Source organism: Talpa occidentalis, unplaced genomic scaffold, assembly GCF_014898055.3.
Source record: "Talpa occidentalis isolate TD23 unplaced genomic scaffold, MPIMG_talOcc4v2.1 talOcc4.15, whole genome shotgun sequence".
In the NCBI taxonomy this organism is placed as follows: Eukaryota; Metazoa; Chordata; class Mammalia; order Eulipotyphla; family Talpidae; genus Talpa; species Talpa occidentalis.
Genome location: NW_023601543.1, coordinates 48028560 through 48172738, shown reverse-complemented (window position 1 = coordinate 48172738; position 144179 = coordinate 48028560). Strand labels below are relative to the sequence as shown.

General features: G+C 44.9%; 2 protein-coding genes and 1 pseudogene across 2 annotated transcripts in view; all 3 read left to right on the top strand.

Annotated features, from left to right (window-relative positions):
* The window catches only part of YIPF6 (Yip1 domain family member 6), a 24823-nt gene extending 15094 nt beyond the window's left edge, over positions 1–9729 (top strand). Inside the window, exons 4-7 of the mRNA XM_037512310.2 lie at positions 618–660; positions 1119–1244; positions 2480–2637; positions 4409–9729. Coding sequence (XP_037368207.1) covers positions 618–660; positions 1119–1244; positions 2480–2637; positions 4409–4527 — 446 coding nt within the window. The 3' untranslated portion in view covers positions 4528–9729. The remainder of the gene's footprint in view (positions 1–617; positions 661–1118; positions 1245–2479; positions 2638–4408) is intronic.
* A 14024-nt stretch (positions 9730–23753) lies between these two features.
* On the top strand, positions 23754–24370 carry LOC119245636 (vesicle-associated membrane protein 7-like; annotated as a pseudogene).
* Positions 24371–65528: 41158 nt separating this feature from the next.
* On the top strand, positions 65529–140553 carry STARD8 (StAR related lipid transfer domain containing 8). The gene is made up of 15 exons (XM_037512309.2): positions 65529–65764; positions 80610–80643; positions 125829–125900; positions 128782–128863; positions 130092–130155; positions 131371–132761; positions 133375–133548; positions 134233–134394; positions 134839–135035; positions 135470–135680; positions 135957–136071; positions 136287–136511; positions 137431–137648; positions 137749–137925; positions 138073–140553. Exons 1-15 carry the CDS (start codon positions 65720–65722, stop codon positions 138188–138190), a joined length of 3285 nt encoding a protein of 1094 aa, XP_037368206.1. The 5' UTR covers positions 65529–65719; the 3' UTR covers positions 138191–140553.
* Positions 140554–144179: the final 3626 nt, after the last annotated feature.

The following is a 144179-nucleotide window of genomic DNA, read 5'->3' as shown; positions in this document are numbered from 1 at the left end:
TCATGTTATTTGCTAAAGTTTAACCATATGAAATTACCAATACTTGACTTTTCCTTCACCTATAAGAACAGCAATTCCATACCAATTCTGTGTAATAATGATAAAAGCAAAGCCATGCAACAGAGTATAAAGAACTTTGAACTAGGAATCAGAAGTCCTAGATTCTGGCTTCACCTTCAAACCTAACTGTATAAACTTGGGCAACTCCTTTCTCAGCGTCATTTTTCATATTTGTGAAATGAACCTGATTACGCTTATGTTGTCTAATGTAGTCTCAGACTGACGAGGTAACTTGGTGTACATCTTTTTTGAGTACAGGGTAGGGCACCTAGTCTTTTGACTCATTGTCCACTGGTCTTTAACTATATTATCCTGGAATGTAGCTTAGTAGGTGGGAGAAGGGGTGATTTGTGGGATATGAAGTGGATAAAACTTAAGGGATAGATAAAGCAGGCCACATTCAGAGTTGGGGAGGGTGGACAAGTAGAGGGATAAGAGACATGAGAAGGCTCGGACAGACATGAGAACTTTGATGTCCGAATTCCAAGAGTGGGAAAGGTAGGCATTGGAATAAAGAAAATACTACATGTCTTAATAATTCTTTCCTTGCCTTGTAGGGGATTTGTGGGGCCCTTTGATCCTTTGTGTGACACTTGCATTGTAAGTACTTTTCTTTCATTGTCATTTGAAATAAACTAGACTTGTTTGTGGTATTTGAAAATTGAGAGTATTTTTCCCTGAATATTTCACTTAGGACTTCTATGATATATAGTACTATTTCATTGTCTAAATCTAAAATGTCAAGTCGTTCATAGAGTGATGAAATTAAAGATCTGAAAATTATGCCTACCTTCATTCACCAATTGTTTCTTAGCCTGTTTTAACCATTTAAGGAATTTCAAGAAGGTGAATTGGGCACCCCTTGTAGTCCTAAGACATTGGGAATTTGAAATAAGGAAGCCTTTCCAAACACTTTTGGCATTTGCCTTTCACACAGATCTTCAGTTGAGGTACAGGGCAAATTGTGCTCCCTGATGCAAAATTTGTGAACACATGCCTTTAGTTGTGTTTCTCTAAGTGAAAGATTAGGCAATTTTCATGCCATTTCCTCGTCACAGAATGCTTCAAAGAGGCTCTGCAGATAGTGAAAAAGATGGAGGGCCCCAGTTTGCAGAAGTGTTTGTCATTGTCTGGTTTGGTGCACTTACCATCACTCTCAACTCAAAACTTCTGGGAGGAAACATGTGAGTATTATTAAGATGTGCCTTTTTTCCCTTGCTGGGTAGCATTTTTTTTTTCCTCTAGAAATGTCTAGAATGTCTAGAGAAATGTCTTTTCTCTAGAAATTCTCTAGAATGTCTGTCTAGATAGATTTTTTAAAGATTTATTTATTTATGCTTACAAGAGCTGGGGTGTGGGTCAGAGGTGTGGGTGGTGGGCAGTGAGAGGATTCACCAGAGACAGAGTGGACAGCAGAACAGGCGGATTGACTGAAATGCACTGCTGAGGGGAGCAGTGGGAGAGACAGGAAAAATCTGCTGCGTCATGTGGGTCACCTCCCTGGCCAGAGATCAAACTCTTGCTACAGTACCTGCGGATTGCTTCATAGTGCTGATTGTTAACCCCCTGAGCCACCAGGAAGACCCTAGATAGACATTTTTTAAAGAGAAAAGTCAAAACAAATGGTTAAAGAGAAAGTTCTTTTAAAAGCACCTAACAGAGATAACTGAATTGAATTAAATTATATTTAAGTGCTGGGGTCCTTTGATAAGCTTTAGATGTTATCTCCAGCTCCATATCATAAAATATTTTATGTCAGAAGGGCCTCCCCGGTGGCGCAGCGGTTGAGTGCCGGGTTGCGAAGCTGCCCGCAGCCTCTGCAGCACTAGTTTCATCCCCAGCTGCTCCCCGGCCACCGGAGGAGGGTCCCACATGGCGCGCAGACCTCTCCTGCCGCCTGCTGCTCCCCTCAGCAGTGTACTTCGGTCCTTCTGCCTGCTCTGCTCCCCACTCTGGTGAATTTTCTTACCCTCCCACGCTTCTGACTGTACCCAGTGCTTGTATAAATAAATAAAAATTTAAAAAAAATCTTTAAAAAATATTTTATGTCAGAAGATTATGTTCATTATTGGAAACAGATGCTTCATAGCTTTCAACAAATTGTCTAGAAAATAGAAAAGATTAAGAACCACCACCTTCTCAGGAGGAAAAAGAGATCTCTGGGAATTAGAGTAGATCATCTGTTATCCTAGATGGTTGACCATTATGGATTTTAAGAAGAGAGGTGGAAGAAGATAGGAAGAGAAGAATTGAAACCTATGTTTAATACAGAGTTTTATCCTCATAAAATCAGTGTTAAGGTATAGATCTCCTGTATCTGGAGGCAGGTAGCAATCTATGTTACATAGACATCTATGTAATAAGTCGTGATACGGATCAGCTATATTTATGATCTTTATGGATTTATGTTGTTTGTTAGATCTTTTTTTCAGAGCCTCTGTGTGCTGGGTTACTGTATCCTTCCCTTGACAGTGGCAATGCTGGTTTGCCGGCTGGTACTTTTGGCTGATCCAGGACCAATAAACTTCATGGTCCGGCTTTTTGTGGTGATCGTGATGTTTGCCTGGTCTATAGTAGGTAAGACTATACTTATCTCTATGGTAGCAAAGCAGGCAAAAACATGAGTTGGAGATGAAGACCAGTGTAATGTGTTTCCTACCAGTCATCCATAGATTAATGTGCTCTAAGTATGCAATGATAGAGATGATGTCCATCTTATTTGAGTTGGGTATCTGGACTTCCATCTCCCATCTGAACACTTTAATGCTCCCATCTGAACACTTTAATGCTCTTAAGACATGTCTACATGTCTGGTTCTATTAGATCATATACTCCGAAGATAGAGAAGTCTTTTTAGTCACATCTTTTTTTTTAATCCTTAAACAATGGATAAGATTAAACTAGACCGAAGATTAAACAGAAGATTAAACTAGACCTAGCTCAAGCTTGGCATGTCAGAGGCATAAATGAGTTTGGATTTTTTTTCTGGCAAATGAATCACAATAAAATAACTAGTGTTTGCATATTGCTTATTATAGGCCAAGCACAATTGTAGCTGTAACTTTATGTGTATTATCTCATTTAAGCCTCACAATAATCCTTATAAAATTATTTTATATATGAGAAGCAGATGCAGAGAGGTTAAGCAGCTTGCCCTAGGACACATAACTAGTGAGTAGCAAATCAAGTTTCATATTAAAGCAGCTCACACACCTGTTTAGAACTATATAACCTCTCAGTATAGATTGTTATCATTGAGACTATTTTTTTTTCAGTAGAAAATTCTGCTGAAGATTAGAAAGAGCCCATAGCAGTGGCAACAAGTGCTTTATGGTCATTGTTTTTCTCTCTTAAAATTCCACCTTAAGTAGAAGTGTTCACCAGGTTCTCATTTAATGAGATAGATAGACTGCCTAATTTTAAGTGCAGTAGCATCTCATTGCTCTGAAACATGATTAAAACCCACGAAGTAATGAAAAAAAAGACCTGAGAGAGTCAAAATTGATATTCCAAAAACTCTATATTTAGCTTGGGTGATTTACCTGTGGGAGAGTCCCTTAATTCCCTCACGTACAGTCTAAGAATTTATCATACATGTAGTTCTAAAATAGCATAGTTATTCAGCATCCGGGTCCACAGCAGTTCAGAAAGTAGAGTCTTAGAAGAAGAGAGAGGCTCCTGGAAGCATTCATTCTTTAATTCAGCAAATGTTTATTAAATGAAAACTGTCAGGCACTTTGCTAGGCATGGTCTCTATCCTCAAGTGTATGATCTAATAGAACTAGAGATGTAAACACTTAAGAGCATTAAAGTGTTCCAGGTGGGAGATGAACGTCTTCAGGGCGCAGGCGGGACACAAGAGAGGGATGTGAGCAGTTCTACCTAGAGTGGAAGGATATCAGATGGTTGTTCAAGATCACCAATGAGTATAAAGTTGAGTAGGTTTGACCTGTGCAGACAAGAGGAATGGCATCTGAAAGGGCTGATAAAAATAAGAACAGTTACTCAAAGAGCACAGCCATATGAGGCCATTTAGGAACAAGTAACCTTGCACATCATTCTAAGCACATCTAGTACAGTTCAGCGATTTTTCAGAAAATGGAAGAAACTTCAGAAAGGTTTCCATACAAAATGGTTAACAAGTTGCATAGTTTTAGTACTTGAAACAGGAAATCCTAGGCTTTTGGGGAAACTGCTACAGAATGTCTTTTCCTCTGAGGGTTGTGAATGCAACTGAACTTATAGTATAATTCTATGTCCTGGACTATGTCAAGCACATAAAAGTTTAGTAAATATTAGTTGCTGTGGCAATATTACTGTATTAAATATTCCTTTCTGTTTTGTTTAGCTTCTACAGCTTTTCTTGCTGATAGCCAGCCTCCAAACCGCAAAGCCCTTGCTGTTTATCCTGTTTTCTTGTTCTATTTTGTCATCAGTTGGATGATTCTTACCTTCACTACTCAGTAAATCAGGAAATGGAAATGAATAACCAGTGAATTGGAAGCTCATCTGAGAGATGGAATTCATCGTGGAGCTTTGCTTCTGACCCTCTTTTGTCTAATTTTGGGGGTGGTTGGTAACTGTATGAGGAGATTACAAAGGAGCCACTTATGTATGAAACTGATGTTTGCAAGGCTGTCCTTTTCCTCTTCATGTTGTTTCTTTAAAATCGACGTGCATTGTACATACAGTATAACGCCTCCCTCATGCATGAGGGGGTCACTGTGGTCCATTTGGGTGCCAACCAATGACTTGGGAAGCACATGAATACATCTTTCAAATTGAGTAAAGTTGGTGATTGCATTTCCAGTTTTGAGAATACCAGTTCAGGTGCAGCTCTGAAACACATCACCTTATATACCTCTTTTTGCATAAATAAGAATGGCTAGTTTTTATCCATTTTCTTTTCTCACTGAAGCTTAAAAAGGCAGTGACAGTTTGGCAGGGGGTTTCATACATGTGGGCAGAGAAACATGTATTAAGCAATATTCAGATTTGATCTGAAAAATATCTGATTTCTTGCTTAAAAAAGACATAAACAGGGCTTCCCTGGTGGCGCAGGTGTTAAAGACAGCTCTATCAAGCTACTGCCAGCCACTACAGGACGGGTTCGATCCCCCGCCGGCCAGGGAGCTATCCACATGACACAGCAGACCTCTCCTGACTCACCCGCTGTTCCCCTCAGCAGTGTATTTCGGTACATCTGCCTGTTCTGCTCCCCACTCTCTCTGCTGAATCCTCTCACCACCCGCACCTCTGGCTTATTCCCCAGTGCTTGTATGCACAAATAAATAAATCTTTTAAAAAATCCAATCTTTATTTACAGTCGCCTTTCTGCCAAGCTAAACTGCAACTCAGTCACACTGTAGCTGCTCTAATTTTTTTTAAATTATTTTTAATGAAGTACTTTTTTCTCACATTGTTTATTTTTGGACAGTATATGATTTCTCCCCTTGGGTTTTGTCACCCTAGTTCTCCCACCACTCACCACTCTAGTTTTTTTTTTTTTTTTTATCTTAATAGGAACATGCTGGCTACGGAGTTAGCAGTCAACGTGTAATTTTCCTTTGAGCTCTCAAAGGTCCAGTACTTGTACTTATCCTTGTAGAAGACCTTAGAAATTTAGATCGGTTGGTTTCTAATGCCTGTTATCATGTTGGCACCTTTTCTTCAAGGCAGAATGAGGCAGTTTGGATATAGCATAGCTGTAAGGAATTCTTCATCATTCTGTGTAGTATAACCTCTAACTAGAAAGTAAAACTAGATCTGAAGCCTGCATTTAACCATGGAGGGATTTGGTGTTCTGAGAGCTGATTCACAAAACAGTTGGATGCTTGAAGCTTGACCTACAGTGATTTGGGTTTACTGCAGCTTCCACCTTTTCATAGTGGGCTTATCAGTTTTTTCATTAGATGTGTTTTGGGGTCAGGAAATGGCAATTTAGTATTGGTTTTAGACATTATTTGTAAAGCTAATTAGTTTTCCTTTAACAAGTACTTCTTTTTGTGTATGTTTTCTCCTACTTGCATTATCAGCTATTTATGCATACACATGTGAAGGCTTTCCAGGGAGCAATGTTTGGGGCAGGTTGATTCTGAGCTAAGTAGGACTCCTTTAAGGAAATATGAGTTGCTGCCTTCTATAAATTGTACATTGAAGAACTCTTAATAGACAAAGATTAGGAGTCAGCAAAAATATTCATTGTAAATATACGGTTACTTAGATGGCAATTTCTTATAGAATTTAAATATTCTTTTTGTATTTAAAGATTACCTAAACATAGCTACATAGTTTTAAAAACATATTTCTCCAACCCCAGTCTAACCAAATGAACAATAATAAGACAAATGAATTCTCAGGGCCTCCCCAGTGGCGCAGCGGTTGAGCGCTGGGTTGCGAAGCTGCCCGCAGCCTCTGCAGCGCCGGTTCGATCCCGGCCACTGGGTGAGGGTCCCACATGGCATGCAGATCTCTCCTGCTGCCCGCTGCTCCCCTCAGCAGTGTACTTCGTCACTCTGCCAGTTCTACTCTCCGCTCTGGCTCTGGTGAATTCTCTCACCCTCCCGCGCCTCTGACTGTACCCAGTGCTTGTATAAATAAATAAATCTTTAAAAAAAATGAATTCTCAGAATGATACTCATTACAAAAGCATTACAAAGTTGGTCCCTTCCATCTAAACCTTGTCCAAACTATTTGATTATATATTTGTATTTAAATTTCTTTTAAATTTTGAAATAGGCCTGTGAGGACAAAGCTGGTGTTTCAATTGTGAATTGATAAAGAATATTTTGAAAGTGGTCCAAACTTTGAAATCGTTTCAAATGATCATTCATGTCCATTGTTGGAAAATTTCCAACTTCACACTAAAGTCATCTCTTCCAAAGTTATTTCATAATATGTCCCAATGGTTACAATATAAAATTAAATAGCCATGCTTCTCAAAAGGGAATTAAGTCTTTACTGAATTTTACTCAGGCTAAATGTTTGGTTAGAAATTCCTGGGCCTCCCTGGTGGTGCAGCGGTTGAGCGCTGGGTTGTGAAGCTGCCTGCAAGCTCTGCAGCGCCAGTTCGATCCCCGGCCGCTGGGCGAGGGTCCCACATGGCACACAGACGTCTCCTGCCGCTCGCTGCTCCCCTCAGCAGTGTACTTCGTCAGTCTGCCTGTTCTATTCACTGCTCTGGCTCTGGTGAATTCTCTCACCCTCCTGCACTTCTTACTGTACCCAGTGCTTGTATAAATAAATAAATCTTTTAAAAAAAGTACAATCATTGTTTATTAAAAAAGAAAAAGAAAAAATTCCTAAGGCCCTGACTTTCAGGGGGATTGTGTGTGTGCATGAGATGGTGTTATATGTATTGATTTTTAAGGCAGCTTGTTCTGCTGCTCTTGGGTGATGTAGGGAATGGTTTTAGTTGATTTAACTAAAGGTGGGCAAAATGGAGATTGTTGCTACCCTAAAAATGAGTGATCAGTTTGAGGGTATAAGTAAATATTTTCTTTAAAAAATTATGCAAATATATGCTTTCTGTGATGGAAGAGCTGAGTTTCTGGAAGTTGCAGCCCTGAACAAAACTTTCCCTGATTTGCTGCAAAGGCACATATCTAATAGGAGAACTAGGCAGGAAAGGACCTCCAACAATGGAAACCCTGTTTCAGGAATTGGAAAATTCATGCTTCTGATGAAATCCAAGGATTATAAGCATCATTGCCAAATATGGTACATCAGTGCCATCGAGGTTTATCATTTGCTGCCCCCGCTTCCGAGACTGAGATACAGTTGTCATATTCTTTAGCAATAGGGAAAGTGAGAGTGGATTTAATCACTGTTCAGATTATAAAAACTCAATCGATGGGAACACATTTGAATGTACAGTATAGTTTTAAAAGTCAAACATTAATTGTCAAGTCTTTTGCCTGAGGCTTATTACATGAGTTGAATTGGATCTTTTTATTATAGTGGGATTTTTCTGTTGTTGGCTAACCTGGGGTCACAGGCCATGGGACTGGTAAGCAGGTTATTGTTTTATGTATTACTATGTTTTTTGTAAAGTATCCCCCAAAATGTGATTTATAAGGCAAACACACCTGTATTTGAACATTTAATTATGTACTTTATATAATCTCACCATTTTCTGTATTTGGACTTCCTGTTTATTTCTGGAGATTGAAAATGAAAATCTTTTGTCATTTCAAATTCTTGGGTAACATCGTTATTGGAATTTCTCTAAAGTCTGTCATGATATGATGAGATGTCCGTTGCATGCAGTTGTTTAATTCCAGAGTGAAACACTGAAATTGTTATTCTTAGCTAGGCTTAATTTCTGAAATAGCTTGGATAAAAATAAATGTGTGAGTGTCTATCCATGTATGTAAGTTAAAATACTTTTTTTTAGGTTCTGTGGGCTTTTATTAAACTTTAAGAATTTCAAGGGATTTACTTAGGCCATGGGATGGCCTATAACAGTAATATTCCTACTACTAATAGCTAACATTTATTGTACACTTACTGTGTGCCAGGCACTATTCTATTTTTAAGAGTTTTTTTATAACAGCTTTATTGAGATACACTTTACCATGAAATTAACCCTTTTAAAGTGATGTACAATTGAGTGATTTTTTTCAGTATATTCACACAGTTCTGCAGCTATTACCATTGTCTATCTTAGAACATTTTCATCATTCCATAAAGAAACCCAATTTCCGTTAGCACTGAGCTCCCTTTCCCCTTGCTCCCCAGACCCTGGCAACCACCCATCTGCTTTATCTGCCCCTGTTGGCTTAGCCAGACACTTTTCTTAAGTGCTTTTTATGCATCTCCTCTAATCCTCAACATAAACTGCTGTAATTCTCATTTCGTAAATAGAAAATTGAGGACCTCTCCCAAGGTCACACAGTAAATTCATTTAAAATAGGAAAAACAGTACATGAGAACATCATAGGACACAATTTTGAATTTCACTGTTTTGTACCTGAAATAAGTATACCTTTCCCAGGGGTATATTCTCAATTATAAGCCACTATACCCTACAATTGACTGGAGGTAGATAACGTGTTTCTTTTTTGAGTGATGGAACACTAGTAGCATCTGAGGAAAACAGCAGTTGTACACTGGGGAAGAGTTAGGTTTGCTGCCTTCACCGTCCTTGAGCTCCTTTTCTCTTCCCTCTCCTACTATCACCCCCCACATAGGTAGACCCCTGTCCTTTCAAAGTCTTGCGTATCAAACAACTTCCACCTCTTTTAGTTCTCCCAGAGAAATGGCTTAGGGCATCAAAATTTAACTTGTCTGTTCAAGTGTTTATAGTCAAGGGTGCATCTGGTTGTTTCTAGTACCAGCTATGTTCCTAAGACCTTGGAGCAATTGTGTAAGAATGGAATGCCTTTTTATTTGTATTAAACTAGGTGGCGGGAAGAAATAATAGACTAAAGGCTTTGCCTTAGTGAAGTCAGTGTTCTTGCTTGGTAGGAAGTGGCCACATGCTGCTCTTGTTCATTCTGTTCTCTTTCAGAGCTTTTATATTCTGCACCATTGCTTTGGTAATTTCGAGGTCCTCTTCTGTATACCATTTTAATCCCAATCTTTCTTATAAATGACAACACACCTGGGAAAAGAATAATCTGTAAAATGATTTGTGAATGTTAAAAGTGCAAATAAAAGACATGGGAAAAGTAGAATTTGTGTATGCCCATTCTTGTGCTGAAAAGCACAGAGGTACTTGCTGTGTGCTGTTTTTAGATAAATGTCACATGTCACTTAACAACAAGGATACAGTCTTACAAATGTGTTGTTAGGCAACTTCATTGTTGTGTGAATGTCAGTGTGTGTTATTCTCTAAACAGTGCTCCATTCCACTGGTTGGCATAGCAATTTAGAAGGGCATCTTGGAAGAGGAGTAACTGCTCACTGTGCCTGTAGTGCACTGCAATATATGCTGTGATGTAATGAGGCAATAGGAATTTTGGGACTGCTGTCATACATGTGGTCCATCCTTAACTGATGCTAAACTGCACATGGCGGTAGTATATTGTCATTAGACAGTATGGAATTGCTGTATAGGGTTGCACGGGCAGCAAATTAGAAAGTCACATTATTGAGCAAATAATATCTGCCCCACACTATGCTAGCTGCTTTCCAAACATTACCTCCTCTAACCACAGCAGTCTTTTGAGGTAGATGGCATTATGCTTATATCAAAGTTGAGGTACCTAGGAACTCGGGTTAAATAAATTGTCCAAACTGTGTATGGTGTGTGTAAGGTGCAACCAGGACTCATACTCAAGGTGTTTTTGTTTGTTTTGTTTTTTTTTAATGAAGCACCTTTTTCTTATATCTGGATAATTTTTCAACACTGTCCAAACTCAGGTTTTGTGATGCCATAAACTCTTTCCTGTATTAGTGTGTTGCCAAACTAAAAGAATACTTATGAGCCAGGGAGAGAGGGAGCCGGCAAGTCTAAGGCTGGTTGTGTGCATGTGTGATTGTAGCACATAATCACATATATACTGTACATAATCACAATGCTTTATGACACTTTTTTTTAACCTGCCTTTATATATTTTTTTCACTCTATGAGGTAACAAACTTCTGAGCTTAATTTATGGTTAAGGAAATAGACTCAGAGAGATAATTACATCTTTTGGCTGCAAAACCAGTCTCAGAATCAGAAAGTTGTTCTCCATCCTTTTCTAATGATAACTTGAATATTGAAGTGGATTCATCTGAATTGAAAAAATGAAGTTAATTTGTACAAGATGAGAACAAATTATTGGGTTAGATGTTGTAAACTAAGAAATCATGAGGTTAGGAAGATAGAGTGTCTTGAAAGGTTCTGGAGCAGAGGAATATCTTGATGAAAGTGACTTCAGGGCCTCCCCTGGTGGCGCAGCGGTTGAGGGCTGGGCTGCAAAGCTGCCCGGAGCCTCTGCAGTGCCGGTTGGATCCCTAGCTGCCAGCGAAGGTCCCACGTGGCGTGACAGACTTCTCCTGCCTCACCCGCTGCTCCCCTCAGCAGTGTATTTCGTCAGTCTGCCTGTTCTGTTCCCAACTTTGGTTCTGGTGAATTCTCTCACTCTGAATCCTGAGCGGTTTGATGTGCAGCATTTTAGTGGCAATATAAAGCCAAAGTGGATATAAAGGCATATTGGGGGAAAAGTTTGCAAAGATATTAGGCTCATGAGATGAAGGCACTGGATATTGCTTCCTTATTTGTACTCATACCAGGCACAGAATATTAGAGATGAAATGGTTTTTAGAGATAATTGATTTAATTTGTGCATTTTACCGATAAAAAGTGGAGCAAAAAAAAAAAAAAAAAAAGCAAAAGTTACTTATCCAACACCATTGGAAGGAAACAGCCAAAAACCTAATTTTCTGCATTTCTAGTCCACTGCTGCTTCTATTACATGGGAGAGTAGAGTAACTAAAAGTGTGAAAACCTAAGGTAAAGCCAAACACACACACACATTTACACACACACACATCTACAGAAACACAAACATTTTCAAAAAAAGTACTTTTGGGGGTGACGTTGGCTTACAACACTTTGTATGTTTTAGTATGAACATAGGTTCACATGTTTTCAAATATATGTTATCACACCACATGCAACTCCAAGCACCCATAGTCCACCACAGTCCATGGGGCCTCTTCCCCCATTTGCTCTCCTCCCTCTGCACCCCGTTCCTGGTAGCCTCTGTTCTACAGTCAGATTTCTAGGATTTATTTTGGTTTGGTTATGTTTGTTCTTTTGTTTCTCTATATTCCATACACGAATGAAGTCATCCTTCTGACTGTTTCATTAGCACGATCCCCTCCAGTTCCATCCATGCTGTTCACAAATGGCAAGATTTCTTTTTATAGCTGAGTAGTATTTTTTAAGTCAGTGGGTGCGTGCATAATTAACAGTGAAAAACAAAGGAGCTTGGGCCTCCCCTGGTGGCGCAGCAGTTGCGTGCTGGGTTGCAAAGCTGCCCGCAGCCTCCGCAGCAGCGCCGGTTGGATCCAGGCCACGGGCGAGGGTCTCACATGGCACGCAGACCTCTCCTGCTGCGCCCACTGCTTCCCTCAGCAGTGTACTTTGTCAGTCTGCCTGTTTTGTTCCCCACTCTGGCTCTGGTGAATCCTCTCACCCTCCCGCGCATCTGGTCTGTACCCCGGTTCTTGTATAAATAAATAAATCTTTAAAAAAATAAAAATAGTTATTCTTTAAAAAAAAAAAAAAAGAAAAAGAAAGGAGCTCATGAGAAAGTGATAGTCTCCAAGGAAAAGGGAGCCACACTCCAAAGAAGGTGAAAAGTACTGAGATTCAGAATATGGTTGGTAGATTTAGCTTTAGAAAAAGTAGAGAGGGCCTCCCCAGTGGCGCAGCGGTTGAGCGGTGGATTGAGAAGCTGCCCGCAGCCTCTGCAGTGCCGGTTCGATCCCCGGCTGCTCCCTGGCCACCGGAGGAGGGTCCCACATGGCGTGCAGACGTCTCCTGCCGCCCGCTGCTCCCCTCAGCAGTATACTTGGGTCCTTCTGCCTGCTCTGCTCCCTGCTCTGGCTCTGGTGAATTCTCTCACCCTCCTGTGCTTTTGACTGTACCCAGTGCTTGTATAAAAAATTATGTCTTTAAAAAAAAAAGAAAGAAAGAAAAAGTAGAGAAATCCCTTGTGAGGTGAAAGGGAGAATAAGTTGAACAAATAAATGTTTACACACATTCAACAAGTTGATTTCATTATGCTTGATATCAAAGATTAAAAAAGGCTAAGACACTGATGGTTGCACATAATGAATATTCTAAAAATCACTGAAGCACCAACTTTAAAATTGTGAATTTTATATAATGTCAATTATATCTGTTTTAAAAAAAAGATACCACCCATCAAAATGGTTCATATTTGTAATACTGCAACAGGCCTCCCTTGTGGTTCAATGCCAGTGGTTAAGACACAACCTATGAAGCTATTTGCAGCCACTGCAGCATGAGTTTAATCCCCGGACAGGGAGCTACCCACATGGTGCAGCAGACCTCTCCTGCCTCACATGCTCCTCCCCTCCGCAGTTTATTTCAGTTACTGTCCCTGTTCTCTTCCCCACTCTGTCTCTGGTGGATCCTCTCCCGCCCCCCACACCTCTGACCTATACCCCAGTTCTTGTATGCATAAATAAATCTTAAAAAATATACCGCAACACTAATTCTTGAGACTGATGCAGTGCAACTGAAAATCTCAAACTGCTAGGAGTGTAAAATGTTTCAATCCTTTTAAAAACAGTCTGGCAGTTCCTTTAGCATTAAACATATGCATTCCCCAGGACCCAGTAATTCCATGCCTATGTAAATACTTGAGAAGAATATAAACGTATATGCTCAGGTAAGTACTTGTACATGAGAAATATAGCTTCTTTATTCATAATAGCTCCAGTCTGAAACAATCCAGATATCTATAACATGAGGATGATTAACTAACTGGAATACAATAGCAGCCTACCAGGCAATAAAAAAGCAATGAAATTATACATGCAATGACATGGATGAATCTATAAAATATGAGTGGAAATAATCTTATACAAAAGAGTACATGATATCAAAAGAGAATATTAGTCAAGGAAATAGAGAGCTGTGTAGCAGACTTAGTAACTAACTGGGAGAAATTAGAACAAGTCAGAAAGGATGCAATAGAATGTCCTCAAGAAGAAAGTAAATTTGTTTTAACAGATAGATATATATTTGGAAGCTGAGTGATCTTTATGATATGATGAAACAGATGTGGAAGCATTCCCCCTCCTTAGCTGGTTATTATAATTGATTATAGTAAGTAATTATGTAGCTCCTGTCAGTGATAAATTCAAAGATAGTAAACCTAAGTTTATGGGGGTCAATGAAACATGAAAAGAGGTTTGCGATGCAATTTTTGGAAAAATTTCTAAGCTCCTCTCTCCTACTTTTTAACAACAAAGGAAGCATGTAGCACTAAGTGGCATGGCATCCCATGATTACAAGGGAACCCGGCCTTAAGATGGAGTCGATGCCATAGAGAGACAGGAAGAACCCAAGGCTTTGATGTCATCTTAAAATCACTGGATGAACCAACCTTTAAACCTTTCTTCCCTATGGATTTCCTGTTACTTTCTCTTATGTAAGTTAGTGCAGTTCTCATTGTTTAAGTAATCTTGAGATCAACTCTTTGCTGCTTGGATTCCAAAGCATTCTATCTGATAAAGAAAGCAACATTACTTTGTCAAAAATAAAGTATATGGAAAGATGTGTGGAGGTTCTTCAAAGCACTAAAAATGGTTCTACCATGTGATCCAGTAATTCCATTCCTGGGAATCTACGCATAGGACACAAAAACACTTATTCAATGGGAAACCTGCACTCCTATGTTTATAGCAGCACTATTTACAATAGCTAAGATATGGAAATAGCTAAGAGATGAACAGATCAAGATGTGGCATGGAATACTACTCAGCAATCAAAAAAGATAAACTCGGACTTAAAAGGAACATGGTGGCGTGGAAACGCTGCGACTAAGTCCTTTGATTAAAAAAAAAAAAAAGTTAATAGGGAGGAAAAGCAGCAGGTCCCTGTGAGAACCGGGACATGGAAGATAAAGGGCGACTCTGGCAAACTGCCTGAAGAGGAAAGTTGCCATAAAAGAGGACGGAGAAGAGTGGAAAGCTCAGATCCCTGCTCCCCTCCCCCACCCCACAATGTCGGCCCTCTCTGACCAACAGAGAGGAGGAAAAAAAAAAACAACAACCAACAAGAACAAACTACAGATCAAGTGGGACAATGAGTAGAAAGAAACTATTTCAGGCACCACACCCTGTGAACGGTAACTGTGGAGACCATACAGGAATTGCCTCAGAGGTGAGCAAATGGCTCTGGGCACCTTTAGAGGAAAACAAGGACTCCGAGGAGACCTACAAATAGCTCAAGGCCAGCCAGTAAGCTTGTGCGGAAAAGCGGAAAAGCGGCGCGCTGGAAAAACAAACGCGGATAGCGGCTGCCCAAGTCCCAGCGCCTGCGACCTAGGTTTGTGGGGAGACGCACGGGAGCCCTCACTGAGGTGAATGTCCCTCACTGAGTAATAAGAAAACAGGCTCTCGGACATGGGAGCAGGGTGCAAAAGGCGCCATTTCTGCGGACACTGAACTGGGGCTACAGTCCGCATCCTGTATCTGAGGGCTTGGGAATGAAGACCCGGGGCACAAAATTTGGGGCATGGGAGCCCCACAATGGCGGGGCACAGGGCAGACACAGCACTCACACACTGCTGAGGTGCTCCATGCCACCCTCACCCTGTTCCCCGGACCCACCAGGAAAAAAAAAAAAAAAAACAGTTCTGGAAGGACACTAGAAATGATCTCTGGCGCCACCTAGCTACCAGAACAAAATCACCAACATTCTGATAGTTGGAAACCAGGGATCCCAAAAACACCCTCAAGCTCTGAGAGAGGGTGGCCCATGCAAACGGGGTAAGACGGGAAATAAGGCATGGAGCAAGACCCCATTCTGGAACTGAAAGCCAGGCGCAGGATCCAGGATGTGGGATGTGCCATAACAGCGGGCACTGCACAGGGTGACAGCCAGCATTTTGGATCTAATAGCCCTGGGAGTGAGACCTAGAGTGCAGAATTCAGGGTTCGGGATCCATACAACTGCAGGCACAGCACCGGGTGAACACGGGCCAGACACAGCATCCAGCTTGAATAAGAGTCCCTGTGTTGAGGTGCTCCCCTTTGCTCCCCCTTCATTTCTCAGAGTACCACCAGGAAAATGCACAAGTCAGCAAGTACAGGTCTCTGGCGCCACCTCGTGAGCAGAACAAAATCACCAACTAGCTGATTCCCTGTTGGAACTGAGTAAATACAGAGGGAGGGAACTGTAAGGGACAGTGACCAGCAACACTGCATCAACAGCCTGGGGGAGTTTTGGCCTGCCAGTGCTGGTCTCAGTCTGGTTAACAGTTTCCGACACCCCTAAAGGAGCACTCCAAAGAGATGCCCACCAACACCAGTCGCACAATGTCCCAATGCATTGAACTAATTAGAAAGCAAACAATAGGGAGAAGAAAAAATATATATAACCAAGCAAGCCCGCAGGAGAAGGACACACCGCAAAAAGAGCTCACCAATGACAGTCACCAGATCTCAACAATGACATGGAAGACATTCTCAGCCTATCAGATAGAGAATTAGTGATCATCATGATTGAAAAACAGAAAGAAAATGAAAAGGAAAAAAATGATTTGAGATGAATAATCACTGAAGTGAAGAATGAAATTGAGATCTTAAGAAAGGAAAGAGAAGAAATGCAGGAGATTAAAAGATTACTAGAGGAGATAAAGAACTCTGGGAAAGGCAATAAAAACAGAATCGATGAAATGGAGGAACGGATCAGTACTATTGAAGATGCAGAAATAAAAAGAGCTAAAAGAGATATGGAGAAAGAAGTGCAAATGAAGAAGTAGGAGGAGACTTTTAAACAATTATATTTCCATGAGGAGAGGAAATATAAGAATTATAGGCATTCCAGAAGGTGAGGAGAGAGACAAAGGAACTGAGAAATTAGTCAAGGAGATAATTGAAGAAAACTTCCCAAGCATGAATAAGGAGACAAATACAGACATACAAGAAGCGAGAAGGACTCCCAATTACCACAATGAAAAGAAAACTACAGCAAGACACCTAATAGAAAATCTTGCAAGAGTCCAAGACAATGACAAAATAAAGAAACTGGAAAGGGGGAAGTAACAGATAACCAATAAGGGAAAATCAATCAGGTTAACCTCAGACTTCTCTGAAGAAACACGATGGGCAAGAAGAGAATGGAGTAACATATTCAACAAACTTCAAGACAGCAAATGCCAACCAAGAATACTTTACTCTTCAAAGCTCTCCTTCCTCTACGAAGAAAAAATATGGACCTACTTAGACAAACAAAAACTCCAGAAATTCATTACAAGTAAACCCCCACTTCAAAAAATTCTACAAGAAGTCCTAAAGCCAAAATCAACAGAGGAATGAACAATAAGAACAGAATAAAGCAAGGAATAATATCACAAAAAAGACCAAAAAAAATGGCAAATACAGATGCCAACACATCAATATTAACTCTAAATGTAAATAGATTAAACTCATCAATAAAAAGACACAGAGTAGCAGGCTGGATTAAAAAACAAAATCCAACCTTATGCTGTCTCCAGGAAACACATTTAACCACAAAAGATAAACATAGACTGAAAGTAAAAGGTGGGAAAGCAATCCTACAAGCAAATGGACCAAAAAAGAAGGCAGGAAAAGCCATACTTGCATCGCATGAAATAGACTTCAAATTAAAAATGGTAAAAAGAAACATAGATGGACGCTACATTATGATCAAGGGAACAATACATCAGGAAGATATAACATTCATCAACATATACTCACCAAATGAAGGGGCACCAAAATATATTAGGCAATTATTATCAGCTCTGAAAACAGACATTTGACATTAAAGAAAATACAAATATAGTGGGAGACTTCACCACCCCACTCTCACCAATGGACAGATCAACGAGACAAAAAATAAACAAAACCACTAGAGCCCTAAATGAAGACATAGAACTCATGGACTTAACAGATATCTATAGGACACTGCACCCAAAAAAATCTGAGTACACATTTTTCTTAAGTGCTCATGGATCATTCTCCAGAATTGATCACATACTGGGCTACAAGACAAACATCAACAGATACATGAAGATCAAAATCATTCCAACTATCTTTTCCAATTATAAAGGCATCAAGCTAGAAATAAGTCATGAAAAGAAAACAAGGAACCCTCCCACTTCATGGAGATTGAAATCCACACTACTGGAAGACCACTGGACTAATGAGAAGATCAAAGAAGAAATTAAAAAATACTTTGAGTTGAACGACAAGGAGGACAGCACTTTCCAGAATGTATGGGATGCAGCAAAAGCAGTAATAAGAGGAAAATATATAGCAATACAGGCTCACATCAAGACACAAGAAAGAACTCAAAGAAACAACCTAATCTCACATCTCAAAGAACTAGAAAAAGAACAACAAAAAACCCAAAAGCCAGTAGAAGAAAGGGAATAATAAAAATTAAAGCAGAAATAAATGAAATGGAAATTAAAAATACAATGCAAAAGATCAATGAAACCAAAAATTGGTTCTTTGGAAAAATAAACAAAATAGACAAACCTCTGGCCAGGCTCACAAAGAAAAAATGGGAGAAAACACATATAAGTAGGATTATAAATGAAATAGGAGAAATCACAAAAGACTCAGTAGAAATCAAAAGAATAATCAGAGATTACTATGAACACTTATGCAAACAAATTCAACAACCTGGAAGAGATGGAAAAATTCCTAGAATGATATAATTAATCATCCAAAGCTGGACAAAGAAGAAATAGTACACCTAAACAGACCAATTACAAGCAGCAAAATTGAGGCAGTAATCAAAGCACTCCCCAAAAACAAAAATCCAGGCCCAGATGGCTTCACAAATGAATTCTACCAAATGTTCAGCAGTGAATTAGTGCCTATCCTACACAAACTCTTTCATAAAATTGAAAAACAGGAAATACTACCAAATATGTTCTATGAAGCCAACATTACACTAATACGAAAACCAAACAAAGACAGCACAAAAGAAAAAAATTACAGGCCAATCTCCCTAAGGAACACTGATGCAAAAATCCTCAACAAAATCCTTGCCAACAGAATCCCACAATGCATCAAATGGATAGTACACCACAATCAAGTGGATTCACCCAGGGGCACAAGGATGGATCAACATATGAAAATCAATAAGTATAATCCAACACATCAACAAAAATAAAAATTAAAACCATATGATCATATCAATAGATGCTGAGAAAGCATTCGACAAAGTCCAACATCCTTTTATGATGAAGGCCCTTGAAATTCTCAGGATAGAAGGAACATAACTTAACATGATAAAAACCATATACAACAAACCCACTGCCAATATTATTCTCCAAGGCGAAAAGCCGAAGGCCTTTCCTTTAAGATCGGGAACAAGACAAGGATGTCCTCTCTCACCACTGCTCTTCAGTATAATACTGGAGGTCCTAGCCAGGGCAATAGGACCAGAGAAAGACATACAAGGAATCCAAATAGGGAAAGAAGAAGTAAACTATCAATATTTGCAGATAAATGATAGAGAACCCTAAAAACTCCACAGAAAAACTACTCAAAATAATCAACCAGTTCAGTAAAGTAGCAGGATACAAAATCAACATGCAAAAATCAGTAGCCTTCCTGTACACAAACAATCAGTCTGAAGAAGAGGAAATCAAGAAAACCATCCCTTTTATAATTGAAACAAAAAAAAAATCAAATACTTGGGAATCAACCTAACAAAAGAGATGAAAGACCTATACAAAGAAATTATAAAACACTGTTCAAAGAAATTGAGGAAGACACAAAGAAATGGAAAGACATCCCCTGCTCAGGGATTGGAAGAATTAACATTATTCCCAAAAGCAATGTACAGATTCAATGCTATTCCAGTAAAAATCTCAATGACATTCTTCAAAGAAATAGAACAAATACTGATGAAATTCATATGGAACCACAAAAACCATGCATTGTCAAAGCCTTACTGATTAAAACAAAGGAGAAAGGAGGTATCACAATTCCAAACTTCAAGTTATATTACAAAGCCATAATAATTAAAACAGTTTGGTATTGGAACAAAACAGACAGGCAGACCAATGGAACCGAATAGAGAGCCCAGAAAGTCACACTTATATGAACAACCAATCTTTGACAAAGGAGCAAAGAATATGCAATGGAACACGGACAGTTTGTTTAATAAATGGTGCTGGGAAAACTGGACCTCCACATACAAAAAAATGAAACGACCACTACCTCTCACTGTGCATAAAAATCAACTCAAAATGGATAAAAGAACTGGACATAAGAACTGAAACCATAAAATATGTAGAAGAAAATATAGGGAAAACACTACAAGACATACATTTCAGAAACATCTTTAAAGACTCATCACCCACAGCAGTGATAGAGAAGGCAAAGATAAACACCTGGGATTAAATCAAACTGAAAAGCTTCTGTACAGCCAAAGAGACATTAACCAAAAAAGAGACACCACTTATTGGGAAAATATCTTTGCACTCCATTCAACTGATAAGGGACTGATCACAAAGATATACAAAGAAATCACATGGCTCAACAAAAACAAAATGAACAATCCAGTCAATAAATGGGCAGAAGAGGGCCTCCCCAGTGGGGCAGTGGGTTGAGCGCAGTGCTGTGAAGCTGTCTGCAGCCTCAGCAGTGCGGATTTGATCCCGGCGGCCTGGCGAGAATCCCACAGGGTGTGGCAGAACTCTCCGGTTGCGCCCGCTGCTGCCCTCAGCAGTGTACTTCTGTCGTCTGCCTGTTCTGCTCCCTGCTCTGTCTCTGGTGAATCCTCTCACCCTATTGTGCCTCTGGCCTGTACCCCAGTTCTTGTATAAAAATAAATAAATAAATAAATAAATAAATAAATATTTTTTAAATCTCAAAAAAAAAAAAAAATGGGCAGAAGAACTTAAAAGATATTTCTCCAAAGAGGAAAGGCAAATTGCCAACAGGTATATGAAAAAATGTTCAACATCCCTTATAATCAGGGAAATGCAAATCGAAACCACACTGAGATACCTCCTTACACCAGTAAGAATGGCACCTATCAAAAAAGCAAGCAACAACAAATGTTGGCAAGGATGTGGTGAAAAAGGAACTCTCCTACATTGCTGGTGGGAGTGCAAACTGGTCCAATCAGTATGGAAAGCTGTCTGAAGTTTCCTCAGTCTACTAAAAATGGAGCTACCATATCGTCTGGCAATTCCACTACTAGGGATCTACCCTAAGGACACAAAAACATTGATTCAAAAGAACACCTGTACACCTATGTTTATTGCAACATTGTTTACAATAGGTACAACCTGGAAGCAACCCAAATGCCCAAAAATAGATGACTGGATCAAGAAGATGTGGTACATATACACAATGGAATATTACTCAGCAACATGGATGGAGCTAGAAGGAATTATGCTCAGTGAAATAAGCCAGAAGGAAAAAGAAAAATATTAGATGGTTTCACTTATAACAGGAATATAGGGGAACCAAATAAGACATCAGTGTAAAAAAATAATAACAATATAAAACTCAACAAAACAAAAACAGACAATTATAAATTAGAGACATACTGCAGGGGAGGACAAGAAAAAGGGATCGGAGGGAGGGAGGAGCACAGGGGACTGTGGTGATGGTGCATGGGTGCCTTGGGGAAGAAAATTCTATGGGGACTCAATCTGAGGGGGTTGGGGAAAGCAAATATTGGTTAAACAATTAATTTTAAAAAAGAGATTACCAGAAGAATAGGTAAATTATGGACTATGAGTACGTATGATATATGATAAGTTCACATATTGGAACAACGCAACCCATTGCTGATTAGTGCTGATAATCAGGAAACCATACATGTGAGTAGTTACTGGGTATATGGGAAATCTCTAGAGTGCTATTTTGTTGTGGACTTGAAACTCCTCTGAAAAAATAAAGTCTAAAAAAATTTAAAAAAATATAAACTCATACCATTTGCGGCAACATGGATGGAGCTGGAAGGGATTATGCTCAGTGACGTAAGTCAGAAGGAAAAAGAAAAATATCAGATTGTCTCACTTATTGCGGAATATAAGGAAACAGAAAAAAGGGTCAGGAAAAAGACAAAACCTCCAAGCTGACCATAGATCTGAGATTTACAGCAGCGGAAGGGTAGGGAGAGAGGTAAAACAGGGGAAGGGACCTGTTGGCGCAGCAGTTGAGCTCTGGGTTGCGAGACTGCCCGCAGCCTCTGCAGTGCCAGTTTGATCCCCGGCCACCGGCGGGGGGGGTCCCACACACACACACACAAAGAAAAAACAAAACAAAAAAACAAAAAAACAAAAAAACAAACAAAAACAAAACAAAACCAAAACAAAAACAAAAAACAGGGGAAGGGAGAGCACAAGGGACTATGGTGATGGTCACGGGTGCCATGGTGGTGGGAGAATTGTGGGGATGTCTCCTGAGGGAAAAAAATGAAATATTGTACAAAAATGAACAATAATGTGAGAAAATAAAAATAATAAAAAATAAAAATAAAGTAAATGAGTAACTTTGGGGGGGAAGTATACTAGATAGTCATAAGTTAAATATGAATCAAATTAAAATGTGGCTTGATTTGGAGCAATTCATGAAGAGTAACAAAAGAGAATCTATTTGATCTTGATGATTATAACATTTTTCAAATGGCACAACTTGATTTTGCAGTAAATAATTACATAATCCCAACAGTGTAAATGTTATTGATTTTAGTATTTTATAATAAACATATAAACAAAGCTTAGACAGGGGCCTCCCTCGTGGCACAGGGGTTAAGTCTGTGCTATCAAGCTGTTGCCAGCCAGCCACTGTGGCATGAGTTCGATCCCCGGCAGAGGAGATAACCCACTTATGGTGCAGCAGACCTCTCCTGTCTGGCCCCCTGCTCCCCTCAGCAGTGTATTTCAGTAGATCCGCCTGTTCTGTTCCCCACTCTGTCTCTGGTGAATACTCTCATCCCCCACACCTCTGGCCTACACCCCAGTTGTAATATGCAAAAATCAATACATCTTTTAAAAATAACAAAGCTTAGACAACATAATTACAGAGCAGATAATGTAAGTACTATAAATCTAGAGTTACAGCATTTTTTTCTCACATGATTTCTGAAGGTGGATGGGGCTTAAGGCCTGAGGAAAACTGAAGGGTTTAAATGACCTCATATAAAAGGAATCAAGAGATAATGTTTAATGTGAGGACTGTCAGGGCTTCCAATACTGACTCCACCACTTATTTGCTTTGTGAACTTGGGCAAATTGGTTAAATCTTTCTGTGCCTCAACTTTCTTAGCTATAAAATGAGGAAAATAATAGTACCTATATTATAATGTTGCTGCTAGGTTAAGTAAGTCAATATATGTAAAGGGCTTAACAGAATACCTTTCAAGTAATGCATTCAGTATATATAGCAAATGTTGTTGCTATCTATTCAGTGATTTAGGTATATCGTTAAAGTTACAAAAGTAACAGAACTCCATAACAACAACAACAACAACAAAAAAAAAACCCAACAAATAACCCAATTTAAAAATGGGCAAAAGATCTAAATAGATATTTCACCAAAAAATATACAGATGGCCAACTGACACACGAAGAGATGTTCTCCATTGCTTATCATCAGGGAAATGCAAATCAAGCCCACAAAAAGACAACATCTCACATGTGTAAGAATGACTATTATCAAAAAGTTAAGAAACAGCATGTGTTGGCGAGGATAGAGAGAAAAGCGAATCTTCATACATTGTGATGGGAATGTGAGGCCACTATAGACACAGGATGGATGGTCCTCAAAAACTGAAAAACAGAACTACCATATGATCCAACCATTCCACTTCTGTGTATTTATCACAAGAATTTGAAAACACTATTTTGAAAAAGTACACACAGCCTCCTCTGGGATGGTCTGTGAGGGACCCCAAGTGACCAGTGCACTTCTGTCCTGAACCCACATGCTCTCAAAGGGTACCCAGACAGATTGAAACCATGTCCATTCATTTAGCTGTTGTTGCCTAACATGTTTGATGTGGAGGAATCTTTCTAGAGGTGACAGACCAGATTTAGGCTAACACACCTGAAAATAACACCAACATATTAAAGCCTCAATTATTCATCTCATTACATTTGCCAAAACAGGATTGTTTGTCTTTCTACCACTGATGATGATGTTGAATGCTCCTGAGTCTTTAATTTTCTAATGAGAATAAAGAAGTCCAGATTATGTATGGTTCAAATGCACAAACCACTCTGCCACGTGCCATAAATAGTAAGTTTTCGAGTATGTTGACTTACAGAGCTGAAGCATGATTCTGAGAACAAAGTGATGGAAACTCAAACCTAAGTGGGTGAGCTGGGAGGAATCATAGCCAGAAACACAGATCTGGTAACTCAGCAAAGAGAATGATTAGAATTACTGACAGATAAAACAAAGAATCTCATGGAGTTGTCTGTTACTTTCAAACCTACCATTAGAAATCTTGCACTAGCCTGGTATATGAAGAATCTTAAACTCACTGCCATTATCATCACTATATCAATTGCGTTAGCCATATCTTGCATCCCATCTTTGTAGTGGATTTATATGGCCAACCTGTGTGAAGGAAAAAGTTATTAACCAAGGATATGAGAAAACAATGAATTAAACATTTCATGTAACTCCAGCCTTCTCATACTGCCAGAGAGTGTCTGTCCTCCAACTTCTTTTTTTTTTTTTTGTAATCTTGTTCTGTGCCTCTAAATTTATCTTTGTTCTACAGACCAATTTAGTCCAGTGCACTTCAGATTGAACCCCTTAATGCAGCATTTGCCTTCAAAAGGCTTTTTGTCTGTTTCTTTGGTTTGTTAGCTAGTGTCATTTACTTAGAGTTTTTGTTTGTAGTTTCATGCAACTATCACAAAAAACGAAAACGAAAAAACACCAGTCTTATGACCTATCTACTAAAACTGGAGGAAAGTGTACATGCACACTGCACATAAAAGTATTCGAGATACAGATAGTATTGTTAACATACCATCTTATGGGTTCTGTCATTGAAACATCTTAGGTGCTTCAAAACAATGTAAATGGAGAATAGTTATAATCTGGAGAATTGTACTTACATTTTTGATGCTGCTTGTTCTAGGAACACAAGGAGGTAAAACATCAAACACATTATCTTTGTCAAATAGGAAATATGTTGCTAGCCCATTAGAAGCACACCAATTATCCTTCTTCTCCCACTGTTCACTTTCAGGAACAAGTTGTGACCTCTCACATACAAAAAAATCTACACAATCCTATATTCATTGCACCACTATTCACAATAGCCAAGATACAGAAAACATATGGAAATAACCTAAGTGCCCACTGATGGATGAGTAGATAAAGAACATCTGGTATATATGCACAATGGAATTCTACTTGGCTATAAAAATACAAAAAAAAATTGCCATTTGCAACAAACATAGATGGAACTCCAGGGATTATGCTAAGTGAAGTAAGTCAGATGGAGAAATATCAGATTTCGCTTGTGGAAAAAAACGAATCAAAGCAAATGAAGAAGCAAAAGAAGACAAACAAACTCCCCTTAGATTCTAGCAACAAAATGGTGTTTGCCAGGGGAATGGGGGATGTGTAGTAAGTGAAACAGATAGAGGGAGTTTGAGGATGGTGGTGGATTAGATAGTGGTGGGCATGCTGTAGTCTATATAAATGTCAAGGTGAGAAGCTGTAAACCAGGAACTTACACAGTGTTGTAAACCAATATTACCATAAATAAATAAATAATTAAATGTGAATAAACAGGAGAATTAAAAATAATATTAACTCCAAAACTACGGGAAATCGAGATAGCATAAATGAGTTATTTCTCATCTCTCATATTGCGGAAGAGAGTTTAGCTACAAATTGTTGATTCAAAATAAACAGACAAACACACATATTATTCAGGATTAGAGATTAAACCACCTGAAGAATTAAAAGTAAAAATGGTTCAAAGTTCCTACTTTGGTAAGTGAACTGGAAAACTGTACCAGATTTTACTTTTTATCTCATATCCTCTGTTCTTATTTGGTCATCTTCACCACGTGTTTGTATGACTAATCTAAAAGAAATGAATTTAATAACTTGAAAAAATAGCTGCTGTTAAAGTAGTTGGCTCTCTTATTAGTGGGTACTAAATTGACTTTTCCCCATTTTTACAGCTTTTTATTTTGAAATGAATATAGATCACAGTAAGATGCAGATTTTGTAGTGAAATCTCCATGTACCTTGGTTTCATCTTGCATAATTATGGAACAGTATCAAGACCAGCACACTGATTTTTTTAAAAAAAATTTTTTAAAGATTTATTTATTTAGACAAGCACTGGGTACAGTCAGAAGCACGGGAGGATGAGAGAATTAACCAGAGCCAGGGGGAGAGCAGAGCAGGCAGTCTGATGAAGTACACTGCTGAGGGGAGCAGCTGGCGGCAGAAGAGGTCTGCGCGCCACGTGGGACCCTTGCTGGCGCTGCAGAAGCTGCGGGCTACTTCGCAACCCAGCGCTCAACCGCTGCGCCACCAGGGAGGCCCGACACTGATTTTTGCACTTTGTGTGCGTAGTTCTATGTCATTTTATTTCAGGTGTACATTTACATGATTTTTTTTTTTTTGTCTTTAGCTGTTAGAAATTTGAATTAAATTATTTGATTTTTCAAACACTGAAACAGCCTTGTATCTCAGTGGTGCATAATCAAACCCATGTCATTGAATATAATTTCTTTTAGATACAGTGTAATTCTATTTGCTAATATTATTAAAGATTTGTATGTCTGTATTCATGATACATGTTAACCTTTTGTTTTATTCTTTGTACGGGTTTTGTACTCAGGGTAATATGCTTTCATAAAATTAGTTCGTAAGTGTTTTGTCTTAATACTGGAAGAGATCATGTAGACTTGGTGTCAATTCTTTGAAAGTTTTGGTAGAGTGTTTGGAGATATTCTGGGCTTGGAGATTTCATTTTGGAGAACATTGAATTATGAATTCAGTTATTTTAATAGTTGTAAAGTGATTCAAATGATCTATTTTGTATTAGGTGAGCTGGGGTAAATTCCTCTCCAAGCAATTGGTCAATTTCACCTAAGTTGCCAAATTGACATGTGTAGAATTGTTTGTAGTATTCCCTTATCCTTTTGATGTCCACGGGGTTTGTAGTGATATCCTATTTCATTCCTGATATTGGAAATTTGTGTCCTCTCTCTCTTTTGTCAATTTGCAATTATATCTGGACTTCTCAAAGAATCAGTTCTTTTTTTAAATGAGGTAAATATTTTATTTATTTTTTAATTTATTTTTATTTTCTTACGTCGTTATTCATTTTTGTACAATATTTGATTTCTTTCCTTAGGTGTAGTCCCCATAGTTCTCCCACCACCACATCACCAGTGACCCTCACCATAGCCCTTTGTGCTCTTCCCTCTGTTTTGGCCCCTCTCCCTCCCTATCCTCTGCTGTATGCCTCAGCTCTATGGCCAGCCTGCAAGTTTTATCCTTTTCCTGACCCTTTGTTCGGTTTCCCTATATTCCACCTATAAGTGAAACCATTCGATATTTTAAAGAATCAGTTCTTGATTAATTGATTTTTTTCTATCGCTTTTCTGTTTTTACTTAACTGATTTATACTTGTCCTTTTTATTTCCTTTCTTTTCCCTGCTTTACATTTATTTTCCACTTTTTTTTCCTAATTTCTTGAGAGAAGAATTTAGAGTACTCATTTGAGATTTACCCCTTTCCCTAAAGTGAGTGTAAAGTTTCATGAAGTTTCCTCTTAATACTGACTTAGTTGGGCCCCACAAACTTTGGTGGTGTAGTTTCATTTTTATTCAGTTCAATGAATTTTTATTTCTGTAAAGATGCGTTCTTTGACCTCATGACTAGAAGCGTGCTTTTATGTTAGCCTGTATGTGATTTTTCTGTTATCTTTCTATTAAGAATATTTTACTTGAAATGTTTTTCAGTTCTGTTGTTCAGTACAAACACATTTAGGATTTTGATCTCTCAGTGAATCAACACTTTCATCATTATGTAATGTTGCTCTCTACCTCTAGTAGGTTTACTGTGCTCAATTTTACTCTATTTTATATTAATATTGTCAATCCTGCTTTCTTTCAATGTTTACATGATGTATCTTTTTCATCCTTTTACATTCCATCTACCCACATATTGTACCTAAAATGAATTTCTTGTAGGCAGTATATTGTTGGATCACATTGTGTAACCCACTCTACCGATACTTGCCTTTCAGTTGGGGAATTGGCACAGTTTACATTTAAAGCAATTAGTGATATGCTAAGGTTTAGGGCTATTATTTTACTTTTTGTTTTGTTTGTTGCAGTATTTCTGTTTTGCTTCCCATTTTTCTTGACTTCTTAATTAATATTTACAACAATTACATTTTGATTAATCTTTGGTGTTTTTGAATGTATAGCTTTGTATAGATTTTGTAGTGTATTGCATTGCTTTGGGTATTACACTGTATGTACATAAGTTATCACAGACCATTGGTGTTGGCATTATACCAATTTTAGTGAAGTACCTTTAAGTAAGCTTACCCTACCCCATTTATATACTAGTCTTAAATATTCTCTCACATACATTGAGTACTTAATCAAACCATTCAATCATTAAACATTCAACCACTAAACACAACTCAACTATCAAACATACAGCAGAAAACACAAGAGGAGCTGGAAATTCTATTACATTCATCCATATTTTCACTTTCCCCATTCTTCTTTCTTCCTTAGTGATGTTTGAAGATTTGCTCTCTTATCATATCTTTTTGTTTAGAAAAATTTCTTTCTGCAGTTCCTTAAGAATAGGACTATTATTAACATATTGTTTTAGTTTGCCAGAATCTGAGACTATCTTAATTTCCCTTTTATTCCTAGAGGATAGAATTTATGGTTGCAAGTTCTTTTCCTTGAAAAATATTTTCCTCTTTATTATGGTATCCATGATCTCTGATGAGAAATCTTTTTTTTAAAGATTTATTTATTTATACATACAGGAACTGGAGTACAGGCCAGAGTGGTGGATGGTGAGAGGATTCACCAGAGACAGAGTGGGAAACAGAACAGGCAGATCTACTGAAATACACTGTTGAGGGGCGCAGCGGGCAAGGCAGGAGAGGTCTGCTGCTCCCTGGCCCAGGATCAAACTCATGCTGCAGTGGCTGCAGCTAGCTCCATAGGTTGTGTCTTAACCCCTTGCGCCTCCAGAGAGGTCCTGATGAGAAATCTTTCGTTGTTCAAATTATTTTTCTTCTATAGTAAGGTGACATTTTTCCTTCTTTCAAGATTTTTCTTTGTCTTTAGTTTTCAGAAATTGTTGGTGTTCTACTATAAAGGAAAACTTTTTTTGTAGATATATATTTATTTATTTTTTACATCATTTTTAAACAATGATTTGCTCATTTTTAAACAATATTTGTTTCCACCCAGCCCTCAGGTATAGTCCCCATAGAGTTTCCATCACCAATGCACCCGTGCACCATCACCACAGTCCCCTGTGCTCCTCCCTCCCTCCCTTTCATCCCTCTCATGCATCCTCCCCTGCAAGATGTCTCTGATTTATAATTGTCTATTTTTGCTTTATTATGTTTTGTACTGTTATTATTTTTTTTACGCAATTGTCTTATTGGATTACCCTATATTCCTGCTATAAGTGAAACCATCCAATATTTTTCTTTTTACTTCTGGCTTATTTCACTGAGCATAATTCCTTCTAGCTCCATCCATGTTGCTGTAAATGACATGAGTTTATCTTTTTTGATTGCTGAATAATATTCCATTGTGTATATATACCACATCTTCTTGATCCAGTCATCTATTTTTGGGCATTTGGGTTGCTTCCAGGTTGTACCTATTGTAAACAGTGCTGCAATAAACATAGGGGTACAGGTGGTCTTTTAAATCAATATTTTTGTGTCCTTTGGGTAGATCCCTAGTAGTGGAATTGCTGGGTGATATGGTAGCTCCATTTTTAGTAGATTGAGGAACCTCCAGACAGTTTTCCATAGTGATTGGACCAGTTTGCACTCCCACCAGCAATGTAGGAGAGTTCCTTTTTCACCACATCCTCGCCAACATTTGTTGTTGCTTGTTTTTTTAATATGTGCCATTTAAAGAAAAACTTTTTTGTCTCTGTTTATGCCTTTATTCATTTATATCACCATGGACTCATGGACTCTAATTTATTCCATAAGTTCATTCTGTCACTCCTATTTACTTTGGTACTCAAATTGTCCCAGATTTGATGAGTAGGGAGTATGGGAGTATGATGGAAAATATACCATCAGTTCAAAATACCTCTGTGTCCTTTTGATATGTCCCCAACATTCTATGAGCATGTCCTTACTTTTTGGTACACCTGATGTATCGGGTTCATCTTATATTTTCTCTGCTACAGCCCAGAACAAAGCTATTTTTTGTTTTCATTTTTAATGGACAATGATACTTCAAAACCAATATCTGCTCACTATTTGGGGGTGGTTGCTTCTCAGACATATGGAACTCTCAGGGTATGCAGCTAGAACAGATGGAGATATAGGATATAAAGAAATATTTAAAAAAAACTTTAAGGTGCATTCAGTTCCAATTTTACACCACATGGTTCATGCTAACCACTTTCCATATTTTGTAACTCCCTTCTTCAGCATTGAAAATGTTGCCTCCCATTTTCCACAATAAATTTATATATGTGATCAATCCTAGAGTGCATATTAAGTAGTTCTACATAATATACCACCATAAAAACCAAACCTATCAACTAGAATTTGTTATTTTCTCATATTTCTTTTCAGTTTTCAGCCTGAGGATGTACAATCAAATGCTGTGCTTAAAAGCTGATTGGGTTACATAGCCAATATCATTATCCATGGTGAAAAGCTGAAAGCCTTTTCCTTAAGATCTGGAAAAAGACAAGGATGTCCACTCTCACCACTGTTTTTCAATATAATAATGGAAGTCCTAGCCAGAACAATTAGACAGGAGAATGACATACAATGAATCCAAATAGGGAAAGAAGAATTAAACATATCACTATCTGCAGATGATATGATTATATAATAAAGAACCCCCAAAACTTCACAGAAAAACTAATCAAAATAATCAACCAGTTTAGTAAAGTAGCAGGATACAAAATCAACATACAAAAACTGGTAGCCTTATTATATGCAAACAATTAATCTGAAGAAGAAGAAATCAAGGAAACCATCCGTTTTACAATTGAAACAAAAAAAAATCAAATGCTTGGGAATAAACCTAACAAAAGAGGTGATGGACCTATGCCAATAAAATTATAAAACATTGTTAAAAGAAATAGAAGAAGACACAAAGAAATGGAAAGACATCCCCTGCTCATGGATTGGAAGAATTAACATGATCAAAATGGCCATCCTACCAAAAGGAATTTACAGATTCAATGCTATTCCAATAAAAATTTCAATAACATTCTTTAAAGAAATAGAATAAATATTGATGAAATTCATGTGGATACACAATAAAAAAAACCTCGAATAGCCAAAGCTCTATTAAAAAGTCTTTATGACTAAAAAGAAGGGGAATAAAGGTATCATACTCCCAGACTTCAAACTATACTACAAAGCCATAATAATTAAAACTGCATGGTACTGGAACAAAAACAGACACACAGACCAATGGAATTGAATAGAAAATAACAGGCAATCATAGATCAGAGACATTCTATAAGGGGGGGAGGAGGGAGAGGGATCAAGACAGGGGTGGGAAGAGCACAAGGGACTATGGTGATGGTGCATGGGTGAATTGGTGGTGGTAATTTCACATGAAATCATACATTGTACAAAAATGAAGGATGATGTTTAATATATATATATGTATATATATATGTGTATATATACATATATATCTAATTGGGTTAGTTTTTTATGTCCTTCAGTAGGATTATTTTATTCATTTGAAATATAGTTAGACTGATGTTCTTCTGTTTATATTTAATTTTTGGCTTTCTTTTTCCTTGTTTTTTTAACTTAAAAAGGCAAAAGTTTAATATGCAGAATTTGGTACTATGACATAGGATTACAGTATCTTTTATCCTTGTTAATTTTACATAGTCCTTACCAGATTTTTGATGTCTCATAAAAAATATGAATGAAAAATCAGGGATCTCCAGACATATGATGAATGTTTCCAGCATTAAATCTAGAGGAAAAAAATTAGTAAAAATTCAGGGAATGGTGAACATATACACTAATGTATCTCTTCAGAATGATTCGCGAATGGATTTAGAAAATAAAAGCAGATGGATAAACAAACTCAGAGAAAAGAGAGTTCACGGAATTAAAGAATACATCATTCGTTTTTTTTAAAAAAAATAGATTTATTTATTTTTACAAGCATTGAATACAGTCAGAAGCGTGGGAGGGTGAGAGAATTCACCAGAGACAGAGTGGGGAACAGACAGGCAGACTGACAAAGACACTGCTGAGGGGAGCAGCGGGCACAGCAGGAGAGATCTGCGTGCCATGTGGGACCCTCGCCAGTGGCGGGGGATAGAACCGGTGCTTCAGAGGCTGCAGGCAGCTTCTAAGCCCAGTGCTCAACCACTGAGCCACTGGGGAGGCACAAGAATATATTATTCTTAAATAATATTATTTAAAAATAATAATATTATTATTTAATTCTTAAGTTGAAAAAATCAATGGAGGAATTGGTTGAACAGTGAAAAAAATTTCCTAAGGAAGAGATCCAAATGACAAAGATTAAGAAAACATAGGGGAGAACCTAAGTGTCAATAGAGAATCAGTTCAACTCATCATCCAAACAACGGGGATAACATCAGTGAAGAGGAAACAATGTGCAGAGCAGAAAACTGTTAGAGAACTAATTAAAAACATTTTCCCAGAGGGCCTCCCCAGTGGTGCAGCGGGTTGAGCGCAGCGCTGTGAAGCTGTCCGCAGTCTCAGCAGCATGGGTTCGATTCCCAGCTGGCCAGGGAGAAACCCACAGGGCGAACAGACCTCTCATGTTGCGCCCGCTGCTCCCCTCAGCAGTGTTTTCCTCAGTCCCCCTATTCTGCTTTCGGCTCTGTCTCTGGTGAATCCTCTCACCCACGGCATCTCTGGCCTGTAACCCGTTCTTGTATAAATACATAAATCTTAAAAAAAAAATTTTCCCAGACACAAAGGACATGAGTCTCTAAATTGAAGGGATGCAATGCATGTCCTCCCAAGGAATTAAAATGAGCCCCATTCATAATCTCAGCGTGATGAAACTTCAGAACATCAAGAAGAAGAGATCCTAAAAGTTTTTTTAAAGATTTATTTATTTATGTATACAAGAACTGGGGTAAAGGCCAGAGGTGTGGGGGGTGAGAGGATTCATAAGAGACAGAGTGGGGAGCAGAACAGGCAGATTGACTGAAATACACTGCTGAAGGGAGCAGCAGGTGTGTCAGGAGAGGTCTGCTGCACCATGTGGTAGCTCTCTAGCCAGCTGGGGACTGAGCTTGTGCTGCAGTGCCTGCGGATAGCTTCAAAGTTTGCATCTTTTTTTTAAAAATAAATTTTATTTTTATATTCCCCATAGAATTGCAACCCCCTTATTTTGACCCCAAACCCTCCCATCCCCGCCCCCACCCCCATAGAGTGTCTCTGGTTCATAGTTGTTTGTTGATTTGATTTTCACTTTCTTACAGTTATTCATTTTCCTGGTCCCTTATTTAAGTTTTCTAGATTCCTGCTATGAGTGAGACCATCCAGTATTTTTCTTTTTCTTTCTGGTTTATTTCGCTGAGCATGATCTCTTCCAGCGCCATCCATGTTGCTGAAATTGCACGTGTTTATCTTTTTTGAATGCTGAGTAATATTCCATGGTGTATATGTACCACATCTTCTTGATCCAGTCATATTTTTGGGTTTGGGTTGTTTCCAAAGCTTAGCTATTGTAAATAGTGCTGCTATAAACATAGGGGAGCAGGTGCTCTTTGGAATTGATGTTTCTGTGTCCATTGGGTAAATACCTAGGAGAGGAATTGCTGGATCATATGGCAGCTCTATGTTTAGTAGGTCCAGAAATCTCCACACAGCTCTCCATAGTGGTTGGACCAGTTTGCACTCCCACCAACAGTGCAGGAGAGTTCCTTTTTCTCCACATCCTCACCAACATTTGTTGTTGCTAGTTTTTTTAATATGTGCCATTCTCACTGGTGTAAGATGGTATCTCATGGTAGTTTTAATTTTCATTTCCCTGATTACAAGTGATGTTGAACATTTTTTCATATGCCTGTTGGCCATTGCATTTCCTCTTCAGAGAAGTTTCTTTTTAGCTCTTCTGCCCATTTTTTGACTGTATTATTTTCTTTGTTTGTGTTGAGTCTCATCAGCTCTTTGCAGATTTTTGTGATCAGTCCTTTATCATTAGTGTTGTGTGCAAAAATGTTCTCCCAGGGGGGTTCTCTTTGTTTTTGTTATTGTCTCTTTTGCTGTGCAGAAGCTATTTAATTTGATGTAGTCCCACTGTTTATCTTGCCTTCACTATCACCTTGGGTGATGTGTCTGTAAAGATGTCTTTGATGTGAATATCACGCAGTGTTTCGCCTATATTTCCTTCTATGTATATTATGGTTTCAGGTCTTATGTCTAGTTCTTTAGTCCATTTTGTGTTGATTTTTGTGTATGGTGTGAAGTAGTGGTCAAGCTTCATTCTTTTGCATGTAGCGACTCAGTTTTCCTCAGTACCATTTATTGAACAAAATTTCTTTGCTCCAATGCATAGTCTTTGCTCCTTTGTCAAAGATTAGTTGACCATAAATCTGTGGGTTTATTTCTGGACTTTCTATTCGATTCCATTGGTCTGTGTGTCTGTTCTTGTTCCAATACCAGGCAGATTTGATGATTATAGCTTTGTAGTATAGTTTGAAATCTGGGAGTGTGATGCCTCCATTCCCTTCTTTTTTTTTTCAGGAGAGCTTTGGCTATTTGGGGTTTTTGGTGATTCCATATGAATGTCATCAATAATTGTTCTATTTCTTTGAAGAATGACATTGAACTTTGTATTGGAATAGCATTGAATCTGTATATTGCTTTTGGTAGGATGGCCATTTTAATAATGTTTATTCTTCCAATCCATGAGCAGGGGAAGTCTTTCCATTTCTTTGTGTCTTATTCTATTTCTTTTAACAGTGTTTTATAGTTTTCTTTGTAAAGGTCCTTTACCTCTTTTCGTAGATTTATTCCCAAGTATTTGATTATTTTTGTTTCGATAATTAAAGGGATGGTTTTTTCTATTTCTTCTTCTTCAGATTTATTGTTTGTGTATAGGAAGGCTACTGACTTTTGCATGTTGATTTTGTATCCTGCCATTTTACTGAACTCATTGATGAGTTGAATTAGTTTTTCTGTGGAGTTTTTGGGGTTCTCTATGAATAGTATCATATCATCTGCAAATAGTGATAGTTTGACTTCTTCTTTTCCTGTTTGGATTCCTTGTATGTCTTTCTCTTGTGTCATTGCTCTGGCTAGAACTTCCAGTATTATATTGAAAATCAGTGGTGAGAGTGGACATCCTTGTCTTGTTCCAGATCTTAATGGAAATATTTCAGCTTTTCACCATTGAGAATGATACTGGCTGTTGGCTTGTCATATATAGCCTTTATGATGTTGAGGTATGTTCCTTGTATCCCAAGAATTTCAAGGGCTTTTACCATGAATGGGTGTTGCACTTTGTCAAAAGCTTTCTCAGCATCTATTGATATTATCATATGGTTTTTATATTTCTTTTTGTTGATGTGTTGGATAACGTTGATTGATTTTCAAATGTTGAACCATCCTTGTGTCCCTGGAATGAATCCTACTTGGTCGTGGTGAACTATCTTATGGATACATTGTTGGATTCTGGTAGCTAAAATTTTGTTGAGGATTTTTTCATCAGTGTTCATTAGGGAGATTGGCCTGTAGTTTTCCTTTTTTTGTGTTGTCCTTGTTCGGTTTTTTTGTAGTTGTGATAATGGTGGCTTCATAGAACGTGTTTTGGTATTACCCTTCCCTTACCTCCAATTTTTTTGGAAGAGTTTGTGAAGAATAGGCACTAATTCATCTCTGAATGTTTGGTAGAATTCATTTGTAAATCCATGAGGTCCTGGGATTTTGTTTTAGGGGAGGTTTTTGATTACCATTTCAATTCACTGCTTGTAATTGTCTGTTTAGGTGTTCTATTTCTTCTTTATCTAGCTTTGGGTAATTGTAGAGTTGTACGAATTTGTCCATCTCCTCTAGATTGTTGAATTTGTTTCCACATAACTGTTCATAGTAGTTACTGATTATTCTTTTGATTTCTGCAGTGTCCATTGTGATTTCTCCTCTTTCATTTATGATCCTGTTTATTTGTGCTTTCTCCCTTTTTTCCTTTGTGAGCCTGGCTAGGGTTTGTCTATTTTTATTTATTTTTTCGAAGAACCAGCTCTTGGTTTCATTGATCTTTTGGATTGTTTTTTAGTTTCGATTTCATTTATTTCTGCTTTGGTTTTTATTATATCTTTTCTTCTACTGGTTTTAGGGTTTTTTTGTTGTTCTTTTTCTAGATCTTTGAGCTTCGATATTAGGTTGTTTCTTTCAGTTCTTTCTTGTTTCTTGATGCGAGCCTCTATTGCTATATATTTTCCTCTTATTACTGCTTTTGCTGCATCCCATACATTTAGGAAATTGGTGTCCTCCTTGTCATTCAATTCAAGGAATTTTTTAATTTCTTCTTTGATCTCCTCATTAGTCCAGTGGTCTTCAGTAGTGTTGTTGTCAATCTCCATGAGGTAGAAGAGTTCCTTGTCTTCTTTTTGTGGTTTATTTCTAGTTTGATGCCTTCATGGTCAGAAAAGATGGTTGGTATGATTTCAATCTTGGTGTATCAGTTAATGTTTGTCTTGTGTCCCAGTAGGTGATTGATCCTGGAAAATGATCCATGTGCACTTGAGAAAAATGTGTATTCAGATTTTTTTGGGTTTAGTGTTCTATAGATGTCTGTGAAGCCCATGCGCTCTAGATCCTAATTTAGAGCTTTAGTGTCTTTACTTATTTTTTGTCTCGTTGATCTACCCATTGTTGATAGTGGTGTGTTGAAGTCTCCCACTACATAAGTGTTTTCTCTGATGTCTGTTTTCAGAGATGACAATAGTTGTCTGGTAAATTTTGGTGCTCCTTCGTTGGGTGAATAAATGTTAATGAGTGTTATTTCTTCTTGAAGTATTGTCCCTTGATCATAATGTAGTGACCGTTTGTGTCTCTTTTTACCTTTTTCAGTTTGAAATCTGTTTTATCTGATATAAGTATAGCTGTTCCTGCGTTCTTTTTTGGTCCATTTGCTTGTAGGACTGTTTTCCATCCTTTAACTTTGAGTCTATTTTTAACTTTTGTAGCTAAATGTGTTTCCTGGAGACAGCAAAAGGTTGGGTTTTGTTTCTTAATCCAGGCTGCAACTCTGTGTCTTTTTATTGAAGAGTTTAGTCCACTTGCATTTAGAGTTAATATTGGTATGTTAATATCTGTATTTGCCATTGTGTTTGTCTTTCCTTTGATTTTATTTATTCTTTTAATAACTTTTTTTTGGCCTTCTTTCGTTGTTATTCGTCCCTCTGAGGTTTTGGCTTTAGGATTCCTTGTAGTATTTTTTGGAGTGGGGGTTTAGTCGTAATGAAATTCCAGAGTTTTTGTTTGTCTGGGAAGGTCCTTATTCTTTCTTCATAGAGGAGGGAGAACTTTGTGGGATAGAGTATTCTTGGTTGGCATCTGTTTTCTTGGAGTCTGTTGACTATGTCCCTCCACTCTCTCCTTGCCCGTAGTGTTTCTTCAGAGAAGTCTGATGTCAGCCTGATTGGTTTTCCTTTGAATGTTATCTGTTTCTTCCCTCTTGTCAACTTCATTATTTTAACTTGTCCTGGATTCTTGGGAGCTTTACTATCATGTGTCTTGCTGTATTTTTCCTTTCATCGTGGAAGTTTGGTGTTCTTCTTGCTTCTTGTATATCAATTTTCATCTCCTTCTACATGTTTGGGAAGTTCTCTTCAATTATCTCCTTGAATATTTTCTCTGTTCCCACATCTCTGTCCTTTCCTTCTGGGATTCCTATATCTCTTATATTTCTTTTCCTCATGGAGTCAGATAGTTCCCAAAGTCTTTCTTCGGTCTTTTTCCTTAGTGCTTCTCTTTCCTTTTCTGTTTTGGTTCTTTTTATTTCTGTGTCTTCAAGAGTACTTATTCATTTTTCCATTTCATCTATTCTGCTTTCATTGCTTTTCCCAGAGTTCTTTGGTGCCTCCATTAATTCTTTGATCTCCTGCATTTCTTTTACTTCCCTCTTTAGGGACTCAATTTAATTCTTCTGATCATTGATTATTTTTCTCATATCATTGCTTTCCTTTATGACTTCTGTCAGTTTTTTTAATCATGGCAATTTTGAATTCTCTTTCTGGAAGGCTCAGAAGTTCTTCCAAGTTACTGTCATTGCAATCTGGGGGGTTGTTTTCTTTTTGTGGTGTGCTTTTTTCCTGAGGCGTTGCTAGGTTGCGTGTGGTTCTTCTACTCCCTACTGTCTGTTTTCTAATTTGCCATATGCATTAGGACACTGTGTTGCTGGGACTGGCCGGCATCTTGGGTGAACTTCTCAGCTCCTCTCTGGCTCCTCCCAGAGCCATCTGTCGGTTTCAAGCAGTCTTTACCGAAGAAAGGTTCCTGTTCTAAAATGCCGATGTAGGGACATGGTCCCCTGCACACCCAGTTTGCCCTGGTGGTGGGTTCCCGCTCCGCCTCTGGGCTCGGACTGCAGGCCAGAAGGGGCCTGGCATGGGCAAACTTTCCAGGTCACCTCTGGCTCCTCTGGGAGCCTTCTGCTGGTTTCAGGCAGTCCTTACTGAAGAAACATCCCTGTTCTAATATGGCGATGCGGGACGCACTTCCAGCGAGCCCAGTCTGCCCCGGTGGTAGGTTCCCGCTCCCCCTCTGGGCTCGGACTGCAGGCCAGAAGGGGCCTAGCGTGGGTGAACCCAAAGGTTGCATCTTAAACCCTTTAGCCACCAGGGAGGCCCCAAGATCCTAAAAGTTTTTCAGAGAGTATATGTCAGGATCTATACAAAGCAATAAGAATCAGAAGAACTTTAGACTTAGCAAAATGCTCTGCATTTTAGAAAAAAATGTAGCAACATCTTGAAATAAATATGGGAGGCAATGCTTTTAACAAATAAATATATAACAAGCAAAACTATAAATTAAGTATGATAGTGGAAAAAAGATGTTGAATATTTGAGAAACAAAACAAATGACTAGACAAACCAAACTAAAACAAATCCTGGAATCTAACTGTAGAATTGAGGCTACCAGAGGAGGAAGGGGGGAAGGAGAACAAAGTATAGAGGGAACCCAATGGACTATGATGGAGGACTCTGGGTGCCTTGTTGGTGGGTGTGGTGTGGTGATGTACATCTGAAGAGGTGTGAATCCATACCTCTGAATCAAAAATAGTGTTAAAAACTAATGTTATCTCAGTAAAAATAAATGCAGTTTTTAAAAATATAATTTTTTTTAGCAACAAAAATAATCCTCTCTTACCTTTTCCTCCATATTTCCCTACAATTTTTGCCATCTGTGCTTTAATTTTTACATGCACGTGTTGTAATGCTATATGACTTATACTTTCTTCTATACTTACACTTGTCTCCTGTGCTGTTTCCTTCCTGCCTAAATAGGGAAGTTAGAGTGAGAGTAGGGAATTCCTGGAACAAGAAAACTGCATAGATCTGGAAAAGCTCAGGCATGTTACTTGCCCTTTCAGTCTAGCCAAGTTAAAGTCCCATTCCATTTCCCCAGTATATGTATGTCTCAGAATGGGTCCTGGGATTCATGACCAGACACTTCCTCCCTCCTTCATTCCTCCAAATACGAATGTACTCACTGGGGAAGTGCTTCAGAGGACAGGGAGTGGGCCCCTATGGGCAGCAGCAGAGTACAGAAGGGTGAGTTGTCAGGATACTTTTCCTTTGTATGCCATCCAGGAGCAGAGCTAACAAAGTCACTGGACCATGCCCCAGTTCTGCTCTTCCCTGCCAATACACACATTTATACAGCAAGAGGTGTGGTACATCTCACAAAGGTGAGATATTATATTCTTCATATAATTTTTATATATGCCATCTCCATATTTCAGCACAACAACCCCATGTGTTTCTACCTTTATTCTATACATGGGGAATCCGAAGCTCAGAAACTGAATATGGCTATTACTTTCAAGGTGACACAAGCGTGATTTCAGTCTCTGCAGCCAGAGGGAGACTTATACTGCATGGTTTGCTAGAACTGCCTGAGTCTCTGCCACTCCCTCCTTAAGAGGATTCTTCAAACTTTGGGGTTGATGAGAGGGCTTGGGTAAGTGTTGATAACTCTGCAGCTGTGAATCTGTATCCCTCTTCTTTTTCTCTCTTTCCCCTTTATCAGCCCTGGGGCTGGCTCCTGCACTCTGGAGATGAAAACAGGATAGAAATGGTGGAATGGGAAACAGATCATGGAAGAAAAGTGCAAACTGTCCAAATGTCAGCATTCTTTCACGAGTCAGCAAAATGGAATCATCTGATTATTAACAAGGTTATATTAGGTGTAAAATAAGTCACTGCAATGTGAATTCTTCTTTGAAAAATTCCACATGAATAAAAAATGAGACAGGGTCTAATGGATTCAAAAATTCCCAAATTTTAGAAAATGAAAGAGTCTGTGGTATGTTTCTTTCTTTTTCTCCTCTTACCAAGAACTTTCTAGTAATCTTTCCTTCTAATTAATGCTAAACAATGAAAACTATACCTTTAAAAGTGCTTCTTATAGGGCCTCCCCGGTGGCGCAGCGGTTGAGCGCTGGGTTGCGAAGCTGCCCGCAGCCTCTGCGACGCCGGTTCGATCCCCGGCTGCTCCCCGGCCAACAGAGGAGGGTCCCACATGGCGCGCAGACCTCTCCTGCCGCCCGCTGCTCCCCTCAGCAGTGTACTTCGGTCCTTCTGCCTGCTCTGCTCCCTGCTCTGGCTCTGGTGAATTCTCTCACCCTCCCGCGCTTCTGACTATACCCAGTGCATGTATGAACAAAACAAACAAACAAACAAATAAATAAATAAACATGCCTCTATAAAAAAAAAAAAAAAAAAAAAAAAAAGTGCTTCTTATAGTGTAGATGGAGTATCCTGTTTTGTTATGTGAAGGGAATGTCTAGCAGATGAGGAAGAAACTACAGAATGAGTCCTGTCTCAGATCTAAAAGGAGACCTGGATTTGAAGCATAGTTCTGCCATTAACCTGTTTTGCTCATCCAGGTCAACTCTCTCTGGGCTATTATTTTCTTATGCATAAAATAGAAATGATGGTGGAGAGGTTAAACTAAGTAATCTCCAGGCCCTTTCCTATTCTATGGGCCGTGATCAGTCTGTCTCTTCTCCTGGGAGTATAAAATCCTTGTGACAAAATGGCAGCATTGGGCATCACATTGAAGATCTCTTTCAATTCTTCCATTTGGGATCTGAAGTGATTACACATTTTTGCTCACCTGCCCCCTTCGCCAGCTCCCCACATTCGACATCACATTGGACATCTTGTCCTTGAAGCTGAGAGGTACCCCGGGAGAATGGAGTGTAACCTTGTTCAGAAAAGGTAGAGAAGGAAAATTATGGTATGCTGGGTATAAGTGTTAGAAGTGAGAGGTAGACACATAGGTTTAAATTCTAGCTCCACTAATTCCCAGATGTTGTGCTTTAAGCAACTCATGTAATCACTGGGAGTCTTATTTTGTTTGTTATCAATATGTGGATAACAGACCATGTTGTAAAGATCTGGAGAGAGAAGACATCTCTCACTTAGGTCTTAGGACAATATTCATTGCTCTACAAAGACCACTTATGGCCAAATCTATTCATCACTGGGTTCACACTGGTATGGGGGTCAATCTGGTAGGTCAGAGCTTGGGTCATAATGAAACCAGATTCCTGCTGCATAAGCTCTGGGGCATGACTTGCTTTCCACCCTCCTCATTCCCTCCTGAGCTTCCAGTGTTGCCAGCTTTGTTGGGGCTGAAGTGTGCTGCCTCAGCCTACCACCTGCAAGTGTTCCTCCTCCCCTGGCCACAGCCTGTGCAGGCTACAGACCAGCACAGGCCTCTGTGAAAGCAGCCGCTACTCTCAGTGTGAACTACCCTGCTGGTACTTCTGCAGCCTGCCCTAGGACAGGCTACCTGTAGACAGTTCCCAGGCCATTTGAAAGCTGCTGGAAGAGTCAGCAGTCATGGTGGTTCCCCCACCCCAGTACTCCAGGGCATAAAGCCCCTCCTGGGCTATAGTGGCAAAGTTTCCTGCCCTCAGAGCAAGCTACCCTGGGGCTCCCACAGCAGAGGCCTACAGAGTGCTGGGTCAACACAACTCATTCTGCAGCAGCTGTGACTCATATGTCAGTGCTGCTGCAGGCTCCCCTCTTGCATTGCTGCAACTGGTCCCACTGAGGGGCATTGGGTGCAGTATGCATCTGGTCCCACTGGGGCTGGCTCTGGCTGTGGTTCCTGGAGCTCCAGTGGACCTCAGTGCAATTCAACTCTGTGCAGGTATCTGGGTTTTCCCTTTTGTATATTGTGCCAGGATCATAAATGGACCAATCAGGTTCAAGCTCTCCAGCTGTCAGTCAAGGGCTTGAGTTCATTATTTGAATCAAAATTGAAGTGAAGTGATCGATACCTCCAGGAACAAACAGTTAAGATTGAAAAATGGTCCAATCAGGCTTGTAGGGTAGGGGACCCTGAAGAGGAGATAAGCAGGAAGTGAGCCAGCTTGAAATTCATTCAACTGACAGCCTCCAAAGAGAGAAGACTAAGCATTCAACCTCTGAAGAAAGAGGGATTCAGCAGATGGCATCTGAAGAAGATTCACGTAAACAACCCCTGTGGGATTCAGCAGACCTCCACAGACCTGCAGACCTCCATAGATATCCAGACCTCCATAGGACCTCCAGATCTCTGTAGACCTTCACAGAGACCTGGCCACTCTACCTGCTTCTGGCCCTGCCTCTGACATCATATGAAAAGAACACTGTTAGCCTTGGCCCAGTGTCTCAAAGAGCTGCTGGCTATTGATTCATAGCAATATCTCACAAAGAGCTGTAAAACTGGTGTCTCTGACACTGTCTCCTGGTGACTAGTGCTGACCAACACTACTGACTGGTAACTGGCACTCTGGCCACATTTGAGAGCTATCCACTGCTCCGTATCTTCTGGCACCATCTCCCAGTGCTGTTGCCTCCTTACATTCCAGTCCTGTGCTAGTGCTGTCCTTCCCAACCTTCAGACTGTTGTTGTGGGTATCACCTCAGCGGTTCCACATGTGATCACCTCAAGCTGCTATCATAAGTTGGAACCTGCCACCAGCTCCATGCCCTGTTGACAGCAGAGCACTATCTTACATGAGTGGCCTTTGCTTGGGACTACCAGACAGTATCTGGGATGAGACAGCCAACCACTTCTGGCCTTCAAAATGCTGTTTCCCCAATCTCCCATTTGTTAAATAAACCCTATAGTTGTTAGACCCCTAACCCCAGTGGTGTCTTGGAATTTTCAGCACATATGTGAGAATCCATAGACAGTGATCTGTCCCCTGCTTTGGCACTGTTTTAAGTACTATTCTTAGAGCACTTTTTAATAACAGTTGTGAAACATTTTCAGTATCACTCCCTGGTGATTATTATTATACAATGTTTCTAGAAGACCTCTTAGAAAAACCTGGAAGATCCTGGGTCCTGGGTCTTCTCAGCACCCAGAGAGTCACATCTCAGTCAGTCCTTGCTTCTTTATAAGGATGTCTGTTCAGATACGGGTAAAGATTTATTGCTGGGCATATATGTTCCTTCTGCAGATTCTTAACAGAGCTATGGTGGAGCATAACACAGCATGGCCATAAGTAACCTATGCACAGACACATTTAAAAGACATCTAAGATTGTGATGAAGACAGGTATACAATGGTTTTCAATAGAGATTTTGGTGAATAGGGGAAATCCTACTTGTTTGTATTTGACGAAATGACATGTTCCTTCAATGGAGAGATTGGCTGCCACTCTCTTCAAATTTAAGCATGCACAGGAGCCAATTGGGGATCTTGTTAATATGCAGGTTCTGATTCAAAGGTCTATGGGGGCTGTGACTGCATTTCTAGCCAACCCCTAGGCAGTTTGAGTAATTTTGAGGAATAAGCAATCAGGTGACTTCATTGGGATCATGTGCTCTGAGAGAATTACTTCTCTCTGAAAGAGGGGGTTGACTATTAATCTTTGCTTTTATACTTTGGTTCAAAATCAGAGCCTGGTAGTGAGGAGGAAGGGGACAGGGACCTACTCTAGCAGGGAATTAGTGACTGAGATGCAGCATAAATGAAATAAGACCTAGAATCTCTCCTTTTCTGTTTTTGGGGGAGTCAACCAGCAATGACTGAAGTAGGGCATTCAAACAAATGGACAATTTACCATTTCTTTCTCAACCATCTGTTCATTCATTTCCTCATTCATTTGCTAGCTCATGTAACCAGTAAATGTTTGTTATATCTCTGCTCTGTGCTAGCCCTTGTGATGAACACATTCATTCAGAAGTGAATCATATACGTAGCTTCATCCCTCAAGAAGCTCACAGTCTGAGAGAAACACAGCGATTGCAATTCACTGTGATACATTGTATAATAAAATATAAGCAAGATGAAATAGATTCATGAAGTAAAGATGTTTGTCATTTTGGGGTATCCATTGATGGCTAGAAAGGTTTCATGGAGAAAGAAGGTGATACTAAGGTAGGATTCGTTTTATGAATATGTCATGCCTATATGCTGGAGAATGCATTCTAAAATCAGCAAACACAAAGGCAGGTACTGGTGTGTTCAAGCAACTATAGATTGTTCAATATAGTTCGGACGCTTTCAATTGCAAATAAGTAGATATCTCACAAAAAGTATGAACACATGAACAATTATTGATTTCTTATCTCACATGATTAGAAGTCCAAAGGTAGGTGGTTCCCAGATATGTTCAGTGGTTAAATGTTTCAAGGGCCCAGAGGTTATCTTATTCTTCTGCTCTGGAAGAATCCTTGGTGTCAACAATATTACTCTTCCGGATTGTAGGCACAACCAGTTCCAGAGAAGAACAAGAGAATCACTCCTTCCCAAACATGTTCTTTCAGTAGACAGAAAACCTTTCCCTGAAGTTTCCCATCATACATCCCTTCTAGTCCCTTGCCATGCCTGATGTGCAAGGGAGACTGAGAAGGCAAATATATGTCACTCTCAGCCAGTGCAGTGGCAGGCTCTACCACAAGGAAGGAATGGCAGGGAAGGAAAGGGCCTGAAGAAGCCAGGCCGTGAAGGCCTTATATGCCTCACTAACATTTTGCACTTTCTTCTACAAGCTATTTGTGAGAAAATGGATCAGAGGAATTATGTAACCATATCTGCTTTTTGGAAATATGACATTGTTACATATGTGTATATGAAGGTGCATATATAGAAAACATCTGGAATTGAGACTAATAATCATCTCTGAGGAGAGCAGTGGGGTTGGCACAGGTAAAAGGGGATATGTACTTTTTGCTTTTAACAGTGGTTCTCAACAGGGAAAGATTTTGCACCCCGAGGAATATTTTGAATATCTCCAATTTTTTTTTTTTTTTTTTAGTTGTCACAATTAGGCGAGTGCTACCTGCAATTAATGGACAGAGGCAAGGAATGTTGTTAAATATCTCATAAGGCATGGGACAGCTCCCTCAACAAAGACTACAGTGTAAAACCTCAGTAGTACCAAGATTGAAAGGCTGTGCTCTTAGACTTCTTATTGCTTGGTTGTTTGCTGCAAAAACATTTTCCTGTAGTATTTGTTTTAAAAATGTTTTAAAATGTTGAATAAAGTATAATTGAAAAGCAATATTGGAAATTAGATTGGAAGGGTGGACACTGGAGGCAGGGAGGTCACTTCAGGAAGCTGTTGTGGCAATATTTAATGAAATTATAGCATGAATGAATGAATGAATCAACCAATCCATTAATCAATCATCACTGCCCTGGTTGAAGCAGGAGTGGGGTCTACAGCCCTAGTTTCTGATGTGCTCGCTCCACCTCTCCCTTTGTGGTGATCTGATATACTTCCACAGAGCACTTTTAAAAACTACTACCTCCCTGCCAAGGCAGAAATTGAGCCTTGACTCAGAACAACCTTCACAGGTTAGGTGTGTGCAGTATGTTTGCTAGAGCAGTCATGATAACAAGCCAGATAGTTAATTACAAAACATTTGCTACAATTGTGTCAATAAGAAGAGGCATCTTGGGAGCATTTCTAATTTGTGACAAGTAATCCCCTTACCATGAACAACAAGTAAAGGAAAAGCTATCAAACTGAGAGAGATATTCGGCAGATGGAATCTGCTGGTGGAGGCTGCAGATAAAGGGTAGACTTGGATGGTCCAGGCTTAGGTAAGTTAGCCATCTGTAGAGGCAGGAAGGCATAAAGCAGGATCTATATGATCCGAGCAGACAGGTAAAGGAGAGTCCTGCAGCCCTTGGTGGCTTTTTCAGGCTTTTAGTGGGATTTTACCAGGTACACTGCAGGCTGGCAGGCCTCCCAGCCCCCGGCGAATCTTCACTCTTCTGGCTTCTCTGGTGTTCTCTTGTGGTCTTGTTCTCTCTCTTCTGCTGGTTCCATTCTCATTCTTTGTTCTTTCTCTGCTTCTCTTTCCTCTCCTTCTCCTTCATTCTTTCATTCTGTCTTCTACTGATTCCCCATGATGTCGCTCTTATGAGCCCAGTCTCTCAGCCCAGATGTACCCACCTATGTATGCCCACACCCTATTCCAGGTGCCTGCCGTCAGGCATGCATGTAGGACTGCAGTGATCCATTATCAACGCTAATGGCGGGAGGGCAATCACTTACCCTACACCATCCATAGCCTCATCTCTGGATCAATAAAGTGGATCATGGGAGGCAGAGGCACTATTGACTATCCAAGTATATGATAGGTTTTATATTTAAAACGTGGACAGTGGAACATTTCATAGAAAAAGGGGGAAATTTCTGAGCAGACAAAATAACTGACATGAAAGATTTGAGAGGAGTTCCTGAAGCTTTCAGACCCTGAGATTTCCCATGTTTCCTTCTACCTTCCTCCTCCCTCCCCCACCCCATCTTCTTCCCAACAGAGACAAACCTGTAAACAGACAAGGGCAGAGGAAGCTATGTAGTGTCTCTAAGTCCTGCTGTTCTTGTCCTTACTCCTTTACTGTTTGGCTTTTATACTCCAAATGCCAAGGGGTAGCCAAATGATTTATTTTATTTATGCTGCCAGGTCAAATCCCTCTCCTCCTGAAGGACTTCCCCTCTCCTCCTGTAACAGGGTGGTCCCCAGGAAAGGGGGAGGTTCCCTGCCCCACCCAAGGAAGGGTGGAGCTGAGCAGGAAGAGGAGAAGCTGCAGAAGAGACTGAGGAAGGAAGGAAGCAGGATGGAGCCAGGAGACCTGGAGGAGGCGCATGGAGCCTAGAGACATGTGAAGAAACTGAGCTTGTCTTTTGGTCGTGGACTGGGTGACACAGATGTGGGTGAGACCCGTGGGGAGGTGACAATGGCAGCTTTTATCTGGATGTTGATTTTGCTCTTTTCCTTCCGGGCTTGTCCGGTTGTTTGTGACCCTTTTCTGTGGGTCCCCACTGGAAGATGTTTTAGACTTGTGGCAGGCTTTGGGGCCTTGCTCTGGGCCGACCCCATATGGATGGAGTTTTACCCACGAGGGGATGGGTAACTTTGGGTGCTTCATTTAGAAACTAGACTCTTTGCCTTACCTGTATTGTTTCCTAGTTTAATTAAAGTTCCTTCCCATTAAAGTCTCCTATGTTTGTGTTGATGCGGCGGATGGCAGAACCCATGTAGAATAGGCAGGTTTGCAGGGTTTGGGCTGACCCTCTCCCTGTCCTATAACAGATTAATAGGACAGGGAGAGGGTCAGCCCAAACCCCGCAAACCTGCCTATTGTAAATGGGTTCTGCCATCCGCCGCATCAACACAAAACATAGGAGACTTTAATGGGAAGGAACTTTAATTAAACTAGGAAACAATACAGGTAAGGCAAAGAGTCTAGTTTCTAAATGAAGCACCCAAAGTTACCCATCCCCTCGTGGGTAAAAACTCCATCCATATGGGGTCGGCCCAGAGCAAGGCCCCAAAAGCCTGCCACAAGTCTAAAACATCTTCCAGTGGGGACCCACAGAAAAGGGTCACAAACAACCGGACAAGCCCGGAAGGAAAAGAGCAAAATCAACATCCAGATAAAAGCTGCCATTGTCACCTCCCCACGGGTCTCACCCACATCTGTGTCACCCAGTCCACGACCAAAAGACAAGCTCAGTTTCTTCACATGTCTCTAGGCTCCATGCGCCTCCTCCAGGTCTCCTGGCTCCATCCTGCTTCCTTCCTTCCTCAGTCTCTTCTGCAGCTTCTCCTCTTCCTGCTCAGCTCCACCCTTCCTTGGGTGGGGCAGGGAACCTCCCCCTTTCCTGGGGACCACCCTGTTACACTCCCTCTTTCTGTGGGAAAGCAGTCAATCCTCCTCCCTGCTAGTCGCCTGTAGGATAAATGATTGAATGATTGTCAGGCTTTTCTGCCCTCCCGCCATTAGGATTGATAATGGATCTGCGGTCCTGAATGCATGCCTGATGGCACACACCTGGGGTGGGGTGTGGGCATACATAGGTGGGTACACCTGGGCTGAGAGAGTGGGCTTATAAGAATATGTAGGGGCAGGATGGCCACGGAACAGATTCTATGATTCGAGCAGACCAGGTAAAGGAGGAGTCCTGGAGCCCTCAGTGGCTTTTGCAGGCTTTTATTGGGATTTACCAGGTACATGGCAGGCAGGGTGGGCCGGAGGCTTGCCAGCTTCCCAGCCCCCAGCAAGTCTTCTCTTTGTCTGGGCTCTCCTGCCTTATCTCGCATTCTCTCTGCTTCTCTCTACTTCTGCTGGTGTCCCCATGATGCTGCCTTAAAATCCCAGTTGTTAGCCCAGGTGAATCCCATCTACATATGCCCACACCCTACTCCAGGTGCCTGCCCTCAGGCATGCATTCAGGACCACAGGTTTCTATCATCTATCCTAATGGTGGGAGGGCAGAAAAGCCTGATATTTTACTTACCCTACAGTCCACGCCCTCAGGGTTTTTTGCCATACAGTCTATCTTGGCAATATGAACACTGCAGCCATGGCCCATAAAAGCAAATGAAATACATCACAATATAACCAAATACACCAGAACACAAATAAGTTCAGGCAGGGCACCAACCTAGTGGCAAAAGGCAATTATTGGCACCAGTTATATCCACCAAATCTGCTGCTGAAGGCACTGCTCATGGGAGGGAGGGGAACCACTCACTGCATCTACCATCACATGCCTAGGAGCCGTCAGGCTTCCTGACTTTCTCTGGCTGTGGTCTCGGCCACAAGCCACACACCGCATCCACCCCCAGGATACACTCACTCTGGGATTGGCAATTCTGTGCTATTGGGGATAATCACCAATCTTCAGGGGTTCTGTCTGTGGTCGCTCTAACACTCGGCTTTCATAGCCACCAATGTGACATGCAGACCCCTGCACTCAGGCCAACCGATTGCATAAGCACATGGGTCGGGGATCCGTGGATACAAACTCCACATGCAGCCTCTCTTGGGTCCCCTTTTTGGCTGTGGGCTCCAACACAAGCCATGTTCCCCACCAGTCCCCCAAGGACAGGTTCCTCAACAACTCACCCTCACTCAACCGTGAGCAGGGCATCACCCATAGGTGACTTTAAGAGACTCACTGGCCTTTTCTTTTTTTTTTTTAAGATTTATTTATTTATTTATATAAGCACTGGGTACAGTCAGAAGCGTGGGAGGGTGAGAGAATTCACCAGAGTCAGAGCGGAGACCAGAGCAGGCAGACTGACGAAGTACATTGCTGAGGGGAGCAGCAGGTGGCAGGAGAGGTCTGTGCGCCATGTGGGACCCTCACCCAGTGGCCGGGGATAGAACCGGTGCTGCAGAGGCTGCAGGTAGCTTCCCAACCCAGGGCTCAACCACTGCGCCACCGGGGAGGCCCTCACTGGTCTTCTTCAACACATATTCAAGCTGTTTAACAGCCACTCAGGGCGTCTCAATCTTAGCACCAGCTTTTGCTTTCTCAGTTGGCTTTTCTCTTCTGCCTAGCTGCTGGGCAGTACACAGGCTGCTTTTGGCCACTGAGGCCCACTGGCCACCCCCAGATTCCCATCTCCTGGGGTTCACAAACAATACCATCCATCCCCAGGGTCCCAAAAGAACATTAACTTGCCAAAGCTCCTCTGACGTCTGGCGGGATAGTCCATCAGTCCAAGTCCATTAGGCCTCTCCCTGCATCAGCACTGGTGAGCTCCGAATTGTGGTCCTTTCCTCCCTGACAATTCTGCTGCCTCAGGGGGTTGTTGGCTGGTCCTCTCGGGCCGTCAACTCCAGGCGAGGTCTTGTCCGCAGCTCCCGGACCTTGTCCACCTCCTGTGCTGCCATGATGCCTCCAGCATTGTCACAGGCTTGCAGTCTGCTACTCCTCAGTCTCTCCAGGTCTTTGGAGGGCTCCATATATGTCTGCATGGACTATCCTGCTGACTACACCAAATGGAGGGGCAGAATGGCCACAGAGCAGGTTCCATGATTCAAGTAGACTTGGTAAAGGAGGAGTCCTGGCTTTTGCAGGCTTTTATTGGGATTTACTGGGGACACAGCAGGCAGGGGTGCCTGCCAGCCTTCCAGCCCCCAGCAAATCTTTACTCTGTCTGGGCTCTCCCACCTTCTCTCGTGTTCTCTCTGCTTCTCTCTGCTTCTACTGGTGTCCCCATGATGCTGCCTTAAAAGCCCAGTTGTAGCCCAGGTGAATCCCATCTACATATGCCCACACCCTACTCCAGGTGCCTGCCCTCAGGCATGCATTCAGTACTGCAGGGTTCTGTCATCTATCCTAATGGTGGGAGGGCAGAAAAGCCTGATATTTTACTTACCCTACAGGACAGTGTAACGCAATCAACCTATTCCGGGTAGGTTTATGAATGGTTCTAGTAGCCACATGCTCTTCGCCATTGTTTGTAGTTGCCTTACTCCTCTGTATACTCCACTGCACTCCTCCACCCTCAACACCACATTACCACCACACCACACTCTGCTGCACCACCCTTATAAACCAGTCTCTTAGCTCAGGTGTACCCACCTATGCATGCCCACACCCTACTCCAGGTGCCTGCCATCAAGCATGCATTCAGGACTGCAGGGTTCCGTCACCTATCCTAATGGTGGGAGGGCAGAAAAACCTGATACCTTTTACCTACTCTACAGATGGTGTCACAGGGACGCCAGCAGACCAGAAGGAAAACAAGCAAGAGACCAGAAGAGAACCAGCAGAGAAGCAGAGGCCACAAGAGGACTCCAGAGAGCCCAGAAAGGTGAAGTTTTGTTGGGGGCTGGAAGGCCTGCCAGCTTCCCGGCTCCCTGGCACCCCTGCCTGCCATGTACCTGGTAAAACTCAATAAAAGCCTGAAAAAGCCACGAAGGGCTCCAAGACTCCTACTTCACCTGTCAGCTCGGGTCATAGAGATCCTGCTTTATGCCTTCCTGCCGCTACAGGCCCAACCTACTACAGCTTGGTCAGACTTCAGCTGGGACCCATTCCATCCCAACACTGGCAACATGTGCTCTCCTTTGATGCCAAAATGACTGGACCGGCCAGATCATTAGTCCTGTTATATTGTGATGTATTTCATTTGCTTTTGTGGGCCATGGCTGCAGTGTTCATATTGCCAAGAGAAACATATAGACTGTCTGCAGAAAACACTGAGGGGGTGGATTGCAGGGTTAGGTAAAAAGTATCAGGCTTTTCTGTCCTCCTGCCATTAGGATAGATGATGGAACCCTGTGCTCCCGAATGCATGCCTGATGGTGGGCACGTGGAGTAGGGTGTGGGCATGTGTAGATGGAATTCACCTGGGCTCATACTGCGCTTATAAGGGTGGTGTCACCGGGACACCAGCAGGAGCAGAACCACGAGAGGAGCAAAGAACACGGCTACCAGAGAACGCTGGAGAGCCCATAAAGAGTGAAGTCTTGCTGGGGGCTTGGAGGCCTGCCAGTCTCCCAGCCCCCCAGCACCCCTGCCTGCTGTGTACCTGGTAAATCCCAATAATAGCCTGCAGAAGCCGCTGAGGACTCCAGGACTCCTCCTTTACCTGGTCTGCTGCATCAGAAAACCTGCTCTGTGCCCTTCCTGCCCCTTACAGGTGGCTTAACTGTTTAGCCCAGCATAAATAACCCCTTTCATTTGCATGGAAGTTTGTTGATCCCCAGTATTTTCACATCTATCCTATTTATTTAATCTTAAGGATAACCCTAGCAGGTGGCCAGGACAGGGTTTGTTATCCATAGTTTTCAAAAGGTAAAAATGTGGCATGAAGTGATACAGAGGTTTTTGCCCAAGATCACTCACTTATAATGAACTGAGCAAGGTACAGCTACTACCTCTCAAATCTGTTTTGTTGCTGAGACAATATTGCTAACTTTTTGATGGGAGGACTGCGTCTTATTCAACTTGGGTAAACTCACTGGGCCTGATGCTAAAATTGAAGTGCTGACTGTGTGACTGTCTGAATGGGGCCCCTCATATGAAAGATGAGGGGTTCACTGATAGTGACTTCCAGGAACTGGGGCAAAAACTAGCCACTTCACCCATTGCTTGACCTTGCCCCCAGAGTTCAGCACATGTGCTTACGAGCCCAGAGCCCAGGATGGTAAGGAGAGGAGAGTAAAAGGCACAACTGAGCTTCTGTTCCTAATGGCTAGTGAAGACACTCCTGTCATCCGTGGGAACCAGCCCACTGCAGGCACTTAGCCCTGGGTTTGTTAGGATGTGCCAGAATGCAGGGCTTTAGGTGGGACTCAGTGAGATGTGGGCTGGAGGGTGAGGAGACAGAGTGGGATGGTGGAAGGAAGCCAGGGCTGGCATAGGGACCTGGGCTCCAGGTCCATCCCTGGTGCTGTTAGTGGCTATGTGACTTCAGGCAGTTGCCTTTTACCCACGGGTCCTCAGTTTCCTGCTCAGCTACATGGGAGGTTAAACCAGAGCATGGGTCCATAACCAGATCTGCTCACCAGCATAATCTGAGGAATTTATCTTTTCAAAACACATAAACCCCAAGACCCCCAGCCCAAATCTGCTGAAGCAGAATCTCTGGAAGGTGGAATCTGTGATTGTGTTTTTGGAGATGGCTCCCAGCTGATTCTGTTGCACTCCTCTGGTTTGAGAACAGCTGGGTTGACTTGCTGCCAGGGCCCTAACCAGCAACTGAGCCCTGCCCTCTTCAAAGGCCATATAAGGAAGGCAGACCTGTTCCTGCCTTCACACTCCTCTCCTAGTCTACTCCCAGGGGCCACACTGGCCTCTTTGCTCACACCCTGGCTGTCGGAGCTTGCTGGGTTGAAGCCACAGGGCTCCAAAGAGCCTCTTCCCCTGCCCATGGGCTGCATACCCCAACCCGGGCATCCGCTCTGCCTTCTTCCTCTGGAGTGTCCTCTGTGTGAAGGAGACCTCCAGAGGCATCTGGGAAGGAATCATCACAGGACTCCAGGGGGAAGGGAAACATGGGAGAAAGTGGTCCCTGTCGAGACAAAAAGCAAAAGGGGAAGCACAGACTCTGCTGGCACTGAGGATTAGAGCAAGAGCCGTTCTCCCCATTTGGGCAGCTTTACAATTTTCAGAGCACTTCCATAGTCATCAACCACTTTATATTTTGGCCTTGAAGATAGGGACAGATATCTCAGGTCTCTAGACCTTGCTTTCTGGTCACGCTAGCTAAAATAGCCCCGGCATTTTTTATCTTCTTATCTTGCTATATATTTATAGCCTTCACTACCTGGAATTTTATTTGATTCCCATGTATCATTACTTGTTTCTTTGTTTATTGTTTGTCTTCTTCACTAGAATGTAAGTTTCAGGAGGGCAGGAAGTGTGGGCGTCTCATTAGCTCTTACATCCCCAGTGATTAGAAGAGCATAAGATGTGAACTCAAGAAATGTTTGTTTAGGGCCTCCCCGGTGGCGCAGAGGTTGAGCGCTGGGTTGCGAATCTGTCTGCAGCCTCCGCGGCGCAGGTTCGATCCCCGGCTTCTCCCCGGCCACCTGAGGAGGGTCCCACATGGCGTGCAGACCTCTCCTGCCGCCCGCTGCTCCCCTCAGCAGTGTACTTCGGTCCTTCTGCCAGCTCTGCTCCCCGCTCTGGTGAATTCTCTCACCCTCCCGCACTTCTGACTGTACACAGTGCATGTATAAGCAAACAAACAAACAAATAAATAAAACATGCCTCTATTACAAAAAAAAAAAAAAAAAAAAGAAGAAAGTGGCCATAAAGGAGGACTAGAAGGGAGGGAAGCGCAGAACCCTGCTCCCCTCCCCCGCCCACAGAGGCGGCACTCTCCGACTGGCAGAGAGGAGGGAAACAACAAACCAAAACGGCCCACAAGAACAAACGACGCAGCAAGCGGGACTGTGAGTGGAAAGGAACTATTGCAGCCACCACACCCTGTGAACGGGAGCTGAGGCGAACCCTGCAGGATCCGCCACGGCGGTGAGCGAACGGCTCCAGGCGCCATTAGAGAAGAACAAAGACCCCGGGAGACGCGCACACAGCCCGGGCTGCCGGTAAGCTGGCGCGGAAACGCGGCGCGCTCGGGGAGCTTGAAAAGCAAGTGCAGACCGGAATCGCGGCTGCCCAGGTACCCGCGCCTGCGACCTAGGCTTGCGGGGAGACGACCTAGGATTGCGGGGAGACGCGCGGAGATCCTCACTAAGGTGAAGGTCCCTCCCTGAGTAAGCAGGAACCAGGCACCCGGGCACGGGAGCAGTGCAAAAGGCGCCATTCCTGCGCCACTGAACTGGGCTACAGCCCGCATCCTGGAACTGAGGGCTATGAACTGAGACCCGGGACACGAAAATTCGGGGCGTGGGTTCTCCACGACGGTGGGGCACAAGGCAGACACAGCACCCCAAAGCTGTTGAGGTGTACCCTACCATTCCCGCTCTGTTCCCTGTCCCACGGGGTGGGGGGGACGAAAAACAGCCCCCCAAGGACAATAGGAGAGATCTCTGGCGCCACCTAGCGACCAGGAAAAAAAAAGTCACTAAAACCCCATAGAACAGGAAATTTCTTAAGACTGCTTGAAAAGGGCAGAAGGCTTCTGCAGTGGCCAGCCGGGAAGTTATTCCACGCCAGGCCCCTTCCGACCAGCAGTCTGAGCCCACAGAGGGAGCAGGCACCCACGTCCGGGGCAGACCGGGTGCGCAGAAGAGTGTGCCTGAAACCGGAGGCACAGGGACTGCATCCCGCTTCGCCATTTGAGAACAGGGACATTTCTTCAGTAAAAACTGCCTAAAACCAGCAGAAAGCTCCCCCAGAAGGCAGAGATGGCTCCTGGAAGAGCCAAAGGGGAGCGGAGAAGTTCACCCAAGATGCCAGTCAGTCCGAGCATCACAGTGTCCCAACGCATACGACAAATTAGAAAACAGACAGTAGGGAGTAGAAGAACCCACACAACCTAACAACTCCTCAGGAAAGAAGCACACCACAAAAAGAAAACCACTCCCCAGATTGCAACGACAGCAACTTGGAAGAACTTCTGAGCCTTCCAGAAAGAGAATTTAAAATTGCCATGATTAAAAAAGTGATAGATCAGAAGAAGGAAATTGAGTCATAAAGAGGGAAAACAATGGTCAGAAGAATGAAATTGAGTCCCTAAAGAGGGAAGTAAAAGAAATGCAGGAGATCAAAGAATTAATGGAGGAACTAAAGAACTCCGGGAAAAGCAAGGAAAGCAGAATAGATGAAATGGAAGAACGAATAAGTTCTCTTGAAGACACAGAAATAAAAAGAACCAAAACAGAAAAGGAAAGAGAAGTACGAAGGAAAAAGAATGAAGAAAGACTTCGAGAACTATCTGACTCCATGAGGAAAGGAAATATAAGAGTTATAGGAATTCCAGAAGGAGAGGAGAGAGAGGTAGGAACAGAGAAAATATTCCAGGAGATAATTGAAGAGAACTTCCCAAATGCGAAGAAGGAGCTGAAAATTGATATACAAGAAGCAAGAAGAACACCAAACTTCCACGACGAAAGGAAAAACACAGCAAGACACATAATAGTAAAGCTCCCAAGAATCCAGGACAAGGAAAAAATAATGAAGCTGACAAGAGGGAAGAAACAGATAACATTCAAAGGAAAACCAATCAGGCTGACATCGGACTTCTCTGAAGAAACACTACGGGCAAGGAGAGAGTGGAGGGACATAGTCAACAGACTCCAAGAAAACAGATGCCAACCAAGAATACTCTATCCCGCAAAGCTCTCTTTCCTCCATGAAGAAAGAATATGGACCTTCCCAGACAAAGAGAAACTCCGGAATTTCATTACGAATAAACCCCCACTCCAAAAATACTACAAGGAATCCTAAAGCCAGAACCTCAGAGGACGAATAACAACGAAAGAAGACCAAAAAAAAAAAGTTATTAAAAGAATAAATAAAATCAAAGGAAAGACAAACATAATGGCAAATACAGATGCTAACATATCAATATTAACTCTAAATGTAAATGGACTAAACTCTTCAATAAAAAGACACAGAGTTGCAGCCTGGATTAAGAAACAAAACCCAACCTTTTGCTGTCACCAGGAAACACATTTAGCTACAAAAGATAAAAATAGACTCAAAGTCAAAGGATGGAAAACAATCCTACAAGCAAATGGAACAAAAAAGAACGCAGGAACAGCTATACTTATATCAGATAAAACAGACTTCAAACTCAAAAAAATAAAGAGACCCCAATGGTCACTACATTATGATTAAGGGGACAATACTTCAAGAAGAAATAACACTCATTAACATATACTCACCAAACGAAAGAGCACCAAAATATATCAAACAACTGTTGTCCTCTCTGAAAATAGACATCAGAGAAAACACATACGTAGTGGGAGACTTCAACACACCACTATCAACAATGGATAGATCAACAAGACAAAAAATAAGTAAAGAAACTAAAGCTCTAAATAAGGACCTAGAGCATTTGGGCTTAACAGACATCTATAGAACACTAAACCCAAAAAAACGGAGTACACATTTTTCTCAAGCGCACACGGATCATTCTCCAGGATCGATCACATACTGGGGCACAAGACAAACATCAACAGATACACCAAGATTGAAATCATACCAACCATCTTTTCTGACCACGAAGGCATCAAACTAGAAATAAATCATAAAAAGAAGGCAAGGAACTATCCTACCTCATGGAGATTAAAAGCCACACTACTGGAAGACCACTGGACTAATGAGGAGATCAAAGAAGAAATTAAAAAATTCTTTGAATTGAACGACAAGGAGGACACCAATATCCTAAATGTATGGGATGCAGCAAAAGCAGTAATAAGAGGAAAATATATAGCAATAGAAGCTCACATTAAAAAACAAGAAAGAACTCAAAGAAACAACCTAATCTCGAAGCTCAAAGATCTAGAAAAAAAAAAACAACAAAAAAACCCCAAATCCAGTAGAAGAAAAGAAATAATAAAAACCAAAGCAGAAATAAATGAAATTGAAACTAAAAAAACAATCCAAAAGATCAATGAAACCAAGAGCTGGTTCTTTGAAAACATAAATAAAATAGACAAACCCCTAGCCAGGCTCACAAAGGAAAAAAGGGAGAAAGCACAAATACACAGGTTCATGAATGAAAGAGGAGAAATCACAACGGACACAGCAGAAATCAAAAGAATAATCAGTAACTACTATGAACAGTTATATGGAAACAAGTTCAACAATCTAGAGGAGATGGACAAATTCCTACAACTCTACAATCACCCAAAGCTAGATAAAGAAGAAATAGATTACCTAAACAGACCAATTACAAGCAGCGAAATTGAAATGGTAATCAAAAACCTCCCCAAAAACAAAAGCCCAGGACCTGATGGATTTACAAATGAATTCTACCAAACATTCAGAGACGAATTAGTGCCTATCCTTCACAAACTCTTCCAAAAATTGAGAAGGAAGGGACAATACCAAACACGTTCTATGAAGCCAATATTACACTAATACCAAAACCGAATAAGGACAACACAAAAAAGGAAAACTATAGGCCAATCTCCCTAATGAACACTGATGCAAAAATCCTCAATAAAATTTTAGCTATCAGAATCCAACAATGTATCCATAAGATAATTCACCACGACCAAGTTGGATTCATTCCAGGGGCACAAGGATGGTTTAACATCCGAAAATCAATCAACGTTATCCAACACATCAACAAAAAGAAATATAAAAACCATATGATAATATCAATAGATGCTGAGAAAGCTTTCGACAAAGTGCAACACCCATTCATGATAAAAGCCCTTGAAATTCTTGGGATACAAGGAACATACCTCAACATCATAAAGGCCATCTATGACAAGCCAACAGCCAGTATCATTCTCAATGGTGAAAAGCTGAAAGCAATTCCATTAAGATCTGGAACAAGACAAGGATGTCCACTCTCACCACTGCTTTTCAATATAATACTGGAAGTCCTAGCCAGAGCAATAAGACAAGAGAAAGACATCCAAGGAATCCAAATAGGAAAAGAAGAAGTCAAACTATCACTATTTGCAGATGATATGATAATATACATAGAGAACCCCAAAATCTCCACAGAAAAACTAATTCAACTCATCAGTCAGTTCAGTAAAGTGGCAGGATACAAAATCCACACGCAAAAGTCAGTAGCCTTCCTATACACAAACAATAAATCTGAAGAAGAAGAAATCAAAAAAACCACCCCTTTTATTATTGAAACAAAAAAAAAATCAAATATTTGGGAATAAATCTAACAAAAGAGGTAAAGGACCTATACAAAGAAAACTATAAAACACTGTTAAAAGAAATAGAAGAAGACACAAAGAAATGGAAAGACATCCCCTGCTCATGGATTGGAAGAATAAACATTATTAAAATGGCCATCCTACCAAAAGCAATATACAGATTCAATGCTATTCCAATCAAAATCTCAATGGCATTCTTCAAAGAAATAGAACAATTATTGATGAAATTCATATGGAATCACCAAAAACCCCGAATAGCCAAAGCTCTACTGAAAAAAAAAGAAGGAAATGGAGGCATCAAACTCCCAGACTTCAAACTATACTACAAAGCTATAATCATCAAAACTGCATGGTATTGGAACAAGAACAGACATACAGACCAATGGAATGGAATAGAAAATCCAGAAATAAACCCACAGATTTATGGTCAACTAATCTTTGACAAAGGAGCAAAGACTATGCATTGGAGCAAAGAAAGTTTGTTCAATAAATGGTGCTGGGAAAACTGGGTTGCTACATGCAAAAGAATGAAGCTTGACCACTACCTCACACCATACACAAAAATCAACTCAAAATGGATTAAAGAACTAGACATAAGACCTGAAACCATAAAATACATAGAAGGAAATATAGGCGAAACACTACGGGATTTGCACATCAAAGACATCTTTACAGACACATCACCCAAAGCAGTGATAGTGAAGACAAAGATAAACAGTTGGGACTACATCAAATTAAAGAGCTTCTGCACAGCAAAAGAGACAATAACAAAAACAAAGAGAAACCCCACCAACTGGGAGAACATTTTTGCACACAACACTAATGATAAAGGACTGATCACAAAAATCTGCAAAGAGCTGATGAGACTCAGCAACAACAAAGAAAATAATCCAGTCAGAAAATGGGCAGAAGAGCTAAAAAGAAACTTCTCTGAAGAGGAAATGCAAATGGCCAACAGACATATGAAAAAATGTTCAACATCACTTGCAATCAGGGAAATGCAAATCAAAACTACCATGAGATACCATCTCACACCAGTGAGAATGGCACATATTAAAAAAACTAGCAACAACAAATGTTGGCGAGGATGTGGAGAAAAAGGAACTCTTCTGCACTGTTGGTGGGAGTGCAAACTGGTCCAACCACTATGGAGAGCTGTGTGGAGATTTCTGGACCTACTAAACATAGAGCTTCCATATGATCCAGCAATTCCACTCCTAGGTATTTACCCAAAGGACACAGAAACATCCATTCCAAAGAACACCTGCACCCCTATGTTTATAGCAGCACTGTTTACAATAGCTAAGCTTTGGAAACAACCCAAATGCCCAAAAGTAGATGACTGGATCAAGAAGATGTGGTACATATATACCATGGAATATTACTCAGCATTCAAAAAAGATAAACACATGCAATTTGCAGCAACATGGATGGCGCTGGAAGGGATCATGCTCAGCGAATAAGCCAAAAAGAAAAAGAAAAATACCGGATGGTCTCACTCATAGCAGGAATCTAGAAAACTTAAATAAGGGACCAGGAAAATGAATATAAGAAAGTGAAAATCAAAATCAACAAAAAACTATGAACCAGAGACACTTTTTGGGGGTGGGGGGCGGGAGGGGAAGGATTGGGGTCAGAATGGGGCGTTTGCAATTGTATGGGGGAATATAAAAATAAAATTTAAGATTAAAAAAAAAAAAGAAAAAAAAAAAGAAAAATTCAATACTTTAAAAAAAAAAAAAAAAGAAAATACATATGCATTGGAAGACTATGCGGTAAACCTCTCTCTAGGGGAGTAAATTGCTTTTGGAGATTGTTACACAAATATTTGTTTCACATCTATGTTTCTGGTTTTGGCAGTAATTATTGGAAATGAAAATTTAGACTTGTGCCTTTCGCTATGTGCCTGCTTTCTTGTGTGCTACTAGGAAACTGTTTCCATCAGGCTTCACTTTCTTTCTCCTTCCATCAACATGGAATTCACTCATCGGAAGCTTGGCAAATACTTCGAGGCAAAAGAAAAAAAAAAAAAAAGAAGTTCAAGTATAAAATCAATTCCTCACTGCGGCGTCCAATAAATATTGTAGTCAAGTGTTCATTGAGGCCATGGCTTTCATTAAAATGAGCATAAAATAAACAGGTTAATACTGAAATAAAAGTAGGCAATGACAGGTAGTTTTCTAGTGCAGTGGGATCTAGTATTCTCATCTAAAATCACTTCTGGCTTTTGTTGGCAGAAAGCACCCAGCACATTGCCTGCTATTCAGTAGGTGTCAAATAAATAATTGTTGATAAACGACTGGACATCATTGAATGAAAAGTAGTGTATAAATACATGCATACTTATATGAATCATTTCAAAATAAAATCAATGTGGAATAATTATTCTACCCCTTCTTTCTGTCTACCAGGTTCCTGGTTAAATCTGGGAAGTGACTGCTTAGACCTTGCTACAGGAACCCCACCTCAGCTTTCATGCATTTATATCATCATTTATAGTGATCCCTGTTAGGTACTTGAGGCTGATAGGTGAGTCAGACCAACTTTTCCTTATAAACACCCAGTGACTATTTTGGAATCTTTGCTGTGTTCTTTACTTATTCTATGATCTTTGAATGTTCTGAAAAGCCCTGACTGCAGCATCAACGATACATCTGGTACCAGAACACAAACTTCTCTATAACCCAGATTAAGTCCTCCCTACTGTATTACCCTTAGCACCATAAAGCTGTATTTATTCAAAAGTGATGGGGAAAAGAACTTTTCCAGGCAGCAGGAGACATGGATGCAAGTCCGAGCTCTGCATTTGATTTGCTGGGTAGATTGGATACTCCCTTCCCTTACTTGACCCTCAGTTTCCCTTTTTGAACAATGAACTGGCTGCTCTGCAAGATTGTTCCTGCTCATGTGTTCCAGGATTTTCTACTGAGGTCTAGTTAAGATCTCGTAATACAGTGGTTTCAAATTATACCCCAGCCATTCCTATAGGTTCCTGAGACCCTAGAGTCCAAGAGTCAACAAAATCCCCCTTTTCAAACTATATATTTGTGGAAGGCAGAATTTTCTGATCTACTTCATCCATCTCACAACAGACTGAATGCAGAAATAGCAATGAAAACCTGGATGTCTTCCACTAAGCCAGACATTAAAGAGAATAGCAAAAAATGTAAAATCATGGCACTTTTCTGAGAAAATTTATTTTTGTTCTAGAAAATATTATTCATAAAATATATTAAAAATATGTTCTAATATCTGTAATTTATGTTAATCTGTTGATTTGTAAAATCTTTTTCAAATGAATGATGAGTGAGTGAATCAATCCTCTTTAAATGTCTCAGTCTTGGGGCCTCCCTGGCGACAAAAGGGGTTAAGACACAACCTATGAAGCACAAGTTTGATCCCCAGTCAGGGAGCTACCCAAATGGTGCAGCAGACCTCTCCTGACTCGCCCACTGCTCCCCTCAGCAGTGTGTTTCAGTCAATCTGCCTGTTCTGTTCCCCACTCTATCTCTGGTGAATCCTCTCAGCCCCCACCCCACACCTCTGGCCTGTACCCCAGTTCTTGTATGCATAAATAAATAAATCTTTAAAAAAAAGTCTCAGTCTTAATTTCTAAGTAGGTTACCATCCACAAATATAACCCATGTAAATAAAAACTCTTTGGTTTTTAATGACTTTTAATAGAAGAAAGGTGTGCTGAAATTAAAAAAAAAAATCCCTAGAATAGCTGTTCTGTCACGTCTCTGACTTTTGTCTCATTTTATTTTTTCTTGTTAAATTTTTACTGATGTGCTGTTGTATCAGATCCTTGTCAGTGTTTGGACAGTGTAGGATTTCTCCTCTCAGGTGTGGTCATGGTAGCTCTCCCACCAGCTGTCTCATGTTTTACAGCCTTTTCCATTGGGGAACCCAAGTGGGATCTGTTCGGTATTGGGCAGAGGGATGGACACAGTGATCCGGGAAGAGGTACCTCTCTTCCTAACTCACAGACCTCAGCCAAATCAGGCTTCTCTTGTCCTTTACCGGGGTCCCTTGACAGAGGCTGGTGGCTCAGGACTTTGTGGAGATACCCCCACTGCAGGCAGCGCCAATTTCTGGGTGGGTTAAAGTGAGAGCCTCTTCCCTGCTTGTCTGCCCACAGGTTTACAGTCCCTTCCAGTTCTGCCTGCCCTAGCTGTCACATTCTCCATACATCCTACCTCTCTCCACTCTCACCACCATAGAAAGCAGGCTTCATATCTGCTCGGTCTATCATGGGAAGCCCTGGGTGTGAGGGAAGGGAGTACTCCCCAGGTTCAGAGCTCCCTTCAGGCATGAGAGCAGAAAGAGAAGAGAGAAGGGAAGATTCCCCTTAACTGACAGAAGCCACTACACATCAGTCTCTTCATGTCCCTTCTCCCTTAATGGCAATCCTGGGAGGTGAGGAGAGATTTTTATCCTCATCCCCATGTTATAGCCAGGGAAACTGAGGGTTCCAGAGAGAAAGTGACTTGCTGAGATGTTACTTTTTGGCTAAAAAGTAGCTGTGCTTGGATTTGAGCTCTGATCATTGGATGAAACAGAGAGTACAAATACATACATGCATAAATCATTTTTAAACAAAATTCATGTGGAAGAATTCTACCCTGTCTTTCTGCTACCTCCTTGACTCCTACCAGTACTCCTCTGGTTATGAGAGCAGAATCCATAGGCAATGAGCTAACAGGTTCAGAGAAGTGAAGTGGATTTCTGAAGGGCACATTGCCAGAATGTAGCAGACCCAGCATTCAAATCTACGTTATGCTAGACACAGTACAGTGTTTTAGTTCATTTAACTTAAACCTTCCAACAAGGTAAGTACTAGAATTTCCCCCCATTGTATGGATGGGATTTGAATTCAGGCAGCCTACTGCCAGACCTCATGGGCTCCAACACTGCTCTGTGATTTCTTGAGGGATGGATGGCATGAGAGGCCTAGAACCAAAGCCAAAGTCTCCTGATCTCTCAGGTCAGTGTGCCATGCACTATAGTTTCTTGAACGAATGCCCAGAGCCACAGCAGGCACAACTCCTCTTGAACCTAAAGAAAGTCTGAACCTAAAGAAGGAAGTGAACTCCAGGGAGCAAGGCCACGCTCCATCCACGTAGACCTGTGCCCTGGCTATGCAGCCCAACCATCCTCCTTTGTTGTCCCATGGTTCTCCATCCTCAGACCCTCTGGCAGCAGGCAAGAGAGTGAATGCTCTGAGGAGGGAGCACACCTCTGCTCTGGGTCTTCATGTTACTACCCTGCCCTGTGTAGAGGACTTCGCCTTCTAAGCCCGTGTGCAGTTGGACACAGGTGAGAAGGAGCCACTAGTCTTGCCTGTTGCTGACTGCCATCCTGAAAGGCCCAATAGAATGGACATGTGTACAGTGCTGGAGGTCAGGGTTAGAGGTGAAAGATCAGTTATCACAACCTCTTGCAGTACAAATCTGGTAAGTAAGGGCCACAGAATAAGTTGTAAGCAGAGCTGGAGGGATCTTTGTGGACCCTTAGGACAAGCCTCTGGGCCATACCACTGATGAGGAAAATCTCCAAAGATAGGTGGAGGCTTCCTCAAGGCTGATTTGGAGTTGAGGACCTTCCAAGGTCCTAGAATTTGGCCTTTTTCCTGACCAGCTCAGATCTGTGACACGGAGGGGAGATCAGAGGGAGTAAGTTATTCTGGGCGTTGTGATGACATGTGCTCCCAGAGACCCAAGTCTGGCCCTTTGCCATGGGGTCCCTGGGAGCTCTCTGGCTATCAGCCATGGCACCCTGCCTGCTGAGGCCTGGGGGGAGGAGGAATCACTGATTCTTAATGGCATCCTGCCCAGAAAGCCTACAGAACTGCCCAGTGCTAACTCTATTTCCACTGAAAGAATTGACTTCAGTGTATCCAGAGGGTTCAAGTTCAGATTCCAGGCTGAACTTCTGGAACTGGGCAGTTCTGAGCATGGCAGTAGACAAAGGAAGGAAGCCATTATCTCCTTAGATGTTCTGGAAAGGATTCATATCCAGTCTCAGTCTATCTGAACTGGGAGACAGCTGTTATACCCTGAAAGAAGGGAATGGATGAAATGACTTTTGAGAGCTCTTGTTCTCTTTGGGGCATTACCTGACAAAACACAAGCATTTCAAGAGGAGCTATGACTCCTGTGAAGAATGGTGTTTTTTTTTTCCAGACTTTCCCTGTAGATAACCCCAACAGAAGACTCAGAGACCTGAAACCCTACCTTTCATTATGCCACCGGGAAACTGAGGCCCAGAGAGGAAGGGGCCTCCCTGAGATGCCAGAGTGAGTCATGATTCCTGACATTAATGAGCAGAGCTGGAGAATTGACCCCCTGACCCAGAGCTCAGAATACCTGTCTGAGAGTGTTTCCTGAGGCCACAGCTTTTATCCTCCTACTGACTGTCTTCATACTGTCCATGTCCTGCCCAGACCGAGGGCTCTCTTCTCTTTCCCCTTTTTGTTGGCACACTTTCTACAGCCCCTGTTTGTCTTGGTTGTACACAGAGGCCCCAGGGAGCGCTGGTGTGGCCTTAGGCAGGAGGCAATCAGACAGGTTGCCAGATGCAGGTGGCAGGACTGACGGGTGAGACAGCAGGCAGGCTTGACACTCCAAGTTCAGGGAATTTCAAATGGTATTGCTGTTCAGTCCCAGACTACTGGTTAACGGTGCCTGCCAAGTCTGAGAGTTTGAATTGGTGATCCGCCTCCAGTCCCTCCTCCTTAGCTAGCCTCTTCCTCCTCCCTCCCTCCCTCCCTCCCTCCCTCTGTCCTTTTTTTTTTTTTTTTTTTTTCCTTCCTGAAGGCTCCTGGAGTTGAGGCGAACTGAGCTCAGGCAAGCCACTGCTCTCTGCCTTCTCCCCTCATGGTGCCCGCTGATGGAGCTTAGGACTAGATCTGGCTCTCACAAAGCCCCCAGTCCCCTCTAGCCTAGTCCCTAGAGAGGGAGAGACTTGTGCACAGCAGAGCTCTGCTGGGCCCTGCTACTTTTCGAGTGCCCCCATTATGCCTCTGCTGGATGTTTTCTGGGCTTGCTTCAAGAAAGTGAAGGTAAGTGCCTGCCTAGACCCAGCCCACCTGCTGCTCAGGGATCTATGAGACAGCTGGGGACCACCTCACACCAACTGGGAAGGCAGATGGGCTTCTGAGACTACCTTGGAGTTAGAAAATTTTGGGTTCAAATCTTGCTTTTGTCATTTAACCCACTCTGCGAACTTCTGCTTTCCCATGAAAATCAGTAGGCTAACTGACTCTTTTTCATAACACTTGTCTCTGTTGCTTCCTCAGCCTTGCCACAAAGGCATGATTCTTAACCTCTCTGAGTCTCAGTTTTCTCAACTTTAAAATGATGACGTTGGTGTTACTGTTTATATATTAAATGCATACAAATACAAGAGATTATGTGTGTGTAAAGTTCCAGCATGATTCCAGGAATATAGCATCCATATGAGTCATGGTAACTATTATTATGATCATTAGTACTAATTTCCATCAACATTTATTAAGCACCCACTCTGTGCTAGGCAACATGGAAATTACACAAAGCCAAAAGGAGACTTGACTTCTGTCCTCAAAGAGGAGGTAGAGAAAGTGACAAACTTTTATCAAGCACCTACTGCATGCAAGACACTATGGTAGATAGTGAGTTAGTCAATAAACATTTTTTATGTGCATACTACATCCTGGACTTGGGGCATTCAGATACTAGAGGGATATGTGAAGAACAACTTCTGCTCTCAATAACCAAGGAATGATATTTGTTTAGTACCACTTATGTATCAGACATAGGCACTTTCAATGAACTTTTGTGGTAATCTTCAGCACCACCCATTACTTCCCTGCTTTGGTGGGTGGGGAAAGGAAACTGAGAAATCTTGGCAAGGTCACTTGATAGGACTGGCAGAGTTAGGATCTGAATTCCTAAGTGCAAATTCTTCTCGACTTTATGTGACTTTCTGCGGCTCAACCCAGTAGAAAGACTTTTAAACAAGTTTGACTATAAGATAGGATGAAAGTAAGGCTAGGACTCTTGGAAAGGACAGATCACTTCCACTAGGAGGGACTAGGAAAGGTTTTATAGGGAGGTCACAGTTGGGCTGAGCCTGAGGCTTGAAGGAAGAGTTTTCAGTATGACAAGGGGGGGAAGGACATTCCAGGCATGCTTAGCAGAGGGAACTCTGAGCAAGAGTCTGCAGGCAGTCCAGGGGTGGTGGGCTGGGGGAAGGGCCAGTGTAGCAATGTGCCTGGAGCGCTAGAGATGGAGAACCAAACTGATTGAAAATGGTCTGTTAGTTCACTAACCTCAGTGACGTTTTCAACTACCTGTAGTAAAATGAGAGAAAAAGTGGGGATGATGTAGTACAGTTTTCAGAATGCTAAATTAAGTCAACTCAAAGGGATGTTCTTTATTTGGATATTACTATGTCCTTCATTTGGGGTGAGGAATCAAATTATCTTCTTTTTAATGAAATAGGAATGAGAGATCCCCTTGTGATTTTTAAAATGTTTGGCCCCATCACAATAAAAAAGGCACACTTTGTTTCTGTATTTAGTTATTTAAAAATTGTCTTCTTTATCCATGAAATCCCAAAGTCTGGGAACAGGTCGTTTTCAGAGACAAGGATGGGGCAAATTCCAGTAAAGTGGAGACATAATTAAATGGGTGGTTTTTAAGGAAAGTACTCCAGCGGCCTTGGGAGGGGGCATTGCAGAAGGGCCCTATGCTGATGAGTGCAAGGAGGTGGCTGCCATGGCAGCAAGGGTGGTTAGGCCAGAGTTGAGAAGGGCATGGGTCTAGTGGTAAGCACAGGGCAAGGGGCTAGTGAAAGTGCCTGGGAGGTTTGATCTTCCAATTAGGCATTCTAATTGGCAGTGACTGGCAGTGTTTAAACCCCTTTGCACTCCTGACCTCAACCTCTCAGACCTGCCACAAACACAGTGTCTTAGAAATTGTGAAGGTGGGAAAGCCACAAGAGAAGGTCAGGGACCTCTATCCCAGATCCCAGACACTAACCCCTTCCATTCACATATGAACAAATCTGCAAACGCAAGATGGAATTTGAGCACACTCTCTCAGCTATACCTTTTTCATCCACTTCAATTTCTTTCCCTTTGGTAATCACCAATCTGTTCTCGGTGTTTAGGAGCTTATGTTTTGCTTTGTTGTTCATTTATTTGGTCTTGTTTTAATATTTCACATGAGTGAAAGCAGATGATATTTGTCTTTTTTTTCATCTGCGTTATTTCATTTAGTATAACATCCTCGAGTTCATCCATGTTATCATAGGTGGCAAGGATTTGTTATTTTTTATGCATATGCCCACGTGCGCATACCAAGGTGGGGTCACGTTCACACACATACAACTCCTCCCATGCACAAGCCTGCAGACTCTTACAGAGACACAAAGCCCCAGGCACCTACACAAAATTATGGTAAGCTGACGGAAGCATGCACGCGGGGCACAAAGCACATGTGTATGCCTGCATGTACACAGGGCTTTGGCAGATGCAAATTCACCTATGTTTAAATCTCAGGGCTAAGGGGCAGCCTGCCATCCTGCACACATGCTTGGATGTCATGTCTCCTTTTCCAGTGCTGCTGATTTGAGGCCTTCTGGGCTTGTGAGCTCAGTCAAGGGCCCAGGCTACTCTGAGCCTCTGTCCCTTTCTGAGCCAGGTCCTCTTGTGAGCAATTGTTGACTGTAGGAAAACAGACTGCAGGGAAGGGCAAGGCTGTGGCACAGCTGTCATGGGCTGAAAGAGCCCTCTCAGATGATGGGGTACTGATGGGAAACAGAGCCTCCCATCATCCCGTACCATAGGGAGCACTCCATCAGCTTAAGAGGTATGAGGAGGGAGAATCAGACACACTGGGTGTATTTCATGGTTCCATAAACACACCAACATACATAGTAGGTGTGACTTTCAGCAAGTTCTCTCTGAGCCTCAGTTTCCTTTGTACAAACTGACACTATTAGGCACCTGCATCAGAGACACCATCGAGATTTGCAGAGGTTGTTTTCTTTACTCCCCCTGGTTTTAAAAAAAAATCAAGTAGCAGTGGTTTCTAACCATTATCTAAGTTTTAGGTTCAACATACTGCTGCATGTGTATATGCTACAATGCGATCATCCCAAAAGTCTAGTTTCTATCCATCACTATACATTTGACCATTTATACCTTTTTCATCCACTTCAATTTCTTTCCCTTTGGTAATCACCAATCTGTTCTCGGTGTTTAGGAGCTTATGTTTTGCTTTGTTGTTCATTTATTTGGTCTTGTTTTAATATTTCACATGAGTGAAATCAGATGATATTTGTTTTTTTTTTTTCCTCTGCGTTATTTCATTTAGTATAATACCCTCGAGTTCATCCATGTTATCATAGGTGGCAAGGATTTGTTATTTTTTATGAGTAGTATTCATTAACTCATCAGTCAGTGGGCACTTAGGTTGTTTCCAAATCTTGGTTTTTGTGAATAGTGCTGCAGTGAACACATTGGTGCACAGAATTTGTCAAATTAATGTTTTCGCATTTTTGGATAAATACCCAGAAATGGAATAGGTAGGTATGTTACCTCTGATGTATTGGTTATATTATTACTTTTTAAAGGGATGTCCCTACTAAGGAGATTGTGTCTTGGAGTAGGTAGGGCACAAGCCTGATTTTCTGGAAGCAGATGCCCAAACTGGACACCAGGAGCACCCAGAGAAAGAACAAGGGCTATGTGCAAACTCCAGGGTTAAGGCCTCAGGTCTTACCTGCTCCATTGCCGCGGGTCCCATTGGCCCTCTACTCTGGCCTGAATCTAGGAACAGAAGCCACCTGTTTGAGATCTTAAGAATAACTCCTCAGATACCAGGGATACTGGGAAGGTGTCAAGAGACTAGGCCAGGGTGTGGGACTGCTCTGAGCTGCACTGAGGTTAGGGGCAGACAAGAGACATGCATTTGAATGGGAGATGAACCCAGAATAAATCATTTGACATGTATCTGATGTGTCTTCCCTGGAGGCCAGTAGGGCAGAAAGATACCCAGACTGCTCAGCACAACCAAACATGCCTCATGCTCATGCCAGCCCTCACATAGGACTGTTTCTCTGATTGCCCTTTTGCCCCCTTCCAGCACTTCACATGCATGGTGTTATGCACAGAATGAGTATCCAGAACCTGAATCCTGTGTCATGTTGCTCTCTTTATATCAGGTGGACATATCAGTTGCTGCAGGCCACTGGCCAAGGAGGTGGAATATCAGCTGGTGCTCCATCCCAGTCATGACCTATAGGTGACTTTGAAAGGGTCCATACTGTTTGTTTTTTTTTTAAGATTTATTTATTTATACATACAAGAACTGGGGTACAGGCCAGAGGTGTGGGGGGTGAGAGAATTCACCAGAGACAGAGTGGGGAAAAGAACAGGCAGATCGACTGAAATACACTGCTGAGGGGAGCAGCAGGTGAGTCAGGAGAGGTCTGCTGTGCCATGCGGGTAGCTCCCTGGCCGGGGATCAAACTTGCGCTGCAATGGCTGCGGTGAGCTGCGGCGAGCTTCATAGTTTGTGTCTTAACCCCTTGTGCCACCAGGGAGGCCCAGGGTCCATACTGTTTGCCGTCCCTCTATTCCTCCCTCTCATAACATAGAAAGATAGTCACACAATATCAGAGATGGAAAGACCCATAGAGATGACCTTTTTTTTTTTTTTTTTTAAAGATTTATGTATTTAAAGGGCCTCCCCGGTGGCACAGCGGTTGAGCACTGGGTTGAGAAGCTGTCTGCAGCCTCTGCAGTGCCAGTTCGATCCCCGGCTGCTCCCCAGCCACCGGAGGAGGGTCCCACATGGCGCGCAGACCTCTCCTGCCGCCCGCTGCTCCCTCAGCAGTGTACTTCGGTCCTTCTGCCTGCTCTGCTCCCCGCTCTGGCTCTGGTGAATTCTCTCACCCTCCCGCGCTTCTGACTGTACCCAGGGCTTGTATAAATAAATAAATCTAAAAAAAATAAAATAAAAAAAAGATGTATTTATGCATACAAGAGCTGGGGTGTAGGCCATAGATGCAGGGGGATGAGAGGATTCACCAGAGACAGAGTGGGGAGCAGAATAGGCAGATCCACTGAAATAAACTGCTGAGGGGAGCAGCAGGTTAGACAGGAGAGGTCTGCTGCACCATATGGGTTATCTCCCTGGCTGGGGATCAAACTCCTGCTGCAGAGGCTCCAGATAGATTCATATTGCTGAGACTTAGCCCCTTGCACCACCAGGAAGGCCCACGACTTTTCATCTCTCCCTCTTCCCTCTGAAATACCAAATGAAGAAATGGAAACCCAAAGAGGGGAAGAAATATGCTCAAGGTCACAGAGGGGTCAGTACATAGCCAGATGCACATGTGGTCTATATAGACCACATGGCCCTACTTGTTCTGTGACAAAATCCAAACACAGCTTGTCTCAGGTAGTCTCTAACAACAAAACCAGTGATTCACTTACACATGCCATATACACGTGCACACATAAACACACAGGATAATAACCCCATTGCTCCTGCCTATAGAGTTTCTATGCAAGGGAAAGCAAACCATGGACAAAAATTCCCGTGCAAACTGAGAAGCCTCTTAGTGATTAGCTACCCATCCATGTGTCAACACAGAGTGTGGTGCTTTTGCTATCACTGCTCTCCCCTTAACCAGCCCGTGTGTGTAAGTGGTAATGTACATGTACACTTTTGCAACTTGTACATACAGTCACCTCTCAATTTCTGGGTTCAAGGAAATGAATTATGACATAGACTCCCAGTTCATGGAAAAACCACTTACCAATGGTAGGGCAAGATCCTGTACCCCATAGGAGGAGGCTTCACAGCCAGGATTCCTCTTTCAGTTCCACAATCCAGTAAAATGTGTCAGTTTTGTTATGGGTACTGGCTGCCAACATGGATGAAAAACCCACACTGTGGGTTGTGCCTATGTGGCTAATTGTAAATTTCTCAGCTGCTGATGACATATGTTGTGATTCTGTAAGGCACAGATCTCTGGGCTGAGATGAAGGAATAGGTTGTTGTAGGCTTACTGTCACAGGTGGTCTTAAAGGAAGTTTTTAGATGTGGATGATCTAAGCTATCTTGGAGGAGTTTCCTGGTTCAGGGCAGAAGGCAGCTTAGTATGGCAGAAACAGTACTTGACATGGGGTCAGAATGACCTGGATGTCATGCCCACCTCTGCCACCACTAGGCTGACTCGTCACAAGCAAGCCATCCAGGGGAATAAGACATAATGTAGTTGCCAAAGAACTGATGACACACCAGAGAGGCTCAATTGCATGGGAAAATGAAAGGACAATCTATGATGGTAAAGAGAAGGAAGGCTTCTTCAAGGAGAAGTAAGTTTGGAGACAGGAGAGGAAGGTGGCACAGTCAGGGAATTTGTCCTGGATATAGGGGCTGGGTAGGAACGGTGTGGGAAGAATGACCAAAATGAGATACCTGGAATTTCTTAGGTGGAAGTTGGATCTTGGTGCTCTTGCTGCAGTGCAATCAGGAGGCTCTCTAGAGTAAGAAAATATGGCATCCAAAACTTTACCTATCTAAGCCACAACTTGCTGGTTGTGTGACCTTAACAATGTTGTTTCACCTCTCTGAGCTTTCGTTTCCTTCTCTGTAAAATGGAGATAATAGTACCTACCCATTGGGTTAATATGTATTAAATGTTTAGAAAAGTACCTGGCACATAGTTAGTGAGCATTAACCATTTTTTTATTGTTTGCACACTGGGGAAAATTATAATTCCTACCTTACAAGTCTGTAGTGAGGATCACCTGAAATAGTGATGATAAGGCTTGTTGAGATGTTTGTTGTTATTGTAAATGAAATGAGGAGTTTCCATAGCCTAGGAAAAGTTTTGAGGAATTCATTCTTTCATTCATTCAGCCTAACAATATTGTTTTCAGGGCCTACCATGGGCCAGGCACTGTGCTAGGCCCTGAGAAGATAGATAATGGTAGAATGGTAATGCTAGGCCCTGAGAAGATAGATAATGATAGATAATGGTAAGATAGCTGTGGGTCCTACCCTCATGGAGCTTACTGTTGAGTAGATATAAAATTAATAACGCTCAAACTTCCCAAGTACCCTGTTGGTGGATATGGCTGATTTAGTCCATAAATTGTCAGCATGTGAAACTATCCAGTCAATTAACTAGTTTTGTCTATCTAATACTGGTGCTTGGCAGTCTTGCCCAATTCTCAAAGCAAAGGAATGTCTACACTGGAGCCCAGGGTACTTCCTGCACCAGCACAGTCAGGAACAATCTTGAAAGTGGGCCCAGCCTGGGAGGAGAAACCATAGCACTTGCCTGAACTGCACTTTTAATTTTTGTTCCTCCTTTTGTTGCCTCATGTTAGCACAAGTGATAAGGTTTGCTCAAGATGCATTTGAGGTAGAGTATATTCTCTAGGCAGTGGGAGAGATGGGCATAGGCACTCGGGAGGTAAGATTAGAAGTAGGAAGCAAGGCTTTGAATCTGACTTCTGTCTTGGACACAAATTCTTACTTTGCCTTCAACTTCTTTGGTGCCAAAAGGAATATGAGTGGGGACATAAAGAGGGGGGCGGGAAGTGGAGGTCATACCTGACAGCATGGCTGGTGGGGGCAGGAGTAACTGGAAAAGGCTGCAGATAAGCAATGCCAGATGTTTTCCTCCCAAAACATTAGAGAAAGTCAGCTCTTCACATGTGTTAACTCATTTCACCATCACAGCAACACTGTGATGTGAATGCTACCATTTTCATCATCCTCATTTTAGTGAAACACAGGCGGGTTTAGAAACTTGTCCAAAGTCACGCAGTCACTAAATGGTAAACTTGGAATTTCAAACCAAGCTAATTTCATTCTAAAGTCCATGTTCCATCTTTCAGGTTTATGTAATATCCACCTATAAATGGAGCTGCTGGGTTGGTTTATCTTTGAGATTCATGTGACAGTCTCATTACATTTTATATATACTTATCGGAAATTTCAAACCAAATGAAAAAAAAATGCTCTCAAAATGTCAGTGATTTCCATTCAAGGTCCCTTGGGAGGAGGAGGGGGCCCCAGACTCAGGGAACTGTGCCTGCACTGGAGGCTGGTCCTCCAAGCAGCTGGCCCCCTAGGGCCTGAGAACAGCTGGAGCACTGAGAAACTGTGGGAACCAGGGTCTGGTCTGTATTTCCACGTCACTAGTAACAATAGCAGGCAGCAACAGCTCAGGTGGTCTGTGGCCGGATGTGGGCCCTGAGGTTTCACAGTGGGGTCAGGGTGAAGCTCCTTGACTCACCCCTCTAGTCCACCCCTGAGCTGCTGCTGCCAGGGTCCTTGGAGTACAGTTGGATGGACAGTGCAGGTGCCAATATTGCCAAGGGGCAGAGGAAAGGAAGTCCTGTATTTGGGGAATGGGAGTTGAGGGCCATTCCTCTGCCCTGGATGGATCATTATGGGAGTTTGAGAGAAGAATATGATGTAATGGTCATAGTAGCTGCTGGAAATAGGATATCAATCGCTAGCCCGGGTTCTGCTTCTTATTACCCGTTTTGAGCCTCATGGGGAGCTTACTTCCTATTTCATAATTGATTGCAACAAAGCCAGATGTGAAAAGACGTGCCACATAGTATGCAGTCGGTAAAGAAGAGTTAAATTTGAGGATAATTGATTGGGTGTTCTTGGTGACTCTGGAGTCATGGCTTGTGTCCTCAGTTTCCTCATCTGTAAAATCAGACACTTGACCTGATTGAGGAGAGCTTAGAATTATGGACGTCCTGTGAGAGTAAAAAGACTATAGGAAAGACAGGTGCTACTACCACAAAGCACAGGAAGTGGGTTGTTTAGGTGGTTCCCCAATTCCTCTTATCCCCACCCCTACTCCAATACCTGGTCAAATTAGTTCAGAGGTGTGGAAAAGCAGCTTCATTCCACCCTGGAACCACCATGTGTCTCCCTTCCAGTCACTTCTTACACTCACCCTGTCTCAGGCCCCACTCCCAGAAAGTCTCCCAAGCTCCCAAGTTTGGAGCAGGAAGGAGGGTCCCTGTTGGCTGGTGGGAAAGTCACATCTTTAGGATATGACATTCCTGAGATTATCCAGAGAACCTCTGGGGGTTGCAGCTGTTGGCTTACTCTCCTCCCTAGCTCAGCTCTAGGCCTGCTGTGGAGGTGGAAGAGTAGGCCCAAGGCTGGAGTAGCCTGGAGGAAAAGGGGCCCAAATACAGGAAGCTAGGCCTGGAGTGGTCTTGCAGGCCCAGTGAAAAGTAGGAAGTGGGGAAGGATAAAAGGCCCTGCCAGGAATTAGGGCAGAGAGCCCAATGCTGTAGGGATTTCTACCAGGGGGTAGTTATATAATGGTCTGTGGACCAGCATTCCAGAGGCCACAGTTCTGGTCACCTTGTGGAGCCAGGTGGGTAAGTGGATATTAAACCACGGTAATCCTGGTAGGTAGGAATGGAGGTCCCACACTACAATATAATATGGGGAAGCTTGTATCCTCTGAGAGGTGACAAAGGGGAGACAGACTCTCAGACTCTCAGTTCTACAGAGGCCTTCTATTGTAGAAGTCATTTCTTCTATCACCCTATTCCATCTGGGATTGTCCCTCACCCTCTTTCCTGTGATGGGAGGTAAGAATGTTTAGGACCTATTGTTAAGACAAGTCTAACCAGCAAAGAATTGGTCAAAGGCACAAGGTCAGGCCCAGCATGCCAGTGCTGGTCAGTCCTACTCTCTAGTAGATCTCCTCTGTCCTTTCCAGGGAAAAGATTGGCATCCCTCAGGGCTGAAGCACCCCATGCTCAATAGACCTCACACACTGAACATGAACACATGTTCCCATGCCACTTGGATGGGGTTCATAAGACACTAATGATCTAATTTCCACCTAATCCAGCCCCAGCCAGCACACCATCCTATATATATATATATATATATATATATATATATATATATATATACCCACTGTCTTCAGGCCAGACTAAGAGTTCCTCTAAGGACTCAGCCAAATACAACCCCTATTCTAGTTCTAGCATCATGGAAGTTGGCTGAGTGTGTAAAACACACATGTACACTCCTGCATGTATAAGTGGCCAAACCCAATGTACCTTCTCCCAGTGGAGAGACCCCAGGAAGCAGAGGAGTCAGCTCCTGAAGGGTCAGGGGAATCCACTACCCCCAGTGGCCATAGTCTATGTTGACAAAACACAAGCTGAGCCTGGGGGTGGTGAAAGCCAACTCTGGAGGTTGGCAGAGTCAGACTGTGAATAAGGCTCTGTGTGGCTCAGCTGAGAGGGCCGGGGGAGGCTGGAATGTCAAGAACGTATTCTCATGACTGGCCCCAGGCTTGGGCCTGTGGTACAGGGCTTGCCAGGGACCTGGGGGTGGGATGGCAGGGTGGGGGAAGAGCAGAGAAATGAGGCAGGCAAAGGATGAGGAGTCTCTCCAGGCCTGCCATCAAGATAGCAGGACAAGGGTTGTCAGGGAGCCTGCAGGCCAAGAGAGGGTGCTGGAGAGAATGAGCTCTTGCCCAGCCAGTTATGGGCATGGACTCCTTGAGCCTGGGCAAAGCCTGCCAATAGCCCTTGCAGCTTGTTTCCAAAGCACCCTTCTCTGACCTCCTCATCGAGCCACCAGCTTTGTGTTTCCGTCTCCCCTTTGATGATGCTCCCTCTTTTTCATTTTTTCAACACATCTCCCCTTTTCTGTAAAAACCTCCTGATGTCTTTTGCTATCTGATCACCCTCTCTCCCTCTGGGCCGTAAGCTCTTCAAGGGCAGGTACTATATCTTCTCCTGGGCAACTCAATATCTGCGGTTGGGCCACAGCACCCACTGGACAGCCCTGAGCAGATGTTTCACAGACCCCTCAAATCCAACACGTCCGAAAGGATAGTAATTACAAACAGAAGATTCCCTCCCACCTTTTCCCTCTGTTCCTGACTTCAGTTAGTGGTCATCCACCCAGTTGCCCAGGTCAGAAACCTAGGAGCCATCCTCAACTCCTCTCTCATCCTCCACATCCTGTCATTCACTTTGGCTCTATCATGTAAATAGTCCACACATTGGCCCCCTCTTTTCTACCCCATGGACCACTGAACCATCACTAGTTTTGCTTAGCTTCCCCCACCTCCATGCCCAATCAATTCTTCACTCAACAGTAATATTCTGAAACAGGAATCTGACTATGTTGCTCTCAGGCTTAGGCCCCTTCAATGTTCCTGGCCCCACTGGGCTTAGGATAAAGTTGAAGTTCCTTCATATGACCTACAGGAGCCTTACGGTCTGGTCTGGCCCCTTCCACTGTTCACACTTATTCCTCACTCTCTGCCTGGCATTCTGCCCTTCAGCTAGACCACACACAGTCCCTGCAATCACATGCTTCCATACTTCTTTGCCCTGCTCTGTGCTCTTCCATCTGCCTGTCTTACTCGTTGGCCCCTTGCCTGCCTGATGAACAACTATGCACCCTTCATGACCTGCTCCCAATGCTGCTTCCTTCTAAAAGGCCCTCATGACAATGCATCGGTACTCCCAGCAACTAATTACTCCCTCTCTGCAGTTCCACAAGGCTTTATACTTTCCACAGCACTTACTTGAAATTGTGATGATTTGTTCACGTGGCATGTTCTTCCTTTCTTAGCCCCTCACCCCATAACACACACAATTGATTGTGAATTCATCAAAGGTAGAGAACAAGTCTCATTTATCCAAATCCCTGAATATCTAACATGGGGCCTATTTCTTAAGAGGTTCATGGTGAGAGCCTCCTCTGGATGGGAATGACCCACTGGATGGGAAGAATGTCATCACTACTCCTGGTCTCCTTGTAGCCTGGGTACCTCTGTAACTGTTAGACTCCTGGCAGCTGGGTTCAGAACCCCCATGTGAGAGGAACATGTCTACAACCAGGAAGCCAAAGGAACCATCACCCTGTAGCAGAACTCTCTGATGTAGAAGTTCATGTCTCATCTTCCCCTGTAAGTGTCTCAACTACCAAACTAGTGCCTGGATCAGGGGTCAAAGCAGAGATGGACTTGTGGTCCTGACCCAGTCCAGGTTATCTTGAATTCCAGAGAGAAAAGGTAGGACTCAATGAAATTAGCAGCCCCATAAGCCTAAAGTGCAAACTTAGTTCTGAAGTGCACTGCTTATATGACCTTGAGTAAGTAATTTCACTTCTCTGACCTCATTTTGTTCATGTCACATGAAGATAATAAGGCTACCGTGTTGAATGTCTATGACAGTCCAACAAGGTCATTTGTTTGAACCTGTAAATCCTTGAATAAATGTAAATTATCTTTCATTGTTCTTGAATTGTCTTTAATTCTGTTATTCCTATGCTGGGTTGGGGGGTCGGGTGGAAGAGGAGGGAATTTAATATGACCAGAACATGACTACAGAGTGATAAGCAGTCCCATCAGCAGTTCATCTAATTTCCCAAACTGTCAATTTAGGTCCTTGCAGGGGCCTGCTTCTTTCCCTCCCACTCTCTCATTCTTTATTCCTGTTTGTCTACCACTGATAATGACATTGACTTGCTTAATCATAGGTCCACTTTAACTTTATAGGGGACTTTCATATTTCATTCCAGAATTTGCCATCACCCTCACACTACTGTTCTTCAAGGACCTTGCCAGTGGCTACTCAGAGGTGGAGGACTTCTGAAGCTTCCTTTCACCTGTAGTCAACTGTGGGTTGAAGATTCACCAGGTTGTCTTGTGGTCTCCAAGGATATATCTAACTGTCAATCATTTGAGAGTGATCTAGGACTGAGACAAATCTCGTAGGACCAGAATTCTCTGTGGTCAAGTGTCTCCATCTAATCTCCAAGTGCAACCACTGTGCAGAGGATAAAAATGATTCCCAGCACAATAGCAACTGCTTTCCCGATAAGCTTTTGCTTGATTTAGAGGCTGGCTGCAAAAAGGCAGAAGAATAGGCAAGGAGACCCTTCGACATCTAAAAGGAATCCTTATTTGTTGCTTTCCTTTTTCTGTTCATTCTCAATTACTGAATTGACTTATCTACCACTACTCAACCACTAATATTTTCATCTTAGCCACTAACATTGCTTACCTGAACTACTGTCTCCTCAGGAATCTCCCTGCTTCTGCTCTAGCTCCCCAAGCCATTCCCCACTCCTATAAGCCAGAGTGATCTCTTCAAGGTGGAAATCTGATCTGGATATTCTCCTGCTCTCTATCTTCCAATGGCTACCTACTCTAAATTGAATCCTCAACCTGGCCTTCAGAGCCCTGCTCCATTTGGCCCTTGCCTCACTTCAGCCTCTGCCTGAAATCTCCTACACCCACATCTTCATATTGCTGGCTCCTGCTTGTCATTCAGGTCTCTGCTCAAAGTTCCATTCCTTAGAGAGACCCTCCCTTACCACCTTTTCCAAAGTAATCTCTTCCAAAACCTCCCCCATCTACCCCCTGTCTCCCTATCACTCTCTAACCAATTCTGGCCTTAAAAGTGTTCTTTTTTGGTTCTTTATGATGTCAGAAATGTCCATATTTGTTTACTTATTTATTGTTTTTCCTTGCTCCATGAAGACTGGGCCCTTATTTGTCTAGATAAGGTCACTTCTCTATCCATACATCTTGCAGTGTGCACTACAGGGCATTGGTGCTCTATGAATTAATTTGTTGAATGAATGAGTTATAATGAGCTTTATCATTATAAAATTGACAATATTTAAAAATGTTTTCTTGTATATTTATTTCTCACAAAGCCTTCAAGGTCAGGATTACTTCTATCCTACTCTTATGGATGCAGAAACTGAGGCTCGAGAGCTTATGGATGGTACCTAATGTCACATATCACTAAGTAGAGGAAGATAGCCCTGAACTTGAACTTTCTGACACTAAATCATGCTCTTTTCACCAACACAATTTTCTGCTAATCTGTCTGATGCTATGTCTACCAAGGATGGCACCTGCCACACAAATGTTGACTAATTATCTGATAATCTTTAGGGTTAGGCCTTGGAATCGGACCGTGAACCATATAGACTATGTCCAGTCCCCGGCTTTGCGTACACGCTCCATTTTGTGAGAGTGGAATGATTTGGAGGAATCAGCCAGTGGGGTGGATACGGTAGGATGGAGTGAATGCTCAGGAGCCTGGGCGTCTAAGCTCCAACTTGCTCTCTCCTTCATCATAGACCATTGAACAACTAGGGTTTAAACTGCATCAGTCGGGCCTCCCTGGCGGCACAAGGAGTTAAGCCTTAGCACTAGGAAGCTATCTGCAGTCATTGTAGCACAAGTTCAATCCCCAGCCAGGGAACTAACACACATGACGCAGCAGAGCTCTCCTGTCTCATCCGCTGCTCCCCTCAGCAGTGTATTTCAGTTAGTCTGCCTGTTCTGTTCCCCACTCTGTCTCTGGTGAATCCTCTCATCCCCTGCATCTGTGGCCTGCACCCCAGCTCTTGTATGCATAAATAAATAAATCCTTAAAAAAATAAACTGCACCAGTCCCCTCATATGTGGACTTTTTTTCAATAAATGCAGTTCAGAACCATGAATGTATCTTCCTTAATAACTTTTTCCCTCTCTAGCTTACTTAATTATAAGAATAGGGTATATTACATATATAACATGAAATATGTGTTAATCAAATGAATATATTATTGGTAAGACTTCAATAGCAGGCTGCTAGTAGTAGTTTTGTGGGAGTCAAAAATTATATGTGGATTTTTGACTGCACAGGGGGTCAGCACTCCCAACCATTACATTGTTCAAGAGTCAATTTTTCTTTTTCTATGGGCTTCAGTGTGTCTTTCTGTGAAATGGGTAGATTGAATTTGCTGACTTCAAAGGTCCTTTCCAATTCTGACATGACCTGGGACTCTGCAATGCCTTGATTTCTTCTGTTTCTTTTGCAGTGCTTCTCATCATTGCAGGGGACGAAGAAAGCCGGTGAGTGTGTGAGGTGAGGCTAACCAGTGGCATGCAGTGGAACTGAGTTTCTCAGTCGTCAGTCCTCTTGGACTGTCTGGTCAGGTCCCTGGTTAGTGCCTAGATGCAAACGCTGGGGGCTTCTGTTTTGTCTTCCTCCAGCGGGCATTTTCTCTGCTCCTTGGACTTCGCCTTTTGGAAGTGAGTGAACGAGTGGAGTTTCTTTCTAGCTCAGATGGAGGGGTTTCTCTGCTTGAGGAGCCAAGGGAGGGTTTCCCCTCAGAGGTATCGGCAAGGGTTAGCCACCCATATGCTTCCCTTATTCTTGGATGTTTTCATTGCACTGGCAAGTATATTAGCATTGGGAGGTATTTTGGAGGAACAAACAGGTAAATGGAAGATAAAGAGAAGAAACTTGGCCTTTGGGGTTCATTGTCTTGATATTTCTGACCCATGTTTTATCTGGAAGGCTTCCCAGAGGGTTACATAGGACATAACCTTGAGGAAAGACATTCCTGCCTTTTTCTCTCTTACAAGTTTTTTTTTTTTTTTTAAGCCTGACTGCCTGCCTGCCTTTCATCTCCAATGTCCTCCTAGAATGTGGACAACTGGGTGACATTCTGGGAGCAACTCCCTTCCATTGATGACTGGGGCAGCAGAGATAGTGAGATACCGGCCCATAATAAATCTACTGCCAGTACCTGAAATAAATACTGGAGTTGGTTTTGCTGAGATAATCTAACCCATCCTCCTAGCTCCAACCTGCCCTCAACCATTCCCCTGGGCTCCAGTTTTTCATCAGTATGAGCCAATGCTTGAATGTGCATGCCTTCTATTTAGTACTAAGGGGTATTGGAAACTGAAAGACACCAATTAACAAGTGGCATGCTAAGGGTCTGTGTGAGGCCTCCTGGGGAGACACTGGAAGAGAACACCTGAACCCTTGCTTCAAAGGGTCTCTCCCAGTAGTTGGACCTGGTTTGAGCAGTCTTACCAAGGTTAGAGAGGGGTTGTGGTGACCGCCCCGGACTTTTCCACCCCTTAGGACCTTGAGTTCTTGGGTGGTGTCTATTAAAAAAGAAGGGCCAACAGAGCAAGTTGTTTATTTGCATTGCTATGACAGCAGATATGAGGGGACCTATTTGAAGCAGGAACACTGCTTTGATCAGCAGACAGCATACATCTGCTTCTCCAGACCCACCTCCCCCACCCAGTCACCATTCCAGGACTTCTTGCTGAGCACAGTTCCTGCTTTGCAACAGAAACTTCTGGGGACACAGGATCTGTGGACTGCCCATACTGGGGGAAGGACATACTTCTCCATTTCAGAGATACCAGCTGTAAAGACTAAAAAGAAACCCCTTGGGCCCTGAAATAGTGACCTCCCCTTTTCCCCGCTTCCCGCAGACAAATGTATTCCCAGCTGCCAAGTTGCCATATTAGAATGTCTGTGCCAGACTGAGTGACCAGCTCTGAACCCTGGGAGGATGGACACCAGGTGACTGAGCGGTCTGTGACTTCCAGAGGAAACAGTGTCTTTTAAAGAGCGGGGCCAGGCAGAAAAGGTTGCCACCTAGGGAGCTGAACTGGGATTGGCTTCTTTTCCCCCTAAGGATAGTATTTTTAAAAAGATTTATTTATTTATGCATACAAGAACAGGGTGTAGGCCAGAGGTGTGGGGGGTGAGAAGATTCGCCAGAGACAGGGTGGGAAACAGAACAGGCAGATCGACTGAAATATTCTGCTGAGGGGAGCAGCGGGCAAGACAGGAGAGGTCTGCTGTTCCATGTGGGTAGCTCCCTGCCCGGGGATCGAACTCATGCTGCAGTGGCTGTGGACAGCCCCACAGGCTGCGTCTCAACCCCTTGAGCCACCAGGGAGGTCCTGGGATTGGTTTTTGTGCTACTTCTGTAGGTTAAAATTTGACAAATGTCTATTTAAGAGCAAATGTGAACACATAGTCTCAGACTGATCCAAGGATAATCTGGCAAAAAGTACATTATGTGGCTGCAGCAATGGAAGTGGCAAGACATGGAGAATCAGGACACCTGGATTTTAGCCCAAGTTTCATTGCTGGTTCACCACGTGAGACTCAACAAGGAACTTCCTGTCTCTGCATCAGTGTCCACATCTATTAAATGGAGCTATTGCACAGGGCTCTCATACAGATCATAAAAGGTATAGTGTGTTAAAAATGTCAAAGTGCTGAAAAAATGTGATTATTTCTGAGATTAGCTCAGGGAAGGGGCAGAACTCTTTGTCTCACTATTTATTTAGTTTTGGAACTCCTGATACCTTCACAGAACACCAGGAATGCCCAATGTTTCAAATTTCAAGAGGCATGTGAAAATAAAAGGTCTTTTCCCACCCCTGCCTCTCAACAACCCAGAAATGTTCTTAGAGGTAACCAAGGTTACCAGTTTCTTGGGCCTTAGATGAGTTTAGAAGTGCTAAAAACATGAGCTGCTCTAGACAGGACTTCAGCGGAGGCTTGAGCTACCTGATTTGGGATGGAGGTAGGTTTGAGAGGATTGTGCAGAAAAGGTACTGAAATTGTGGGGTGGTTAGTTTGGGAGTTAGCATTAGTTTAGCATTAGTTTGGAAGTCAAGAGTCCTGGGATCCAGTCCTGACTGTGCTGCTCATGGTTGAATGATGTTGTCTCCCACTCTCTAACCCTTGATATTCCTTCCATTCTCACAATGCCTGTTGTATTCTCATATGCCATTCTTCCAAGTTCTAGTAGAGTAGAACACATGTGCTGGAGGACAGTCCCAACCAAAGACCTTCTGGAGAAGAAAAATCCAAGCCACCATATGATTTGCATATGTAGTTTTCCTGTTATGATTAGCTAACCAAGGGTTTCTCTGACATGTTACTGATTTGGTTCTAGTGGTCTCACTTACACAGCAAGTGTTTGGCACCATCTTCACAGGAAAACATTAGGAATGTTCAACTGGCTTCTACATATGTAGTGCTGCCCAGACACAGGAAAGTGCCTGAATGACCTGTGACTGTCCTGCTATCGTGGTCCAAGATTCCACCAGTATTATGTTTCCCGAATGTCACAGATTATGAACCAGCTTCACAATTTTGCCACCACTTTATCCTTTAACATTATATACTTGTTATTTTCCTTTAAATCAACTCAATTTTAAACAAATATGCCATAATATTTATGAAATTAGGTTTTGAGGAATAAGTTATCATTTTCCGATTTGATGCTGAATTTTATATGTATCATGATTCAAGATGTCAGTGCCTCACTTCACATCATCCTGAATATACAGGAAGCACTGGAAACAGAACCGGTGATGACAAAACTCCTCCCTAGAGGAGGGTGAAGCTTTCAGGGCTCACTTCAAGACTCATCAGGGGTTTTGGGTTCGCTGTGTCACTTCACATTCCTTTCAGGTGCTCATATCATGTGTTTGAGCATGAATTGCTCCTTAGATATAAATGGATTCTGGGGTCTAAAAAAGATTCCCTTCCCTCCAAACAATTCTGGCAGCTTCATTGGTACTGAAGAGAGAACATTTGTCTGGGGGAGTCAGAAGCTCTAGGTTCCTGTTTTGACTCTGCCCTTTGCCAGCTGTGTGACCTTGGGCCTGTGCCCTTCCTTCCTGGATCTTAGTGTCCCAACTTTAAAAGGATACTTTATTCTAACTGACCTCTGAGGTATCTTGATGTTCTGAAATTCAATAACACCTTTGCTTGCAGACCCCATACTTCTGCTTAAACTATTAACTCCCCTTCCTAGCAACTCCCAGAGGTGAGGAAGCTGATGATCTTCCCTCACATTGTCCTTGCACCAAATCCTTTATGAGCCTCCTTGCGTCTAGTGCAAAAAGCCCCCTTTTTTGGCAGGACTCATGCAGGGCTTCTCTCCAGGTTCCTGTTAAAGTGGCTAAGGTGAACTGAGGGGTAATAGTTGGCCTGTAATAAACAAAAGCTTCAGTTCCCCAAACCAACTGGCTCCACCCTGGCTGTAGGCTGTAGGCTTGGCCTTGGTACCATACTCCATTCATCAGCTACCCCAGAACCCTCCTTCCAGCTCTGTGGGATCAGGGCACCCAGGTTAAGAAGTGGAAAACAGAAACAAATATATTTATTTAAGTGCACTTATCTAAGTTGCTACTGAGAATCACTTCCAAGGCTCAGGAGAGTTGTAGACTGAGCCCACAAAAACCATCATCATCATAATAATAATTTGATTCACTTCCTTTCTTTTGAAAATGACCAAATCATTCTTGTAACGAATTCTTGACTGATCTGGTCATTTAACATTTACTATTGATATTTTATGAAGAACATTTTCAGTGCCTAGCTTATCTAGCATTTGACAGATATTTTTTTTTACCCAGAAACTTAAAATTGTGTAAAGATTTACTTAGTTAAGAAATATCTGGAACTGATTATCACTTGAGATGGAAAATCTTTCAACCATTATTGACAGTGAATTTGCTAAGGCAAAGACACTGGACTGTAGGTTGAGAAATCTAAGATCGAGTCCCAGGTCTGACATTAACTCCTCCTGTGACCTTGAGTTAGTTGCCTCTCCTCCCTAGGTCTCAGTTTCCTTTCTGAAAAATGAAAAGTTGAGCTACAAATTCCCTCTGACCCTCTCCCCAGCCCACACTTACCAGAGTCAAACTGAAAGGAGGGAGAAGGCAGGGATAGGGTCAATGGAAAGGGCAATTTCAAGATGTTCTTTGGGTTGGGGAAAGGATTTACAGACCTGTCGAGGGATATAACAGTTTCCTTTGGGGTCGAAAGGGATTGGGAAGCCCAGGTTTCCTGGTGTCTGTTTTCAGGAATGCAAAGCAGAAAGTCAGACCTATGCTTGCAGATGCATGTCAGGCAAATGATTTGAGGCAAACCTAGCTGGCCACTTTCCAGCCTGGAATCTAGAAGATCAGCAAAAGTGCTGGATAGCATAGAATAACTACCCAGGGACTGGAGAGGGAATGAGAAAAGTGTGGTGGAACAACAGGTCTGGAAAAGACCTGGAAAGTACTATTGGAGCCTTCCAGCAGAAGGTCCCATGGTTCCTTCAAATTCAACACTAAAGATCATATTTTTTAAATCATTCCCCTGGAAACCTTTTCTTTCTCCAGGACTCTTTTCTCTTGGTTAATGCATTGTCACCCACCCAGTCACTCAGACAAGAATTATAGCAATTATCCCATCTCTCTCATTTGCTGTCATTGAGTCATGCATGAAGCTTCTTTGTAATGTTTCCTAAATCTGCCCAGCCATGTTATGACTGTCCTCATCTTGGGCCACTCTGCATGAAGGGTTGCTCTGCCTTCCTTACTGTTGACCCTGCTGCCATGCTTTCCCTTCTAGTCCACTTCCCATGCTGCCCCCTGAGATCTCTCCTTGGTCATGCTGAAAAAGTTTTGATTGTTTCCTACCCTTGGTCAACATCCAGCTTCTTTGCAATGACATTCAATGTCCCTCATCACTTAAAACAACCTATCTTTCTTGCTTCATCCACCACCACACCCTTACATTTTAGAGTCTTGGGAAAATGTACTATTTCCAAAACATTCCATAAACTCTTATATTGGCCTCGCCATTCGGTGTGTCTTTATCAGCCCCCCTACCTGTCCTGTCAAGCCACCTTGTAGATTCCCTCCTCATTTTGTCCAGGCCTCTATCATAACACATCACAGTGTTTTGCATTTACCTTTTCTTTCCTGTAACTCTCATAGACCATGGGATCTTGGTGAGCAAGGGCTACATCTGCCAACCCCTTGAATCCCCCTAACTTAACAAAAGGGTAAACATGAACAATGAATCTGCCAAAAAACTATCTTTTATTTTGGATGGCATGGCAAAAGAGCTCCTAGTAATCAGACTGGTAACTTATTCCTCTTCAGCAGACTTTCTTCCTTATCATTTCAGCTTTAAACTAGCTATTACAGATCAACACAGAGTCCCCACTGGCTCCAGATGACAAATCATCTTGAGACAGGGCCTTAAAGGTCCAGTAGTTCCAGTCAATGGTGCAGATCCATGTAAAAGACTTTCTCACCAAACCCTTGAAACTTGGAAGTTATCCTATATCTCAGGGTGAGATGGATACTTAAAGACCATTTTAACCACTGGTTTTCAAACCAAATACTGAGGAACTCAGAGTCCCCAGAGAATCCTTGAAGGATGAAGGATATAGGGGTAGAACAGAGTTGAGGGGTATTTTATTTAACAAAATTTATTTTGCCTGTTGGAGGCTCCATGAAGATTTAACTTAGCGGCTGGATTTGGCCACAAAACAGGAAACTTTGGAGACCATTGCTCTAGTCCAATGCTCACTTGCTAACAAGCTACCTTTTATATCATTCCTGCTATGTGCCTGCTTGGACTGAGATCAAACTCTGCAGGTATTTCCATGCTTTCCTTTTCATTCTGTACTCAGTGGAAATTTCTTTATATTAAGCCAAAATCACCTACAACTTCCACCCCATGATACTGCTTTCACCCCTTGAAGTCCCTATGACTAATTTTCTGGCATTGTCAACAAAATATGAGAGAAGAGAGGTAAAAGAGATCTTTGCAGCCCATACAGTCCAGTGCTCTTATTGCAGTTGGGGAACCTGAAGTCTAGAGAAGGTAGGTGGTTTACACAACAGCAGAAAGTCAGCGGTAAAATTGAGACTACAGCCCAATTCTCCACTCACCACTAAAATCCTCCCCATTACCTGTCCTTCCCGAGAGTGAAAAGCTCCAGTTCCTACAACCACCTCTGTCAGTTCTAATGACTCTTCCCTAAACTGACTCCCAATTTACAGTAACCAATGGCTGAAAATCAGCAGCTCAATTAGTGAAAGCCCCATTGAGCCCAGGCTGTGGTCAGCCTGGATAAGAGCAGAGGCAAAGGCAAGCACTTTGGCTTCAGAAGCAGCGCTGTTCCCCCATCACAGACTGGGGCCCCATCTGCTTGTCCTCCTCCTCTGTCCATAGAACTAAATTCCATTCACACAGCCCTCCTCCCATGGCAGGGCAGCCAAAGGGCTGCTCTCAGAGGCCCCTCCTGATCTGATTGCTAGAGGATCCCTGCTGTGTGACCTTCCATATCCCAAGCCCAGAAACAGGAAGAGTTGCTTTGGTTTGCTTTTTGAGAAGAAAAATGAAAACATAGGAAGTAGGGCTCCTAAGAACAGAGGCTTCCAACTCTGTGTCCATGTGCCCTTGAAGCAGGATATTTCAGAGAATACATTCCACAGGGGAATGGAATGGCCTCCTTTATTAAAAACAAAACACAAAGTCCTTCAAGGTTTGGAAAGAGAAGAAGGCCAAAAGTAGACTTCTTTAAAAAGAAAACAAAACACAACAGCAACATTGTATTATTTCTTTGTGAGGTAATGTTAGTTTATAACACTGTACATGATTAGGGGGTGTAGGTTCCCACTTTTTTGAGTGTTTGTCACCATACCACATCCACCACCAAGGTTCCCATAGTCCTCCTGCATTGTCTGCTGGGCCCATGCCTACTTTGCTCCTCATCGCCTTCCCTCCCCCTCTGGTAGCCTCCATTGTGCAGTCAGATTTCTAAGGTTTGTTTTGGTTTAGTTTGGTCTGGCCCTTTGTTTCGTTTCCTTATATTCTACATATGGGTAAAATCATCTGGTATTTGTCTTTCTCCAAAGGAGACTCTTAAGCCAGGGAGCAACAGTTGTTTCAGAATCTTCAGCGCTCCCTGCTCCTGACACTTGGAGCTGTCATAAGTTGATCTCACTGCTGTTATCTCAGCATCTACCCCCAGAGATGCTCTGCTCCCTTCAACATGTGGCACAAAGATCCCATCCCCTTTTCTTGTTTTCCCCAGGATCATCTAAGTAGGCTGGCACTTAGAACCTCCCTTTAAAACCAAGAAAAATCAGATACAAATTAACTATCCACAAACCGCACACTATGTTCAGTCTTATGAAGTCCATGCTTCTTGTCTCAAGCAAGCCAGCAAAAGTAGGCCAGTGCTTTGCCTGCCCCGGATATCTGCAGAGTAACAACTTCGTTGCCCCGCATGTATGGCTGTAAGTTCATCTGGCTTTCTCCCCTCTCAGCTATTTGTTGCTGGGAGGTGGCTGCCATTTTGTTACTGAAAGGGCCAATGCAAACGGTATTTTAGGAAAAAAACTTTCCATGTGAATTCTTTCCAGTTCTGGCTTCTGGGCTGTGGAACCTGCCTAGATCACAGCTAGTTGGCAGGGTAGAGACATGGATCATCAGGGTGTTACACGTGCGCTGCCAGCACAGACACACATACTTTGTCCACACAAACCTTTGTTTTTCAGAGAAACACCACATTGACCACATGAAAAGCTACCACTGTCTTTTGCTTTTCCTTTTGAGAAGCATGTATCCCCTGGGCCCAGAGGTAAGCAAAACCTCTTTCTGCAAGATGCTTCCAAGAATCTGCTTGTAGTCATATGTTTTCCATAAAAGATCAGGGGGCAAAAAGTCGCTTATATAGAAAAGCAGACATAGATATGGGCTATGGGATAGCATGAAAAATTCACACCAATTTGTAAGCCAGATATGAAGGCTTCCAATAAATTTTCTTACTTTTGGTTGGCTGTGTGGGATGCTCCAGCTCCAGTTGTGTGTGGAATGTTTAGCCATGTTTAGCCACCAAATGCAATGCAAAAATTTGAGAACCATTCACTGAGATAGTCAACTCTCTCATGGTAGAAACTGTTCTCATGTCTTTGTGTATGCCCCTACCTGACACACAGGCAATCATAGAGAAAGAATATTCAGGAACTATTTGCTCCATCCTTCCATCCACACATCTGCTCATCCATCCATGCCAAGAAACACGCAAAAAAGGTAGACTTAAGCTGATGTAAAGAACTCAGTTTCTGGAAAATTCATCTAGGTCTGGATCTGAATCCTGATTCCTGTCACTTATTAGTTGTGCAATTATTTCTCTAAGCCTCGGTTTTCTAGTTTTAAAATGAGGATCCAAATGCACAGCTCCTACATTGTTGTGGGGACTAAGTGTGACTGTGGGAGTGAGATGCTACATAAAACTCCTGAAAATTCACACATTACAGTGATTAAATAATTACCCCAGTACCACCACTGTGACGAACCCCAGCAATAGGGTGGGGAAGGGAAAAATGTCTCCAATCCAGAAGTCTGATTTGAGACAAAGGAAGCAGGATATGAGGTCAGCAATGAGCCCCTGGGCCTCTAGGATGGGGAGGGCCAATGTTTAGTCATGGCTGCAGAGCCCCATCCCCACACCAGGGAGCCAGTGTGTAGGCCAGAGGGCAACTTCTGGTACAATGATGGAAGGATCAGATATCCCTCTGACACCTCAGGTCACCCACAACCAGATGTGTTTGCCTTCTCATGTCTGTTCATGAGCTCTCCTGAGGCCTGGCTAACAGTAAGTATCATTTGTCAGAGGGGATTAAGATACAATCAGGGGGAAAGTTTTGGTTGCTAACAAACTGTGACCTTGGACAAGTGCTTTCTCCTTCTGGGCCCCCACTTTGTTTTTTTTTTTTTTTTATTGTTTATTTATTTATTTTTATAGGAGCACTGGGTATAGTCAGAAGTGCGGGAAGGTAAGAGAATTCACCAGAGCCAGAGCGGGGAACAGAACAGGCAGACTGACGAAATACACTGCTGAGGGGAACAGCGGGTGTGGCAGGAGAGGTCTGCGCGCCATGTGGGACCCTCGCTGGTGGCCGGGGATCGAACCGGCGCTGCAGAGGCTGCGGGCAGCTGCGCAGCCCAGCGCTCAACCACTGCACCACCAGGGGAGGCTCAGGACCCCCACTTCTTATCATTAAAATAAGGAGAGTGGATAGGGTGGACCCTAAGGCCTTTCAAGATCGTACACACTCTGGTTATAGGATCCTTAACCATAAAGGGATCTGACCTTGATTTTCCAAAAATGTGATCAATCTGACGATTGGATCATTTGATACTGACTCCCGCACCCTGGTGAAAAATTGTGAAAAGCGTGTGGGGAGGCCTGGCTGGGGCCCCCTTCTGTTTGTAAGTCTGCTTGTTCCTCTATCTCCTGCCGGTGTTTGGCTGGACTGGCCCTGCTGGATGTCACCCGAGTGATCTGTGATCATAGTACAGGCGAGGGGTGATTGGATGAAGCAGGTTTTTCCCAAGCCCTGGGCTATGGCCCAGGTATCTCACAATATAAAATGAGGAAAGGAAAGAAAACAGGAAATCCTGCCTGCTGTATACACCTATTTTTTTCAGGAAGAACTCCTTCTAGGCAGGCTTGTTGTCTCAGAAGTCTGTAACAGCCACTGAGATGGAAAGCTGCCAGCCACTGTCTCTGGGACGCTGGACTTCCCTGCCTCCATGGAGGTGTTTTGGTATTTGTCATTCTCAGGAGCTTGGTGAAAACATCATCCTTTCCTCCCTGAAATCCCAAACAGACTGTGTTTCTGTCTTACAGCAAGGCCCGTGTTCTGCTTTCTATTGGAACTATTTCTTCTTATCTGTGGGTTAGAAATAAAATACATACTCTGGAAAAATTTTCTTTTTCTTTTTTTCAAAGACGATTGCAGATTTTATTGTAAAAACAAATACTCCTTTTCATGTAAAGAGATATAATTCAAACAATTTCAGATATCATTTCAGAGACTAGTGTTTTTATTTGTGTTATTCAGAGTATTACCCTTTTACTAAATTCTTTCTAAATTCCCTTTGAATTCCTTATAGAAAGGAAAAAGTTAACACAATTGTGACTCTAAAGCTTACTTTTAAATCTACTTATGCAAAGTTTTCAGATTCAAATATTATAATTTTTTCATCTACTAAATTTTTAGTAATATTATTTAATTTATTTCTATTTAAGTCTCTTTTTTATTTAGATTTTATTTTTATATTCCCCATACAATTACAACCCCCTTATTTTGACCCCAATCCCTCCTTTCCCCGCCCCCCACCCCCCATAGAGTGTCTCTGGTTCATAGTTGTTTCTTGATTTTGATATTTTCTTTCTTATAGTTATTCTTTTTCCTGGTCCCTTATTTAAGTTTTCTAGATTCCTGCTATGAGTGAGACCATCTGGTATTTTTCTTTTTCTTTCTGGCTTATTTCGCTGAGCATGATCCCTTCCAGCTCCATCCATGGAAAAAATTTCAACCTGTGTGTCTGGATATAAAATGGGGAGCCAGGGTTCCATAAGTCTTCATTCCCACTTTCCAGAATTAGCTGCTGTTAGGAGGTTTATGTGGTACTTTCCCCCAAAACTTCTACTGTCCAAGCTATTGAAAACACAAGCTCGTGATGCTTCAGACAAAGCTCTGACTTTGGAGACTGGACACTTGTATCTATGTCTCTGCGCTCTACTTGCTTACTGTATCATCTGGGTTGATTCTGTCTCCTCTCTGACTCTCAGTTTTCTGTTCTATAAGATGACAAAATAGTTCCTCTCCTGCTGTCTCATATGGTGGGTGTAAAGACCAATGAGACAATAGAAATGAAAGCACTTTGGAAACTGCAAGAGTGCTTTATTCAACTCCATGTTGTCTCTGCAACCTGGTTGTAAGCATCTTGAGAAGAGGAACCTTGGTCCAGCTGGGGCTGGGTCCCATTGGCCCTAGTTCTGTGACTTGTTTAAACAGGCAGGTGGTGAATGCCAGGGGTGTGATATGCCTGGAGGGGTTAAGCCTCTGCCCCTGTCCTCATCCTGGGTACACAATTCCTGATCTTCCTTTGGACCCAAACCCAGCTAAAAGAACAACTTTTCTAAAGTTATTTCCAAAATGATGCTTCAGTTCAAATATTTTGCAGCTGCTGTTCCTACCCCCTAACTCCCTCAGCTCTCATTTCATCAGATTCTGGTCCCAAATAATGCCATCAGATTTCCTGACACAATGCACACCCACAAATGTGGGGTGTGTGTGTGTGTTTGTGTGTTTGTTTGGGGGGCGGAGAGAGCAAGAGAGAGCAAGCAAGCGAGCAAGCAAGCGCTCAAGCAGTGGCCAAGAAGATTCAGTTTTCCACTGGAAATCAGCACTGTAAAGCTCCTCATATACCATTCAGTCCAGTTATTCCCCTTCAATCTTTAACAGATAGAGAAACTGAGACCCAGAGAAGGGAAGGGATTTGCTGCCCAGGGAGTTGGTGGCTTGGATAGACGAGAATAGGGGTAAAGGGTCGAGGGGGTACAGTTAAGGGAACCAGTCTAGGGGAGGTGGGTGGGGTCCCTAAAGAGATTAATGTGACCAGAAAGGGGAGGGTAATCAGGAGAAACAATGGGGACCAGCTGCAAAATTCCCCTGCAAAGTGGAAATATAAGAAATAAGAGGGTTGTGGTTTAGCAAGTTATTATGAATCTTGCTGAACAAAGAGAGAGTGGAGAGAAGAAGAGAAAGGCAGAGGGGGCCAGAGAAGGGGAAAAAGGAGAAGGAGAAAGACTACATGGTGATGTTTACAGTGGAGGGGGCAGGAAGGGTTGAGCGTGGCACATTAGCATGTCGGTGACACACACACCATCTGACCACCTACACGTTCATACCAGGTTTGCTCCTGCCTGTTTTGTTTTTTTTTTTTTCCTAGGCTCTGAGCATGCAAGGCTGCACATATTTTCTTCACAAACTCAGCATTTTCCCTCTGTCCACTGTTTGGAGAAGTGGGTAGTCTGCAGGTTTTCCTTAGCATATTTGCACACAAGGGTGCTGTGTAAACAGACCTGACTGCCACAGAGGCAACATGCCCATTCTGAGGACAAGATAGGATTTTAGGTATCATCACACTGAGGTGAACTCAGCCCACTTTACTGACAAGAGATAAATAATTTACCAGTGAAAACAATAACCACTATCTTAATAAAAATAATTCAATATATATTGAGAACCACTGGTTGTACTGATGAAGAACAAAGGCCTTAGAGCCAAACTACCTGTATTCAAATCCAAATTGTACCTACACCCCTTATTAACTGTGTGATCTTGGATAAGTTGCTTGATTTCTCTGAGCCTCAGTTTCCTATCTGTAAAAATTAATAATAATAATAATAATAATCTCTGAGAAGATTTGGAAGGATGAAATGAGATGACTCAGGCACAGCCTGTAACAATGTGTGGCACCTAACAGCACTCAATAAGCGGGACCTGTCATCATTATAATGTGCTGGCTACTGTATTATGTCTGTAATGATCACAGAAGGTGATTGTGATTGAAAGTTTTTCTTGATACAGATTGAAAATTTTTCCCCTCCCACCCCCGCCCCCACCCCAGTCCCAACTGTATCCTATTTCAAGCCCCAATATATAAAACAGATAAAAAGCAGCATGGATCTGACTGGAGGAGATGGGGTAGGGTGGGGCTGGAACCTCCAAGCTCAGCCTTCTCTTATTCTCCAATCCTGAAACATGCCTAAGGTTGGCCCCAAGGCTCCTCCCTGGTCACAATTCATAAGCTGATCTAGCCCATCTAACCTTTTTTAGACCCAGATAAAGATACCCGTAACCTTGAAAAGACAAGCAAAGTGACCAAAGTTATGCAGCAAGACAAAAGCAGAGTGGGTTGGCACCACCAGGCATGGAGTAAAACACCTTAGATCAAGAGAAGACCCTCCTTGGTTAAACTGGAAGCAGAACACACTGGGCTTGGGTAGAAAAGAGTTGGGAAAGGAGGGTCAACAGGGGGCAAAGGGTGGCTAATCCAGGGGCACTGTCCTAGGGCCCTGAACTCTTAGATCCTGCTGGGACCCCTCCAGACTTCAAGACAAGGCCCCATGCTCATGGGACCACTCACTGAACAGGGTTTGGGGTTCTATTTTGACAAGAAATGTAGTCCCCTGCCCCTGAGGTGTCCAATCAGTGGGATACAGCTGACAGGGCTAATTCTGCCCTTCAGGCCTTCCAACTGGACTTCTGGCCTGGGTTGTTTTTTTGTTTTCTTTTTTTTTTTTTACAAGACTCCTCCTCCAGAGTTCCAGCATGGCTGCCTGGTTTCCAATCCATAATCATGCGGGAACTGGAGGGGGCAGGCCTAGTGCTCCGCCCCTTTCACAGCTATGTGTACAGGTGCCCTAGCTGTTTAACAGGTGCTGTTTATTTAAGAACCTGTCTGTTGCCAGCTTTTGTTTCTAGACCTCAGCATAGGTTACCTGAGGACCCCACAAGAAGGAGAAATTATAGGAGATCTTTCCCCTAGAGAACTCTGGGATTTCTCTGGAATCCCTTTTTCTGACTTCATTGCTTGAACCACTGAGGCCTAGTGAGGACTCTGGAAAACCAAATCTCTAGGGCAGGGTAAGCTTTCGGCAAATACTGCGGGGCAATGCCCAGGTGCAAGGCCCTGACTTGCTTGGTTCTCAGAGCCGGGATTTCTGTGTGTACCATGAGGGGATGGAGTAGCTGCCCCCTGATGATTTCTGTGAGAGCCTGGACCCCACAGTGCTCTTTCAATACACTGGCCTAAAGTCCCGGGAGAACATACCGATGATGGATGCAAATGAAACCTGTCTGTTGCCACGACCTGCCAGGTCTCCTGGCGAGTCACAAGAGGGTGGGGATGCAGGAGGCAGACTATTGCCTGTCTGACACAAAAGATCATTTGCTCAAATGGACAGAGCCCTGGATCCCTGAGCTGACCACAAGGTACATGCTACTGTGGGTTGGTGCTGCAGCTTGCCAGATGATAGAGAACAGGTTTCTGCATGTTCTGATCTGGGTAAAGGTATGTGTACTCAGGCTGGGGAGTGGTCCTAGGGGACTGCTATGGATGAACTCTCTACCTCCCAGATAAAAGCATTGAGCCGCTAATGTAATACAAGGACAGGAAGAATGCAATGAGCCTAGGTGAAGGACTACAGGCTGAGTTTGCCTCCAACAAAGACATCTTTTTGATGCTTAAGCATCTGAGCCACATAGTAGTGTAGGGTGGTAGGTGAGGAAACAGGCCAGGGAAATGACTTGACATGTCTTCTAGTAAGTGTTGAAGCTGGTGTTTAAACCCAAGAATGGTTTGGGAGTTGCAGTTCTTAAGAGACCGTTCTCTAGAGCTCATAAAATCCACACATGAGTACACTGTTGCTGCCCATCCAGCAAATCTTTTAAGACTTGGCTGCAAAGTACTGAAGCATCCTCCCTTCCCATTTGACTGAGATGCTGAGAAGGCAAATGACTGAGCCATCATCACACAGTCAGTGGAGACCGGGAAACGCTAAAGCCCAGGTTTTACATCTTTCTGCCTTCAACTGGAAAGCCACAGAACGTGCTAGAAGTAGCACTCCTACTGCTATCTTCTCTGCATCTGTGCCCCACAGCTGCTGACTTTCATGGCTTACTAGACGTCCCATCAGCCCAAATGGCTTTGTGGACAGGGAACCAGGTTTGGTTCAGCCACACAGATGGCAAAATGAGGTGTGGGGGACATCTTTCTCTTTCCCTCTCACCACCTGTGCTTGCACTTCATGCTCAGTCATTGAGTCATCATTTCATCTGTCTGCCATAATGACACTGGAGAAAGAACACCCATATCACTCAGCCATGATTTGGTATGGTCAAGGCTGCTTCTGGACCTCTCACTCACTCACTCTTCATTCAGTCCTTTAACCCATATTCCCTATGTGTCAGTTTTATGCCCAACTCCATTCTGAGTCATAAGTAGTAAAGTACAGTCCCTGCCTTCAGAGAATGCAGTCTTACTGGGGCGGAAGGCATACTGGTAACTCAGTAGAGAATGATTGCTAATGTAACTAAGCTGTGGGAAAGTATCCAAGAACAGAATGGTTTGTGCTATCATTAGGAAGGGCTGAAATGATATGTTGTGTTTTTCCAGGTGTAGGAGATAGGACACATAACTCTTTGTGCCTCAGTTTCCTTATCTGTAAAATGGGACAATAATTTTACCTACAGGGTTCCTGTAATAGTGTATGATTTAAAATGTGCAAAGAGCATAGAACAGCTCCAAGAATACTGCAAACACCATACACGTGTTTGTGAAATAAGCCAAGAAAATAAGGATGAGCATTTTTGTGAGAGAGAAGAGCACATGTCACACATTTGGAGTTTTAACAAAATTTAGTGTGTTCCGGGAATGAATGCCAGCTGATTCGGCTGAGTGAGCTTCGACAACACTCTGAATGTCAACCTCAGAAGTGTAGACTCGTCCCTGAAGGTGATGGGCAGCCATTTCTGAAGTTGGAGCTTTGCCGTGGAGGGTGGCTGAGGACTCCTGTGTGAAATGCTAGTGCTCCCCTGCCAGCACCAACAGAGTTAGGTGCAAGAGACTGTCAGTGTTCAGGACACAGTCAGTTGCACACATGAATGGCGGACAAGCCCTGTGCACAGTACAGCCCCTGGCTTCGCGTGGGTCTTGGGAAGGAGGAGTTGGGAGCAGAAACAGTAGGTCTCTGTCTTCAAGGAGCTGGTCATCTAAGTGGAATAAGACATGCTTCCGCCAAGAATTAACTCAATCTTCCTGGAGAAATAGGTGGGTGAGAGGCTCTGCTGTGGTTTGAGAGCCAATACGTATAGTGGCTACTAGCCAAGGCTGACAGTCTGAGTGTAAAGCCCAGGGGTCACTTCCAGACTGTGCGATCCTGGGCAAACTGCCGTATCTCCCTCTGTGCTATAATTTTCCCACTAAAAATGAGGACTATGTTAATTACTCTTCATTGAGCTATCATGATGTATAACTTGTATGTGGCAAGTGTTCAGAAGTTTGGGTCATATCGCAAACTTCTTGAAGGTAGGTTATCGTCAGGAACTAAGGGCTCATCATGAGCCAGGTGTCTGGTGCCCCGCGGTAAAAGGCACAGGACTGTAGACGTGAAGGAAAAGGACCAATGTCACCTACCTTCCAGGAATGCTAACTTTCCTCAAAGGGTAAAAGGAGAAAAATATCCACTTTTATATGAAAACAAAATTGATATACAATGGAGTTACCTGGGAAATTCAAGTAAATATTTAAGAGCAGGAACCTCAAGGATTTTCCCTGCTTGGAGCCAGGACTTCAGATTACATGTTCAGCCCTCTAGGGCTCCTTCACTTTCTTCTCCCTCGGCCCTTAGGGGTACTTGGGTACAAAAATCCCAGCTACCCAGGCATGGGTAAACTTATGGAATCTTTATGATGGATCATTCTCTGCAGTAAGGATGATGGGCACCATTATATGAATTCAGGGTTCTGGACTGAGGTTCAGGGCTTGTAGTCTGCCATTAGCTGTGAGGACGCAACAAGTGACATTACTGTTGTTATCCCAGTTTCCCCATCTGTGAAATGTAGATGATGGGGACAATGATGACAATGATGATGACAATGGTGATGATGATGATAAAAGTACCTACTTTAGAGGGTTGTGGTTAATTACACAGATTAATAAGCAAAAAAAAAAAAATCAACACTTACAAAGAACATGCCAGGCATTTAGTTAGTGCTCACAACACATTAGCTTTTCCTCGATTTCACCTCCCCCACATTTTTTCCCTCACGGTTCTTCCCACAGCAACACAGCCAGGCAGGTGTTATCCTGTCCATTTTATGAAGGTGGAAAAAGTTAGGTCAGATGGCCCTCCCCTTGGCTAATGGAGCACATTCCTACAGTGGGGTCTGGAGGAGATGCAAACATGTGACCTCTATGATCTTTCCCAGTTCTAAGGTTCTGTGATTCAAGTTTAACTTTGGATCCCTCTCATTCACTGTTCTGATTGGGGCCAAAGCAGCAGAACTCAGGAAAAAAGGGAGGGATTGGCTAGAGAGGGAGATGCCTTAGCAGGGTAGGAAATGACTGCTGCCACCCTTCCTTCTAGGCTGCTGCTACCCAGGGGCTATGTCCCACACTCCCATTCTACCATGAGCAAAAGGGAAGCTCCTATGCTCAGAGGAAGCTGACTGGGGCTTCCGTTTCCTTAGAGGGGAACTTAACTCTGTCGCAGGGGCAGTGCAGGGGTCACTAGAAACTCAGAAGTCGAAGGTTTGGCAACACCAAGATGGGCCCAGAGAGGTATCCCAGCAGCTGTTTATTCTGGCTGAGCTAGTCCAGCATGGGGACTGCTGAAAGGACAGAGGGTCCTGGGAGACAGGGATGGGTTCCCCATTGCTTTATGATCAGATGGGGAAAAAACAGAAAAAATGCAGTGAAACAAAATCGCCTAGTAAATGAAGGAGTAGACAAGAGATCTGTCTTCATTCTGAAATAGACTCATTGTGTGACCTTGGGTAAGTCCTCTTCCCCATGTGAAGAATGCATTCACTTAATAAATATCTTGTGAACACCCACCGTGTGCTGGCACTGTCCTGGGAAAAAAGTTGAATGGCATGGAGATCAATACTTTAATATTTAATTCCCTTTAGCTCTAACACTGAATCTATGAAAAGTGGGGATAAATCTTATGTAAATAAGCATCCTCAATTAACAAACTCTTCTTCCTTTCTCTAGGCTAAACCTCCACAAATGGGGCTGCTTAACTAGTCTCCTGGAAAGAGGTATAGAAAACTTAGAGTAAGGGGCTGTGGTCTTCACCTGTGTATCTTCTTATCATTATTCCCATTGGGTCATAGAATTATTAGCCTCTTGTTACAGGAAACTAAGACCCACACAGGAAAAATGGTCCAGGTTATGCCTCACTTAGTGCAGAGCCAGTATTAGAATCTCAGCCCCACTTCATGGCCCGCACCAGAAGTGGAATGGAAATAACCAGCCTTGACAGCTTGGCAGCTGTCTGTCTTCCTTCCACAGTAAACAAAGATAGATAGGACTCCCCAGCATCCCCAAGTCAGGTTATGCAAGTTTGCTGGCTTGGGTGGAGGTTAGAGGTAAGGGAAAGGGCTATATGCAACTTAGGGCCCAGGAGTCCAGGCTTTGTGTGTGTATGTGTGGGGCGGGGGGAGTAGATTCCCCAGTAACCATTTATTTTATCCTAAAATTCAGTCTTTCTTTATGGAGAGTATACTTTGTGCCAGGTATCATGCCCTGCCCGTCTGGCCCCTCACCACAGTCCTGCAATAGAGATAACTATCCCCCATTTACAGGATGGCCAAGTCATTCGCATTCTTGGGCCTCTGTTTTGCACCCATTAGAGAGTCTGAAAGGAAAGCTGCTCATAAGGTCCAGAACATTCTTGATAATAAAAGACCCTCTTTCAGGGTGCCCATGTTGGAACCCAAGGTCCTGTTGCTCTGGTTAGAAAGACAGAAAATGGGGGTGGAGGTGATGAGAAGCAGGATGACCAGGAGGCTGAAGAATGAGCAAATCAGTTTGCCAAGATGGCAGGACATCGTTCTCCCTCTTTATCTGGCTTTGCACAAGGTCTTTTGCCATGTCTGCTTGGGGAGATCTGAGGTAGCTAGGAGGAGACTGAAAAGACTGTCTCACCCTGGGAGAAGAGAGCAGAAAGCAGTGGGATCTGTGGCAAAACAGCTCATAAATATGGGGACCAGGATAGAAAAGGCAGGGAGTGGGATTCTAACCTGGGAGAAGCAGCCCAAGGGCGATGGGGAGGTCAAGTAGGAGAGCTGGACGACTTAGAGCCTGCGTGCTTAAAGGAGAGAGAAGGTGGGTGCGAGTTTCCTGCTCAAGGTGAAGGAGTGGAAGTTTCTAGGCGCTGATGAGGGGGTGGGGCAGCCGGGCTATTGCTCTTCCGTAAGCCCCTCCCTGGGAGCCGTCTCAGCTATCACTCACTTGAGGTGAGACCACTGGAGGTGCCAGTGCTGCTGGAGCGGTAGCTGCCGGTGGGGCTCGGAAGGCGCCCACGGACCCATGACCCAGGCGGCGCCGGGTTGGGGGGCCAGTCCTGTGGCGCCCAAAGCTCGGGACAAGAACCCCGTGGACTCCGAGGGCTGTGAAGGGCACACGATGGGACAAGCCGCGCTGGAAGTCAGGTGAACAGAGCCAGGCACCCTGGCTAGGAGGTTAGGGCTCAGCTGCACTTCCCTGCCAGCACGGTGGTCCAGAAAGTTCCCCTGTCTTGGATTCCATTCCTTTTCCATCCATTAGTACTATGCCCATTTGTCTAAACCCCACCCTGCCTTGCAGTCCCCTTTATCACAGCTTCCACCCCGCATGCAGAGGTCAACACTTGGCACTGAGATCAACACCCTGGCTGTTGATCCTGCTTACCTGTTCCTCTCCCCAGCCCCCTGCAAGTGCCTGACAGGTTAATGCATATGAAGCCTGGGCCCTGCCTGGGGACCAAATCTGAGAGAGAGAGAGAGAGAGAGAGAGAGAGAGAGAGAGAGAGAGAGAGAGAGAGAGAGAGAGTTTCAGGGTATTAAGGGAAAGCTCTGTTCATATTCTAATTCATATTTAGGCCTTTCAGTCCCAAGGGGCCCCATCCTGTTATTATCCAGACAGCCCTGCTGGTTTCACCACTACCCCTCTCTCCTGCTGTCTTCATCTGCCACTCAAAAAGGGCATCTTGGTTATTAACACACAGTAGGGGTTTAGCAAAGAGTATGTTCCTGACCCCCAGGTTCCTCCAGTACTTCTTTCTTCATCTCTGCCTCTGGTGTTGCACTAGCATCCTCCTCTCTTCCTGTCCTACTGGATGTCTGACCTTAAGCCTCTGCTTTCGCCTGTTCATTCCATTGTCTGTCTGTCGTCTTACCCCTTTTTTTGCTCTTCATCTCCTGGGATGTCACTACACAGTAGTAAGGGGGTAGTTCCTCACACCCTCCCTCATCGCTGCAGGTCCTGACGTTTTGCCCTGTCCCTTAGCTCCTGACAGTAGCCCTGATAGCACCTCTTTCATCAGTTCAAACCTCCATTCCAAGGCTTTTTCTCACTTCAGTGAGTCCCCCAGAGTGCCTGGCACTTTGTCTTTTTATTTATTTTTTAAGATTTATTTATTTACACATACAAGCACTGGGTACAGTCAGAAGCACGGGAGGGTGAGAGAATTCACCAGAGCCAGAGCGGGGAGCAGAGCAGGCAGAAGGACCGAAGTACACTTCTGAGGGGAGCAGCGGGTGGCAGGAGAGGTCTGTGCGCCATGTGGGACCCTCCTCTGGTGGCCAGGGAGCAGCCGGGGATCGAACTGGCGCTGCAGAGGCTGCGGGCAGCTTCGCAACCCAGCGCTCAACCGCTGTGCCACCGGGGAGGCCTTCGCATTTTTTTTTTAAAGTGGAAATATATTTATATTTCTTTGAGCACTTAAAAAATTCCCAGGCTCTGCTCGTTCCTTTTCCCTAGTAAATTCTCCCCTACTCCCCACCCCCCCTCACCAAATGGCAGGGAGGAAACAGTGAACTGGGTTGTGTCATGAGGTAGGATGTGAATGCACAGAATGGACAGAATCTCTGGAAATCCACGAATCAGACCCTCTGACAGTATCTCTGCGGACACTGTGGCCCAGAGACAGCCAAACTCTTAGCAAGGTCACACAGCTCCTCTATGGCAGAAGCAGGGTAGAAGTCAGAGTTGCAGTCCTGCCTCCTGATCTAGGAGCCTTGGTGTGGGTAGGGTCCAGTAGCTGCCTTCCTGGTGTTGCTTGAGAGGAGTCTGTTGATCTAGAGACATTAGGTGTCCAACCTGGAAGCCTTGCTTTCTCCTCCCTCCCTGTCCCTGGGACCTAACTTGGCTGCCCACCTGTCTGGATTGGGCATTCTTCATCTAGGGCTGCTGTTGCTTCCCCCACTGGCATCAGAGTGGTTGGATACCAGGTACCCTGGCTGTTGGTCCTGTCTACCCTGTTTTTCTCCCCAGCCCCTGCAAGTGCCTGACAGGTTAATGTGTATGAAGCCTGGGCCCTGCCTGGGGACCAAATCTATGAGAGAGAGAGAGAGAGAGAGAGAGAGAGAGAGAGAGAGAGAGAGAGAGAGAGAATGTGTGTGTTTTGGGGTATTAAGGAAAAGCTCTGGGGAAGTGCCTACTGAAGGGGCTCCAAATCCAAGAAAAGCCCAGAGCCTTCCTTGAGTGACCTCAAATCTATGCCCTATGTGGTGTCACCCCAGGGCCTCTAAGGGCTTCCTTTCAGAGACTGGAGACAGGGTGAATGGGTGGTGACCAAGGGGCGGGCTCGGTGTGCCTGAATTGAGGCAGCCAAGACCTAGAGACCTATAATCAAGGGTTGAGCTGGACCAGGCTCTGGGCAGGGTCTATTAAAGCTACTCCCCTTACTCCCAAGCTTCTCTCCAACTTCACGGGCACTAGATTTGGTTTCAGGCTGAGGTCAGGCTATGGTGGACTGATGGTGGTCCCTGTGGTGGAAAGGAAGAGCTCCCTCTTTTTTCCTCTTCCATCTCCTCCTACATTTTATCTTGGGAGCTGCTTCCCTGGAAGAGTCTGGAAGAGTCCCAGACAAGAGGACAGGATCCTGAGCACTGTTCAGGGCTTTGGGTGTTTATTGCGACCCAAGTGTCCTGGAGTGAGGCTCAAGGCAATGGTATATATTATTTCTCTTTGCCATCACCAAGAAGAAAAAGGCTGATTGACCCTGGAAAAAAGCCTTCCTCTGCAATACATTTAGTGCCATCTTGCCCCCCGCCACAACCCCTTAGAGTACACCCTTAAGTTCATTATCTCAACAATGCCCTCCAGGGATGATGCTGCATCCTCATGTCACAAGTGAAGAAACTGATGGTTAGAGGCACACAATGACTTGCCCTGAGTGACATAGCTGGAAGGTGTTAGACCTGGGACTAGCACCCAACTCTCCTATTCACTGATCCAGGGTTTTCTCCAACATTGTCCAGTTACCATATGAACACTCAGGAGCACTTATTATGTACCAGCCACCATTCCAAGTGATTTCATCTAGCAGATCTACTTAATACCCATTATAAGATCAGGACTGTGATTCTCACCCATATTTTACAGATGAGGAAATGGAGGTAGGGGAAGTTGGTGAGTAGTTTGCTCAAGGTCACACAGTCTCAAAATTGGGCTTGTACCCAGTTTTCTGGCTCCAGAATTCATTGTTCTGCTTTTGGTATGATACAGCTAGGCTTTGGTAGTAGTGGAATGAGGCAAGCCTCATGCTTTGGTCATAAAATACACATAGACACCTGAGGCTTTTTCCGTCTGCCCTCATGCTTTATGTCTCCTTGCCTGATGGTTGAGTTGGCAGCCAGGGCAGTAGCAGTGGCAATCTAGGGCACACAGGCAATAGAGAAGGCTTGTGGAAAAGGGACACCAGAGTCTTAAAAGCTCTAGTTATTTCCAAAGTCACTCAAAATGCAGCCTGGAAAGGAGTCTGTAAAAAGTTACCAGCCACTTTTTCATTTCAGGCACTATTACTGAATATCTCTTCCATGCAAGATATACTGGCTTAAATCGTGAAGTGGGGTTGCTTGGGGAGCAGGAGCTAGTGTGATGATAGAAGGTGTGATGATAGAAGGGAGTGGGTATCTTTGCCATTCTGAAGAGATTGAACTCTCATTGCCTTTCTGAAGCTCATGGGGTAAGGGAAGGAGATCAGAAAGATCCCAAGAAATAACCTAGACAATGATGGCGCCATTTCATTATGTCACAGTGTCCATGACAAATATTAGGATTATAGCTTCCCTGATTATTTGTGTTCACTTAATCATTCAACTGATGTTTTTATTAAGTATCTACTCTGTGCCAGTGAAGTTCTTGTTCTAGTTATTTATAGCAATTACTTTTTTAATTCTTTTTGTACTCTTTTTGTTGTTTTCCTTTTTGTAGTTTTCTGGTTATCTTGACCTAAAAAAACAATATGGAGATTTCTCAAAATATTAAAAATGGATCTTCCATAAGACCCAGCATTGCACTACTAGGTACCTACCCAAAGAATTCAAAAATACTAATTTGCAGGGATATATGCACCCCAATGTTCATTGCAGCACTATTTACAATAGCCAGGTTATGGAAACAACTTAAGTGTCAATGGGCAGAGGAGTGGATTGGAAAAGTGTGGTAAATATTCATAATGGAGTACTACACAGCTATAAAATGGATGAACTATAGTGATTTGTGACAACATGGATGGAACTGGAGAGGACAATGTTAATCAAAATAAGTCAGGGCCTCCCCGGTGGTGCAGCGGTTGAGCTCTGGGTTGTGAAGCTGCCCGCAGCCTCTGCAGCGCCGGTTAGATTCCCGGCTGCTCCCTGGCCACCAGAGGAGGGTCCCGCATGGCGCACAGACCTCTCCTGCCACCCGCTGCTCCCCTCAGCAGTGTTCCTCGGTCCTTCTGCCTGCTCTGCTCCCCGCTCTGGCTCTGGTGAATTCTCTCACCCTCCCGCGCTTCTGACTGTACCCAGTGATTGTATAAATAAATAAATAAATAAATCTTATAAAAAAAAATAAGTCAGAAGGAGGAAGACAAATACTGGATGGTTTCACCACATGTGCAATATAGAGAAATAAAACAAAGGGTCAGACAAAACCGAAGCAGTAACACACCCTTGACACCTGACTGAAAAACGGAGGCAACCAGAGGGTATGTGGGTGGGGTGGGGGCATGGTGGAGGATTACTGGGGCTTTGATGGTCGTATGATATGAAAACATACATTCATGGAGGCTTGAACCTTTAACCCCTAAAACAAATACAATGATATAAATCAACTTTACCTCAAAAAAAAAAAAAAAAACCTTGTATCTTACAACACATCAAATATTATTCTGTTTAATGTATCTACTAAAAGATCAGTTTGGTTTGCTCATTACTCATAGGATTATAATTTATTCATGGTTGTCATTTGAATATCTTTCAACATTCACTCACCCATGAGCAAACCTCTATGAGAAATTATTTTAGGCTCGGTGCTTGGTGCCATAGGATGGATGGAATTGACTTTGACTTGACATGATTTCTTGCCTTTAAGAAGCTAGAGGATAATTGTACGACTCACACTTTTATAACCTTCTAGCATTTTCCAGAAGCAAGATAAGTTTGGCCCCAAATCAGAGTCTTAGAGGATGCTTAAAATATAACAGCCCAGCCTCAGGAAGGAGGTCATCTTCCTTTCCATCCATCATAAAGATGCCTGACTATGGGTAGTATTTTGTTTCTAAAAGTATGTTCTGTTGTACAGGCCTCATTCACATCCAAGATCTACAGGGATTTGGCTCACCCTGAACAAAGTGCCAGCCACCCATTTGCCATTCAGAGGAAAGATGGGGTACACAATGGAGGTAGCCCTGATTCCTCATTTCTCCTCTGATTCTCATCAGGGTTGGCAGGACAATAGGTGAGGGAATTCTAATTTGGCCTAGTGGACTGAAGGCCAGACAGGGGGGGCCACCTGGAGTTAGGTATGGCTCTGTCACTTGCTTTAGGTGACCATAAGAAAGATGTTGTTTTAAGAAACATTGATTTTTTTCTCTCATCTGTTTTGGGTACTCTAGCAAACAAGTTCTTCCTTTCCAAGAATCTCAGTTTCCTGTCTCCCATCTGTTAGGTATGGACAAAATAACCATAATGTGTATACAGGTATTGTTCCTGCCATAGATTTGCTGGATAAACGTGAGTGAGCCATCTCTCATTAATTTCTGTATTATAAACATGGAAGATGATTGTTTGTATGACATATGGCCCTGGGTTCCTCTAGCCCTGCCTAATAGGAGTCCTCAATTCAATAGTGAAATCAAGACTGTGGACTTGTGTTGGACCCTAGTGAGAAAAGGCAAGCGAGAAACCATAACTGAACTCTGTTTATTGTTGAATTTAAGCAGAGTTTCTGATGCTAACAACTCTTGGGAGCCCTCTCCTGCCGTGATAAATCAGATGCCCCTAGTTTTTCATGCCTGTCTCTGTGGAAGTACAGTTTGGACTTTGGGTACTGGAGAAGTTGCACAATGCTGGGGCCTGAGCAAGGTGGGAATGGCAAGTTCTTGCTCAACTGTATTTTCTGGTTCTCGCTGGTCTGACCCTCAGAGACCTCAAGGAAGCTGTGTCTTCTGAATGCCCCATACATTATCCTCAGCGAGTCACTGAACATTTCCGTGCACATGGCCTATGTATTTAAATCCAGAGACATTCAGAGCTCAATAAGTATTAGCCAGTGTGCCTGGCCAACTTGCTCCTTCACTCTCAGTCTCTGCCTTGCAACTTCTGCTCCGCCCGGCGTCCCACCCCTGGCTGCGGTGTGACCTGAGGAAGAGGCAGCCGCGCAGGGATTGGAGCAGCTGGAAGGCGGCGCCCGGTCAGCCAAGCTTTGGGGGACTTTCTGGGGAGTCCGGTGGGCCGGACAGCACTCTCATTGGTCAGAAGGTCTGTAGGTGGGCGGGGCGTCCCCACAGTCCGACTCGCCACAACTCCCTCCCCACCTGCGCCTAGAGTGGACTTGGGTTGACAACAGCTAGGCAGTCGCGGCAGCGGCTCCTTCGGCTGGCACCGTGACACCGCCCGAGCTCAGGCTCTGCGCCCCCAGACCGAGAAGTCACGCCCGCTCACGAGCGAAGCGGTGGACACAGCCTCAGGTAGGAACTGGGCAATGGCAGCGGGCGATCCGGACTAACGGGCCGCCTAGCCTCCCTCCCCCAGGGCGCGCAGGGCGGCCGTCTCAGCGGCTGGGCTGGGCTGCATACAGCAGAGACTGGAGGGGCTGGTCGAGCCCCTTTCGACCTGGGATGGCCGAAATCGGGAGATCCCTGAATCCAGGGAAGGCCCGAGTGTGGGTAGTGGAAGGCGTTGCTCTGGGACTTCGGAAGGGGGCCTGGAGTTGGGCGGGGATGGCAGGGTTCAGGCTCTGCTCCTTGGTCATGCAGCTTCTCCGACTTGCTCCTCCAGCTCCTTTTGAGGGCATTCCCAGGAAGCCCCCCATAGGCGGGTATCTAACCGGCTTTCCTGTCGGGCTATCACTGCTTGGGCTTCTGAGAAATGCCTCAGACTTTCGGGGTATTAAGGTGGTTGCTGGGACAAAGCAAAATCTTTTAGGTAAGCCTTACTTTTCAGGGCTCAGTTTCCCCCTTAAGTCCAAAATGGGTTTGGATTAGAGAACCTCTGAGGAAAGGTCTTTCAGTGGAATTTTGGGGAGATTTCCAAATTAGGTAGTCTGGGGTTCTAGTTCTCTTTTCCTTTGACTCTTTAAAATTAAGCCCTGAATTCCGACTCAGGAATCCAGGAGTCAGTCATTAATTCATGTGCCCTTGGGTGAGCCGGGAGGCCGGGAGGCTTCAGTGAGCAACCTTGTTTTCAGTTGTACTTCAGGGGGAAGGCTGGTTTTCAGTAACTAAAGAACCATTCTCTTCTGCCCTGACATTTGGTGACTTGTTCCAGGGTCCAGACTCCAAGCTGGCAGGTAAAGTGCTGTCTCTGAGATACTTGGGTTGACAGGAGCTAGAGCTTTGTGGTGATTATGCAACTAAGCCCACTGAAAAACTAGTAGTTGTGGGGAATGAGGACCGCAGTCAAAGTGAATGTGGGTAGGGGCAGAGCCTGGGGCCCCAGATGTTGGGGGTCCTAGAGGTTGGACTTGTCTCTGTCCCACACAGAGTACCCAGGTCTGAGACCCTATAGTAGATAGTGATGAATCACACCCAGGGCTATTTTCAAACCCTGACTCCTACTATGGGATCTGTTCCCACCCCAAATCTAGAGGTTGTTGTACCCACCTGCCATCTGTCTTATTGCTCCCTGAGTTCTTCACTCACATTCATTCTCCTGGAATGACAACTCTTGTCTGGGGACAGGAGGGCAGACAGCCCGGGACGCTAGGGATGGTGGCTGATTGACTTATGGACCTGGCAGAGCAAGAAAGAAACAATGGGGTTGGGGCTGGGAGACTCTTGCCCCCTTAAGCTACAGCTACCCTATCTCCAGACATTCTGGGCTGGTCCTCGTGTTCAGAGTTGGACCTTAGCCCAACTATGTTCTGGACATAGACAGAGACTTGTCTTGCCTAGTGGCTTGCCTTCTCTCCACTGTTTAAGTGACTCTTGGAGAAGTGTGCTAAACGCCTCCACATCTGCGGCTCCCTCTTCCATTAGGAGAGGAGAGGCTATTGGGAGATGACATCTGGAGGTGTTAGAGCAAGAGGCCAAAAGTGCACAAAGGGGCTGTGGAACCTGTGGAGTTCTAGGCCTAGGTATGAATCATGCAGGGAGGACAGAAGGACCTTCTTAATTAAAGCACCATGCCTCCCGAGTTTGAACAGAAGAGCAAAGAAAGTAGCACAGAGAAGTCTGAACTTTGACCCTCTCTGGTTTTGAAGTTTTAAAAATCCATTCTTAGGCCTAGGAATTGGAAAGGGAGCAGAGGATCCTGGAGCCAGGTATAGGAATAGCAGCAGCAGCACAAGAGCAAGCAGGTCTTAGAGGGAGGAGAGGATAGGGTCTCTAAGTGGAATGCTGTCACAGATGCTGGAGCTTTTCTGTTAGGAGACTCCTGTGTTTCCTGTCCCAGCCATGGAAAATTTATGTTCCATAAATGGTAGGTTTGACAAAGACAGGCTGTACCCCCACTTTTGTGGGGAAGGTGGACCATTGGGTCCCTGGCTAGAAGCAGGAGTTTCCTCTGGATTGAATAGAATAGAGGGAACTTTTTCCTTGAATTTCCAGTTTGGGTAGGACCAAGTGTCAAGGCCCTGGGCCATTAGGAGGTTGTCATCAGATGAAATATAGAGATAGGATCAAAGATGTGAGGACTCTAGGAAGGGAAGTGAGCTCCTCCACCCCATAACCCGAACAGCATGGAATGTAAGGCTGGGCACATAGTTGTTGGTGTCAAGTGCTTATCAAGGGTCTTGCGTGTGGTGGTGGGGAGGAGTCTTGGTAAATTTGATTCAGTGAACTGGAGGCCACCGTCTGGGCCCTTGCCACACGTCCGAAATGCTGTTTGTCAGTTGAGTCTTCTCTTGCCCAACTCTCCACCCCACTGGGAACTTGCAAGCACAGTTGCTGTGCCTGTGCACCTCGATGGCAGGCAGGGACCTTAGCACTTGTGGTGAGTCCTCATGAGATTAGGCTGGTGTAAGGCAAAGAACCTGGGACTAGGAGTTGGACATATGGAGGTTTAAATCCAGGTTCTGTGGTTCTGCTCCGCCTCTCAGACTCCTGTTTTTTCCCTGCTTTTTCCATTTCACCCGATTGAAGATATCCATGACTAAGTACTTTTTAAACTACCAAATGCCATACAAATTATTACTCATTAAGTTCAAACTTCGTGCTAGGTCTTGTGGAGGACATGCCCCAACTTCAGGGAATCTTCCTTCTAGTCTGTAGATAGTGGCATAAATAATACTAAGGTGACACTCTACCTCAGGGACAGGTTTTTTTTTTTTTTAGTAAGTAATTATTAGTTATTTAATCATATATATTTTTATTGAAGTAGCATAGGCTTCTTAAAAAGTGAAGGTTTGTTTAAAAGTATCGTGAATAATTTCAAACATATATAAAATTAGAGGCGATTACTGTAATAAGGCCCCATGTGCACATCACCACCTTCCTATCTACACCTCCTTTTACCTTACATTCCCCCTTTATTGTTATTTTGAGAGCAACCCCAGATCCTTTATCAGTTTATAAATAGTTCAGTCTCTATCTCTAATAGATAAGGACTCATTAAAAACAGCCACCATACGACTAACACACCTAAATCAGTCCCTTGATATCATCAAATATCCTGTTAGTGTTCATATTTCCAGTTGCTGAGGAGGGCATTTTGCCCTGGGATGCCTGACCAGGAGCGATTGCTTTGGACTGAGGCAAGGTGATTGACAGAAGCAGTGACATTTGAGCTGAACCTTGAAAGAGGCCCAGGAAAGGTCCGAGCTTGAGCTACAGGGATTTGGAGCCCAAGCCCCTAATTTTACAGTGCTGGCCAGCTGCCGGCTCTGGGACTCCAGCTCCCAAGGCTGACTTGTGGAGGCTTCTTTTGGAAACCCTTGGGCCTTGGTTCTCTAATGGTAAGTGGGGCTTCCAACTCTCCTACTGGTCTCTCAAGTTCCAGGGCCACCCAGGAGCCTGAGGTCATTAGGCAGGAATTAGGAGAATTCCTGGGAGGCTGATTTGTCCCTGGGGTCCCTCCCCTTCCACTGCCCCTGAGGACTTTTCAGAGCAAAACAGGATACATTCAGGATGAGCGTCCTTCCCAGCTAGTCATCTAATCACCATGGCCCAGCTTGGAGCTTCCTCTCTCATTCATGATAAAACCCTCCCCCCAGTGAGGGTGTGCTGACTTCCTCCATATCCGGACCAGCTCTCCTCCACCCCATGTGGGACAAGGGAGAGCTTCCTTTAGTCCAGGCCTCTCTTCCTGCCACCGCCCCACAGGGGCGAGAAAGAGAGAGAGACCAGACCCCTTTGTGCTCCCCCTAGCTGCAGTCTCCTGTTCTTGGACTGTCCTTGGGAAAGGAGTGGCTGCTTTCCAACAAGCCTGGGGTCCTGCCACTGCTTGGTTAATGATTGAGCCACATAATAATCACCTTGGAAAGTCACCTCTAGGGAATGGCCTTTAACTCCCTGTCTACCCTAGGCCTTAAAGTGACCCCATCCTGAACCCTTACCTTCCCCCTAAGGGGACATTGACAAACATTCAGTCCCAGTAACTTCTGGAGCCAATTAAAATTCTGCCTCTCTGTGCTTCACTTGGGCAAAGAGAAGTATTCTCATTGCTTGAAGGACACAGGTTCAGCTTCGTGGTACTGAGAGGGGCATGGAGTTGAGTTGAGTTGATAGGGATTCAGATGGGTGGTGTGGAAAGGGATTATTTTAAGCATTAGAGCCAGAGGGATGTTCCAAGGAGCAGTTGACCCAGTGATCTCGATTTGAAAGTCAGAAAGAACCAGAAATGCCTGTCCCAAAAGCCTGCTGACATTACCAGGGTAAGACAGGGTCCTCTACTAGCACTCCTGCACTCTCTCTCTCTCTCCTCTTCTTCCTCTTTCCCTCCCTGTCTTTAGTACTGCTATGGATCCCTCCATACCAGGCCAAGAGTGAACTGCCTCCCTGCTGAGGCCTGGGTAGTAGAGGAGGTGGTTTTCTCAGAGAACCTATATCTTCACAAGCAATGGGAGTTGAGAAGGGTCAGGCTAGAACCCAGGTCCAACTGAGAAAACTCTGGACCATCAGCAACTTTCTGCAGATTCAGTGAGAAGAGCAGGAACAAATATTTAGTGGAGCGCAGAGGCCTATTATGGAGTCAGAAAGCCGGCTTCTGGTTGTGCCTTTCCACAGTTGCTTCTCCGTGAGTGACTCTAAGGAAGATATTTGCTTTTTCTGGGCCTCAATGCCCACATCTATAAAATAGATAGGGCAGGTAACTTGGCATCAGTGGTCTCTTAAACTCCTTTCTAGCCGTGATAGTATGTTTTTCCAATTAAAGACCTTTTTATTATCCACAAGGCAAAAGTGAGCTGGCTTCATATTCTGCAAAGCCCAGTCCCTAAATACCCTTTGCTATTGGTCAGTTTGAGCTGACTGTGTCTAGAATTGCCACAGCTTGGATTTTCCTTGAGCTTTGGCTTCTGCGCATTTTGCCCTCTAGTCCCTCCCCATGTTTGTGTGTGTCCCCAATGGCCACCTTCTGACACATTCAGCCACAAATTAATGAGTGACCTGCTCCCCTTGGGTAGTACCAGCCCAAGGTGCTTCTGGGATCTTGGGTCTCTGTGGTAATTGACCAAGGGCCTAGCCAGCTCAGTCACCTCTGTGCTTTCTGTCATGCTACTCCAGAGGTAGGCTGCTGATGGAGTCTGGGAAGAAGGATTTTTACAGGGCAGTAAGTTCAACTCTCCATTTGAAGCATGAGCCTTCCTTCCAAGTACTAGTGCACTTCCTGTTCACCTTGTTCGGTACCTGGGAGTGCAGTTTGTCAAGGCAGTTGCTTTCCTCCATGGAATATTTGAAAGTTTTTCTTATGTTGAGCTGAACTTTATCTCCTCATGTCTTCTACCCCTGGGTCCCAACTCTGCCTTCTGGGACCATCAAGATTCTGTCTGTTCTCTCTGACCTTCAAAGGTGTGAGATGTGAGAAAAGAATCCGAGTTCCCCAGCATATTCTCCAGGCAAAACAGGCTCAACTCCTCCAAGTGCTTCTTGGGGTCCAGTTCCAAGCCTCAGCATTCCTTTATCTGCATATGCTCTTGTGTGTGGTCCCAGGGCGAGGAAAAGGGACTCTGGAAGCCCCTTTCTCACCTCTGCTGCTTTCTAGCCTGGACTTTTGGAGACGACTTCTCCATTATCTCATTCTGGTGACTCCAGCGGGCAGATTCTGAACCCCCAGAGTCTTGCATCCAGACACCTCCTCCAGCTCTCTCTGATTTGTTTGTCATTCAGGTTCAGCAAGCTCCTATAACAGGGAAGCTCTTGGAAGGTAAGGCCTTCTTGGTGACCCCTTAGCAGATGGCAAACCCAGCGAGAGCCTTGATGAACTCATTTACTGCAATGTACTGTGGGGGCTGCCAAAATATTCTGCTTCCTACCACTAGATTTCACCTCTTGAATGGGTAGGGGATGTGGGAAGGGGCTATTTTAAGGAATCCTGAAGCGGAAATGAGTATGAGGCATGCCCACAGTGGGGCCTAGAAGGGTGACTCAGACAGGGAGAAACACCATTTCAGCCATTACCACTCTGGCAGTTGATGATGATGAGAAGGAGTCCTCCCATTTCTTGAAAGTTTCCAAGTCAAGTTCACTTCCAGATCCCATTCTGTTCCCAGAGGAGCCCACTAAGTAGACAGTGTGAACCTGCACTGTGATCCTCTTTGATCCCCAACTGAGGCCCAGGGAGGGAAGGAGACAGTCTCCAGTGAGGAAGGAGTTGGAACCCAGGTCTCCTGACACTTAACCCTCTCTGTTTCCCCCAAACCTCACCCAGAAGCCAAGGCAGCCTGGGCTGACTGGGCAGCTTCCCTGCCACAGAGGATCCTCTGCAGATGGCAACTTTGTTCCCATTGTAGAGGGACCGACCTCCTGGGGAGGTAGCAGAGGATTTCCTGGCCTTTATCGGGATTGGCCTGTCTGAAGTGTGAGATAGGGGAGTGCAGCCAGCCTTTTGGCCCCAGGCAGATGTGGAGTCAGACTGGGGTAGAGTCACGGAGCGTGGCCTCATGCATCTGGCTTGAGCAGCCCCCAGTGCAGCAAGGGTAGATGGGAAAGAGGACAGGAGTGTGCCATGGTGAAAAGCATGGGTGACTTTGGAGAAATTACTTAATGTCTGTGAGCCTTCATTTTGTCAGCTATAAAATGGAGTCCTGTTCTTATGTCATAGTATTGTTGAGTATTCAGCAACATAAACGGAAGTTTCACTGTTATTGTGGCTTAGCAGTGCTTTCTGCCACATTATTGCTTTGCTATTTTCACTGATCTGGAATGGGCACTGCCCAAACCTGTTGCCTCCAGGGCATTAAGTCTGGACTTTTCTGTCACTCCAAATTCTACCCCCATCATGCCCACTATAGTGCTCCCTTCCTCTGGCCTACTTTAGTGGCATTTATGACACCAATGACAACAGGTTGTAGTAACTATGATAACACCAATAACAATAGCCAACTCTTCTAAATTCTTGACTCATTTGAGGTTGCTTAGCTACCATAACCATTCTGTAAGGTAGGTACTGCAACTACCACCTGCATTGTACATATAAAGAAACTGAGGCGAGGACAGGGTAAATGAACTTGTTCAAGGTCACACAGCATTCACAAGAGTGATGGAGGTGGGATCAGGACCCAGGCAGTCCGACTTCCCCAACCATGCCTTTAATCACTGCACCAGGTCTCTCCTTGACCCTCTCCAAGATGCCTGTCCAGGAGGAAGAGTTGAGTCCTAGATCTCCCTTCAGCCTCTGCTTGTTCCTTGTACCCACCAGCAGTCAGTTACTCTTAGCCACACAGTCCCTAGGCAGTTGCTCCACCCACTGCTGAGGTGGACAGACGGAGAGGAGGGAAAACTGGAAGGTCTGAGTATTTGCTCTAAAGCAGAGCTGCACTGGGTGAAAGGAGGGTATGTAGAGGGGAGTTGGGAGTGTTTCTTATGTCAGCATCAGGCCTGCCTGATTAGCACCTTTTGTCACTGGGGGTGGAGATTAGGGTGCAGGGTAGCATCAGCAAGAGACATTTTAATTAGCTGTCTTGGCAACCAGAATGCATTATTTGGAAGGAGTGGGTGGTTAGGGGCAAGCAGGAGGCTGGCTGGATTAACATTTGTGGTCCCTGTAGTTGTTGTGGCCCATGCTGGAATGGGTGTGTGTGTGTGTGTGTGTGTGTGTGTGTGTGTGTAGGGGTTGTCCAGAAGCTCTAGCCCTTACCCTACTGTTTCCATGTCAGGGCCCTCGGGTACCATAAGCTTTATAAGCTCATGCTGGCCCAGCTGCCAGCTCCATTGCTTTGGAGTTCATCTCCTGTTTCTTCCAAACAAGCTCCAGGGGGTTCTTCAACAAGCAGTCCATACTAACATCTGACCCTGAGAAGGATGTGCTGGTAGCAGCTCTGGCCAGGTACCTCAGGAGGGTGTATCTTTGTTTCAGTTTTCAGATCTTAGTGCCTAGCACAGGGCTGCATAGAATTGGTGCTCAGGTAATATTAGTTGAATAAGTGCACACCCAAGTTGGAGGCAGGGGAGTGGATTTGGAGGGAAGAGCCTAAGGAGGACAGGGGAACAGATCAGCAGGAGGGCCTGGGGCATTTAGGTGGGCTCCTGATCCCCATCTTATAGTCCACTTGAAGTCATTTGATCTTTCATGGCTTTCAGTCTCCCTATTTATACAGTAGACGTTGTCTGCGTTGGGCAGGGCTGTTCTGAGACCAAATGAGATGTGAGATGATCAAGTGTTTTCTCCTCTGTTGAGACATTCCTTCAGGCTAAGGTTTTAGACTGTAAAAACTTATATATATATATATATATATATATATATATATATATATATATATATATATATATGTCTACCATGTGGTAGGCCCCAGCCTAGGTTGTTTCTCTCATTTATTGAGATGCTTTCTAACTTGGTAGCTCTGACTCTGGAGCCAAACTGTTTGGATTTGTAACTTGGCCCTGCACGTCTTAGCTGCTGGCCTTGAGCAAGTTACTCTGGGCCTCAGTTTTCTCATCTGTCAAATAGACATGATTAGAGCACTCGCCTCACAGGTTTCTTATAAAGACTCACTGATAGAAGCCGTAGAAACATTCATTAACCAAAAGTCTGCCTGGGACATAACTGTGACTCAGTGCCCTTTGGCATTATTATGATCTCGTTTTATACTTGCAAACACATCATGTTGAACTATGATCATATCCTTATTTTACCAATGAGGATACTGAGGCACAGAGCAGTTAAGTGTTGCCCACTACAATCTGTGTAAAGTCTTTGGCCCAGGGCCTGCCTCATAGTAAATATTCAGCAAATATTAGAGTCTATTATTAATTGTTATTAATAAATACATTCAGTGTCATTAATATTGATATCAATAATGAGCACAGCCACAGCTGAGAAGAAGCAGAGCCAGGGTGAAAAGTCCCATCTCCAAATTGCTAGCCATTTATTCTTTCCACTGTACCCCCAAATCTCTATACCACTAGGTCCTACTTAGCTGTGAGGCTACCATTTTGGGTTTTCCTTCCCTTGGTCTCACAATGGCCTAAGCATGTAGTCCCCCAAGACCCAAGGCCTCTGCCCACTGCTTTGTGCTCAGCAGCACAGCCCTCCCTTTGGCTGACTGTAGGGCTCGGGGGAAGGGTTATGTCTGCTGGCTTCCAGAGAGAGAACAGGCCCTGCCTGAGAAGGCCACTTCTTTCAGGCCCATTTCCTTTCTGTCAGAGACAGTTTTCTCTGGATTTCAGGGTGGGGCCAGGCTCCTTCAAGGCATTTCCTGATGGGAGTTTATATTTGGCCTCAGCAAAAGGAAAGGGAAGTAGGCAAGAGGGGTGGGATGCAGAAGTGGCATAGAGTCAAAACAGGCAAGTGCCAAGATTTTGTAGGCCAGGAGAAGGAAGCAGACCATGGCACCTGCCCCCTCCCTCTGGTGAACTTAGATGCCCTCACCTCACCTTGGGATGGCAGAGCTAAATGCTCCTTGAAGTCAGAATGCTTCCACCCTCAGAAAGAGTTTACTTTCCCTTCCCAAACCTTTGGACCTTGGTTTCTGGCCCTCTGGTTTCTGTCCTGGGGCAAGGTGTTCTGTCAGTCAGTCAGTCAGTGAATCATTTGACTGAGTTATAAGTGTTTGCTCAGTTCTACATCCCTGATCTGGTGATATCAGAGGAAGGGGTAGAGTCAGAGGCCCCGGCACTGTTTAGTTGGAAAGCAGGAAGCAGTTGCCAGAACATTCAGTAGCCCTTACCACACTGCAGTGGGAACAGTGAGACCAACAGGATGCAGTGCAGTGAAGCTCCCATTGAAACAGAGGAGAGAGACTCAGGTGCAGATAAGAAGGTAGTAGAAATGGGTAGGGGGCCACTTAATTTAACCCAGCCATTCGGTGGTAAGGGGGTGGTGAAAGGTCAGAGGAGGAAGGCTTTGCAGAAGGGGGTGTTTGGCCTTCATCTTGGTAAATATTAGGAGTTTGCAGCTTTGAATCAGACTGGCTCTAGACTGTGGAAAGCCTCCAAGGTCAGTTCAGAAGTCTAGTGTCTGTCCTGGGCTGTGGGCAGTGAGAAGCCCATTAGATTGCAAGGCAGGAGAGTGGCCAGGTCAGAGCTGGGCTCTTAGAAAAGCAGCTTGCAGAAAGCCTGTGGAAATGAGAGACTTGAGACTGAGAACTGGGAGGGATTATATAATCCAGAAACTGCAGCCTGACTGCACGTGGGAAACTCAAACATGACCATTTGAGGGAAAAGTTGAAAGACCTTAGTGACTAAAAACGTGTACAGAGAAAGGATGGAGCAGGATGACTGGAGATTTAAGCCTTGCTGTTTGGTGCCTTTGGAGTAGGAATGTAAGGCGATCGGGTTGGGAAGGATCATAGGTTTAGTCTCGGTCCCCCTGAAGACCCTCATTTGAGTGTCCCAGAAGAGAATGTTCAGGAGCTCCCTCTACCAAGCAGCCAATGTTGATTGCACACACTACTGCTCAGTCTAGATTTTGGTTAGTGGCAGTGTGAAGTGGTGAAACAGGCTCAGACAGAAATTAGAGCTTTCCCAAGGTCACCCAACACAATCCTAGTGGAGTGAAGGCCAGAACGGAGATCTCTTGACCTTCAGTGCAATACTCTTTCCACCCATACCACAGTGGAGGGTAGTTACCACCGGTCTGACACCTACCCCAGACCGGTTAGACTGGCATCTCTTGCCTCCAGGCTGGGGATTGGAGGTGATGGAGCAGCGAAAGGCTTATTAAAACACTTGCCCTTCCTTGTCACAGTGACCTTGTCAGAGCACCTGGGACTAGGTGGGGGCAGAATCCCCTGGGAGCAAGAAAGCTAATGAAGGGATGGTGACAAAGTAGGTGACAGCTTTGACCTTTGCTGTCACAGGAAAGCCCTGGGTTGGGCAGGAATGTGAGTTGTCTGTGCCGGCCCTGCTGTGTCGAGCCTGGGAGACCACAGGCCAGGACAATTCTGGACCCACATTCTCAAGCAACCCCAATAGGCTAAAGGACTAACTGGTTTAGCCACAGGGCCTTCCCGACCCTCGCTCACTTCCAGTGTATGCCAGAGCTCGGGCCCCAGCTTCACGAAGGGGGGTGGTACAGCTGAGGGCTCCTTATGTAACTCCAATGTTTACAAAAACTCCAAACTAGAATTGCCACCTCTTCCTGACTGAGCCTTCAAGAGGTCTACAGTGGCCACAGACAAGGGACCGTCATTGAATATTGTGCCTATTCTTCATGTCACCCTTTGGGACATCTCAAGATGGGGTGAGGCACTTGAGGTCCCCAGATAAGGTGTGGGCTGACCCTCACAGTCACACTTCAGGCCTGGAGTCAACCTTGCTTTTGTTGTGGGGCTTCCTGTGTTTTCTCGGATTTTTATGGCATTCCTGGTCCCTACCAGTAGATGCTAGTAGCGTCCCTCTACAGTTGTGATGACCGAATATGTCTCCAGGCATGCCAGAGGTTCCCTGGGTGGCACAGTTGGCCCTGGCTTAGAATTCCTGGGGCCATGTCGTGGCCATGGAGTGTTGAGGAGACAGGGGTGTTAGAATGAAGAGCCACACAGGTAAACCTACTGCTGATGAGCATGAAGATTCAGTGGCTTGATTTTGCTGCCACCCAGTCCTGCGATACTGCAGCCTCCTGGCTAGTTTGCTTTGGTGGGGCCTCGGTTTTCACATGGAAACTCTAAAAGTGTTGCTTGCTTGGGCCCAGGAGCTTGGCAACCAGCTGTAGCTCTGACTGAGAATGAGGCTGGAATTTGAACAGGTGCAACAGGGGCCCCTAGTTCTGCCTGGTGACCTCACAAGGTGGAGGCCAGCCAGCATCCAGCACTGTCAAACTAGGCTGCTTTAAATCTGGTGGCCCTTGCTGTGGCACCCCTCCTGTGATTTGGAATGTGGGATGAGAGCTATTTTGGTCTTGTCTCCCTTCCTCCCTTCGCCCTCCTCCCCTGTAAGAATCTAGTTAGAGATGTGGTTCCAGCTAAAAGCAGCAGGAGCAGGGAGAGGCAGCAAGAGTACCTGACCTCCCAGTGGGTGGGGTATTGCAGAGCCCCCTGAATGTTCACTCCAGCGTTAGGAGGGGAAGTCTCTGCAGTCCTGCAATCCCTACAGTCCCTAGTGTGGGCTCTCATGTACACCCTCTCCCTTGCCACCTCCCCCCACCTGCCAGAGAGAGAGGTGGGACAGCCAGTCAGTCATCTTGCAACATCTCTGCCAGAGTCACTGCCAACTTAGAGGGCCCCTTGGTGCAAACTGGAATAAAACACCACCTCGGGGATCTGAGGCTCGAGGCTGGGTGGGCATACTCTTGTGACCCAGGCCCCTTAGTGCCTCCTTATGGGCTGATCAGAAGCACTTGGAGCCAAGTGAGTTACTAGCCCTCAGACCCTTATGACGTTAAAAGGCCAGCCTCTCCTCCTCAAGCAGGGTACCTCTCTAGAAGTGAAGGTAGGCAAAGGAAACACTCTTGTTTTCAACCAGAGAAATGATCTGAGAAGCTGTTTGCCAGGACCTAGCATTTCCCACTCTACCTACTTGGGATACCAGCTGGGCCTCAGAGACTCCCTTGGGAGCCTGGGTTGTCCCACAGATGGCATCCTAGGTCTCCCTTCACCCCCCAGGACACTGACTTTTCTTCCTGTGCTCACTTAGAGCCCACTACTGATAGCAGACCTTATTTTGGAGACACCCATCCCATGTTGAAGGGCCATGGAGGAGATGCCTTTTTAAAGAAGCTGATAAGGAAGGTCCAGGAAACCAATCCATTTGTTGAAAGCTGCTTTATGGAGCAGGTCAACTAACTGAGTAAATGACATTCACCAACACCCACAGACCTGCCCTGTGCTGACCTACCGTATGCACTCACACTACTGCTCTTCACTCTCAATTGCTTGGGCCTAGAGAGAGCATGACCAGTGATTAGAGCCGGCCTGAGTCTGGCCTCTGGCTGAATCTTTCAAAGGACCTATGCTGTTGCTATTTCCCTGGCCTTGCCTGTTTAGTGGTTCTCTTAGCTTGGCAGCACTTGCTTTAGAATCACCAAGAGAATTCTCAAAAGCAAACAACAAACCCTATACCCTCGAGATTCTAAGTTCATTGGTCATGCTCAGACCCCAGACTTTGAAATTTTTTAAGTTCCTGGAAAGATTGTAATGTGCAGCCCACATCGAGAGGTTACTACTCTGGCAGTAACAAGACACTTTGATCTGGGGCTCTGATCTTCCACCTACTGCTTGTCCTGGGCCCCAGGTGTCTCACCTGGTCCCAGGCCTGAGTTGGATTTGGGGTGAGGAGGGAGCAGGCTGAACTGGGGCCCAGGCAGCTCTCACAGAACACTGAGAAGTTTGAGTAGCTTCCCAGTAATCCGGCAGAGGGGTTGGTGACTTTGTGACTTTGTATGGGGGGCTGACCTCCCACAGCTTAGCTTCCTGTTGCCATTATCTTTTTCTCCCCACCCTCTTTTCTCACTCCTTTACAACTTGAAGATAATCCGAGCTGAGCTCAAAAGACAACGTGAATGCAAAGTTCAAGTAGTCATAACAAAAGCAGTCTTCTGGAAGACTCGCTTTCATCTAGGCAACTGCAAACCGGCCAAAACCTGACCAAATCCACATAGTAACCACAGAGGGAGGCAAGGAAGCTGTTAATCTCCACTGTGTGAAAGCAAAGGTTAATGCAAATTGCCCAAGATCACTTAGGCAGCAAGTAAGCGAGCTGCCTGGATTGGTAAAAGTTTTTCCTCTGGCACATTTACCGTCTTTGGGCACTGTTGCATTTCCTCGGTAGGCAATGCTGCTGCTTTTTTACTGGGTTCATTCACTCTAGTCTTGTTCACATAGTGTTTCTCAAGAACAGAAGGCCTGATTCTCTCATTCCACTTTTCTGCTCCGTACTGAGGCCCCCTGAAACGTGGCCTGTGTAAGTATGGGTGCAGGTATTGTCACTGACCTCTGAAACCACACTGGGTTGCTCAGATACTTTCTCCAGGAGACCTATTGTGGCCCTGGGGCCTGATTTGATTCTGGAGCTTTCTACTACCCTCCCTCACCCAGCTCTTCTGGCTTTAATTAGCCAGGCCCTTCTCCAGGGAGAGAGTTTGGGTGTAAGTGCAACTTGTGCCAATCGAGTTCCATCCCTAACCTGTCCTGGCATATCACCCTAACCTTAGCCAGATCACAGCCTACAGACTATAGCAGCTAAAACTCCTGGAATTTGCACATCTGGAATCAGAGGGCAGACCAGAGGCTGCAGACATTCCTCCATTACTCACCTCAGCCTGCCCAGTGTCACGCTCCCCGCCAGGTACATAAAGCAATTCTTTTTTTTTTTTTTACTCTAAACACTGTTTTTATTATCTTTTTTTTAAACTTTTTTTTATTTAAATAATAAATTTTATTTTTACATTCCCCATACAATTACAAACCCCCCATTCTGACCCCAATCCCTCCCCTCCGGCCCCCCACCCCCCATAGAGTGTCTCTGGTTCATAGTTTTTTGTTGATTTTGATTTTCATTTTCTTATAGTTACTCATTTTCCTGGTCCCTTATTTAAGTTTTCTAGATTCCTGCTATGAGTGAGACCATCCGGTATTTTTCTTTTTCTTTCTGGCTTATTTTGCTGAGCATGATCCCTTCCAACGCCATCCACGTTGCTGCAAATTGCATGTGTTTATCTTTTTTGAATGCTGAGTAATATTCCATGGTATATATGTACCACATCTTCTTGATCCATTCATCTATTTTTGGGCATTTGGGCTGTTTCCAAAAAAAACGGAGTACACATTTTTCTCAAGCGCACACGGATCATTCTCCAGGATCGATCACATACTGGGGCACAAGACAAACATCAACAGATACACCAAGATTGAAATCATACTGTTAGGGGGAAAAGGACGTCCCAAAGCAAATTCCATATAGGCTTTGTGCACTCCACCCCCACCCCAGGTCAAAGCCAAAGACACTGGGAACTCCAAATCCCATCACCACCAAAGGGAAGGTGGCTGGGACCGGAGGGTGGGGTTCAGCAGCCAGGTGGATACAAAAGGCAGACACGTGGGCTTTGGGGATCCCCCATTTTTGGCTCTCTGGCCAGCTCGGAGAGTGACTTTGGGTTTCCAGGTCGTCGGATCGGGTAGGACGCATTAAAGACTTTATTTCCCTATTTTCTCCCTGAGTTGTACATTTTCCTTATTTCTTTTTCTCTTGTAAATAAACCTTTTATTAACCCTTTTGTGTGTGTCTGTAGTAGAGTATTCATAAGTCCCTTTAAAGCGCGCGGGTGAGCACCCACAGCCAGGAACCCGTTTAATATCGGGGTTGCTCTATAACAATACCAACCATCTTTTCTGACCACGAAGGCATCAAACTAGAAATAAACCATAAAAAGAAGGCAAGGAACTATCCTACCTCATGGAGATTAAAAACCACACTACTGGAAGACCACTGGACTAATGAGGAGATCAAAGAAGAAATTAAAAAATTCTTTGAATTGAATGACAAGGAGGACACCAATATCCTAACTGTATGGGATGCAGCAAAAGCAGTAATAAGAGGAAAATATATAGCAATAGAAGCTCACATCAAAAAACAAGAAAGAACTCAAAGAAACAACCTAATCTCGAAGCTCAAAGATCTAGAAAAAGAACAACAAAAAAACCCCAAAACCAGTAGAAGAAAAATAATAAAAACCAAAGCAGAAATAAATGAAATTGAAACTAAAAAAACAATCCAAAAGATCAATGAAACCAAGAGCTGGTTCTTTGAAAAAATAAATAAAATAGACATAAAGCAATTCTTGTTCTGGGTTGCCTGCGCTCTGACTCCATGTGAATACTCAACTGGGTGTGGGTGGTCACTTCTGGCCCCAGCCTGGGCAGGTCAGGATGGGTGGGAGGGACAAAGGCAAAGTCCTTTAGCTCAGTCCTTAATCACCAAGATCTCTGTCTGACAGTTCCATCTGGGAGGGAGCCTCAGGGTCTCCAGCCCTCCTTGAGGTGGTATATTGTCAAGAGCCAATGTCCCTGACATCCTGTTGTGTGATAGCCCATCACATTCTCCAAATTCCTTCTAGGGACAGCAGTTGGGGCATTCAGCCTGTGGCCCTCTTCAAACTCCTAGGCTCTTTTATCTGTTGCAGCCTTCTTGAAACATCTTACTCCACACCTCACTGCCCTGAGCTATTTGGCCCTTTTTCTGACAATTGTGTGGACACAGCTACTTTCCAAACCCAGGAGAGAACACTAGCTGGGCCTCATTCTCCTGTTCGCTCTTTCTCCTTGAGACCCTTCTGAGTCAGAATGGGGAGGGATCTCATTTGCTGGTACTATGTGCCAGGGGATTTTCTTCTCTAGTATTTTATCCAATGCTCTCACTGGCTATTTTTAGTTATTACCCCCATTTTTCAGAGCAGAAAACTAAGCCTTAGAGATGTTCAACTACTTACCTCAAATTAGCTACTGACTGGCAGCACTGGGATTTGAAGTTAGGCTTGTGACTGCCCTCAACCAGAAGGGGCCCAAAAGTTGGCTTCGAGTTGGTTGTTTTACGTCTCAGCCCTCTGCTCCCCTGGCATCTGAGGACCAGTGAAGGGAACCCACTGTGAAAAGCATGGGACTAGAGGGCTGTAGGTGGGAAAGAAAATCCTTGGTGCCCACTGAAGTGAGCATCAGGGAGCAGCAGCCCGTCATATCCCGTGCTCTGTGGCTTGGGTAGAAGCTGCAGATGTGGGAGGCCCAGGATGGCATCCTGCCTGCACTCTTCCACCTTTGGGCTTAGGCAGAGGCACAGGGGTGATGAGCAGGAAATCCACTCTCAGCCCCTCTCTTTCCTCGCCCTCGAACCATGACAGACTGATGGAGTGGTACTTCAGCAGTGTGTTCCTGGGTTGTGGGTCTCTCCCTGAAGACTGGCATTCCTGTTGGGGGGTTGCTAGACTACAAATGACCTTTTGGGCCCAATCTTTCCTGTGCGTGCCTTTCTGAAAACTCCATCCTTCCCCATCCTTTGAAACATTCCCTTTATCCTAATGACAGGAAAGCAAAGGTGCCTTTTAGGAGGTGCAGTGAGGATGGGGACAGGCCTTCTTCAGGACCTCGGCAGACAGTAATGGTGGGAGCCAGCTCCGCTGTACTAGCAGGAAGACCATGTTCTTCAAATGCTCCCTGGCTCAGCATGTGAAGTCATTTTCAGGGTGCTTTTACCACATCCCCCAGACACCAGTGCCTTTAGAGTCCTGGATCCTTTCCTGGGTCTGCATTGCCCCCTATCAAAGGTATTGAGGTACTGCTAGCTGGGCTCTACCTGGGATCTCTCAGAGGCCCTGGTGATTCCTAGGTTTCTATCATAGATTAGAAAGTTCCAGTCACGTAGAACACACACATGCACCAACAGATTCGGATGTGTGCACAGACACATAATGTCACACCCACCTACATGGATCATGGACCTGAGCAAACTTGGGTACATCTATTTCTAGAGACAGATGCGGGGGTGGGCTCTGATCTGACAGAAGCCCTTGTGGATATGCACAGGTGTTTGTGTCTGCCCCACCCCCCCCCCCAGAAAACCCTCACCTGAGGGACTCTTTCCCCCTCAATTCCTCATCAGCTCATTATTGTTTTGGATCAACTTCTACCCTCCTACAGTCTTCCCTCCCTCATGAGCCTGCCTGGCATTTCTGAAATACAAGTTTGTCCTTTAACTTATCAGTCCCAGCTGCCAGGATCTCATCCTGGATTTCCTTGTGGGAGAGCACAGGGAACAGAGAGCTCTTCCTGTCTTGGAAACACCCCATCAGTCTCCTTGGAGTCCCTTAGCCACAGGCACTAAGGAAATGGAGGCAGAGTTGGGGAGCAGGACTCCATGGCCAGAGCAGCTCTGTTAAGCCAGCAACCTCTCCCTACCCTACAATGCCAGGTCCCAGAGTCCCACCTCACTGCTCCCTGGCTCCGCCCAGGTGGGAAGCAAATGGCTCCCTGAGTACTCCCAGGGCTGCGCTGCTGGTACTGAGTCTACCCTGGCCAGGTGGGCCTCCTCTGTGGCCTCAATCCAGCTGCCTGGCCCCATGAGGCTAGCAAGGGTGCCCTCTATTATGCTGGGCACTCCCAGAGCAGAAACGGGAAGCTGGCCCAGCCATTGCTCTTCAAGATTCTCACAGACCTTCACTGTGTCAGCATGACTGTTGGCATGGGGTTATGCTGCAAATAGGCCTGGGCAGAAGAGGGGGAGGGGAACTGGTGCAGTCTGGGGAGGCTCCCTGGGGAGGGACAGCTTGAAACTTAATGAGTAGGGAGGAGGGGGAGAAGAGCCCTGGGGAAGCTGCCTGTCAGCAGGATAGGAACCTTGAGCTGGAGTCAGAATGAGCTTGCTCTGCAGCCCCAGCACAGCTACTTTGTCAGCTGCAACACTACACGAGCCTTTCCTTTCTGGTCCTGTGTCGAGATCCATGAAATGGGCATAGTGAAACTTCTCACCACTTACTACATGTGTTAAATGAGTCTCGGTTATGAAGATGGCTGAGGATGTCGGATATGATGATGAGGAGAGTGAATGAGCATTTCATAGCCCTTGCTGGTCTAGGATGATCAACCTGCTCCATGGATGGCATGGTTTGAGAATATGAGTAGGACAAGCAGGGAATTTGGCTCAAGGACAGTGGCCCACAACATACACGGGGTAGGGCTTGGGAACAGGGGGAAATCTGAGCTGGTTGTGATATAGAACAAATGTGCTAGCCTCTCAGTGCTTCTCTCCCCATTTCTAGATCACTAGAACTAGAGCTGCAAGCCCCTACTAACCCCATTTCCCTGCCTGCTTCTCTCTCTGGTTCCGTTTTAGAAGCTGAGGCCAAAAAAGCATGTGAGTGGCTCCGGGCAACAGGATTCCCTCAGTATGCTCAGCTTTTTGAAGGTATGGCTCCCCCACCTCACCCTACCCAACACTATCCCACCCCAAAGCTTTCCTTATTCTTCCATTTTGTTTTTCATCTATAAATGGGTCAAATCAGATCCTGTCTCTGACCTCATTTAAAGCTGTGTGCCTGGATCCTGCTCAAAGTTTTTCAGGGACTTTGCTCCTCTAGTTCCAACCCATCTCCTACGTCATTGTCTCTGCTGGAACGCTCTCGTAAGCTCTGGTGTTGCCCACATCTTGACCAGGGCCACTGTTTCGTACCCCTTTTGAGACCACCATTTACTTAGATGTCATGTGGAGCATACACCCTGGTGCCTCTGCCCTCACCTCATCTTCCCCGTGGCCTCACTTTTCTGTTTCCCTTTATTTTCCTGTTTTTTTCTTTTTTAAAGTGTTGTTCAGGCTTGCTCTTTCCACTTCCCCTCTTCCTTCCACACCCCCACTGCACCCTGGCTTCACCCCCATTTTGCCAACAAAACAGTCCTTATCAAGCTCTCTAGTGACCTCTCTGTGGTCAGATTCAGTGGTCATTTCCCAGTCCTTACTCAGCCTTTCAACAGCACTCAGTGCAGTTGGCCACTCCCTAGCTGGACTAGGATCATCTACTTCTGGAACATTCTCCCATTCCTGGCTTTCTCTCGCTGCTGCTCTCAATCTTCTTAGCTGCCTCTGCTAACTCTAGCTGGTAGCTAATATGTCCTAGTGCTCAATCCTGACCCCTCTTCTATCTCAACATTTCCTTCTCAAGAGCTCATAGTCATGGGACCCTTGTGCCATCTGTATTCCAATAACTAGGAGGTCTAGGCTCACGGAGTCCCTCTAGCTTCTGTGCCTCCAGAGTAGAGAAGAGAGTGTGGATATCACTTCCAAGCTCCAAGACCTGATTGGCCACCAATTTAGTATCTACACAGATGTCCAACTGTTGTGTGAGATTTAACAGATCTAAATACCAACTCCTGAGAGCAAGATCATCCACGTGAGCCTCACATCCAGGAAATCTCTTTAATTCCTCCTTCCCTTCACCCCTCCCCCATGTATGACCCTTTGCAAGTCCCTTCTTCCTTTAGAATATATCTGGAATCAATCCACTAACTACCACCTTTACTGTCACATCCGGTGTGATTCAACATAATCGCTGGCCTGGCCTAGTGATTCAACCTTCTTCCTGTGTTCCCTTCTCTACTCTTGGAGGCACAAAAGCTAAAGGGACCCCATGAGCCTAGATCTGACTCCATCACTTTTCCCCTGCAAACCTTCCTCTGGCTTCCCAGCACACTCAGCTAAGTAAGCCTGAGCCAGCACTGTATTCTTGCCCACAAGCCCACACCACCCAACTTCTATCCATGCTTCTTCTCTCCAGGCTTCTTCCTACAGCCTACTCACACCAGGCTCTTCCCAGCTTGGAGGCTTTCATGTCCATCTGGCCTAGGGTACTTTCCAGGCCGTTTGCATGGCTGGCCCTTATTCTCTGGACTCAGCTCAGAAGTCACTGCCTCAGAAAGTCCTCAACTGACCACATCTCTCGAGTAGCCCCCACTCCAGCCTCCCTTTACCCTATCACCCCAAATAATGTCCTCCATGGCATTTATAACTGCAGTCCCTTGTTTATCTCATATTGTTTATTGTCCATTGCCCCCATGAGAACGTAAACGCCATGAAAGCAGGGGTCATTTTTGTCTTGTTCACTGGTGTATCCCCAGTGTCTGGGACAAAGTAGGTGCTCAATGAATATTAGTTAAATGAGTAGATGGGCTTGTTTTAACAGTAAAGCTTAAAGGTGTGTGGCTTCCCTCTCCCTTCTCCTCTGCTCATTCTTCCCGCTCTTCCCGCTCTCCAGTGGATCAGGATCCCCTGTTCTGGGTCACCTACACATGGTCTCCTCTGTCCTCTGTGCTACGTTCTCCCTGCCCCCTGGCTCAAGGAGGAGGCTCATAGTTTGAGCAGCCCAGGATTAAATGGGCCCAGGGAGGGGGTGCTCCCTTGGTGGCACAGCGGTTGAGCGCTGGGCTGCGAAGCTGCCCGTAGCCTCTGCAACACCTGTTCGATCCTCTGCCGCCAGCGAGGGTCCCACATGGCGCGCAGACCTCTCCTGTCTCACCCGCTGCTCCCCTCAGCAGTGTATTTCGTCAATCTGCCTGTTCTGCTCTCCGCTCTGGCTCTGGTGAATTCTCTCACCCTCCCACACCTCTGACTGTACCCAGTGCTTGTATAAATAAATAAATAAATAAATAAATAAATAAATAAATAAATAAATAAATCTTAAAAAAAAATAAATGGGCCCAGGGGAGCCCAGGTAGGTTCTTGTAGCCACCCGGGGCCTCGAGCGTACAGTCCCTCAGTTCCTCATGGAGCTGTCTCAGTGACTGATGGGTCCTCTCATTCAGCTCCACTCTCCTGGCCTTTCTTCAACCTTTCCCCCAGCAGTCCCTGAGCTCCTGGGCCCCTCCTTTTTTTTTTTAAGATTTGTTTTATTTATTTTATACAAGAACCGGGGTACAGGCCAGATGCGCGGGAGGGCGAGATGATTCACCAGAGACAGAGTGGGGAGCAGAACTGGCAGACTGATGAAATACATTGCTGAAGGGAACGGCGGGAGTGACAGGAGAGGCCTACCGCACCATGTGGGACTATCGCTGGCTGGCCGGGATCGAACCGGCGCTGCAGAGGCTGCGGACAGCTTCACAGCACGGCGCTTAACCGCCTGCACCACCAGGGGAGGCCCTGGGCCCCTCCTTTACTTCAGGCTTTCTCCTTCTCCCTGGCTCCAGCCATCTTGCCTCCCTGCTTCCCTGACTTCCCTCTTCGATCTCAAAGGTTATTGGCACTGAATTTCTCACTCACCACTCTCAACTCATCTTGGCTTCTCTCTGCTATACAGAAGATTTGTTTCCCCTGGATATTGGCTCTGTGAAGAAGGACCACGGTTACCTGGACGAGGACTCTTTGGGGGCCCTGTGCAGGTAGGGGGACTTTGGGTCAGGCCTGGGAGGCCAAGAGCCTGGCTTGGAACTTGCTTCTGGAAAAAACAAACACTTGACCCCTCTAACAGGAGAAGGCCAACCTATTCACCAGATGCATCTGCTGGGATCAACAGGTTCACTCTGATTTCTTTTTATTTTTTAAGATTTATTTATTCATGTATACAAGATGTGGTGTACAGGCCAGAGATGCAGGGGGGTGGTGAGAGGATTCACCAGAGAGAGGCGGGGGGGGGAGAAGAATAGGCAGATTGACTGAAATACACTGCTGAGGGGAGCAGCGGGTGAGGCAGGAGAGGTCTGCCATGTCACGTGGGACCCTCGCTGGCCAGCCAGGATCGAACCTGCGCTGCAGAGGCTGTGGACAGCTTCACAGCATGATGCTCAACCGTCTGCACCACCAGGGAGGCCCCACTCTGATTTCTGTGTCACTCAGGCACCCTAGCTGAAAGCCAGGATGTGGCTTGTATGCCTTCTCCCTTCAGTTAGGTCCCCTAAACATACCTCTGACGTGTTCCCTCTTTACTCATATGATTTGGCCCTTGTTTGAGGTCAAACCATGGCTTCTCCTTAAAACGACTACAGTTGCCTCCTCACTGGCCATCCTCTTTTCAGGCTTTGCATTCCGTCCCAGCCACTCCAGCCTCTCCACAGCAACCAGGGTCAGCCTCCAAGCGGTGCCCCTCTGCTTAAACCATGTCTCTGCACGCGGGTGAAAGTCCAAAGCTTTTTTAATATGCAGGATGCCCAAGGCTTTTTGCAATCTGTCTTTGACTTAACCTTATCAGCCTCAGCCACTGTCTCACATCCATACTGGTTTGTTTACTGACCCTGCCTTGTCAGAGCTCCTGTCCCCTTTTCCCTCTCCCTCCAAATCTCATTTTTCTCCTCTGGGAAGGCTTCTCCATGTGCACCCGCCTCCGTTCATGGAAATTTATTTTTCCACCTGCTCTGTGCCTGCTGCACCTCCTGTTTGCTCTGCTCTGCTCTTGAACCTGTCCCACCTTGGTAGTAGTTTGTCTCCATCTATAAGCTCCTGGAGGGCAGGAGCTTCCCAGTGACGTGCCTGGTGCTGAAATCTCACAAACATTGGGGTTGGGAAAGGTTTTGGTGGCTCGGGCATGTGATGGCCTCTTGGAAGTGTTTGATAGGCTATGCCTGTTATGGGGGGCTGGAGCCCTTGGGTCAATGCTGCTTCATTTCCTTGCAGGAGGCTGATGACCTTGAACAATTGTGCCTCGATGAAACTGGAGGTTCATTTTCAATGCAAGCAGGCGAGTCATGGCGAGGGTGCTGTCTGTGGTCTTGGACCCCGGGGGAACACGGGACATGCAAACCTCTCTTGGGAAATTAGCTCCATCATCCTGGGAGTCTGGGGTATCCAGAAAAGTGCCCTTCTCCAGCCTGGGAGTGGGGTGCGGGGAGCTCTATGAGGCCTTTGGGTCTTGGCGAGGTTGGAGTATAACAGCATGTGTCCTGACTTTTGGGCTCACCTACCCACCCCTGCCCTCAACCCACTTCTCCCATCTGCATTTACTAGAGAAATCCATCTGCTTCAATTACCTCCTTTGATGGCAGAATGTCTTTGACCTTGGTTTGTGTGTGTGTGGTGGGGTAAGGTGGAGGGGGTGCTCAGAGGCAGAAAAGAACATGTGGTAGAAAGAACATGGCCTGTACGGTCTGAGAAGTCAGGATCCCCAACCCCACAAGAGCTCATCCCTTTGACCTTCATTTTATACAGTAAATTAGGGGTGTTATCAATAGCTTCCCAAGGGTCTTTCTTATTCTGCCAATCTGGGACTGCAGAAACTGAGAGGACTCTGAGTCTGCACAAAGCCCTTGTGTGTGGGGTCAGGCTTTGCAGGTCTCCCCTGGGGATTTCTCCACCAGAGGCCTGCCATCAGTGGGTCAGCCAAGTGGTTAGAGCCCTGAACCAGGAAGCAGGAAACCCCTGGTCCCAGCTCTACCACTGACTACTGAGTGACTTCGGGCTAGCCTCTTCTCTCCCTGGGCCTCAGTTTCTCCACCTTGAAGATGAGGAGAAAAAAAATTGAAAATGTAACATTTCCTTTCAGTTCTGGCATTCTATGATTCTAATCTAAGACTGTAGAGACTTGGGAGGCTGCTGAGGTCAGGAGGTCCAGGAGCCTGGATTCTAACTCTGGTCTGTTATTGACTTACTGCATGATGGTCTAGGGCCCTGGGCCAGCAGCTTCCCATTTGTAGGTCTAGGTTTTCCTCTCTGTAAAATAGTAGGAGGGGGAATGAGATTAATCAGATCATCACTACCAACCCTCTAGGCTCCATCTATGACTCCTGGCTTCCTCCAGCTCTGCCAGAGCCAATGCTCCCCTCTAAAACATATCCCCAAGCAGAAGGCAGGGCCCTGCACCTCTATGTCCCCCAAGAGTTTGGAGACAGAGAGTGGAACACAAACAAGGGCTTGTGGGCTGGGTTTCTCTGACCTGCTCCTGTGGCACCCTTCCCAGAATGAAGACTCAGAGGAGGAAGAGCAGTGCACCATCAGCAATCACTGGGCCTTCCAGCAACAAAACAAGTGCTGGTCTCACGTGGGTTCCTCTGATCTGCTGGCCCCACTGAGCCCTAGCCTTCCAGTGACCTCCAGCTGTGAGAGTGTCCTCACTGAGCTTAGTGTTACCTCCCTGCCAGCCATTGCCGTGAGCTTACCAGCCCCTAAGCCAGCAGACCTGCCTTTCTTAGGCTGTACCCCTGGCCCAAGTGAACGGCCCCTCCTCAGCCCCACCCGGGGCCAAAAGGGTCTCCAGTCCAAGGCCAAGAAGCACCGTTCACGTAGCTTCCTCAAGCACCTTGAGTCTTTGAGGAGGAAGGAGAAGGGTGGCGGTCGACCTGCAGAGCCCGAGCGTAAGGCAGCCACCTTGGAGAAGACCACCAAAGCCTCTACTTCCTGTAGTCGCCGTGGCTTCCTCTCAGCTGGATTCTACAGGGCCAAGAACCAGACAGTTACTTCAGCCAGTGGTGGTGGTACTGAGGCTCAGAGGGCCTGGGAGGCCTGGCCTGCCACATTCTGGCACCCTCAGCTGACACACAGGGGTGACTACTTGGTGCACGTGCCCAGGGACCACAAACCAGGCACATTCCCTCGCTCCCTCTCCATTGAGAGCCTGTGTCCTGACCATGAACACCGCCTGGCAGATTGGCAGCCAGGTAGGCGCTGGGGCTACGAGGGACGCCGTGGCTCCTGTGGTTCCACAGGCAGCCACGCCAGCACCTATGACAACTTGCCTGAGCTGTACCCAGTGGAGCCTGTACTGGCCGGGGCTGAGGCTGAAGATGAAGAGGAGGGTGAAGGCAGCTATGCCCACCTGGACGACATCCTTCAGCATGTATGGGGCCTGCAACAACGGGTAGAGCTTTGGTCTCAGGCCATGTACCCAGATCTGGGGCCAGGAGAGAAGGAAGAGGAAGAAGATGAGGAAGAAGAGGAAGAAGCTACTTTATCAGTAGAAATAGCAACAGCTGAGGATGAAGACCAGGCCGAACCTCTGGGCCAGGTAGAGGCTGTGGCGCAAAGACAGTCCCCTGTCCTGGGCCAGGCTGATGTGCAACCGGTAGTCCCATCTCAGACTCCAGCTGAGGCTGCATTCCCAGCACAGGCAGAGGCTGAATCCCCCAGTCCAGCCCAGGATGATGAGCAGGAGGTGAATTCAGGAGGAGAACCCACTTCTGTGGAAGAAGGACACTCCATTTCTTACACTGGGGCCTCCTCGGGTGAACTGGATAACAGTGGGAGCTTCATGAACGAGGGTGAGGCCGCAGGGCCCCCAGCTGGACTCCAGGCAGCAGCTCCCCGGGAACGGCGAGATTCAGGCGTTGGGGCCTCGCTTACCAGACCTTGCAGGTGGGACTTCAGGGTAGAGGTGGAGACAGGTTCCTCTGTTGTCTCTCTATCCCCCTCCACTCCTTTTCCCTCCCTTCTCCCATCCTGCCTCCCTTTTAAGTCAGTTTATTAATGGAGAGGACCAGGGGTAGGTTCTTGGGAATGGGTTGATTGCCTCCAGGCAGCCAGTCCCAGGAGGGAAATGGGAAGCCTGCAGGACTCCAAAATACAGAATGTTGCTTTAGGCCCTGCCTCTGGTATCACCTGGAGTAAATTGTAGCTCTTCTTTGGGCCCCAGTTTCCCCATGTGGAAACCGAGGGTGTTAGAGGAGATGGTCTCTGATCCCCACTTTTCCATTCTGGGGTTTCTGGAGCAGCCCTGGCACAGAAGTTTCAGTTGGGGGTTGTTGGCACTAAATGGGCCATCCTCCCTGACAGCATCTTGGGCAGCCCTGGCATCTAAGATGATGCCCTCCTCAGCCCCCTCAGGGCCCAGCAGCAGTGTCAACAGTAGGTAGTTTCCCCATTCCCCTGATTTATTTTGTCTTTTGGGAGAATAAAGGGACTAGAAGAACATAACCTTTTCAAAGCTTTACCCAAAACTGCTCCTCTGGCTTCCTCCCCTTCTCAGCAGGAAACTCCGCTGGCACAGCTTCCAGAACTCCCACCGGCCCAGCCTCAACTCTGAGTCTCTGGAGATCAACCGACAATTTGCGGGCCAGATCCACCTTCTGCACAAGGGCTCGCTGCTGCGGCTCACCGCCTTCATGGAGAAGTACACGGTGCCCCACAAACAGGGCTGGGTCTGGTGAGTGCTGCTGAGCCATGGTGGCTGGGGAGCTCCTGCCCATATCCTGTCTTCTTGCCTGACCTCATGCCAGGACTTCGGGAGGGTGAGCCTCAGAGGGTGGCTGCCAGCAGGCAGAGTCTCCCTGCCAGCTCAGTGACCTGACATATCAGGCCAGAGGGGCTGTGGCTCCAGAGATCAGTGTGGCTCTGGGTATCTGGGGCAGGGCAGTGCATATGGGATCCATGTAAGTATGGGTGCCATGTTTGACAAGGGAGGTGAACCTAGGGCCTTGAGCTGTTCCTCTCCATTCCAACCTCCATGCCCCCACCAGGGACATTGGCTTAAAATGGAGTTTTGGGGTCACTTTCCAGACCAGCTCCCTTCTGTGACTCCCCATTGCTAGAGAATTCCTCCCCATCATAATCCTTTCACTGCATCATCTGTCAGGCTCTTTAGTTAGCCACTCATAAGCAATGCCAAGGGGAGTAAAATATGGACCATTAGAATGAGGTGGGTATCAAACACTTCAAGAGGTCACAAATATAGACCAACATATATGAATCTCAGTATAATCTGCAAACAAAAATCAATAGAAGTAACACGTGTTCTTTTTTTCTGAGCCCCCTGATACTGCAAACAGTCTCCAAGCCATGTCAGGACCTGTTCCACTCCTTCCTCACCTCTTGTCCCTCCCCCAAACAGGTCAGTGCCCAAGTTCATGAAGAGGAATAAGACCCCAGACTACAGAGACCAGCATGTGTTGGGGGTGCCACCCCTCATCCATGTGCAGCGCACAGGCCAGCCACTACCACAAAGCATCCAGCAAGCTATGCGCTACTTGCGTAGCCAGTGCCTGGACCAGGTGAGACCCTTTGGGGAGCCACAGAGGTGGTGCTGGGGTGGGCTGAGGCTGAGCAGTTGGGGAGGGCACTGCTCTGCTCCTTCCCCTGGATCTGACTGCTCCACCAGAGGCCTTTCTGGTCCTCAGAAAGTCCCAGCAAGGATGGAACCAAAGCTCCCTTTTGCCCAGCCATGCGCCAACTTCTTTCTGGCCTGGGCTCTGTTGCCTTAACCTAGGCCCACCTTTTCCTACTCATCACTAGGAAGCCAGCTTTTGCCTTGGCTGAGGCCATCAAACCCCTTCTCTCTGGTGTTACCATTCTCACCTCCCCTGCCAGTGGGAAGCCTGCCAGGCTTGGAGATCTCTGGGGGACAGCCTACACTCGTGACCCATGGGCGAGGGCTGGCCTCACGGTCCCCCACCCACCCTTCTACCCCTCCTTCCTTCCCTCCTCTGCATGGACCAGGTGGGCATCTTCGGAAGTCTGGAGTGAAGTCCAGGATCCAGAACCTGCGCCAGATGAATGAGACTTCCCCCGACCATGTCTGTTATGAAGGCCAGTCGGCCTATGATGTGGCTGACCTGCTGAAGCAGTATTTCCGGGACCTGCCCGAGCCTATCTTCACCAGCAAGCTCACCACCACCTTCCTGCAGATCTACCAGCGTGAGTTTCCTGCACTTTTCCCCACAAAACTGCCCTGCTCTCAACCTCCCTGAATCCCAGGGCTTGTGGGAGATAAACCTCGTGCAGGCAAATGGAGCCTCACCTGTTAGCTCATTGGAACATTCACCATCTGGCCTCCCCAAGCCTATTCTGTGGAAGGATGGACTGAGGCCCCAAGGAAAAGTAGGGACTTACCCAAGGTCACAGTGCGCATTAGCAACACATTAGCACAGTGCACATTAGCAACACATTAGCACATTAGTGCACATTAGCACCTAGATCTGGGTGCTAGATCTAGCACCCAGAGCCCACCCCCTTCTGTCTCCCCAACTTCCCTTGGCATTGCTGTGCCTTCTGCATTACCAAAAGCAGGAGGTGCACAACTGGGGCCTCTAGGGGAATAAGGAAGCCTTTCTCCCATTTCTTCCTCATAGTCCTGCCCAAGGATCAATGGTTGGCAGCAGCTCAAGCCGCTACCCTGCTACTCCCTGATGAGAACCGAGAGGTGCTACAGACCCTGCTCTATTTCCTAAGTGACATTGCCTCTGCTGAGGAAAACCAGATGACAGCTGGCAACCTGGCAGTGTGCCTGGCCCCCTCCATCTTCCACCTCAATGTCTCCAAGAAGGATAGCCCCTCACCCAGGTGAAGCAGGGCAGGGCAGGGAAGGGAGGGTTTGGGTCCCATTGGATTTTTGGCCCTTGATGGCTGGCACTGCAATTCTCCTATATCACCACAAGAGACCGGCCTGATTTCTCAGGCACCATGGTATGTTGTGAAGTAGGATCTTCCAAAGAGCAGCAGGACCTTTTGTCTTCACCACTGGCAAGCTGGCTTCTAGGGAGCTGGAAGCTAGTGGCTTCTCACATGTCTTGCCTCATGCCCTTGTGCCATCCTTTCCTTCCTGGGCCTTTCCTCCAGAATCAAGAGCAAACGCATCTTAGTTGGCAGGCCAGGCCCTCGGGACTTGAGTGAAAACATGGCGGCTACCCAGGGCCTATCACACATGATCAGTGACTGCAAGAAACTTTTCCAGGTGAGTTGCTCAGGCCCACAGTGCCTCCTTTCCAGATGCAGGGAACCATTTGCACCCAAGTCAGGGGTCGGGGTCAACTTGACTCAACCTCCTATTTCCAACCCTTCTCCCAAAAGATTCCTCACCACTCTTATTGCAGGAGCCAGGCCTCTCTACCCCCTTAACTACTGATGCTCCCCGTGACCATAGCCCAGTGTGTGTGTGTGCCCTCCCAGGTGCCCCAGGACATGGTGCTACAGTTGTGTGGCTCCTACAGTGCCGCTGAACTCAGCCCTCCTGGCCCCGCCCTGGCTGAACTGCGGCAGGCCCAGGCAACTGGAGTGAGCCTGAACCTCTACATGGAGGAGAGCGTCCAGGAGCTGCTGCGCGATGCTGCCGAGCGCTTCAAGGGCTGGATGAGTGTGCCGGGACCCCAACACACAGAGCTGGCTTGCAGGAAGGTGAGTGCTGGTTATCTCCAGCTGCCCAACAGCTAAGAGAGGGTATGCTGCAGGCAGGGGCCCAGATCCCAAAGGGAGGTGTTGCCTGCCAGCCTCACTGTGCCTGTATGTGATTCTTAGAGAATGTCAACCAGCAGAGCAATTACCTTAAGGAACTGAGAAGCATGAGACCAAGGGGTTTCTGTCTGGATCCCTGCTGGAATTACCTTGCCAAAGCCCTGCTCCAGATTGTTACTACTCCCATCTCGCCCTGAACCAGCCATGCTGAGCCCTTGATATTTCCACCTTGGTACTTTTGCCTGTGCTGTCCTGCTGCCTGACTGACCTGTCTCCAAGCACTGCATTTCCCAGCCACTTGAAGCCCCAACTTACCATGCCACCTTCTCCATCCAGAGCTTCCTGTCATGCCGCAGGCTAGAAATGACTCTCCTGTCCTTCTCTTGCACTGGTCATGTTTTCTTGAAATCTGATCCTGACTAAGATGGCAAGGCTGCGTTTACCATGTATTATAGTCATAGTAAAAACTTCCTTACAGGGTCACAGTGGGGAGAGGCTCAGACAGTGCCTGGCACATACCAAAGCTTCGGTCAGTGGCTGTTTGTGTGGCCTGCACAGTTCTGTCACCCACAAGAGGTGGTGATCCCTTTAGGACCATCACCTCCTCCTCTTCCTGTTCATTTCCAGAAATGCCAAGCACTGTGCCTATTTTTTTGGTAGAGCCTAATAGGCCTCAGGGAACATTTGTTCTGTCACCTCCATGTACTCTTGATGGGGCAGAGAAGCAGCCGTCTGAAATGGAGCAGGTCCAGGAACTTAGGGATGGCCAGTCTCTGCAGTGAACACAGGCCTGGCCTGAGGCTGGAGTGGGACTGACCCAGACCTGACAGCTGCCTCCTGCTCCCAACCTTGTGACTGATAGGCAGCAGATGGCCACCCCTTACGTGTGTGGAAAGCGTCCACAGAAGTAGCAGCCCCTCCGGCTGTGGTGCTGCACCGCATTCTGCGGGAGCGGGCCCTCTGGGATGAAGACCTGCTGCGGGCCCAGGTGCTGGAAGCCTTGATGCCTGGTGTGGAGCTGTACCACTACGTCACTGACAGCATGGCGCCCCATCCCTGCCGTGACTTCGTGGTGCTCCGGTGAGGAGCCCTGGCTGTTACCCTGTTGTGCTCTGGGGTACCGGGGAGGTGAGTAGTTGGCCTCCAGAGGAATCTGAACATGTGTGTTCCTTCCCTGCAGGATGTGGCGCTCTGACCTGCCTCGTGGGGGTTGCCTGCTGGTTTCCCAGTCCCTGGATCCTGAGCAACCTGTGCCAGAGTCAGGGGTCCGGGCCCTGATGCTCACTTCCCAGTACCTCATGGAGCCCTGTGGCCTGGGCCGCTCCCGGCTCACTCACATCTGCCGCGCTGACCTAAGGTACCAGACCCCATAGCTCTGGCCCCTTCCTGGCCTCTGCACCAGGCCACTGATCCTGGAGGTTGGAGGCAAGTCCTTTCTTTCCTCTCCTGGCAAGGGCTCAGGGAAGAACCCATTGCTCACACATGCCTGCTTCTGCCTCCCCAGGGGCCGTTCTCCTGACTGGTACAACAAAGTCTTTGGGCACCTGTGTGCCATAGAAGTGGCAAAGATCCGGGACTCCTTCCCCATCCTTCAGACAGCTGGCCCTGAGACAAAGTTGTGAGCTTCAGCCTGAACCCAGGATGACACCACTCTGGAGCCTGGCACCAAGGGTGTAAGGGGGTGAGAGGGGCAGAGCAGCCCCCAGAGGTGGCATCTAAGGGCAGAACTGGGTCCTTGTGGCCCCCTTACCTTTCTTTCTCACTTCCCAAAGATCCTCTGAACATACAGGGCAGGAAAAGAGAAAGTCAGTGTGCCATCTCCACTCTACCTCCACTTCCAGCCCCGGAACCTGTTCTACTCAGCCAAGAGAGAAGAGGGGTTTTCCGAGTAGGAAGGCCGCCACTGCCCTCCAGACCCACATAGCCCAGTTGGTCTGAAGCCTTGATGGCTTTCCCACCTGCTGGGGAAGGAGAGGAGAGCAGACTGTACCGTCAGAGTTCTGTCAGATTGAGAGGCCAAGCCACCCTTTTTCGGTGCTAGACTCCCTGTGGAGGTTCTGATCCTGCCCATGGGGACAACCTTGGCCCTAAAACTAGCTTTTCCAGAGAACTTGGCCTGGAGAAGATAGGCACAGGCAGTCCAAGGGCAGCCGAGCCACCACAAAATGTTTTAGTTGTATAAATACGATGCTGAAATTGATGAGGCTGATTTAAAGCACAAGCACGGATGGGCGTCTAGCAGGTGACGTGATGATTTGGGATAACTTGGGATTTGAGAGTATGTGGGTGGGGATCCTTCCTTTCTCAGGTCTCAAGAGACCAATTAACCAGTCCCCACTGATCTGGATCCCACACTTTGCCTGCCAATCCCTGAGGGCCCATGTAGCCTTTGACCATGAACTGCCATCTCTGGAGAGTGGAGGGCCTCACTCTCACTGTGCAAGCAGAGAGCAGAAGCACATGGCAGCGATGAGTTTGTATCTGTGTCTTCGCCCCTTTTCCTGCTCTTTCTGCCTCTGGGAATAGGAACCTAATAGTTCATTCAAGCAGAGACCTGGCCCCTGGCTTGGTGCTCAGGCAGCAGGTAGAAGGGCCTAGTGTCATTTCAATCTGCTGGGTTTTATCCAACCTGATCTATCCTGTCCACTGGCCATTTTGGTTCATATGGAAATTCAAATGACATGCAAATTCCAACTAGTGCTTTATAATTCTTTCAGCTACATAAACTGGAGCGGGATGGTTCCCAGCCAACATTGTAATTTTTAAGCCCATCTCATTTATTTGTACCTATAAATACTGTACAGTCAGAATATATATATATGTATTTGTGTATATATATAGACACATATATCACACATATACACACATTCATATATATTCTCTCGCGAGTGTACTATAATCTGTGGGTGGGGCAAGGGTCTAGAAGGCCTCAGGAGCAGAGCACTTAAGAGGAGAGGGAAGGCAGAGAGCAGGGTACATGTGACCCTCAGCAGAACAATAAAGTATTAACTGGAGATGCACTCTGGCTGCGTGGCTGTCTTTGCTGAGATGACAAGCCATGTGGAACTGCCACATGGGATGGGTGACAGCATGGCTTCAGTGTTAGGTCTGAGGCTGTGAGCTCTATTGGTATAGAACTGGAGAAAGCTGAGGAGGAATGGGGAGGGGCCTCAGCGCTTCTCTTTAGGAGGTGATTTGGGTATGGGGCAGATTCTGAGGATCCAGGCCTTGGGCATAAACCACAAAGTACCTCCTTGACCTGGCTGGTGTCCCTGATGTGAGTGGCCCACACGCATAGCCTCAAGCATCCTGACTGCAGCTCCATGGGAAGATGACCCTGGCTGTGCTGTCCTTTCCATTCTACACACATGAAAAGTGGCAACCCAGCCCCAGAGGGCTTGAGGACCCTGTTCCAGCTGTCAAATCATCTAAGAGAGGTCTGAGTGCCTCGTGGCAGCCCTTGATCTGGCTCTAGTGACCAACGCAGCTCAGGGGGTTAGAGGGGCCCTGCATTTTGACTTCCCCCAAGAAAAAAAGCTTGCCTTTGCCATGTTGCTGTAGGATTCAAATGTCCCAACTTGGAGGGGCAAGAGAGAGTACAGGCTTTGTGATCAAATGTATGCTGAGCAGTCGGAGGCAAGCAAGGGTCTCTCCTGAGCCTCCGCCTCTTCAGAAAGGAAATGGGGAAGTGATACCCGATGCTAGTCTGGCTCAGTAGGTGTTCAGGTTTACCTGCCTCAGTCTGTACCCCTCCAGCCTGAGCAGATTGGGGTGCCTTCTCTGTCTCACTTCTCTGTCACTGCCTTCCACTCTTCTGGGTTCTGCTTTGCCTTTCCTCACTGCTGTTCCTAAGAGCTAGGTGGAGCTACAGACCTATGAGCCTCTTGGTTTTGGGAAAACAGTGGTGGTACCCCACAGCTGCATGTAGTAGGGTGGGTATTAAGGGATAGCTGTGTGACACTTCAGTCACAAGTTCTGGAGGAAGGCAGTGAGGGGTTTTTCTGGCACTGGAATGACTACTTTTCCAAGGTGAAGAATGTCGTGAAGGTGAGCAGGATGAAAACCCAGGAGGTGATAGAATCTAGGAGACAGTTAAGAGGGATAATTTGGGGAGGGCTTGAGAATTCCTGTATCCTTTCTGTTGTGGACTCTGTTGCCCTGGACCCCTACGTCCAGCATTCTGGGAGAGGTAGTGCCAAGCAAGAGAGCTTCTTTGGACCTCAGTGTCAATCCCTGCATAAAGCAGAGGCTGCCATCCCCACCTCTCTGCCCAGCTCACCATGCAGTCTACAAATGGATCACCACAGCCTGTGCACGCGGGAGTGGGTACCATGATGATGTGCCCGGCCCAGGCCGTTACTCCCACACGACGAGCACTATCCACAGCCACTTCTAGCACTCAGTCTTTTATCTCATGCCAGCCTGAGTTCGCCTCTTTCTTTCCCCAGCCTCAGTCATCCTCTCCTAACTGATTTCCTCCCTTTGCTCCTCAAACACTTTTTGAGTGGACTTTGGTAACATAAAACTAACCTCAAATGTACCAACATGTCTCTACATCTCGGTGGTGACATCAGGGACGGGACTAGTGAGAGTCGTCCCTGTTGCCCAGTGTCCACAAAGTGTCTGGATCAGCACAGGGAGTGTGTGCTTAGTGCCATTAAGCATGCGTGTGGTGGGGAGGGGGGGCAGGGAGCAGGGAGCGTGAGACTGCATGACTGGGTGCTGGGAGTGGCATGGACATCTGGGAAGGGTGAGAGAGGATGACAGCAAACCTTTTTTTTACTGTCCAGGAGAGAATTACGGACACTGTGGAAGAAAATCAGCAGTTTAAACATAATTGTGGAAGAAAATAAGCAAAATTTGGGCACAAAGCAAAATAGACCTGTAGAGGCTGAGTCAGCGTATCAAAGAGATTTGCTGTAAAAAAAAAAAAAAAAAAAAAAGACCCTAGTTTATTTTTTTTTTTTGTGGTCAAGAACATGTGGTATATATATATATATATACACACACACACACACACACACACACACACACACACAATGGAATACTATTCAGCAATCAAAAAAGATAAACTCATGCCATTCACAGCAACGTGGAAACGCGGATATAGATAGAAGTTATTATGCTCTGTGAAATAAGGAAAAGAGGGCCTCCCCGGTGGTGCAGCGGTTGAGCGCTGGGTTGTGAAGCTGCCCGTAGCCTCTGCAGCACCAGTTCGATCCCCGGCTCCTCCCTGGCCACCGGAGGAGGGTCCCACATGGCGTGCAGACCTCTCCTGCCGCCCGCTGCTCCCCTCAGCAGTGTACTTCGGTCCTTCTGCCTGTTCTGCTCCCCGCTCTGGCTCTGGTGAATTCTCTCACCCTCCCGTGCTTCTGACTGTACCCAGTGCTTGTATAAATAAATAATAAATAAATAAAATAAATCTTAAAAAAAAAAAAAAAAAGAAAAAAAAAAGAAATAAGGAAAAAGAAAAATACCGATGGATTCACTAATAGGAGGAACAATAACAATATAAAAGGAAGGGGAAAAATAACAATATAAAACACAACAAAAACAGACAATGATAAACCAGACACATTCTGCAGAGGAGGAGGAGGGAGAGGGATCAGAAGGAGGGAGGACCACAGCAGACTGTGGTGATGGTGCAAGGGTGAATTGGAGGAAATTCTATGGGGACTACACCTGAGGGGGAAAAAAAAACAAACATTGTTTAAAAAGGAGCAATGATGTAATATATATATATATATATGTAAATAAATTTTAAAAATAAAATTAAAAAAAAAATAATAAAAAGCACCCTGCAGACACCTTTCCCTGTGGCCACCACAGCCAAAGTTTTCAATCAGAAAGCCTGGAGCACCCCCTGAAGCCACACAAAGCATCCAACTAAACAGGCATTTTCCATATGATAGATCTTTCTCTCCTAAAGCCCCACCTTCCTCACAAGCAGATTGCACTTGTCACAGAAATAATGATTCCCTGAGCTTAACGTATGCATATCATACTCTGTCAGGATGATAGAAATTTATCAACGCCCTCCAAAATGAATGCTTGCCTGCTTAATGTGAGGGTTTTTTTTTTGTTTGTTTGTTTTTGTGCTTATTGCTTTGTTTTGTTTTACTGAGAATAACCCTGCCTCTATAAGCTGGATCCTACCTCATGGGGTTCAGGAAGGGAGACCGCAGCTGCCAGGACCCTTTTCCTATCAGATTGTTCTTTTCCAGATTAATCTTCAAATTTTTGACTCCGAAAAGATGTTTTTCCTATCCTCCACAAGGTGGTTATTATTTTTAAGTTAAACTGCTGACTGCCTGTGATACACCAGGCACCATGCCATCCATTTTCTCACACAAGATGTCCTCTCAACCTCAAAGTCCCCTGTGAAGTGTTGGCATCCACCCTTTAAGGATGGAGATCTGAAAGGCAAGGAGACTTGCCCTGGGGTACAAAGAAAATAGGCAGCTGGACTAGGTCTGCAGTCCAGACTCCCAAGTCTTTTTTTTTTTTTCCTACTACAGCCCAGTATAAAGGGAGAGAAAGCTCCTTCTGCCCACTGAGGCCTTAGGTTGGAGTAACAGTGGGGAGGGAACTGAAAGTGGCAGGTGTGACAGCTATTGCATAAAGGAAGAAATGCATTTGGAGAACACTGGTGGAAGGGAAGTAAGGCCAGGAGGAGTGAAATACAGCCAGGGGACAGGGTGTGAAGTGTTGGGTCATGGAAGCCACCTCCTCTGTCTCCAGCCCTGGCCTGCTAGGAGTTGGCCTCCCCTGCCCTGCCTCTGGGATTCCAGCATGGTCAGGAAGTGTCCAAGGTTGAACTGGGCTGCTGTGGGGCCACTCAAACTAGTTGAACCTGGCAGTGTGGGCCTGGGATTGAATAGAGACTAGGGCCACATGTGGACTTCATGCCCTAGCGACATTTGCATTGGTGTGCCCTTCCTTCAGAAACAATATTAAAATGTATTTTCTGACTGTATGGAATGGAATCCAGGCTGCCGTTTGTTAGTCATTATATATTCATAGTTATTATGTTCAGTTTTTTTCTTCTGATGTTAAAATAAATTAAAATTACAGCATTTCTGTGGGCCTGAGGTTCTGGGCCTCCTATACCTAGCAATAAGTTGGCGCTGGCAGAGGGCACCAAAGGAGTGTCTGTAGAAAAGTTAAAACACTGTTGCTCAAGGGAAGGAGGCCTCGAGGCCTGGGCAGCTGGATGCCTTCTTCTATACTTCAGGCACATCAAGCATATGTGACCACAGCAGCGCTTTCTACCACCCTTGTTGGAGTATAGACTCCCTTTCTCCTTCCCCAGCTATGCTTCCTAGTTTAGAGGAGCAAGCAACTTTCTGTTAGGGCACCTAGCTGGCTCCCATGACCTGGGACAATCCCCTTGACATCAAATGAGAGCAATTTATGGTCAGGGCTCCTGGTGGGGCTCTCGGGCTCTCAGCTTCCTCTCCTCTAATGTGAAGAGGAAGAGCTGGGCCCAGTCCGAGGCTGGCCTCCTTCCAATCAGCTCCTGGGGGAATGGGGACTGAATCTGTGGTCCCAGCTTGTCCATGGAGTAGGACACAGTGTCCAGGTCACAGAACAATGCCAGAAAGAACAAGC

Excerpts from the sequence above, each read along its gene's own strand:
- STARD8 (XM_037512309.2), top strand. The coding sequence starts at position 65,720 with ATGCCTCTGCTGGATGTTTTCTGGGCTTGCTTCAAGAAAGTGAAG. Across the intron at positions 130,156-131,370 it reads TTCATTTTCAATGCAAGCAG|AATGAAGACTCAGAGGAGGA; the intron begins GCGAGTCATGGC and ends CACCCTTCCCAG. Across the intron at positions 135,681-135,956 it reads AAGGATAGCCCCTCACCCAG|AATCAAGAGCAAACGCATCT; the intron begins GTGAAGCAGGGC and ends CCTTTCCTCCAG.